This window comes from Gavia stellata, chromosome Z, assembly GCF_030936135.1.
Source record: "Gavia stellata isolate bGavSte3 chromosome Z, bGavSte3.hap2, whole genome shotgun sequence".
In the NCBI taxonomy this organism is placed as follows: Eukaryota; Metazoa; Chordata; class Aves; order Gaviiformes; family Gaviidae; genus Gavia; species Gavia stellata.
Window position 1 is genome coordinate 45857450 of NC_082637.1, and position 103385 is coordinate 45960834.

General features: G+C 38.6%; 1 protein-coding gene across 4 annotated transcripts; it reads right to left on the reverse strand.

The window, feature by feature from the left end:
- Positions 1 to 26345: 26345 nt before the first annotated feature.
- Positions 26346 to 85915, reverse strand: AGTPBP1 (ATP/GTP binding carboxypeptidase 1). 4 transcript variants are annotated; one of them, XM_059833264.1, is made up of 26 exons: positions 85886 to 85915; positions 84801 to 84871; positions 77696 to 77826; positions 77073 to 77140; positions 76607 to 76670; positions 76128 to 76274; positions 75719 to 75850; positions 73698 to 73791; positions 72201 to 72238; positions 70477 to 70685; positions 69872 to 70049; positions 67518 to 67615; positions 66080 to 66196; positions 64749 to 65458; positions 61089 to 61172; positions 60725 to 60811; positions 60488 to 60636; positions 58626 to 58713; positions 57788 to 57932; positions 55251 to 55404; positions 54331 to 54511; positions 52735 to 52864; positions 52238 to 52369; positions 50420 to 50596; positions 44825 to 44985; positions 26346 to 27071 (listed from the first exon to the last, which is right to left on the reverse strand). In XM_059833264.1, the coding sequence occupies exons 2-26, from the start codon at positions 84830 to 84832 to the stop codon at positions 26894 to 26896; spliced, it is 3684 nt and encodes a 1227-aa protein (XP_059689247.1). In that variant the 5' UTR covers positions 84833 to 84871; positions 85886 to 85915; the 3' UTR covers positions 26346 to 26893. The 4 variants fall into 4 exon arrangements, with proteins under 4 accessions (XP_059689247.1, XP_059689244.1, XP_059689246.1 ...); XM_059833261.1 differs by lacking the exon at positions 85886 to 85915 and having other exon boundaries at positions 69872 to 69933; positions 70481 to 70685; positions 84801 to 84865; XM_059833263.1 differs by lacking the exons at positions 44825 to 44985; positions 85886 to 85915 and having other exon boundaries at positions 27004 to 27071; positions 84801 to 84865.
- Positions 85916 to 103385: the final 17470 nt, after the last annotated feature.

Genomic DNA, 103385 nt, shown 5'->3' on the forward strand with positions numbered 1-103385 from the left:
CTTTGGTGTATAATAACAGAGATATGGTGAGGATGAGATAGTACAGAGCCCCTTACAGATGTTCTTCCTATTGGCAGCTCCTTCCACACAGGCAGATTACCCAGGCATTGCATCCTGCAGATTATCATTTTCATTACCCTGTTCCCCTTGGGGGAAAAAAAAAAGCACCTTCTCATGTTATTTTCTTTCTTACTTAGTACCAGATCCAGGCTCTCCCCTGTGCTAAAGGAAAGGTTATAATAACAAGGGCTCACAGTGCTTTTGGTCTTCATGAACGCATAAAGGGGGATGTGTAAGCTGCAGGGCAGACATGGAAGTTGCAAACACAACATGGGACAGTTTTGTGTTTATATATACTAATGCAGACTTTCCTGAAAGGCTTGGAAGTCTCTCTCATATACAAACAAAGACAGTTTTTGGGTTACAAATATTAACGTCAAAAAAAAAGAGTTTTCTGAATGGCTTTTCACACTTACCTAAAGCAGATATTGCTTTCCATAACAACATCTTCTGAAATGAAAAAGAAAGTGATAAGACCTCACTCCTTCCTGTTTTCAACAGTATTTGTAATATCTTGGCTACTCTGTAAACATCATTTATTCACTGGCATGTCAAAAAGGAAAAAAAAAGGAAAATATACCCTTTTGTTAAAATGGGATAAGATCAGCTCTCAGCCACTAAGGTATCAATCTCTAGCATCTGTTCTCCAAAGTGAGAGTATCACATTTATCTATATATCACTGATTAAAATCAGACTAATATTTAGACAAATATTTTATCTAAGGGTCTGGACATAGAGAGGAGATGCAGACAACACCATTTTACTACTCCAGTAACTTTTACAGGTGGAAAAGCTGAATATATCCACTTCACTCTTGCTCCCAGAAGTCAGAGGAAGTGCCCCAATGAGCTGGAAGTCTCCAGTTTTTCCGTTGTCATGAGACTTTGCAAGCTCTATTTTGCCTCTTTCTCAGATGTTTTGATCCACTCATTTTCTGCTCATCCTTGAGGAAAAAGACAAAGAGAAGCAGGTAAGGTAGATTGTAAGGCCTGGCTTAATTAAGCCTCAGTGCAAAAAGATGTCTCAGTAGTAGGAGAAACTTCAGACAGAGGAGAAACAGGGGAAAATGGAAATACTAGCTTGGAAATTCAAGATCTAGTGGATCTTTATCCAGTGCAACAAAATTTTAAAAATACTGTAATATAGCAGTAACTATTCTGCGCTGCCCAAGTATTATTTTACCATCAGAAGTGCTCAGCAGAGGGCTTTTTTTCCCCTTGGTCAGCTGAAGACACTCATGTTATTAGGAAAGAGTGTCAGGAAACAAATATAAACGTTATTGTGAGAGGAAACCTGTTTCAACTCCCATGATTACAGTTTAACACAGCTGCACCCCAAGAGAAAAATAGCAAGATTTATTTCTTTTATAAGTCTCGATTTTATAAAGAATAAAAAAGTCCTGTTAAAGAAAGCTGTGAGCACAAGAACTGACTGGGAGGATGTGAACACAAAAGAGAGAGAGGAAGAGATAGCCCAAGAAAGCAGGGATGCACATGTACTTATGAAGGGGAAATAAAGATGTTTTCATCTAACATTTAACTCATTTCTTTTGGGTACTTATAGAAAAGGAATCATAAAACCTCCAATGTTCTAAGCAAAAAAACTGAGTAAAAAGTAGGGTCTATTTTATGTGCTCGCTATAGTCGCCTACTAGCTGTGTGCAAAGCGCAAAACCTGGGCACCCAGGCAGAGGGTCCACCTGTGTTTGCTGGACACCTCATGGTCCCTTTGCAAAACCAGGTCCCAAGGGGTGATTTCTTTGTCTCCCAAGGGCCTGACACAGCTGCCTTAAATCTGATTTTTCATTCATGTCTTGCTTTTGCCATCGGACGAGCAACTTTGAATCTCTATCTGCTCATGTTGTGCTGGCTGCATGCACATGGGGCAAGTACACGTGCCTCAGCACCTCACCTCCCCCCAGAGCACGGACATATGCTCAGATCAGTGGCCAAGGATGCTGGGATGCTGGGATGTGTTTCATGTCTTGCCAGGCAGTACCTGGGAAAGGCTCAGCAATTCTCTTTGTCTCTGCTGCCTTTTGTGTAAAGCCTTCTGTATAAAGTCTTTCTGAATTGGTGGACTTACACTTACTGCAGGTGTCTCCCCAAAATGGGCCTCCTTCCTATTTGCAGCTGTTGCTGCTGCCAGGCTGGTTGTGAAGGGCTCCTGTTCCCTACCAGTGACCCAGCACTCAGACCCCCGACACTCATCGGCATCCTGCCTTTGCAGCCAACCCAGAAAAGTTCCCATGCCTGGGGAGGAGATCAGCCACCAGGAAATCACATTCAATGCAGTGACCATGTCAAGTCTGCAAGAAACCTCCTACCCCCAATTCACTGTTTTGCAGCTGAGAAAAGCAAGTCTGCTCCTCAGCTGAGAAAACAGAACAGCCATTCATGAGCTTTATGAAAAATAGAAGTTGAGGAAACAGAAACAATAAAAAACAAAACCCAACCATCAGAAACAACAACTAAGCAGACAGTACAGCCTACCAAGAGAGATCCTCCCTGCATTTATTTCACTAATACATAACTAAATATTGTATATTTAAGCTGCTCCCATTGGTTGGCAAAGTTATTGTTTCAGGTTGAGGGGGAGAGAAATGATGTTATTTTATGAGATATACGTAAAAAGAACTGTTCAGCTACCTTCTCAGACGCTGCATTGGAAGCCAAATGCATTCCAACTCCTTTCATTTGCTACATGTTTTTTCCAGAGAGTATGGCATTTCTGCATTGCCTGCCCTAAATTACCAGTATCACAGTTTTCTCTGACAGTGGTTTCTGCATGGCAGTTCAGAAACATCAGCATTCAGAATTGGGAAAAGTTATACATTTTGGTTATAAAAGAGTGCTCAGTCAGGAAATTTCAGTTTTATTTACAGATCTGCTGTGGATATAAATCCCTCTCGCAAATCCTTTGACCCTTTCGTGTTTCAGATTCCCTGCTTGTAAACAGAGAATCAGCTATTTTTAAATTGCTGTGAGAAGCCAAGATGTACTTTTCTGTGTACAAAACCAAAATACTGGTTTTTGAAATGTGATCAGCTATCACCCTCTGTTATTAGAAACTATATATTATGATTTGAAAGACACAAATGTCTGTGTGCTACTGTCTAGCTGTAAAATCGGAAGTATCAGAACTCAATGTTAATTTTTATATGAAGCATCTGAAAAGGAATTGATATTTCAAAAGGAAGGTAGAGCATTTGAAAACACATGGCAACCATACTGTATATCCTAACAGCCCCCCCCTCATTTCTCCTTCTATTCCTACATGTACAATGAAAATAGAATAAAGGAAGAAAAGCAAAAAAAAGTTACAAGTGTTATGGAAGGAATTGGTACACAACTAAAATCGAGAAAGCTTCCCACTGATTTCAACAGGTTCAGCTTATGCCTTTTTAGGTTTAATGAGAATCATTTTGCTCTACAAGCCAAAAGAAAAAATCACAGTCAAACATTTCAGAACCAGTTTTACTTTCTGGAGCAAAGGAGTGAGTGATCATGGATTTATTACAAAGATGTAATCTTATTTTTATAGCAATTTTGAAAAAAGAATTAACTGACTTATTCTTTCCATCACTGACATTGTCGTGTCTTCCTTTTAGATAGTCAGGTTGTGTTCCAATTTATGTCATTACTCACAGACATCTAGCAATGTGTTGAAGTCAATATTTCCAAACGGAGAAAAACATATCTTATAATTTAACTTTTTCATCTCTATTTGTCTGCCACCAATTTTCAGAGAATGAAAAAAAAAGGTGATCACAGTGCTGGCTTTGTTTCTGTTAAACATTTGTTCTCACATGCTTGGCCCTCTGATGCTTTAATAAATGCAGTATTAAGACACTTTTCCCAAAAAGCTGGAAAATCTTCAGCTGCAAATCTTCAGGAAAATGTTTAGTCTCTGAACATGCCACTAACAGTAGCATCATAAAAAGACTACAGAATAAACTTGTCTCTGCCATGATTCAAAGGGATAGCAATGAAATGAAATTAGGAATGTGTTTGGCTCCAGAAATTAGACCAGTCTGTTCCTAATGGACCCTGCAACACACCCAGTATCCAGATTTTCTTGTTTGGAGTAGATGTTTTCCATTCCTTTGCATACAGGAGCACCAATAAATATGATGTAATTTTTCAGACCATCCACATTAACAGCACTTACATGAACTAAGGATGCATCACTGACTCTGGCAACCAAATGCTCACATCTGTTTTACAGGTCAGTGCAAGAATCACCCACTTACACAGTGAAAAGAGTGGTCTCTGCTATGTCCATGAGAGCATCCTTCTCCTTTTCCTGGACGAAGACTGTCCCTCAGACCTTAAGCTGAAGGGAGGATGGAGGTGGAAGTTTCCTCCACCATGGTCCCACCACACGGAGCCAAGCAGAGCCCGCTTCAGTGCAGCCCTCATGAAGCCGTTAGCAAGGAAACGCGCCATCAGTTTCACTCAAACAGCGGGGCAGAGAAGATGCTAGGAGGGCTACCTCTAATTGCTTCTCAGTCAACAAGACAGCAGCTCTAGGTGTAAAAAGTCTGGAATATTTTCTGTGAAGGAATACTCTCCTTTCTGGAAATGCCCCTTATTTAGCTACCAGGCTGTCATAGCTTTTACTGAGTGAGAAACCTTCTACCATTTATTCTGTGGGAATTGCAAAACCAAAATAAAACTCAGAGTTTAAACAACTAAAAGGGTCAAAAGCTTCTTTAAAAAAAAAAAAAGTCAGAATTACCTCTTACCAGTGAAAGATGTCAGACCTTTGCTATTTCCAGAGCACGTAGAAGAGCACCTTTGTTCCCTCATCGCCAGTCTTTCCGATTTAGGTATCTACATCCTTCTGGCAGAAATCACCTCCAAAAGGAGAGGAAGGAAAGAGCAGAGAAGGAAATTTCCCACACCCTACACATCCTGCAGTATCCCTTCTCAGTAATTCCCGATTTGCCTCACTCCCCATAGTTTCCAGCTGCCACCATAGCTTTAAAATATTTATGCTGATTTACAAATTTAGAACCTGAAATTGCCCTAGTTTCTCCTCTTGTGAGTGCTGCTACCAGCTCCAAGGGCAGGATTGCTGGTAGTAACAACCATTACTTGACTGCCAGCAGCCAGCCTTTGGAGGGACTGGTAACCACCAGAAAGGAAGGATTACTCCAGTCCTCTGCAGTCAGAGGAAGAACCAGACATGCTACCATATGAGACGTCATCTCCCTACATGCTGGAGGAATGACTCTGAGAGGTGCCAGCTATAAACTTTTTTTTCAATAGAAAAGACACCTGATATCACACTATTTGGTATTAAGCATGCATAATTAGTGGCTTCATTAACTAGTTATTAACAAGTTCGTTGTTAGTCACCCCTTACCCAGAATACAGATCATCAAAGAAATTAGGATAAAGATCCTCAGTTTGCCATGGTGCAATTTGGGAAGTGAGGCATGCGGAGGATAGGTATCCTGCTGGCAGAGAGAGGCCAAGTGCTGTATGGGGAGAAGGTGTAGGAAGAAAAGGAGCAAGAAGTGGAAGATGTTCAATGATACAGCTGATGAGGAAGTAAGGAAATCGCGACCAAAACATCCCACAGGCCAAACCAAAGATGCTCTCTAATATTGCCCCAGGAGTACTCCGTCATGTGTGTTGGGTTGGGTATGAGAAACACAGCCCCTAAAACACAGGTTTTCTGCTGATCTCACACAAGGAACACCATGGTGAGGAAAGTTAAATTTTGATTTCATTTAGGGGGAACCATTTATGAACTTTTGCCAACAGCTCATAGCTGTGCTGCTTCACACATCACAAGTGACTCAGAGTCATGATAGCTTGAACAAATAAACAAATAGCAGTTGAGGAGAGAAATCAAAGGCACAATGGAGTAATGAAAACCATGTTTCTTACTATTTTTCATACAAATCATCAGATGCTGGATCCATCAGCCTAAAAAAAGGACAAAAACTTATGTTATCCAGGGCTTGGATTAACTTTTGTGTCATTTGCTAATTATGTTTCTTTTAGTTTTTCTTTGCTTTTTTAATTGTTTGTTATAAGCAGAAAGCGACAAAAAAATCTTGATTTTGCAAGATATTTTCCTTTGAAGGCAAAAGATCTAGTGGCACTTTGTAGTAGATGCTTACATTGCCTTTTCTTTCTAGGACCTTTCTGTCTAACTTGGCACTGCTCTCTTTCACAATGATTTTACTTCCCTCCTTGGGTGGCTTTGAGATTGCAATGACTGAAGAAACCTTTCCTTCAAAAAATCATTTTGACAAGAAACATGTGTGTATATTCCTTCTGCATACTAATTTGGAAACCCTTCTTTTGAATTTGGGGTGCAAGAAAACAAAGCAAAGGTCAATTTAAAGATATATTTGTCTTAAAGCAGGTCCAGCCTGTTCAGGCGGCCTTCTAGAATCATCAAGTCATTACAAAGGTGGTGTCAACAGAGTAAAACGCAAGCACAGCTTCCCCACATTCCTTCTTCTAACATGTACCCAGGGATTTTTACTGCAGCACTACTAGAAGGAAAACAAAAATCAAACATGTGCCACAGTTATTGCCATATTTCTCATAGAAAATTAGCCACACAATTAGCATTCACACAAAATAGAAAGTCACCATGTGTGTAGCACTGTAGAAATACAGCTTGAAGTATTAGGCTCCAAATAACTTTTTCAAAAAGCCCAGAGATATACCAGTTGCATTAGGGAATCTGGGCCGAGTTATCTCCCATTAGTCAAAACGAACTACAGGGTGAATGGATAAGGATGCAGGATTTGCTTTGATGGACAATTTTCAGTGAAAGGAGTTTTATTGTTAGCATTTCCATTTGTGGCCGGAAAAATTTAAATAATGTTTTCATGGCAGAAGAAAGGACTCAAACATTTGGGAAAGAAGAGAATTTTTATTTTGCATTTTGGGGAAAAGCAGCCACAGAACCCACTGAACACTCGTCACTCATCTCCAGGTTAATAAAGGGTAGAAAAAGTGTTGCCACAATCAGTTCACCAGAGGCATTACTGTTAAGCAGGCCAAGAAGTTTATTGCCTATTTTGTGAAGGCTAGTTCATTGAGTATCCTGTTGAAAACTGCATTAGAGCTCCAACTTCTAAACCAAATAGCTTTGCCTGGCAACAAGATGCTTAAGATGCATTTTTCCTGAACGGCTGCTTTACACTCAAATCCCAGGCTTCCCCCTTAACACATCGGAAACCAGGCTGCAACTTCTCTTGCATACCCCTAGCTCATAAACAAGAGGGGTCATCCACAGGTTTCTGTGGCAGGCACAAGGATCCCTTCATCCTTCTGTAATGTGAAGATAGCATCCACACAGCGCTTAGGGTAGATAATATCATCCGGGATCAGAAACAGGAGGGTAACGTAAGTGCTTAAGGACACACAACTTCCAGCAGAGATGGAGATAAGAACTAATTACCTCATTTAATTCCCAATCATATTCCAAGGGATTCCTCTGTGGTCATTCTAACTGAGATACGCAGACATCTGTAATCTTATAGCCGTAATTTCTTATCCGAGTTCCCCAGGAATGTAATGTAGTACTATACAAGGACTGCATTATTGCTGAACCTGCAATGACCACAACAAACAGAATTAAATTTATTGAACTGTTTTTCTTATAAACCTTTGCTTTCAGATATACTGAACTTTCTACAGTTTTTACCTTTCAGTCAGGAATTTTCCAGGCTTGCCTTTTGGATTAGTACTACGTACTTAGAAAGTTTGTTGGAGGAAGTGAATAAAACAAAAACCTCCCACATACTTTGGAACAAAAGAGAAGTAGAAAACCATGTGCTTGCCTCAATCACATGCAACAGTCATGGATTCATTTTACACAATTCCTGAGATGGTAAAAAAAAAGAAGAGAAAACCAAAAAAGTCTAAAAGGACAAAAGTCAACATTTAGCGGGGAGGAAGTTAAATAAATGGTACCATGCATTTGAACAATGGGTGAACATTATTTTAGTTTTATGGAAAAAAACGAACACTCAAACTTCCACTGGAGCACCATATTTCAGGCATAAGATGTATTCCCACTTCCTCTATCATGCCTCAGGGGAGCAAGGCAGAGCAGATCCAAGCTCCTTCAGCTCCCCACACCACCCCACTGGTCCCAAGGGCACTTCACCAGTGGCTCTCCCTCGCTCTCTCAGGGGACAGCCACCACGGCACCTTCCCAGAGGACTCTTGGCCTTGCTCAGGTCCCACTTTGCTTTCTTTTCCTACAGACAGCCCTGTTTTGCTAGTCCTGCTATGCAGCAGGTGCAACTCCAAGGGCAGCCCCGTTGGCTGCAGATCCCCAGGAAACGGGGCACCAACATGCCAGTTTTTATGGGGGTCCCCTCATCCAGCACGTGGGTCTCCTGGCCCGCTTGCAGCTCTTCTGGCTGAAGGTGTGAGGGTGTTGCAGCTTGTCTGGTGGATTTTGTTACTGCAGCCCTTCTCACTGGCATTTGGCTTGAGACTACCCATTTGCTTCCCAGCAAGGGATTACAAACAAGCCAATGGGTTATATCAACTCTTCATAATTGCTGAAAATGGCCAGCTGTCCAAACCAATGAACTACATAAAAAGGGTTTTAAGTCCATTAACAATTCCCTGAACTACCCAGAAAGCTTCTTTTGGGATGCCTGAGCTAATGGAAAGGCAGCACAGCTCACATAACAGCGGGATATTGTTCGTTTCTAATGAAGGATGTTGTAATTCTGCCCTGCATAGATGCATACAGCTTGTTCGCATAAGAAAAGCAGTAGCCAGTTTAATGCATTGACAAATAAAACTTTTCTTGGCCTACAGAGCTATTCAGTATTACACTCGAGAAGGCTTACAATGAGACAATGAACATGAATTAACTAGCAATTAAGTAAAATAATAACTAAAATAATTAGTAAAGTAAAAGCTGGACCGAATCTTCTCCCCGAACCACACCTGAATCAAACTGCTTCCTTCAGCTGAGAAATATTTACATGGCATCCCACAAGTTGCCACTTCTTATTCACAGACCCTGCTGTTCAAAGACAATCAGAAATTCACCGCAGTGTTTTTCCCCATCAGAAGTTACCAATTGCTTAAAATGGCAACATTTTACAGGAATATTCAGTTCTGACACCAGTTCTTATGAAGAAAAGAAGGGAAAAGAATTTCCATTTGGACAACTCCAGAATGGAGTAATTTTGTTTTTAATTTTGAAAAGAATTTTTGTATTAGCCTCACTTTAAAAATTTATTTGCAGAGTGTTGACATCTTGTTTTGATTACCACAAGGGACTTTCTTTCATGAGAGTTATTTTCAAAACTTTCTGTTAAAATTGTAAAATTTGCCACCAAACAGAAAGTCTGGCTCCTGTACAGTCACTGTCACCAAGTCTCTTTTCTGTTGCACTGTCTCATGAAGGACTGAACTGAATTTCAATCCATGGCTGGGAAACACAGATTAAATAACATAAATATTCTACAAACATTATATTCACTTGATAATGTCATTACTTTCACATTAAATGCAAACTCCTGTGATTTTAATTTTTTCCCCTTTATTAATAAAGTCCTGCAAAGATGTTATTTGTGGCTATATCTCATTGCATCAAGTTAGTATGTTTGTTTGTGCCTGTGAGTCATCTCAGAAAGTTAAAATGATGCTGCTTTTCTGTATGTCCTCGAAGAAAATACTACTAGGAGCTTGCAGGGAAACTTGATGTCCATAACAACCTTAAAGTCAAAGAAATGAACTGCTGGGCATATTTTAAAATATTTCTCATCAACATTTAAAAACACAATATTTGCACAGAAGGATGTTTTTTATTCATTGATTTGGTAAAATAGACTAAATCATCTCAGAAGAAAATGGTGAAGAAAGTCACACAGCTGCAGTACAAGGGGCATCAGGTTCTGTTGGCAGTTATGCCTTCGTTTTCTTTTTGGTTTCTCTTGCATATACGATGGTCAGTCTTAAAACTAGCCAGATTTGCTTTGATAATTAAATACGTACTCCACTGCTTCCTCCTATCTACTTCAAATAGTCAGTGATGAATGCATGCTATTAGCTAAAAAGAGAAAAAAAAGAGGGATATCTGACAGAAAAAGGAGGTTGTATGACAAGTGCTGCGTGTGTTTTCCTGCTAGTGAATGTGTCAGGTAGATTGCTAACCAGCTACATCTGGGATCTCAAACCTCCAAATTTGTTTTAGTGGCCAGACCCTCTTTTTATTGACTCTCCTCACACCTGCACAGACATTCAACCTCACCCATCCAAAAATGAGGCTGCAGGCATTTCTGAAGTATTTCCTGGTTGCCAAGATCTACAGTCCTCAAAAAGAGCAAGGTTACTATCAGTATCTGAACCCAACAATAACCACCACTAATAATCCTTTGGTTTGGGGGACATTCTCAGTACAGAATCATGATCAGAGAAGAAGTTTAATGAACTGCAGCGTACATTTGCCAAGTAGAGCTGTCCATTCCCTGGTTATCAAAAAGCCCAACAGAATGAGAAAGTAACCCATAACAGACATAGTCCGACCTCACATGGAGACCAGCATATGCTATAGACAGATCAAGGCAGTGCTCTTAGGAAAATGTAAAGGCTACGGCCTCTTGAATTTGCCTTTGGGAACACAGGGAGCAGCCGTAGCTCCTGTTGGTCTCTGCAGACGTAGCTTATCATCACATACATGCAAGCAATAGGCAGTTCTAGCATTTATTCCAAAGTATTTGAGGGAATGTTTGCTTCCATTTGCCATAAAACTAACAAAATCATTTTAGGAAGAATTTTTGACTCACAGTAGGCTACATCTGTTGCCAAACAGATATAAATCCTCCCTAACAAACTCAGCCTTGCAGTTTTCTCAGTTGGGTTTATATAGCTAAGAACAGTGAACAATTGGGTTCAGTTCATGAGCTGACAGGGAAACATCAAAAAGGGATAGCAATTTACCTAAATGTCAGATGGTAATCAAGACTGTAATCACATTGTCAGTTTTACACTGAATGGATCACATACTTCACTGGATTGCACATCTGTACTGAAATGCTGCAAATGGTCAAGTGGAACAGAGAGCCTCTGATTCAAAACCTGTTTGTGAGCACCTCCTTCCTGGCATCAGATAATGTTTGCTCTGGAATCCCCTGTCCCAAAGGCAATATTAAAGGAGCTGCTAAATGAAGGACAGAGCCTTTCCACCCACTCATGTTATCCATCACAGACAATGACAATGTTGTCTGTAAATGAATAAGGTTTTTCTCTTTTTCGTGGCTCTTCCAAATGCTTACAGCCTTTCTCAGCATTGCCGGCGACATCAGGACACCCATTTTCCGCCAAGCATAAACAATTCCATAACGCACAGGGCTCCTTGCAGACCTTGGCTTTCCCTGGGGACACCGGCAATTGCTGGACGAGGAGCAACCACAGCCTGAGGCTGCCCTCTAGGCACCCAAGACACCCTTGCACAACCTGAGAGAGACCAACCAGGCAGATGTCCAGGAGAGAGCTCCCCCTTAAAGGAAATCCTTTCAAAGGAGTGATGAACACCAATTAAACATTGCTCTCTGAATATGCCTTCCAAACAAGGATCGTCAGCTAATGTGTAACTCTCCAGGTTTAACAGCGGGATCCTTGGACCCTGGTGCACTCCACGCAAGTGAAAAACACCTTTGCCCCTTGCTGCCATATCTGCAGGGCTCACTCGCAGCAGAGAAGAGCTGTACTGGGGAAGTCCTGCAGAGACCGCGCAATGCCGGGGAGGAGGGGTGGTGGTGGCGGTGGTGAGGGGTGCTGGGGAACCGACGGCGCCCGTCTGCTGAGGAGGGGGTCTTTTCCAAATCGGGGCCCCGAGTTCCTGCACCTCTCCGGGAGGACTCAGGACCTCCGTGCCTCCTCCTGCGAGAGCACCCCGGTGGCAGCAGCACCAACCTGTGCTTTGGAGCCGCCTTCCTCCTCCTCTCCATACCCACCTCCAGCCTCTCCAGCAGCAACGCCACTGCATTGCTAGTAATAACAGACTAAGACTCAGTCTGTAGTTTTTGTAGTTTTATTTTCTTCTGAAGTAATCGCATTTCTGCTGAAAGCCTCCAAGCCCCCCTGGGGACCGAGGCGTGCCCCGGTTGCTGGCCTGGCCTTCCTTTTGCCAGCTCCTGGGGTGCCCTCCTAGTTTCAGCAAAAGACATTCTGATTTTACATAAGGAGAATGAATTTTCACCGTGAGGTTTATTGCTGCAACCACATACCCAAAGCAGCAGTGAAGTCTTCCTCTCTGGGAGTTTTCAAAGCGGATGAGGCCCTGAGCAAACTGTGGCTATTTTGAATTTGACCCTGCTTTGAGGAGGAAGTTGGAATAGAAACGTCCAGAAGCCCTTTGCAGTCTGAATTACTCTACGATTCTGTGATACATTTAATGGTTATTTACTAAAACATTTTCATCCATTCATGGTGCTTAGGTAGAGAAGTTATCAAACATTCTACCTTATGCAAACAGGTAACTTGAAATGTCTGCACAGGGAAAAGTTCTAGAGAACTAAAGCACTCTAAATCTGCTTATTACCTCAAGGACATCATCAAGGCTCTAGGCAGTATGTTGTAGGGCAAGCTGAAACAGTTATTGTAGTGAAATGAGCCTCCATATTTGGAAGCTATTACCAAGTAGTTAGGTGGCATAAAAATTCTGTTTCCCCTACAGGGGACAGCTGCATTAAAAGTAATTTGAAAGGTGCCCTGTGATTTTTGTGCCTCTGACATAATTTCTGTAGTTTCAATCTGACACTTTGCTTGTTCCGTTTTGCTTTCAAAATCAATTTCTGCAGCCAGAAAATACGTCCATGTTTGGTGGACTGCTTAGATCTAACAAGCAAAATGTGGTAAAAGTCACAAAAGTGATTCAGGTTGAATTCTGCCACCATTTGGTAGTTGCCTGGGATTAACTTGATCTTTTCCACAAAACTGAGAGGGTAACTGGTAAAAAAAAACCAAACCCAAACCAAAAAAACCCAGCGGAAAATAAAAGGGGAGACACCCCACCCACCCAAAACAAGTCATTGATTTGTGTCAGACCGCTGAAGTAGATTGCATGAAAGCCGCTCTGAACTCTTCCTGAGCCTGAGGGGGTGCAGGGAGACCCCATGAGGCCTCCCTGAAGGCGGCTGGTCTCATGTATTGTGTGGTCTCCAGAGAGAGCCCGTGTCTTGCAGCTGTCTTCTCCTCCCAGGGCAGACCTCTGGCCCTCTGTGCAGCCCCAGAGCAGTGGGGCCTGACCTGTTTTGCTGCTTTTTGGCGGCCTGCCCGCCCTGCTCCGCTTCTCCCCAGGTTCCTGCTGCACATCTGAGGCATGCAGGATCACCTGCGACCCTAGCACTGCGGCCTCGCCTTATCCAAAGTCCCTATCCCAGATGCCCACAGCCTGTTTTCCCGAAACTTCTCTTTCTCCACATGACCAGCTTGCTGTGCAGAGAACCTGACTGTGGGTGGGCAGCATTTGCCCTCCATGCAGTGCCCTGCGTGTCATGGCCCCACAGCCACTGTGTCCCCTCCAGAGAGGGATGCCATCTGTCTGGAGAGCCAGGCCAGCGGGACATCAACACTGGGCTCAGCACGGCCCCGCAGGGCACTGGACGGCTTCTGTTGGGGCATCCTCAGGGTGAAAGGACGAAGATCATGTCTTTACATCGTGAAAACCAGCTCAAAGCATGGTTGACATCCCTCAACCAGGGGAATCTGCTTTCTTCCTCGTTTTTTTTCTTTTCTTTTTTGTATAAAGAGCATGCTAAATCAAGCATCTTAAGGGAGAGAACTTGGTCAAGGGAACATCCGCCCTGTGAAAAACAGTCTGAGCACTTTACAAATTGTATTATTTTAATTGTCACCTTCTATACTGGGTATTTTATGTTATAATCCATTATGTCTCAGAAGACCTCAATAAGTAAAGCAAGAGCTATTTCTTAAAACTAAACTTTAAAAGTTCTGGCCAGGACCTAAATTCAGGGCAAACAGCTTATTCTGCTTCCACTCAGGACCCCATTAACAAGATGTTGTACCCTCTGCAAAACTGGGAAAAGTTGAGGACAGCAGTTGTTGTGGTTTTTTGTTATAAAGCCACAAATGATCCCTGTCTTAGTTTTCAGGCATGCTGAATTACCAAAAAGCTGTGTTTCACATTTGTACATCTTCTGGTATTTTTAGCAATTTCTGTAGGGAAAAACTAGATGGAGTATAAGAATTTCATTTTGCATGTTCACATTACAAACATCCCAAGCTTAATTCTTTCTGTGGTCCATTTCTAGGCTAATGAGGTCCTGAATGACCTTTTTTTTTTTTTTTTTTACTATTTGTGACATTCAAGAGAGCTACTTGATCTTTCATAACCACAATTATGATGCCAAACAACAAAAACAAATTTCAAGTTTGCAATCCTCCTTCTGCTTTCTGGAACTTTGTATCTTCCACAGACTGTGGAAAGAAGGACCGATTATCCCTTTTTGCTTTGAAGAGCAAAAAAGAGTATGAATAACAGCCCATATAAAAACATTTAAAATAAAAGCAATTTATGTTCAGAGTAAGTAAGGGATTTAACATTGAAGGTGAGTTTGCTTTTGGCAAGTTACTATTTTTATTCTGCTTTAAACATAATTATTTTGCATGCTTTCTTTTGAAAATAAGCACAAGATAAAAATTTGAATTCTTTCATGGGATATTTTAGGGAAATTTGAGATTTTCATTATGCAAATAAACTAACAATATTTTACAGTTACCCTGTTAAAATGTCTATGTGCTCTACATATGTTAATACAAAGATGAAAAAGTTCTTGTCAGATTTTTTGTTCTTTTTTCAACATGTATAACTTGATGAAATAGTTTGAAGACAGTGAGATTGAAACAGCATTTACTGGTTGCTGGAGTGCAGTGAAAGACCTAACTGTATGCTCCATATAAAATTGCATTAATGTAGTAATAAAGTTGTGTTCAGCTTTATTAATCCTCAAGCTTCTCGCAGAACTCTTAGAAACAGATTTTTTAAAATGCAGTGATGCTCATCACTGTATTTCTATTTAGTAAACTCAAAATGTTAAGTAAGACAGTGGGGGTTTTCCTCCATTGTTTTAGCTAGGACCTGGAGTGCTGTGAATTTAAGATGCAAAATAACCACAAATTCTCAGTGCCCTGTGAGAAATGTGAAGCGTTGCACTCCATTTCATATATTCAGAACCATGTCCCACCAGTTTCAGCAAGTGTTGCAGTGGTCTCAAGTCAGACTTACAGAAACTGACATTCACCTGCCGCTGAGAAGCTAGGAGCAGGGACCTGGCTAACTCCATGAGGCAGAGGCAGCAGTGGACACCAAATCTACTTCATCAGGCTGGCATTAACAACTGAGGCTTGACTGGTGATTGATCTGTGCTTTATTTGCCACACAACTCCTGTGGTTGACAGAGAGGAGTCCTTCCTACTTACATTGGGCTCGCTTATGACGTACTAACCCTTTTCCACATCACTACTCCATCGTTTTCATAGGCATTAAATATTTAAAAAGGTTGAGTCAAATTTTTAAATTGCTTCTACAATCTGCTTAAATTTAGATTGTCATACGTTTACACTGAATTTTAAACAGGCATATTTTGAAATGGAAAATTATGCTCAGTGAATTTTTAAAGTTTCATTTAAATTAAAAATCTGGATATAAGTCTCTACTTTTTGCAAGAATAGAGAGCATATTCTCCAGAATGAGAATGCTTACCTGCTGAACACAGTGTAAATTGCAAGATTAGCTGAGCTCTCAAGTTTTCCTGCACAGAAGTTCAAGGTCATACATCTGAAAAATAAAAAACTGTTCTGGAATCGTGACTATAGTTTTGGGGAACAATAGCACTGGCAAAGAGGTTAGACTCAAGGCAGATAAACTAAGTGAAGTCTCAGAGCAGAGACCATGATGTACTCGGATGTGTGGCCAAGAGAAGGCTTAGCAGAAGCAGAAAAACTGGTATACCGTTGCCCGCAGCACCAGAGAATCTGTGGGTACAGTGCAGGGCTACCCTACAGTCTCTGTTAACCCCTGCTGAACAGGAGCTGGTGACCCAGGGACCACTCAGAAAAAGCTGTGAGAATGAATCCAAGTTTAGGAAGATGCTTTACAGGAAAACAGACTGAAGAAGTGCAGTCCACTTGCTTCGACAACGAAAAGATTGAAAGATTACTTCCTTGTAGTGATTTCTGAACTGTAAGCAGGCAAAGACAAAGCGAGATCAAGTACTAGATATCAACAGCCAGATACACTAAAACTAGAAAAAGGGATTTTTCCTTGTCAATCATCAGAAGTAATTAGCAATTTAAGAAGTTTCCTCAGAATTCAGTAGCTCTCAGAGTCTAATTCAGGGCTGAACTACAAACACTGCTCTCAGCCACCACTGACCAGCCTGAGACAGGAGTTGCTTGATGACCCTTTAAGCAGCATTAATGAAAGTAAAGTGTAATAGTGCCTCTTGTCCTGAAAGTCTATCAAGTCTCTGCTAATTTGCAGGCAAATCATATGAGTTATATTTAAAAGTAGTTTCAAAATCAGCCCTTTTGAAAATTTACTGCATGGTCTCGTGCCAGTGTCCCAAAAGTTACGAAAAATGGAACAATGCAGATCTTTCAGGTTTCCCAAAAACTGGAAGCTCACAAAACATTGAGGCATTTGAACAGAAAGGAGGGAAAGGCAGAAGGACGAATTTGTGGGGTTAGCTGTCATTTCTTTCCATGAGAGCATTACTGCCAGCTTGGAGATCAGACTATTCGAGTGCTTCTCTCCTGCTCTTCCATTCTTTTACCTGCTTAGATTCCCACCTGTTAACTCTGAATTCACAATGATAGTTTGATGGCATCATTAGCACACTGATTAAGTCTTAACAGGTGTCCTGGATTTTCACTGGCTTGTGACTGTAGCGATTTCCACCTCGAAATACAAGATGCGGACTCTGGACATCTATGGTCCCAGACACAGCAAACAGGGAATATTCAATAGGACAGAAAAAATGTAGCACAAGACTTTCACAGGGATAAAACTGATACAGCGCTTCATTTAAGTGAAGATATTTAACAATACTGAAAATAGCGACATCTGCATACACTGGATAAGTATGGTCTGTTAATGAAGGGGGAAAAAACCCTCTGTTGCTGCAGGGTTTTAAACACTCTCTGGCTGCTAGGGGTAATTTTGTTCTGGCTAGATGAGCCAAAGATACGAGCTCCTCATATCTTTCCTAGAGCTGTCAACACAGGCTGATGGCAGAGATGAGGTTACAGACCCTTTCCCTGGTTCAGTAGCACAGGTCCTGTGTCTTTTCCAGTCTGTGAGGAAAGAAAATTGTTAACCTGGAAATTGTGTCAGTATATAGAAACATACTGGATATTTTTTCTGTAATACAGGTACCTCTAGTATCACCTCATTCATAAATTAATCACTGACTATTCAATAAATAAAAGACAACAGCATAAATTAAAACAAACCAGAGGAAGAAGGTCCAGGAAAACATTATTTTAGTGATTCCTGGTAGCAGTTCATGGTCAATACCTATTGAAGGACATCTCCTTTGCCACTTCATTAGGCCAAGGCCTGCCTCATCATTAAAGGCACCCATTCAAAAATAGCAGTCACCAAGGAAACACAGTATAAATATGACCTTCAGCTGCCACTCACAGGGCTGCCTGGAAAGGCTCCTGCCCACAAACAAGGAACAACATTTGCTTTTCTCCTCCAACACTTCCACAGCTACAGTGTGCAGTCTTCTGCTGTTTATTTGGTTGTAAGATATTAACTGGCAGCCAGATGTGTATGGTGAAAATAATGGAATTTAAGATGCATAAACAGGAACTCTGCCTGAAAATAAGATACAGCTTCTCCTCAGAACACTCTTGCAGCTTTGAAACATGCTACACTCTGCTGAATGCTACATGGACTGCTTTTTCACTTCTTCACAAGCTTTCTGAAGGGATTATTCTAATAAATGGCATCATGTGGGGTTGTGAATCTTTTACATATGTAAGACTATTGGGCAATGCATTCTAAGTGTGCTACCACTCATCATAAGCTTTTATTATAGCAATCAATATTTTATATGCTTACATGATGTAATGTAACTGCCCTTCCCAATTTACAAACCATGGGCTGGAAAATGGTACATTCCTTCCACAGTACTGACCTACATTATGAATGAAGCTTTAAAGGACATTCACTAAAAAGAAGAAAGCATGGGCTTGGATTTGTGCTATACACGGCTGTAGCCTTGAAGTGGCAGGTGGTCTTTTGTAAGAAACAGTACTGCTTCTTCTGTCAGTATACCAGGACAAATTTCTTTCCTACCAAGACAATACTGAAATTTAATTAGCTTAAAAATTAATTAATTTGAGAACCTGAATTTTAGAAATTCAGAGTTTTAGTGATTGCAGAAATAATAGCGTATTTGTTGTACCTAACCTGTGACGTGTCGCCCTCTCCCTTTTTTTTTTGAGGCACTGAGACTAAGTACATTTAAGCTATCTGAAATCTCTTTGCCATCTCCTTAACTTGTAATACCACAACCTCTTCTCTTCCTCTTTTGGCATAGTTTAAATCCTTAGCACTTAGAGGCATATAGAGCCTTTCAGTTGGGAATGAGAAAATGCCTTTCCAAATTTCCTGGCAGTTACTCAGCCTCCAGCAGACACATTTGGCTTAAACGTCTCTTCCTGCAAACCCAAGAGCTCAATCAACACATAAGGCTTCCCGCACGTAACACTGGGGTCTCAGACACATTCTTTCCACCCTCAGATTTGATAAATACTTCTGAAGTTTTGTTGAAGTACTCCATTTATATTATTCCATTCACATGAGCACCTGCTAAGGGTGAACATAAATCCTTGTGATGTAAATCACTAAATTTAACAGGGATAATTTTGTAGGTGGATCCTGGTTTTAAGGTGGTGATTTAAAGATATAAGGGAACGCTTATGTCCGATTTTTGTAGAACAAAATTGTTTTCTCAGATTGAGATATTAATGATACAGCTGGCAATAATTAAAGATCTGTATGAGAATAGGAGGGAGAATGGTAGAAACAGAATACACAAGCCATAACCTAGAAATACGCAGTTACTTGGGATCCCTGGCCCTCCTGTTCACAGAACCATATTGCCAAGGAACCTGCTTCTGCGGACTGGCGACTATTTCTGAAGGGCCAAAATTTTGTATGATTCACCCAAGTGGGTTGATCAGTGATTATAAGACATGTTAGGACCCTTCTTTTGGGTCCGTTTGTTCACACATCTTATTCTGGGTGCAAAGAGACGCTGCAAGCAGGATATACATAACATAAAAGCATGAAGAAATTACTCACTGGCTGGCATGCACAAAAGGCAACTGGGATTTAGTGAGCTGCTAAGCAAAGCGCCAGTGTGCTGACCACCCCAACAAGGCTCTGGGGGCCAGGTAGGCACTGGTCCCAGAGGCAGGGTGGGCTCCGTGGGATGCTCAGCCCCACAGAGAGGCACCTGCCACCCACACGCTGGCACCGGCAGCTCAGCCCGGTGACTCCCACCTAGCTGCCCTCGGGTGTTCCCCTAAGATTTCTGGGCTGGTGTTTTCTTTCTTGAATCCTTGACCCATCAATGATCCCATCTCAACAGCCCTGCTCCTGCCTCCAGTGTTACCTTTCGTACCGCTGTGGGAATGCTCTCACAGCTGTGCCAGTAGCCTGGCCACAGGTCAGGCAGCAGTGCTCCATCAGGGCCCCCAGCACCCGGCCAGTCCTCGCCATGGCAAGAGGGGAAGATCATGGCAGGGATTGCGGAGAGGGAGTTTTACAAATGGCTGAGGACTTCCTCGGGCCCCATCTGCCTCTGCTGTCCACAGACTAGAAACAAAGGAGGTGTTTCCTGCGTCCATCTTCTTCCATTTTCTTTCACTGCCAATAGGTGCTTTGCCCATAGCCACCTTGCCCTGGTGGACAGGTCATGGATGAGGGTGGTTGCTCTTAAGCACTAGACTACATGACCCTTAAGATGAGCAAATTGTAATTTATCTTTCTCTCCCGCTCCCCATACCACAGAACACAGCTCAAAGGCATTGGAAAATCCGCCCGCAAATCTCTAAGGTCTGTGAAGCAGATGCAGCCAGGTGAAAGATGTTAAGGTGAAGACTTCTTCCTTTGCTGTGAATGACAGCATTTACTCCTCAACACAGAAAGCTGTGTGGGAGGGAATGCCACGTAACTCGGCTTCCTTATAGAACTAGCTGACCAGGAGCCACCCCTGCTTGAGTACATCAGATTTAATCTACTTCCCTATTAAAATTTGAGTCCAGGTGCTTAGCATAAAGGGATTTGTATAGTTAGTATCTTCCTGAATCCACTCATTCCAGTAACATAGATCTGAAAAACTATTCTTTTGAAATATAGTCTACTTCTGCTGTAGACATTCAGACTTTGGACAAAAGGAACAAGTACCTGACATACTGAGTAATGAGCTACTGTATCTAAACAGATGATTTGGGGCTCCTTCTTTCATTCTGGAACACACTTAAGGTGTACATTTGGTAACAGCAGAGTTTTCAAGCAATCCTGACTGATGTGATTCATAACAGAAAGCTTTTGTCAACAGTGAGGTCAAACCCAAAGGAAGAGGGAAATGTCACTGCCTAATCACTTAAGCTAAAGGACTGGCTTGACCAGACTGGATGCTTTAGAAGAACAAAGTAACTTAGAGCAGATGTGGATTAAATTGAACTCCTGTACAAGTGTACACAAGCGCACGATCTGTGTAAATTGAACTTCTCCCTTTTGTGATTATACACAAGCTGTAACAGCAGGATGACTGTTACACAGAATCTGCAAATTTTGCAACAGTTTTCACAGGACAAAAAAATGCAGGCATACATTATTTTGGAATACTGTCTGACCCAGTTTAGGACTTTTCATTTGGCAGTGTATTGTACTAAATTAAATTAAGTGGGATGCTGGATCAAAGACAAGTATTAAGGCAGACTGTTGGCTGAGGGTTTGTGTGAGACACCACATTCCAGTTTGTCTTCACAAAATGCACAACTGAGACATTTTATCTGTGGGGTCAGCTGGACTGCTTGTATTATTCATAAGATTTATGTAATTGTGGTACAATTACTCAAGTATTATACAAAATATTAAAGATCACCTGTCTTCCTTACTCTGTGCTTCACGTCTTGTTTATGCCGAAATATTTTCATGTTCATTTTCTTTTGGGAACAAAGTGAGCACAAACGCAATGCTGCCATCTGAGAGTGGTTTATGTTGCCTTAATCATTAGCCAGAGAAGACAACAGTTCTGATTTAACCCTGAAAGGCTAAGTGAGGCTTGCTAAGGAAAGCGGTCTGCAACCAATCAAGTGATGAAAGACTACCCCACTGCAAAGCAATTCAACTCCAAAAGCCAGTAGCCTCCCAGAGCTGTTTCAGGTGCCAGAGTTAAACTTAAGACTGGAAGCTGTAAATAAAACATGGACTGGGTGACCTGGGTTTTGGCTTCGGCCTGCATCGCCTTTCCCAGCTGCCTGGAAGGCAAATAACCTTTGCTCCATTTTCAAGTTTGACAGGAAGCAAGACTGTTGTTCCGGAAAAGCTAACCCCCTGTCTCAGCCATTCCTGGGCCATGGACCTACATGTTCTGGGGCAAACCTCATTATGAACTTGACAGTTTTTCTAATAAGCTTAGAACTTACCTTAAGTTGAGACACCTTATGTAGATTAAGCTGTATGAAGACTTCTACAATAGTATTACATAATTTTTAGACTCCGGTTGCCTTTTTCAGAGGAAAAACCCAACAGAATTGAGTAATAGAGTGAATTGTTCTCTAAATACATGACAAGTGAATCTAGACCTTTTTCTTTTGAAGTGAGTAGGACAAAAGATAGGTAAGGGTAGTCTGGGGTTTGGAAAAGTTCTTAGTCTGTACTAAATTGTGGAGATCCTTTTGCACATTTATTATCTTACCTTTGTAAGTCTGGAGGGACAGTGCAAGAAGAGTCCTGTTTCGGGTCATTATAAGTCAATCTCCCCGTTCCATGTTAACAGCAGTATTTCATGTATGGAAGCACTATTGTGGAATTTTGTTAGTCATGTTCTTTTATTATTTAGCATTCAGCCCAGTGAAAAATTACAGTAGTACTATGTGGTGCTGCTAGTTTAAGTATGTATTCTTCCAATCTACTATGAAAAAAAATGCATGCTAAATAACCCCGTTCCAAGAAAGAAGGGCACACACTAAGCACAAACATCTCATAGTAAGAATGCTGCATAGGCAGCAAAAAGCAGCAGCTGGTTGGCATTTGGTAACCCCATACTTTGGATCAACAAATCCTATGGTGTGCTGTTTCCTTTGTTGCTAAACCCATAATTTCCAGCCATGACTCTTTTTTAACTGCTTCAAAAGCTGCACCAACAGTATTATGCTCTTTATAAAAAAAAAAAAAAAAAAAAAAAGATATATAATTGCACCGAACTTTTTCTAATAACAGAAGAATTGAGGGGGTGTATTTCATACTTACGAAGTACTTTACAGGGACTAAACAAATTGTCTGTATGATACTATTAAAAATAGTCAAGCCATCCATAATTAAAGATAATGTATTCTTTCCTAGGTGACAAAGCTATTTAGCATTTCATGTTTTGAAGCCCTTCTTTCAAAGCAATCTACAGTTAATTTAAGCAAACAAGATGCAAGGTCACATCTCAATTGCTTTACAGCCTGATGACCTTAGAAACATCAGGATTAGCCTAATTTAAGAGTCACTATAACTCTTCTACACCCTACAACAGTTTGGACAACAGAGCTTGTGAAGAAAGTTGTTCAACTTAAACTAACACGACAGATGTAGTTAACTGCATATGTTTTTCCAAAAGTGACATTGATGATTCCCAGTAACCTCTTGCTCTTTTCAGACACCTCCATACAACTAGAAGATCTGCTTTTATCTTAAGCTTTCCCTCAAAAAGTTGTCTCAAATGTTAAAATTGCTACCGTCAAAATATAAATAGCAAAAATAAGTTAGTCCTCAACTGCAGTCTGAGCTGAATTGTACAGGGATGACTTACTGAGGAATAAACTTGCCCCTTTCCTAGATCAGATAAAAAGTCTGTTAGCTGTGTAGGAGGCAAAGACTCTCACCAAAAGACTCTCCTCTTCTGTGTGCTCTGCAATGGCCTTCATTGTGGTTCATCTAAAGTCTTCATAAGTTTTACATACATTGATGAATATTAAGCTTTTTAAGAGAGTTATAATTCAGTCTATTAATATGCAAATGGTACTCTAAGCCTGCAGCACACTGGCTTTAACTTGACAGAGAACAAAAATATCCTCCTTTTTGAAATGCTAAGCACACCCCAATTCTTTTAAGTAGGTACATTGCTGCAAATGCTATGATGAGAAATCCTTTAAACATTTCTACTCAATAATAGGGAAGCAAAGTGATTGTAATTAATTCTTTATTATGTATTTTTATTAATAGGTGTTGTTATTTGGGGCATGCATAATAACACTGCAACAATTATATTTATCACAGCATTACAACAGAAACTATCTGAAACCTTGAATTTTTGCATTTTGTGAACAGAGTTTACTGCTGCTGCAGTCTTGTTTGAGATTCAAACCAGTTCTCCCTGATAAGTCAGGCTGATAAAGCAATCCACCTCCAAAAACAACCAGGCAAGATTTTGGCACAAACTGCAGTCTTGGCTGTAAGTTACATTACACCAGGGGATGTCACCAGTGAAGACACGATACCAAATTTTGTGCTGCAACTTGAATAATACCTGGAAAGGGAATAAAGTAGTTCATCATCCAGCAATTATTTAGAAGCAAGACAGTAAATAACACAGATATACTTATTGTTTATAACCTTATTTGTTGTTATTACTGGAAAAAGATATAAGAATATCTTCTTTTCCTATACAGAATCACTCATGCTTATAGTGAAGAGCAGCATTTAAAACCAGAAACACATTGGAATGCCAATGCGTAAAACAAAGACAGTCAATTGTCTGGGACAGGCTGTGCTAGACGACAGATTTGTGACAGTTCAAGAAGCTGCCATTCTTTGCTATCCATTCTGCCCATTTATTCGGGGTGAATGCCCTAGTAACAGAATGGAGCGTGTGCTCAATCCTCAGCTATTCCATTTTCAGCTAAATACCAGACTTTCCACCAAAACAGACAAAAGGGATACCGGCATGTGTCTGCCAACACCGCTGCAACAATGGCAACATGTAGTAGAGAAGGGATAAACACTGTGAAGCAGCTACTGCTGCAGCAGTTCTTCCCATGAACTGGCATAACCCTCTGAGCACGAATAGTGACTCTGCCTTTCAGAAGACACGTTAAGAAGTGTCGCAAAACGTGTAAGAAGTAATGGCCTTTGCCTTTTTAACAATGTGTAAGATAAGGACAAAGTTTCACTCTTGCATCGGAACTGCACTGGTAGAAGTTCAGACCCACAACTGCCAGACTGACATCTCATCTAAGCAAATGCATACATCTAATTTAATGCAGAAGTGCACTAGAATCTAACGTATAAACTCAACATTATTGTTTTAGGAAAGTGCCTGCTATCCTGAGCCATTATATAAGTCATTCATAACTCCTTCTTTGCACAGACTAAAAGCTGTAGAAGACATGAGAAGACCATATATGCATATTTACTCAGAATGAAAAAATTTTATACTACTAAGCCACAACTCTTTCTAAATGGATGAAGTACATTTCTAGTCTTGCCTGTAGTATGAAAATAGTGTTCCAGAATTAATACAGATTCATATGAAAACTAAGGAGAAATACACAATTCACATGTTAAATAACATGTGGCATCCTGCACCCCCTGAAATTTAAGTCAAAATTATTTATGTAAGGACTCATACTTCAGTACCTTAAAGATGAAAATCTATTTATGCAGATAACTAGTATAAAACTGACACAGCAATATGAGCATTCTGCACTGCTCTCACTGGGCTGACTTAAAGACAGTTCAAATTCTGTGGCAAGGTTAATCCTTCCGTTTGGCAGATACCCAAACTCCTCCTCCGTTGCAATGCAGGGGGCTCCTCTTCAATAGGGTAATAAATAAAACTTTCTTTTTTACAGTTATGTAGTTCACAGAACACAAGGAACAATAATTTTCACTAGAGAGAGACATTTATAAAGGGACAACAACGTAAATGTTTCCATTATACCCTTACTTCTCAAACTGCGTGATTATTAATATAAATGAAAGCCTTTAAACAAAAATACAGTAGTATATCACGACGGATCAAAAACCCTTTCCCAGTTTCAGAATCAGGATGGTATCAACAGGCATCACCAAACAATGCTGCATTTGAAACAGCAAATCCTGGTGAAAATCCATCTCCCAACTGAGAAACATTGATACAGTTAATTATCTTCTTTTTTTTTTTTTTTATCCTTCTATCAAAGGCACCCTTCCCTTCCAAAATACAGTTTTATTTGCAACAGTAAACGTACACAAAGTTCTCATCAGTTAAAAACCTGCTGTAACTTAGAAGTGTTACTCTTCCTGCTTTTAAAGCCCTTGCACATGCAGCAGGAAATGAATGCCACAATTGGGTCACATCAAGTAAAAATCACTTTGCAAAAATATTTTTCATTGCAAAACATGTCAGTTCTGTAAACAACGGGGTACAACTTAATTTCTCTATTAGAACTTATTCTAAGCAGAGGCAAGAGGCAATAAGAATTAGTAGATGACAGGAGAAGATGAAGAAATGTAAATCCTGTGCCTGACAGCTTGACTTTAAACATGAAGAATACAGAATGCAGAATAATTATTCAGGCTGGAAGAGACCTCAGGAAGTTACAGTCCAATCTCCTTCTCAGAGCAGGGTTAACATTGGATTAAGACCAGGCAAAAGATATTTAAACCAGAATGCACCTTCCCTCTTGAAGCATTTGAATTGGGTATAGAGTTAATGTGCCCCCAGTAAAGTGAACTCTTTTTAACTACGTGCACATTGAACAGGAAAAAATGAGCAACTCAGTAGCTGAACATACATACAGTGTACTTATTTAACCACTTGTTGGAGTCATGTACACTTAAAAAAAACCCAACCTCTTCATATTAAACTATGCCTACTTTATGGGAAAGAGTTTTATACAAGTCTATAGTTCTTGTAAGCACAGGCTGCATTGGTCACTGTGCAAAATTCCTGAACTGTGAACAGACATTATATATTTTCGCCTAGTACTGTGGCAAAACCATATAATCCTCAGAAGCAAGAAACAAGTGCAACAATTCATACATCACATTTTCATTTTTAATTCAGTAATTATTGAATGGTTCCAGAGCAGGCACTACATTACTTAAAACACAGTCAAGTATCTTTGAAATAATGTTGAAAAATAACCTCTTCACTTCAGTATACACACGCGCATATACACAGACATACACAAATTAATTTAGAAAATCTGTACATATATATTTTTCAGGAAGCAACTCAAAGAACCGTACCACAAAGAATTAGTTTCTGTACTCTGACACACCACCAATTATAATCCATTTTTCTGATGACAGGGTTTAAGGACTCAAAATGCCATGCGGTGCTCTTTAGTAGAAAACGAACCAGTAAATAAATTTATCTATTTAGTGCTAAAAGAAAACACAGAACTCTTTAAATAAAACAAATGCCAATTTATCAGAAATCAGAAATATTTATTGTCCTTGAGCTAGGCAGCGCCCAGTTATTTATGTTTCCTTAAGCTTATCCCCTTGGTAGACAAAAGCTAGAAGTATTTGACTGTGAAAATCCAGGATACTTAATTTCCTATTACTGGCTGCAAAAATGGTTCAAGAAAGGAGTATCCTTGTTGAATCTGAGTCTGAAAGTCCATCTTCTTGATTAGATGCCTCATAATCACCCGCATTATCAGCTAATTCAATGTCTTGATCATCATTACTCTCTGCGCTGTAATCAACTTCTTCAAGGAAGCGAGGCTCATCTTCATCCAAAACGTATGTAGTGGGGCTATAATGAACAAGAAGTTGCATGAATCATGTTAAAAGTTTTACTTGGAACAATACACTCAGATCATGCCCTGTCCGTATCCTGACATACAATAATACAAAAATTACCTCAGGAAAGAGACAGTTTACCTGAAATAGTATTGATTTTTTAATTGCACATAAAACAACTGGGAGCCAAAACCACATTTGTAAGACCCTGAACTAGTCAGTCATACACAACTCGTTACCCAGATGTGCCGTGACAAATTAACTACACATTATAGACCTACACAAATGGCCTGCAAAAACTTCATATAATTATAGCAGTATCAGAAGCTGTTGCAGAAGGATTGTATTGGGTTTGCATGGCAAGGTTTTGGTAGTGGGGGGCTACAGGGTTGGCTTCTGTGAGAAGCTGCAAGAAGCTTCCCCTACAGAGCCAGTGCCAGCGGGCTCCAAGACAGACCCGCCGCTGGCCAAGGCTGAGCCCATCCACAACGGTGGTAGCGCCTCTCTGATAACATATTTAGGAAGGGGGAAAAACAACTGCACAACGGCAGCCAGAGAAGAGAGGAGTGAGAATCTGTGAGAGAAACAACTCTGCAGACACCAAGGTCAGGGAAGAAGGAGGGGGAGGAGATGCACCAGGCACTGGAGCAGAGATTCCCCAGCAGCCCGTGGAGAAGACCATGGTGAGGCAGGCTGTGCCCCTGCAGCCCATGGAGGTCCACGGTGGAGCAGATATCCACCTGCAGCCCATGGAGGACCCCATGCAGGAGCAGGTGGATGCCCAAAGGAGGCTGTGACCCCATGGGAAGCCTGCACTGCAGCAGGCTCCTGGCAGGACCCATGGAGAGAGAAGCCCACGCTGGAGCAGGTTTGCTGGCAGGACTTGTGACCCTGTGCGGGACCCACACTGGAGCAGTCTGCTCCTGAAGCACTGCACCCTGTGGAAGGGATCTAAACTGGAGCAGTTCATGAAGAACTGCAGCCCATGGGAAGAATTCACACTGGAGAAGTTCATGGAGGACTGTCTCCCATGGGAGGCATCCCATGCTGGAGCAGGGGAAGAGAGTGAGGAGAACTCCCCCTGAAGAGGAAGGAGTAGCAAACACAACATGTGATGAACTGACCCCAAACCCCATTCCCTGTCACCGTGCACCACTCCAGGGGAGGAGGTAGAGAGCTCTGGATAAAGTTGAACCTGGGAAGAAGACAGGTGTGGGGGGAAGGTGTTTAAGATTTGTGTTTATTTCTCATTATCCTACTCTGATTTGATTGGTAATAAATTAAACTAATTCCCCAAGTCGAGTCTGTTCTTCCCGTGACGGTAATGGTGATTTCCCTTGACCCATGAGCCTTTCATTGTATTTTCTCTCCCCTGTCCAGCTGAGGAGGAGGAGTGACAGAGTGGCTTTGGCAGTCCAGACAAGGTCAACCCAGCACAAGGATACAACTCAGAAGTAGCAGTTGCTATAAAGTATAAATAAACTAAAAAAACAGATGAGAGTCTAAAAATTCAGTTGGGAAACCTCTGTGTTTTATTAAAACACACATTCTACCGAAAAGCATTGTGAGCAATTACACTGTATGTACCAGAGATGACAAAACAAGTACTCATGTTTACACCTACAACTAAGATTAAGTTCCTATATGAATCACTTGACTCATATCAGGTCCTCACACACTTGCATGCAGTTAAAACTTAAAATTTGTATGTTAAGCCTTGCAACTCAGAGGCAGAGGATTTAAGGAACTGAGCCACTGCCCACAGAACAGTCTATGCCCTTAACTAATGGCCTCCAAGAATAAGAGGACTAACACCTTCAGTATTAACCGGAGAAAGGTTAAAACATAACTTTCTGATCCTCTCATGTCCCTAGGACAGAGGAGAGAAAAAAAGAAAAAAGTGTTTTCCAGACCCTGTTTTACTAACCTCCCTTGGGACATAAAAAACTATCTGCTTAAAAGCACTAAGTAATCCTAAATATTTCATAAGTAATTTTATATTCAGACGAATTCCTAAGAAGGTTTTGTAATGCATTTTACCTAATAATCAAATCATACAGAACTCATACAAAACAGTGAGAATGTTCTTATTGAGAAAGATCACAGGGCACTTTTAGAAATGTTTGCATATTAATTTTGCTGAATTTTGTCTTAAGGCACACCACAACCTAGCTTGGCTGTGGCTTTATAATCAAAAGGATTTATCACCGCTTCTTTCTAAAGGTCTTTTAGGAGCTTAAGTGGACCACCTGAAATCTGCAATGCAATCTCAATTAGACATAAATAAATGTCACAGTATTCTTCCTCTACCTGTACCCTCAATGACACGCTACACTGTAATGTTTTGTGCTGTTGACAGTTAATTCAAATATTGGGAGAAGAACAAATGAGAAGAATTATTAGTCCTAGCTTAGGGGAAAAAAGAAAAAAAAAAAAGGACAGAAGACCTAAAACAGCACGAAAATAAATTGTTGAAAATTCAATTCATTCACTGTCTCAGGATTTACTTTTGCAACAATCTGTATCATGGTTCACTAAACAAGCTTTTACTCATTAAGCCACACAAAAAGGAATGTTCCACAAAACTAAATACTTTTAAAGATTATTTAAGCCGTAACTAGGGCAACAACCCACTATGCTGGTTAATGAACTGAGTGTTTAAAACAAAATTGTTTCAATTTAGTAGAGAAAAATAGTGAGGAAAATACCCAGTATCTTTGCTAAGATGTGTCTTTCATTTTACAGGTGGGGAACCCAACATACCATAAGGATACATGCTTTACATGAAGAACCTGTGGTAGAACCAGCAAAGGAATACAATTATTCTGTGCTTTCAACCTGTGACGTAGGAAGTCACTACCTACCAACACTTCTTCTAAGGAAAAAAAAGTTGGGGAAAAAAAAAGTTTAAATGTTTAATGTATTTAAAAAACTAAATGAAAGGAACTTCATCAAATGTATCACATTCCAACGAGTGCACAGCTCTTTTGCAACTTCTGCTTCTGATCACTTAACACAGATAATGATTTGTTAGGTTTTGTATGCAAGGAATCCACACTGCAATTGCAAGATAGACTGTGTAATTCAATGCACAGGAAATGGAGCCATTAAATCTGAATGTTGGCCCAATATTAACTAATAATTCTGAATACTGAAACTGACATAGCTCATTGTAGTTTTCTACGACAAATATTTTACTAACTACTAACAATGGGATGCTAATGCCTTACAGTAGGCACTTATACCTCACTGACATGAATTTTTATAATATAGAAGAGTAAAGCTCTTACATTCTATACATTCTTTTTAATAAGTTTCATTATTTGGAAATTAAACTCACATAGTTGATCCAGTTTAATAAAGCAACGCAACAAAACCTATTTTAAGGAGAAAACACAGAACTGGACACACAAGCAAACCACATAGCTGACCTCTTCGAAGTGGCTTGTCAGTTCATAGAATATGTCCTATTTTATATTGTCTTGAAAAACACACAGTTATATGTATTCAATATGTATTTTTGTTATATTTGTATAAATTTATTTTACTTATTCACATACATGTAAGCATATAGGCATGCCCCTAATTTCTAGAAATTCAGCCACTGTGCACAGTCTTGAAGTCAGTGTGTCTGATGTAACACATTTTAGACATTTGGTCTGGCATGTGTACATTCAAAATTCTCATCCGAAACTGGAGGATGCTTTTCATTGACATTTCCCATTTAACAAAATAAAAATCAACATTATAAATTAGTTTCTCTATTCAAGAAAAGTACCATTAGAATAGATTTACAGATCTTATTTTCAAAGGTCCATAAACCTTTAACGTAAAAACTGGCTCTGAAATCTGCCTCATAATAATCTTAACTTTCTACTACCATCCAGGACAATGCACCATGACTTCTCAATCATTTATTACTGAAAATAAACATTAGGATTATATTTATTAAGATTACTTTTTTACTTTCCCTTTCTTGAGTCTTTGTTCCTCATAAAATGGTATCCAAGTACTTTCTACATTCAAAGGAAAAACCTGTTGTCTCATACCACTCACGTACATTTGCTTTCCCATGGCACGTTTTCTTCAGACATAGCAAATGTTAACCTTGGATATTTAACCTTCCAGCAATCTTTATTCTATAGGTTAGCATGAATCTGCAAAGTGTAATTATTACTCCACTATTTTACTGAGGCTGGGTCACAAGAAATTTAGAAGTCAAAACACCTGAAAAAATTTCTTGCTGTTTAATCAAATTCTTTATTTGCCTCCCTGCCACTCCCCACCCTCAGCATATCTTGTGACAATATATTTTTAGCCGCTGTCATGCTGATTCTATGGGGTTTAATTTCCTAACTTCTCCCTTGGGCTGTTTCTAATTAACTCGCTCAATAATCACTCTTCCTCTACCCCTACACCTCCCGCTTTTCCTTTTAAAAGGAAACCATTATTTTTCTCAGAAGTTGTTTATCACAGAACTACAGTTCTGTAAGGTAAGGGATTGCATAATCTGTGTATTTTCTTTGAAGTCACAGCAGTTAAAAGAGAATATTGTATGAAAACCTGAAGTTTTGCAGATTTTAAACATTTAACATTTTATGGGTAAAAAGATGAACTCCTAAATACCTGATTAATATACCTGATGCAATACTGTGGTCTTCATGTTTGTGAATAACTTTGAGAATATCCCTTTCATTTAAAAAAAGTATTTTCTACATCACCTGCCACTGAATACACTGAATTTATGAATTAATACAACTTTTTTCTAAAACATATTTTAATTACCTTTTTTTTATAACAATCCCTTACTATGTTTTTTCTTATTTACATTAATGCTCCAAACATATTAAAGAATAAACCTAGTCACTAACATGGTGTATTTTTTCAAACTAAAATTTTATTTGTCCCTCAAAAGAAATACTTGGATTTTTCATTATCCTTATGACTCAATTACAGAGAAATTAATCCACCATCCAGACACAACTGTTACCAATTTCAATCCCACGGAGATCAGCAGTTTTCTGAGACTACAGGGAAAGTGTATACATTTTAAAACTTTGGAAGAAAAAATTAAGAAATATTCCCTGCCAAACTATGGAGAGTTGCAGCTATTTGGGGAGTTGGGAAAGGAAGGAGACAAAAATCTGAAGAATTAATGATTCCTTTTAAAACTGCATTGCCAGGGGAGGGAAAATTTTAGAGGAGTAAGAGAGTCAGGAAGTATCACAAAGGAATAGTTTCTCCATAATTTTCATTTCCTTTTAGGGTCTATATTCTCTTCTAGGGATCAGCAAAGCTGCTACAGCAGGCAACGTCACACATGCAGCTACATGTGCTGTCCCCTTCAGGAGCTCTTAACCTATGTGTTTTTCCCAAGTAGTAAGTATATTTCCTCATGTGAATTTCCAAGGCTAAAGAGGAGAACAACATGTCCAACTCCTTTCCAAACCGTAAGAAGCTGGGTATCCAAATTCCATTTAAGTCTTGTTTTTAAATATCCCCACTTTCAGAGTTACAAAATTTCACTCCACAGCTTAATAAAAAGTAATTTCAACACTTTCTTTATGCTGTTACCCTGAAATACATCTTGTAAAATTCAAAACTGGATTAAATCAGTTGGATTCAACAATCATTGACTGTAGCCCACACTAATACTTGGATCATGCTACCAGGAGTGGAAGAAAAGCTTGAAAAATTGTATGAAGAATATATAACCTGTTCACCACACTTACTTTTTCTATTTGTTTTGGGTTTTTTTTTTCCCTCGATTACTAGTTTCCTTATTTTGCCCTAGACAAGACAAACAGTACTCCGTTGCTACAGTCTACACAGAATTAAAAGCAATCACTTTCACTTAGGCCAGAGGAGGGTTTTGGTGCATGGGCACTGCCACCAGGCCCACCAGTGAAATTCTGGGTCTCATCTTCAATAGCTTTTTCTTCCAATCTTCTGGAAGGGACAGACAGGACAAAAGTTGTGGCATAAGACACCTTCTTTTTAGCTAAATTGTACTCCTAAGATACTGGAAGAAAGGCCATGAAAAGCTCAAACGCTGCAGGAGAGTGGGAAGGAAAAAAAAAACTTTTACTTCCAGGTGAAGGAGATTAGAAGTATGCAAATGTCTGGGCAAAGTTTAAGAGTTATTAAGGGTGACGGAAATAAAGTAGGACAAATCCGGTTTCCTTCTGGCAGCGTAGAGAGAGACCCTTTGCAAGAAGACCTTGGACACATTCTCACTGCATGTACCCCTCACTCCTTGCCCCACTAGTCTGATGCCTTTTCTCAAGTGTAAGACTAAGTGCAGGAAATGGATTATGCCTCAGGTTTTTTTCTTTCCCACAGCTCCTTCTGGCAGTCTATTTTTTCTCCTATTTTCTAAACATGCTGAGTCCCAAAAGCTCAGTCTGCTTCTCTGCTATAATTTAATCAAATTAACAAACAAAAATACACCATGTTCTAGAACACACCAATGAGCTTCAAAACAATCAATAAAAAGACTAGAATTTCCAAAAAGAGGTCAAGTTATTGCGCAAAAAATAATTGCAGGAAGTCCTTATAGTTATGACTGCAGTCATGTGTTTTTGTTTCATTGCATACAGACCCTATCAAACCTGTCTGCATACCAACTATAATTCTAACTACAAGATCAGTATTACATTTAGTTTAATCTCTTCCATTTGGAACTGGGAGCAAACCATTGGCAAATGGGTTTGAAATAATTAAAGAAAAATAAAGTGTTTAATTCATCACTTAAAATGTTAAAGTGCACTGCCAGAAGGAAATAAATCTACTTAATTGCTTTATTTTTCTTAAGTCAGCTATGTTTCAGACATGGTTCAACATGAACTCAAGGAAACTAAGCCTATGTGTAATGGAATACAGGAGGTATATTTTAAATTACTAACATTTACTTGGTCATTTTAAGTACAACCAGTCAAACCAAAAAGAATTTGAGAAACCCTCAAAACCATTTGCAAAAAATAAAAGCAGTGCTTCTGTGTGTTTAGACTTGAATGTTTAAACTTGCCTGCTTATCCTCTAAAGCATTAAAATTGTGTTTTTGTAAAAAGTAACTCCAGCAGCATCCAAAACACAAGGGAAATAACTACAATCTCATTCACTGCTCTACTCTAACATTAAGGGGACATTACAGCTGTGTAAAAACTACTCTCTTTTATACTTCTTATTCATTAATTTTTTATCTGCATTTTCGGTAGGTAGCTTCTCATTTATCTCTAATGGTAAGTAACGATACAAGGATTCAAGGATTGAATCAAAGGACAAATGGACAACATATTTCACAGATCTGGCATAAAGTTTTCAAGAGGTGTTAATAAAAACCTGTTTTTTAAAGCACTAAGAAATAGAAAAAATTAAATTAAAATCTATTTCCTGTGAGCTACAAAGAGAGGGACTTCTGCTGCACAGAAAAGTAGCCAGATCCTTACAGGTTGGGGGGTGGGGTGTGAAGAAAGAAAACCCTACCAAGCAAACTTTTTCTCCAAACAGCAGTGAGATCTCATGCCCAACTCTCCCATGCATCAGCTGTAAGAGTACCTAGAAACATCAGCCATGGGCTTCTCTACATTTCATTATCATTGGACTGGGAAGTGGGAAAAGCTGAGCTTTACTAGAGGTTTCACCAGGAGCTGCTGCTCATCATAGCTATGGAAATTAGTTGAAGCCTTCTAGCAAAATGTTCTGGAGTGCCTCTCACACCCCCAAGATGACAAGAAAAGTTATGATTATGGAATCTGAATGAACTGCAACATCTTGAGGTAGTGCCCAGTCTTCTTTTTCACTGTACGAGGGAAATACAGCATAGCCTTGAAAACTCGTTCAGTTATCATACAGAAATACTGCTTAAGTAGAACCTACCCCCACATTAAAAAAAAAAAAAAAAAACAAAAACAAAAACCAAACACCAAAAAAAACCCCACTATGAAAGACCAGGGGAAAATCCATGCTGAACCACACTTTTCTTCAGCATTAAAGTCTGCATATTCCTTATCTTTTTTTTTTTTTTTTTGAGGAGGAGCAAAGATCTCATCAATACCTATATCTACTATGCCCTCATTCAGTACTTCCTGAGAAAGTATGAAGCGGATTTCAATAGAATTCATTATAAAAGACTATTATATTAAAATTTATTTTAAATATTATCCAGAATAGAGGAACATGGTATCTCCATTATGGCATAAAACAGCCAACCTCTAACTACAACCTGTTTTACAGTATGTGTTTCAGTTCTGAATATAAGCCTTTCGCTAAATAACATGAGACTTCTCCCTGGAGTATCGTCATCGATAAACAGCACAGTTTTTTGAACTTTATGCTGAGACATGCAGTGAATGCTACCAAAGATAGGAAACTTGGACCCCAATAATATCTGGTCCAATTGTCATGTGGACATATTTGTTGGGGAGCAGAATAAAATTGCTCTGCTCTAGACAGACTTTTCCAAGTAATTGAGGCAAAAAGTCTGACGACCTAAGGTATATGGCAGAACTCGGCTTCTGAGCCTCCAGAAACAAAAACTGAACCATTTCTTAATTCCACCTATGGCAGTATTAATCCCATTAGCAAAGAATGAAAGAATTTATGTGCAAACATAAATTATTATAAGGCACTTTTATTGCTACCAGTGGAGGTACTGTGAACAAAACTACAGTTTCTTGCTTATGCAAAAATTATGTACGTACATGGCTTCTATGGCACTAAGAATAGCTATCAAAATAAAAAAGAGCCAAACCAGTTATCCAGATAGCACAGTCATATTGTTCTAGATTTACTAGAGGAGCATCTTACCAGACTAAGTGTTATGTACTTAAATATTTTTCAATGTTTTTCATTAGAGATGATTGCTTAGGTAACTTTGGTTAAACAAATCTGTTTGAGGATGCATCAGCAGGTACAGACAAATCAGTGGCTCTACATAAGCCTGCTGTGGTTACACATACAGTTTAAGAAAATTCACACTTGGAAAAAAGTGACAGTGTGATATTAGGTCAATATTCCAGTAGTGACACAGACAGCAGTACAGTTTGCAGTTTTTTCTGAAAAATATTCCCTGTTAAGTGTCTGATTCCACTCCCACTTTCCAAATAAAAAGCATTTCCACTGAGTTCAATGAAATAGGTCTCTGTATGAATAATCATGATTATCAAATCACTTTTAAGATGGGGTCAGAACATATAGAGAGTCAGGTACAAATACACAACATATTTCAGTCACATTTTAAAGATAAATTGTTGGAATTTACACATTTAATTTTTCCATCACAGATTCTCACATACATATACAGTACTGCTAAATGAGCACTGATAGCAAGGTACCTATTTTCTCACTTCATGCAACATATTTTTCTATTTTAGCGTTATTAAAGTATTTACATTTAATAGATTCACATTTAATAATTTAAGAAACAAAGCCATCTGACATTAGAAAAATCTAAACAGTTGTTAACAGATTTCTCCAATAAAGTTTAATACCTGTTATGTCAATGTTCCTTATCTGATAAAAACTGTAACTCTAACATGCACAGAATCTGATTTTTTTCCACTATCTTAATTTCTTTAGTGCAGAAGCATTTGGTTATTATCTTTCATCATGTGTATCTGTGTAACACCCAAAGGTCACGATTAGGGGCATTTTTTTTTTTCTATATACAAATTCAGTTTCAAAACATTAAACGAAGTTATTCAACAATCTCTCTCCAAGTTAAAATTTCATCTTACCGTGCAATTACTTTTGTGATTTTCATGGCCTGCTTTTTTGGGATGGAGACTGAACCTTCCTGTTTTTTGAAGTTCCTGAGTACCAGTTACCTTCCTCACACAACAGGATTATAAACATTTCCATGTACAGTCTCAATATTATTAACCTTATTATGAGCCTCATGTTATTTTTCATCTATGCTCACATGTGCCAAGCCAATGACATTGCATTTTTGCAGTAGTAAGTCTTTTATTTGTGCTTTCAGAAAATCCAGTATAAAACAGTCCCCATGCCCTTCGCTCCCACCAACAAAATATAAATCAAGTCAGCGGCAGTTTTCCCCCTGCCCCCAGCATGCTCGTACTTTACATGCAATTCATTTTGGTACATAATAGTTTTTCTAGAGCTAGCTGGATTAATGAGGTATTTTAGCTGGAGAAGGAACTCCAAACTATGCATGTCTATTCATATCCCTCTCTCCGGGATTTGCTTTATTTGGTAACAGTAAAACAACCCACCTTCCCATTTGTTTTTTTTCCTCATCTAGCACTACTCAAGTTTGCTATCAAACAGAAAGCAGTAACAACCTTTTACTCACTGGAGGCGCTTTCATACCCATCATAAACAATGCGCTTTAAAAGTCTGAAATGGAAGAACCATTAAGTCCGAAGGATTATGTTTATGCTTGTACATACTTGCAAAGAAGCGGATCAACTTGTGTACAGACTAACTACGGAAATCCTATTCCAGAATCAGAACCATAACCGTTACCTTTACTGTAGGATTTAGTTTCACTGAAATGAGAAAATCTTTCTCAATAAATGATTGTGCTGATCGATTGAAAGTTTCAGAAATACTAGTTTTTAGTTTAAGGTAACATCTAGCACCAACATTTAACCCACACAACAGTTTTCTACTTCTTTACCACAATTGCACCTAATTGTCTACTGTTTGCAGATCAGTTAAAACCTTAACCAGAGTGGTAAAGCATGACCAATTGCTTCTCCCCCCATGACCCTGGAAAGAAGGTCAAGAACTATAGTTACTTTTTTTATTCACTTCCTTCAAATATCTTTAGAACTGGACTTTTTGTGCATGTGTTCATGGAAAGCGGTATGCTAAAAGGCTGGCTGGTACATGACTCCTCACTCTTTTTTATCCCATCCTGATACTAAAGTATTTTCTGATGTGTCTTTAGCTCTCCAGCAGATACTATGGGGAGTGACTCATGTATGACATTCCTCAATTCAACAGGTGCTGTTTTAAGGCCACTCCATCATACATAACATTAACAAACAGAAATCCAGCACGTAATTTTTTTCCAAAGAACAACCACTAACTACCTGTGAAGTGGGATGCTAACTTTCTCCAGAGGCAATATAAAATACAGATTCTGTATCTGAAGCAGCTATTAATATAAATTTATGTGGAAATCTGGGGCTGTTTTTCAATGCCACCCTGACAATTAATTACTCACAACCACATCTTGATTCAAAATGCTGTAACTGAGGTTTAATATTTCAAAGAGACACATTTATACTGAAGCTTACTTCTAATAAAATTGACAGTGATACAACACTTATGGATAGGAAAAATACTAGATTCTCATTAACATAAAATAGTAGCTGCAAATGAAAAAAAAAGTAAAACTTTTGAAAACTGGGAAGTAGGGCATGGTGGTGTTAGTTGATGGTTGGACTTGATGATCTTACAGGTCTTTTCCAACCTTAGTGATTCTGTGAAATAGGTGTAACATGCCAGTATTAAATTTTGAAGTTCAACACGCTGCACCAATGCACACAAGGAACTCAAGAAAGAAACATGTGCCGTTGCTGAAAGGCTATTGTTTAGAGGCTGTCCACAATAGCTGTCAAGTGAAACTTCCTTACAGCCAGCTTGTATTTATGGAAGAATTCATATTTACAAAATTATTAAAGCCTATATGGCACAAATGCCAAGGGATCAGGAGCTTGTCTGTAAAAGTTCTGAGGGAGAGAAATGCAACTAGATTATGATTTTAGAACCTTGTATTCTTATTACCTAAATTAGCACTCCAATTTGAAGCTGCTCACAACACCAGCACTCAGTGTCTTCTGAGGACAGGCTTAAAGAAACTTCCCCCTTCTCACAGAACCACAGAATGGCTGAGGTTGGAAGGGACCTCTGGAGGTCATCTTGCTCAACTCCCCTGCTCAAGCATGGCCACATACAGCAGGTTGCCAAGGACCACGTCCAGACAGCTTTTGAGTATCTCCAGGGATAAGGAGTCCATATCCTCCATGGGAAACTTGTTCCAGTGTTTGAGCATCCTCACGACAAATATGTATGTAACTGTTATATATACAATGCTTAAATGGAATTTGCTCTATGGTTTGTGCTCATTGCCTCTTATCCTGTGACCAGGCACCACTGGATAGAGCCTGGGTCTATCATTTTTACAACCTCCCTTCAGCTGTTTGTACACCTTGATAAGATGCCACCTGAGCCTTCTCTTCTCCAGACTAACAGTCCCTGCTCTCCCAGCCTTTCCTCCCCTGGGAGATGCTTCAGTCCCTTCATTATCTTAGGGGCCTCTCACTGGACTCTCTCCAGTATGTCCCTGTCTCTCTTGCACTAGGGAACCCAGAGCTGAACACAGTACTCCAGATGTGGCCTCACCAGTGCTGAGGAGAGGGGAAGACTCATATTCCTTGACCTGCTGGCTACACTCCTCCTAATGAAGCCCAGGATACCATTAGCCTTCTTTGCAGGCAGGGCGCATTGCTGGCTCATGTTCAACTCGGTGCCCACTATGACCCCCACAGCCTTTTCTGCAAAGCTGCTTTCCAGATGGTCAGCCCCCAGCATGTACTGGTGCATGGGGTTGTTCCTCCCCAGGGGCAGGACTTTGCACTTCTTAAACTGCATGAAGTTGCTGTCAGCCCATTTCTACAGCCTGTCAAGGTCCCCCTGGATCAGCCACTCCTCCCAGTTTGGCGTCATCTGCAAGCTTGCTGAGGGTACACACTGCTTCATCATCCAGATCATTAATGGAGATGTTAAACAGGATGGGACCCAGTATTGACCGCCAGGGTACAGCACTACTTATTGGCCTCCACCTAGACCTTGTGCCACTGATCACCATCCTCTGAGCTTAGCTGTTCAGCCAGTTTTCAATCCACCTAACTGTCTGCCCATCCAGCTCATACTCCATCAGCTTCTCCATAAGGATCTTATGGCAGTCAGTGTCAAAAACCTTACTGAAGTCAAGGCAGACAACATCCACTTCATTCCCGTCATCTACCAAGCCAGTCATTTCATTGTAGAACGTTACCAGATTGGTCAAGCATGACTTCCCTTAGTGAATCCATCTTGACTACTCATGATTGCCTCCTTCTTCATGTGGCTGGAAATGCTTTCCAGGATTAGCTGTTTTATTACCTTCCCAGGGATCAAGGTGAGGCTGACCAGCCTGTAGTTCCCTGGGTCCTCGTTCTTGCTGTTCCTGAAGATAGCAATGGCATTTGCTTTCCTGCTGTCTTCAGGCACCTGTCCCAATCACCATGATCATTCAAAGATCATTGAGAGTGGCCTTGCAGTGACATAATCCAGCTCCCTTTGCACTCATGGGTGCATCCCATCAGGACCTACGGACTTATGTAAGTCCAGTTTGCTTAAGTGTTCTCCAACCTGTTCCTCTTCCACCGGGGGTAAGTCGTCTGTGCTCCACACTTCCCCCAGTCTCTGGGTCCTTAGATTACTGAAAGCTGGTCTTGCTAGTAAAGACTGAGGTGAAGAAGGCATTCAGTACCGCAGCCTTTTCCATGTCATGAGTCAACAGGGCTCCTGTCCCATTCAGCTGTGGGCCCATATTTTCCCTAGTCTTCCTTTTACTGCTTACGTACTTACAGAAGCCCTTCTTGTTGCCTTTGACATCCCATGCCAGATTCAGGTCCAGGTGGACTTTACCTTTCCTTACCATGTCTCTGCATACTAAGACAGTGCTTCTATGTTCCTCCCAGGTTACCTGTCTTTGCTTCCACCTTCTGTGTATTTGCTTTACACATTTCATTTTTGCCAGGAGCTCCTCATTCATCTGTGCAGGCTTCCTGGCATTTTTGCTTAAGTTACTGCTCATGGTAATGGACTGCTCTTGAGCTTGGAGGATGTGGTCCTTCAATATCCACCAGCTTTCTTGGGCCCGCCTTCCCTCCAGGGTCTTATTCCATAGGACTCTTCCAAGCAGATCCCTGAAGAGATCAAAGTGTGCTCTCCTCAAGTCCATGGTTGTGATCTTGCCTTTTGCCCTGCTCCCTCCTCTTGGGAACCTGAGCTCCATCATCTCATGGTCACTGCAGCCAAGGCTACCTTCAATGTTCACATCCCAACCAGCACATCCTTGTTTGTGAGTACCAGATCCTGCAGAGCACCTCTCCTTGTTGGTTCATATATCACTTGGTTCCAGAAGTTGTCATCAATGCTCTCCAGGAAGCTTCTGGATTGCTTATGCCCTGCTGTGTTGTTCCTCCAGCAAATACTGGGGTGGTTGAAGTCCCCCACGAGGACCAAGGCTTGCAAACATGAGGCTGCTTCTAGCTGTCTGTAGAAGGCCTGATCCATTTGATCTTCCTGGTCAGGCAGTCTACAGCAGACACCCACTACCATGTCATACAGAGTTATCTGCTCTTTAATACTCACCCATAAGCTCTCAGTTGGCTCATGATTCATCCCCAGACAGACCTCCATGCATTCCAGCTGCTCTCTCATATAAAAGGCAACTGCCCCTCTTCGTCTTCCCAGTCTGTCCTTACTTAGTGAGCCTGTATCTCTCCACTGCAGCACTCCGGTTGTGCAAGGCATCCTATCACGTCTCCATGATCCCAACAAGATGATAGCCCTGCAACTGCACATAGATCTTTAATTCCTCATATGTATTCCCCATGCTGCATGCATTAGTGTGCAGACACTTCAAAGAGGCACCCCAGCATACCAATTTCCCAGAAAGGGTGTGGGATTTTTCCCATGCAGTCCCTTATATGCACTTCCTTGCTCACATGCAAATGCTTAACAGAATGCTGTAAAGCAATGCTTTAAAGAAGACAGTCAAAGTGACTCTTAACTATTTCATATTTATGAATAACTAATTTATTTTAAGTACGATACTTAGTGAAGAAGTTTCCTACAACCCCTTTGCGTACCTCTGTGTGTTAAGGCTAACTCAGCTGTTCGCACTGCCCTTCTAGACCGAAGCCTGCCTATACTGTTCTCCTGTGGAGACTCTGCAACTTCCCTAGATGACTATTCCAGAACTTCATTTTTGCTTGCCGTATAGAAATTTTACCTAAAGTCTAGATTGACTTTTCCTTGTAATTTAGGGCCATTACTCCTGGTCCTGTCTGCCCGAGACAGAACAGACTCTTTGCATCTGTCTTCTTGTATTTGAAGGCAGCTGTCATGTTCTTTCTTCCTTCTCCATCTCCTAGTTTTCCTTTTCATTTTGATAAAGGCCTTGTGAGAAAAATTGTAAACAAAACAATTAATAAAGATGGAATTCCATCTGGTGATTTCTCTCAAGACCTTTACAGTATAAAACATTGCCCCTTGCTCCCCAGCTTTATGTCAACAAATATATCTGAGGTGCGCTACAGAACTTTTTTCAAGCATCCACACACTTCCTTAGCAGTTAACATTTTTCACTTCTCAAGTTTTGGTCTCTTTTGTCACCACTTACATCTCATCCCAAAGAAAACTGGAATGTCTATCAGACAGTAAGCTCCTCATGTACTTAAGAAGAATGCTAAACAGATTACTTTCAGAGTAATCCCTGACAACAACACACATGAAACAACACATAAGCAATTCAATTTTTTTCTCTTTAGGCTGATCCCTGTCCATGAGACAAAACCCACTGAATCTGTTTTCCTAATCCAAAAGCTTATGACAAGAGAGCTGCTTTCCATAGTTAACTGATGATCAACTATCTCAGCCCCAGGCGTAACAGCAGTGGAAGATTTTCTGTGCTAATCTCCCTGTAGTATTGCTCATTAAACTACTATGCTACAAAAATGGACAAGCAAGACACTTTTTAGAGCAAAGCAGATAATTACATTTATTCATTCTAATGGCCAATTTTTCAACCAAGGCAAGGAATAAAACAAAAAGAGTTCAAGAACATTCACAGTTTATCCTCTGCCCCCATTTTTTTTTAAACACACTATAGAGATAGTGGAATATGGTTTTACACTTGCAAAACCAAAGACACTGATTTTTTTATTTACAATTTCAAACCCTACCATACAAGGCTGAAAGTAATTCATACAACATCAAATGAAAATTTAGAGTAATAGACTGAACAGTAATGTTACAAATGCTGAGCGCTGCTCTCTGCTGCTACCACTGTTTCGGTATCAATGTTACATTAGTACAGTAAACAACATCAAGGCATTCTTAGTGATTAAAATATTGTAATTTGCTTGCACTGGAGACACCATGCTAATGCCATTCCAACAGTTGTAGGGCACTTTCTGCTTTTTTCAGCATCTGCCATATGACTCTCTCACAGTGAGCCTACCTACGCTTCAGTGAGGCTTACACACTGGTCGGGGTGCATTACTCCAAAGCGTTTTTCTCATCCTATCTCTTCCAGGAATACCTAACTCAGCCTTACCAAAGCACAAAACTTGATCTGACAGTAAAAATACGGCCATTACAAGCATGCTAATGCTGTTCTAGTGAGTAAATGATACTGGGGGATCCAGCCATCACTGGAGTGATAGACATCTACACATCACAGCTACTGTTCATATACTTTTAACCGCTGCCTTAAGACACCCTCCTATTGTTACTCCTATGGTTCTTATCACCTATTAGCTTATACTTCACTTTTCATTACTATCTGTAAATGCTAAGCATGAACACAAGCTCCAGTCTTTCTCCGTACTCCACATTCTGATAACACTTATGTGTTTAAATGCTGGAACTAAACATCATCTCTCCCTTCCGCAGGGTACCACAGATGCCCTCTCATATCTCCGCTAGTTTTGCACGGTCTACAGACAAATTGCTCATTAGTCTAGCACCTAATGAAAGTCTTAGTCTCAAGCACCTTCTTGCACCTCCTTGTTTCACAAAAACAATAATAATTGCACAAAAACAATAATAAATTTCTTTTTTTCCTCAAATTTCCACAGTATTGCTTTAGCTAAGTTGGAGCTACAGCCAAGGCCACCATAAAAGTGTTTTTGGCTCTAAGTATGCCAAGTGTAACATATTACACTGTGTACATCTTACTCTTTTCCAATTTAATGCTCTTCTGAAGTCTAGAACTCTGCTTTATTTAATCTCTAACCAGATTTTCAGAAAGAGACGCTTGTACATTTGAAATCACTTGCTTGCTGTGTATCCCAAATTACCATGTACATGTGGATACTTCAGTGATGAATTACATGAATGGAAATATGCAACACTAGGCATACTTTTGCAAGCCTATCTAGAGCTTTAAGAATTGGCAACTTAATAAGCTAGCTACTGAGCAGATACAGGACATTTCTTTTGTAACCCAAACCTTATTTCACACATTTTAGATTCTTTATATGTTGTTAAATATCTCTACCAGAGGTGAAAGAGGTTTGGAAAGGAAAAGAGTTTAGAAGAAAAACTTACAGTTCTTACAGTGCTTTAACTCATGTACTTTAAGCCTGTCTAAATACATTTTTAATACTGTAGCCAGTAATAAAAAAAAAAAAACCTCTCAGACACAATTGAGACCTAAGACATACTGAGTTTTACTGCATGTAATAACTCCCCAACGACATTAAAATTGCCAGTGTTTATCCCAGCAACAAATGCGAGAGTCTAGCTCTGTATTTATTGTTTTCTTTAAAAGTTTGAAGCAATTGACTCAACACAATAGGCTTCCAATATATGCAGATTATTGTTATGCTAAGAGGTCACAACACATCAACATTATTTTTGATAAGCAGAAGATTTTTGAGAGAATCTTTACCTCACTTGAGAAACTCAAATTTCTCCTGAAAAAAACCCAAAGTAAATATAATAAATGTGTACTACCTTGTCACTTTACAGCTTGACTCAATCAGTTCATTTTCAATATCCAACAGATTAGAAGGCAGATTGTATTCCAAAGGTGAGGCCATTCTTTTTAAACGCAGTAAGCCAACACAGAACTTTGCTCCCATCTCCTCCAGTTCTCTTGTCCCTATCTGCAATCCCTAATTTAAAAATAAGATTTAAAAATACAAAATAGGTACATGCAGATAGACCCACAGATACTGCAGAATTACTATTACAATTTTCATTATTTTAATATGGTCTCTCTCTCTAAAGACAGAACCATTAAGAAATGTAGAGTAAACACTCAGCAAGAGTATCAGAGAAAACTCAGAGAATAACTACATGATTCCTTTATGGCTGAACAGACATTTCTGGACACATCCACATTTCTTTGGAGCTTCCTAGTCTACACTTCTAGCACATCAATATTAAAAGGACTTCACCCAGCGGCATCGGAAAAGAGATAGAGATCATATCCAAGTTTGTAAGTATAAATTATATAAAAACCTGAGACAAAATTTATAAAAAAGAATTTCAAATACTAAGATTTCAAATACAAAATTCTTCAACAGAAGTTCCATCAGAATGAAAAAAATGAGTGAATTCGTACTGTAGCTGTGATGAAGTTCATTGCTATGCTCTGGCACATAAATAAGACTATTTAAGGCAACAAAGTAACTCCTTGACACAAACATCTCTTCTCCTCCTGTAAGTTAGAAGCTACATGTGTTAATTCCAAAAGCATTTATTCACACATTTAGTAATTAAAACAACAAACAAAATATCAAAAGCCATAGCTGTTTTCTAACTCGAATGATATACCAAGGCATTTTCCTCTGCAAAGAGTATTTAGGAGGTAGAACTTGTGTAATATTCTCCAAGTTTACATATGTGATAAAGCTCCCATCAGATAATTCTTCATTTTTAATTTAGCCAGCAGTGCAGTATGTAGGGACAGAACCTCTGACCTCAACTACTTTATGAAAAGAGAATAATATTCTAGAGTGACCCTCAACAATTATGGAATTGGCTAGTACTGACTGTATACACGCTAAAAAAATTCAATGTCACAGCCCAACTCAATCTCCCCCTTTGCAACTTCTGTATCTCAGGAGAATTTAAAAGGATTTTAGTCTGGATCTTCTAAGCCTCTTAAAGGTAAAGGGTAGTTAAAAAGGAGCTTTGACAAAACAAGCAGGGAAGCAGAAGAACCAGGAATTGGTGGTAAGCTAAGTCATCAAGTAGGAAAACACTTGAAGCAAAAAGAATGGAGTAGAAATTTTTTTACTAAAAGCTAAGGAACACACACAAGCTTTGTATATGTTGCCACCCTGATGCTGTATTTTGAAGTGCAAGTTTAAAAGAAAGTGTTATGTTGCTCCAGAAATAGTACAGTCCGCACATGCTTCATCTACTTCTGTTTTGAACATATGCACACTTAATAAATGGAAAGTTTGGTTTTATTTTTCTTGCAACTTCTTTTTTTTCCCCTCGGTAGTCTTCATAAACCAAGTGCTTTTTAGTAACAAGAAAGCTAAAGCTATATCCACTATTCTAAACAGTGCCATCCTCCAGCCAAATGGTACAGAAACCTGTTAGCAGTGAACAAGAGTTGGATATTTGAGTATTATTGTTAATAGTAATACTACTTACCTCTTTTATAATGCTTTTGTGCTGTAGGTTTCAAAGCACTTTATTAATAAAGGAAGAATTATCCTCACTTTACTGATGGAGAAATGGAGGCAGAGAGGGTTGAAGCGATTTGCACAGTGTCTCACAGCATGTCACTGACCCCGCTGGGAACAGAATCAGTTCTCCTCACTCCCAGTGCAGTACCTTATCCACAGAGGCCAATTTTTTGTTTTTGTTTTGTATTTGTTTGCACGTCAGTAACATTCGAAGACCCCAATCATAGCTGGGGCTCCACTATGCTAATCACAGGAAGACACAATCCCTGCCCCAAAGAGATTAAAATAACATTAAGGACAAGAGGCAACAAGTATGCAGAAGAGGAAGGAGAAGGGTAACAGTAATCTCACTGTTACACAGACTACTAATGTGCACAACTTGATGGTTCAGAAACTTTTCCAGTCATTCTCTACATCTCTTGCTGAAGAAGTTATCGTTAGTTGGCAGATTCCTTATAGGCAGTATAATAGGAGTGGTTCGAAGTCAAAAAAGGACAAAAGTACAGCATGAAAGAAAGCGCAAAGACAATTGTTAGAAAGATAAATAGCATGTGCATGTTCCGTGGCTGCTATTTTCAGCACAGCAGAAAGAGGATATAACTAAAGAGAAACATAAATGTATCAGATTGGAGGTGGATAACTGTGAAATGCCTGGATGATAAAGTTTGAACTTGCTATACTGAAGGGTCTACATACCTGTGGTAAAAGCCCATGCCGAAGTCTAGATTTGCTTCTGTCATTTCTTTAAATCATAATGGAGAATGCAATACCACACAACTGCCAAAGACCAAATTTCTGAATCCATTGTTATTCTTCCACCAGCCAAATCTCTTAATTTCCATGAAACAAGAGACCCAAAGTCTGTTTCAGGAAATAATAAAAAACAGTTGCCCTAACTAAGGGAACCGAGCTGAAGTTCATTTTCACTGAAGCCTTGATTACACTGGTGGTCTTGATCTTCTAATCACCTTCAACTGTTGTTCTAGTACCTTTAATTGTGGCCCAATGAAGTTCCTTCAGTGTTACAAGCACTGCTTTTAAGCGCAAGCCACCTGGAAGTAGATGTTTGGGTTTTTTGGGTTTTTTTTTTTAAAACATGCACTGAATTTCATTCCTTTTTCTTTATACAACTGCCTTTCTTGTAGACAGTTAACGTTTTAGATGGCTGGTTGAAGTCTTCCTTACTAAGTACGTCATAAAAATACCTTCACGTGAATAACATGTCTCGGTGATGAACTTTGCTACCTGAAAGCAAAGATGCAAAATGAAGGCACAACAGGCTGCGACCTCAAGATGAGAAGAATATTCCTGAAATATGCACTTAATAAATTGAAAACAGCCATACTAAGATTTGGAGAAGTCATCTGAACAGTAACACATCTTCTTGTTCTTCCGCTTTCTTATTTAGCAGGGGCTACAAAGATACAATCATCTTTGAGAACTCAAAACTTGAAGTTTGAGAACTAGAAAATCTGAAGGTTCATGGTAACTGACAAAGTTTGTGGACTGAATCCTTATCTCATAAAGTCGTCTCTTTATGTTTGTCATAAAATTTCCAGAAAACAAGATCTTTTTGATTGACTTAAAAATTAAGCAATACTCCCAAACTCATTAATCTCCAATAAGGAAAGGGATTTATTTCAGTTCTCAGGTGAAGAAATTGTTCTTTTGTCTGGCATCTTCATTACCCTCCATAGTAGATTCTGGAGCGTCTTTTCACCTGAACATTTGCTTTTCAATACCTTGAATTGCAGATGACTGAGCAATATTTGCAGCACTAATTCTCAACATACTATGAAGACCCCATGCAAGCAGTTAAACGAGATTGCTTCCAGAGCTAACTCTGTCACCAGGAACCCTAAATTCAGGTAAGAATTGCCAACTTCAGTTCAACAGCTTCCTGGCTGGAAATAGTCTAGCATCACCATTGTCTGAGTAAATTAAAATATAATAAAAAGAAAATTTGCTCTTCTGGTATTACCCAGCTTTGGCAAAGACTCGGCATTTCTTCCACAAAGAACAGAATTGTTGAGTAATCCTCTTTGTGTTTTGAACAAAATTCAGTGATGATGCCAAACCAGAAGACGACTGGTAAAGCGCTTCAGACCTTTACACGATACATACTCCCTCAGAACTGATGCGGGGTTTGGACGCATTGGGTTGCACAGATTTGCATGTCCTCTGGGGTGGGAAGTAGGATGGGAGGGAATTTCTACAGTTTAACTCCTCTCTGTGTTTTGAAAGAACATATTATGAAATATGTCATCTAATTTATATCACAAGTTTATTCACAGAGTTGCTGGCCCCACTCCCTCCATAAAAAAAAAAAACCCAGACTGAGCCTTTTCATCTCTTTGACCTTCTCATTGGAGAAATGTTGCTCTTTTCTTGCTCTGTCTAGTCACCTTGGCCTTTTAGATACATTTTCTTACTAAGTCTGAGCATTATCATAGTGAAGAAAAAATTAAGAATCTTCCTGTATGTTCAGAGGATGACTAAGACATCACAAACTGGTTTATTCCAAATAAAATGAATGACAGAACAGCAATCTGATCTCATCAGCTAGTTTATATTACATAGAAGAATGCTCTTCCCATTTGAGTAAATGATTTTTCCACAGAATTCAGCCATTAATTTCCTCAAGGGCTTTGCAGGTTAAGCATCTTGAAAGTTTTTCCACAAAGCATCTTCAATTCATCTTCCTTAAGAACTTTCTGTAGCAACACTGTTAAAGCCATGAAGGTTCATGTTTGTAAGAATATTCTGGAAGTTTCAAAATAAGCAAGTTGGATGAATTATTTTTTAAAGCTCCATAATGATGTCATCTGAGGAAAAGTGGAATATTCTGACAATAGCAAGGATGCTTCCGATAACTGACAGAAAAACCATGTTCACTTAGTAGCTACAGACCTACTGAAATTCCTGCCAAAATACCTGTCTTCCTTCTGCCTAGGGAGATAAGCATGGGGGCTGGAGCACACATTAAATATACCTTGTTCCAACTTTTTTGTTGTTGTTGTTCCTGCCCCCTGCCCTTGATCCCCAGCCTTCTGATCTGTTTTTTGTCAAGCACCTTATTTCAGGCTTGTGGTCATTTTCTTGATTAGCATTTCTAAACTCTATTTTCAAGCAGAGGCAACTGTGACTTCTTCCATGAATGTTCATTTTAAAAACCTGTTTCAATTTGTAGTTAAATTAACCCAATGACAGAAGGGTGGTAGTTCTCCTTTTTTTCCCTATAAATATTTTCTCTGAAGTAAGTTTTCTACTAGTGACAAACTACAAACAGGGTCACCTTTTGTTTTCAAATATCCAGCCCCGTTAACACTTTTGAAGAAGACAAACTGAAAACAAGTCAAGAAGTCAAACAACTATGTTGAGTTCAGAGATGTGTAATCTGTAGTTCTGGTAACCTGAAAGTGTTTTGATTTATATGCCTGTTTCTGCAGCTACACAGGAAAATTCTGTAAGGGACACTATTGCATATCTGCTGAAGAACCATGAACTGCCGTGGTGAAGTCTGAAATTGCCATGTGTAAAGGAAATTTTTATTCTAGTATTGGCATTTATTAATACCCAATTTTAATAATCTACTGGAAAGAACAGTTCTGATTTTTTTAACTACATGCATATTTATGTGTTACAAGCAATAATTAATATTAATCTTGTTAAAACAGCCAATAAGCATAACATACTATGGCGGGGGTTTAAGTGACAGCTGCAGACTGTTATGCAACCTGTAATATTGTAAATTTTGTAATTTCACTCTAACATTAGTGTACATAGAGATCTTGGAAGAGTTTTAGAAGTTTAAAGCAAGCAAGCAAGTGGGGTTATAGAACAAGATACCAATGCAAATGGAAGAAATTACAAAGCAAGGACAGTTTAACTGATATTTTGTTACCTTATATTTGCCCTGGTCACATCCACATAACGTGCTTTCCATTGTGTAGCTCCTTTGTACTCCTATCTCTCTCCAGACAACAACTCGTGCTGTTGATTCTTTGGACTTTTCCACTACAAAGCTGCAGCTGCCCATGCAGAATGCTGGGGCAGTTTGACTCAGGATCTTGGGGAGTGCCTGCAAGACAGTAATTTGAAAAATACAGCAATTCTTTTATTACACTTATGGAAGCAGGGGGGAGGGGAATATTCAATCACAAACTGCTATCGGAAAATTTTGCTGCAATTTGAATTAAAAGAACAAGAATGAAAACATTTCTCCATCTTCAGTTTTCAAAACCCAGTGTGTTCAAGTGACAACAGGTTTGCTATTTATTAAAATTCTCTTTTTCAGATTCAGTCACTAAAATTAAGTGTTAGCCATGTGGGTAAGAATCAGGATACAAAAGAATTATTCAAGTGATCACCATCTCCTCCTAATTCACTGAGCTAACTTCGCTCAAATTAACTGTCCTACATACCCCATATAATTAATCAATTCCGTTTCAGACTGTTTCAACAATCCAATTTGCAGACCTAACACAGACACTATTTTATTAATACATAAAATTCATTTCTATTCAGCAAAGCACTAGGTGCACATTTAACTTCAAGAACATGAATCAAAGTTCAATGTACCTGTTTACATGACAGCTTTGGAAAAAGATAGGAAACAGTTATGTATGTATTTGAGTAATGCTAAATGACTACATTCCTTCCAGCTTTTATTTGTATCAGTTAAGCCAAAACACATGACCATTTTGAATTTATTATTTCAGTAGTACATATACCATTATTAGTGTAAGCTTGCCCAAACATTTCAGTCTGCCTTTTCGAAACCAAAAGGTTTTTCCCACAACTCTTATTGACTATTGTCTTTTGTGTGCTATGGTAGTACAGGTTGAAGTGGTAAGCCCCTATATAAACGTGTTGGGCCGCAGACATGAATGACATTGAATGCAGCATCCCGAAAATCACACAAGAAAAATCAAGGAGCAATACAATATTTTTTTTAAAAGTGAGAGAGATTTGAGAAAAAAAATCTGAAAGCACTGTAACTCATTTACACTCACGGATGCATAAGAAGCATTTCAACGTGCACTCACACGCTTTTCAAGCTTAAGTCGGCATCTCCTCAAAAATGGGGGGTTTGGATGCATCAGGTTGCACAGATTTGCAGTTACCACAAGGCGGCAGTGGAGTTACACAGAAGAAACTAGTAACATGTAATTCTTCAAATCTCTTGCAATTTTGAAAGCTTACACAATGCAGAGGATGTTGTTTGTGCAAGTTTATTATGTGTATGTATTAGGGGCACATGCCTTAATTACACATCTTTATATGAGGAACCTTGTCTATTTCTGTACACAAAGATGAGTATTTCTCAGAGCAATTGAGTATTTTTATTTTCTTGTTGCTAGAATATTGTTTGTCATGCTAAAATGACTTGGTTTTTGTCCAGTAATTATAGACGCACGGAAGCATATTTTCAATGTATTTACTATGATGGTAATGTTGAACACAAAAAAACCCATATATTGGTACAAGGACCCCAAAAAATAAAACACACTACTAACATTAAATCCTTAGCTGTATTAGTGTGCAACATTTAAAGATCTCAAAATACTTCGAAGTACACTCAGAAACTAAAAAGGGATCATTCTAAGTAAGTCTGCTTATGCTATAAAGTCACTGTGTGCACAGAATAATATAGGGAAGTTATCTGAAAAGTATATTCCAAATTCATGCCAAGTGAAAAAGGTACAAATGTCAAACTTACCCTGTAACCAGGGTCCTCCATCAGGTCACAAGAGACAGCATTAACATTTGTGTGCCACATTGTCTCTTTGATGCTGCAGCCATACATAAATACATTCTTTTTACGAGAGTGACCATGATAATCACAGTAGACCTACAATAAATCATTAGGCAAAATAAAGCCAAGGCATATGGAATTAACACTTTATAAAAGTAATAGAAGGACTAATAAAAATTTTTATTTGTACCGTTGCAAGTTCTAAAGAATTAGGAAACACAACTCCTTATATGATTAACTTGTGCATTAAGACAAAAAACCAGGGTTCTTCTAAGAAAGGTTTAACCTTCTACCCTAGCAAAGGAAACAGATTTACATCTAAAGGTTTGCAGGAAACCAGTTCTCCAAGTCAAACTTAAGTATGACACAGTTTACAAGACCATATTAAAATGTTTACTTTACAGACTAGCTACATACACAAGGTTAAAAAGGTTCAGAATTGCTTACACACACATACTCACCAGAGGTAAACGTTTTATAGCAGCCAGATATTGCAGTAACCCTTTAGCATGGTAAATAGTGGGATGCAGATCTGGATTTGGATTTTGCCACTGTCTGTTTAAATCTTCTCCACTTAAAGAGCAACGGTGGCTATTGTGGGGGGGTGGAAAAACGCATGATGTAGTCTGTATTATCATATTTTTAAATAAGCCTCCCCCCCACCTTGAGTTTTCCTTGTCACCACTGCTTCTTTGGAAGAAGTCTGGTAAGAAACAAACTACAGTTTTCTAACATGCGAAATAATAGAAGTGTTTGGGGGTTTTAAGTTATGTTACAGACAACCTAAAAAAAATAAGTAGCTTCCTATATGAGGTCAATTGTAATCTTGCTTATTTGCTTCTGAAACTGAAGGCTTGCAATTCTATTCAAATTCTAGTTCAAAATCAGTAATTTCAAATACATGGTATCTTCACAGTTTTGGTGTCTTGACTTCTGTAGTATAAAGACTAATGCCAACCAGAAATCTAATACTTGAAATATGAAGTTCTTAGGAGACAAGTAGCTGTGAGAAAAACAAGAAAGAAAAAAAAAACCAAAACCCAGCAAAAAAATAAAGATCATCTATGTATTCAGCCAACTATCAGCAAGAACTTTTAAACTTGCAGAAATTCACGTTCATGCAGTCATCTTCAGTACATTTGTCTTCAGATTGTGTCTGCTGGGACAGATTTCTTAATTGTCCCTGCACTAAACTTTCACTTGTATTCTGAATTATTTAATTCCAGGCGTTCTGTTATATACATGCTTTTACATATATAAAGACAGGGTTCTACTCAAATCCATAACTGGTTTGGGTTTTATTATTTTGTTCACAAAACCTTTTAAAATACTACCCGTAACTAGGTAAGAAGGAACTGTAGATTCACCATACCAAAATTTCCATTTCATATGAATTCCCTGTAACCAAGTAAATACAGACTGCTGAACGCTTACTCATAGCAGTATATCAAAAGGTTCTGAAATATCCCTTTATTATGAAAAGTGGTAGTAAGTGAAATAATTACCATTAACGACTTTAATTAAATCAGGATACTCTCTTACCCTTTCTCTTGCACACCTGTTAACCTTCCCCCTTTTAATAACATTTGACAACAGCCATTTCCATTAACATCCTTTTAAAAACTATGATTAAAAAAAAGAGGAAAATTACGTAAATGCTTTCTCAGATACACGGACTGTTCTTTTTCATGAGAACCATGAACTTGTTTAGCTTTTCCTAAAAGCAGCTGTGATCTCATATAACACTCTACACCTATCCAAGACTGTAGTTCAGAGGGACAATTAAAATGCCATGTCAAATCACATAAGAATAATTATCATTCATGAACAACCGAAAATACTTTTTATAAAACTGAAATTCATGGAACAATGCATCTGCCTTTAAAAAGCCAAAAAACGGAAGAGTCCTACCAATTTTGTAAGTGGGGGTTTTCTGTATTAAGTATTGCACTTTTATGTTTCTGGGATTAGTTTAGATTTAAAAAAAAAAAAAACAAAACACAGATGCAAAGACATAGTGGTACAGGTTACGTATTTGTGAATAAACTTATGCTTACTTTCCACTGACGACACCATCTGGATTGAGCATGGGAATAATTTTGAAAATATAAGATTCTCGTAAACATTGGGCACTTGGATTATTGCTCATAAGGTATTCCAGCGTTCCCTTCATAACCCAGCTTGCATTAGTCTCTCCAGGATGTACACGAGCAGATAGGAAAACATAAGGACGATTCCCTAGAAGAAGTATGCGTAGAAGTTGCAAAATACAATTCAAGCTAAGTTAACAGTTTGTTGACTGAAAAAAGAGGAATAGCCAGCTTCATTTATTACAATGCAAAACACAGTATCTGAGAGTATTATTGGGTATCAATATTATTGATAGAGCTTGCCAGAATATTGTTGTAATTACAGAACTCTCACAATGGAGCTTTAAAATCAATCAAACAATTACACAGTCACAACTAGTTTTAGTTGGCAATTATGGTGTGATGACTTTGATGGCTTTTTTTCCAATAGCCAAGAAAAATCCTGGGGCGGAAGAACAAACCAGGAATGCGGTCATAACTAAAGCTCACTTCAAACCACAGTAGCTTAGATACTGGCTTTAGGAAGATTTTTTTGACAAGCAAATAACCTGAGCATTTGGAGAAAAAAAGTTACTCAGAAGTCAAGTATCCTTTTCCAAGAAGTGTTGTCTGCAAAACATAACATACAAAAATATCTAGCAACTTATTTAAAAATATATGAATATATATACTCTTATATATCTAAATATCCTTATTTGACTACCACATATAAATATTATGAAACACAAAGCAAACCCTGAATATCAATGCCTCTTAATTTCATAAAATTCATTAGCCTTATTTTACATTGCTATTTTTACAAAGCACAATGGTTAATACTGAGGTTTTTTCATAAAGAGCTAGTTTTAGATTATTTTCAGTTGATGAGAAAGAAAAGTCATACTTACTGAACTGACAGATATGTTCATAGTAATTGGACTCTGGCATGGCTGTAATAGTGACTAAGGGACAACTGTTGCCAGCCAGGGTCTCACAGAGAACATCTTGTCGAAAATATATCTGTTGAGGATTGTGCATAGATTCCAGCTTCTGAAGATGCATCTTCATTCCAAAAATAAGGAAAAAATACTTCAAACCTTTTGCAGTCACCTATCACAGTGTATTCCACAGGTACTACTTAATGGATCTTTCTTTTTGTTGTTCTAAACAATGTTCAGTTTTCCATCATAATTCTGATCATAAAATACCATTCTCTGCATCTCTGACTGAATACTTCTTTGTATAAAGTCTGTTTTTCCAACTGCTTTGAGGCAGATGAAGGCACAGATGGTACATTATTTTCTATCAGACAATACTGTAAGGGTATGTGGAAGTTAAGAACCTCTGCTTCATTAAGGTTATCTGATCAGGACCTTTTCAGTGCAAAAGGGGGTAACAAGTAAAGGGGGAAGCAATGAACAGGAACACAGAGAAACAATCCTGGTAGACGAGACATAACAGAAACAACAGCAAAGGCCAAAGTCTCCAGTCTCTAACTGATCGGCCATCAAGAATCTACAGGCAAAGCTTTGGAGAGGGCCACCTGAGGGACAAGCAGGAAACAAGAGAAACATGAGAATCTGGGATATTTAAGGGGGTCTGTGGGACTATACAGAACTTATGCACCTGATCCCTACAGTCTGCCCTTAGCTATCTCTCTGTGCAGCCTCACTTTCTATCGCACGCATGCACGTGCTGTGTGGACTAGGTGCAACTAACAAGACAGGTGTGAGTCTATTGGGGGTCAGCAACTGGAGTGAGCAAGGGTCTCAGCATCAGTAGCTGGAGAGGCCACACCTCTTGGGAGCATCTCTGCGGGCACCACAGACTTTATGTCCAAAGTGCCAGCTACTGCTGGGATCAAAGCAAGTGGACTTGGTGCCAGCAGCTGGAACTATAGGCAGTGTAGGCACCCTTCGGTCTATAGTGTCAGCAACAGAAGAAAGAGGGGGTCTCAGTGCCAGCTACTGGAGTGGGTAAGGGTCTTGGTGTCCAGCCACTGGGTAAAGAACAGTGTGTGTCCCAAAAACCAACTAGTGGTGTGATTAGGGTGACTGAAGCAAGGGAGAGTGTCTCAGTACCAGCACATGGAGTAGGAACATGGGTTACAAGCCCATGTGCCTGGTACCAGCTGCTGGGGCAAGCATATGCATCTTCCCCGAAGGTAGTGTGCACGGGACAGGGGGGGTGCATGTGCAATTTGCTAGCAAACTTCAAGGTGGACTACCCAGCAAGTATGAGGCCCCACGTTGAGGCACGGGTATCAGGTGGGCAAAGAGTCCATGCTGCCATCTGGGGGGAACCACAAGTGCAGAGTGCCTGTGAGATGACTGTGTGAATGCACGCATTTGTTCGCTAGTGAGCATTAGGCTGGACTAGCCTGCAAGTTGGAGGCCTGCACAGCAGGTAAGAGAGACTGGGATCCAGGCAGGGGTATGGCACAGATGGGCCATGCCAGTCATCCATAAAGTGCAGGTACTTGTGATTCCAGGGAGTGAACAGCAATCCCTACCAGCTGGAGAGGAGGAAAGGGACTTGGGTGTCTGTAGTTACCTTTTAAGCAAGTCCTGGTAGTGTTACACACAGATGCTGTTGAAGGCAGCACCTTGTCTGTGCCAGTCTGTGTAGCCAGCCATGCTGCTGGGTGGAAGGGGGGGGATGTGCAAGTGTGTGTGCATGAGTGTCTCTCTCTCTCTGGGATACACACTCAGACCCGCTAGTGGTTGAACCTACAAGCAAACGGGAAAGCAGCAGCCACGTCCATCAGCCTGGGACAGAGACCCCCAGGTCCCTTGTCTGGCCTCCAGCAGCCAGGCAGGAGGAACTGCCAGGCCCCAGAGCTGTTGGAGGCAGCAGCTGCTTGTAACTTCCCTTAACAGGTCCATCTTCAAAGAGCAAGTAGGGCTTAGTAAAAAGCTTCATTCAACGCTGTTACACACTAGCCACTGAATCCCCAAGTTGACTTTTATTGCTGTGACAGAAACAACCAACAGACATTCTAGCCAAGAGTTTTGCCTAGTACTAAAAGCTTCACGACACTTTTTTAGCCAATTCATTATCCTAAAAAGGTCTCTAATTATCTTAAATATAGTAACTTGAGTAGGTCATTTATGAAGAGGTGTATGTAGAACAGCAAGATATGAGTCATTTGACTCAAACACAAATACTTCATCCAAGTAGCAAGTTTCCAGTCACTTATGAATTATGATTCCCAGAAAACCCATTTAGTCTGCAAGTAAGTATAAATTTTATTTTTCCAGGGACTGTTCTTTAGAACAACCTACACTCTTCACCAGTCTGAACACTAGTATTTTATGAAAATTCTCCCTTTTAAGGAGCATTTTGAACTTTATAAAAGGAAATAAAAAGAATTCACTCATGAATGCTTACATTTCACATAGTCCAAAACTATATTTATCTATGTAACAGATCATAATCTTCTCACCTTTAAAGTTGAGTATGTATATGGATAATGGTAAGCAAAGTAGCAGACATCATCTTTATGTTGGAAAGTCACTGTGAACGTAATTGTGTAATAAGATTTTCCTTTCTGACCTCCAGCAGCAATTGAACTTCTTGAAAAGTGATTCCTAAGGTAATAAACACATTAGAATAATTTTTTTTCATATCATTGATTATTCCTGAACACACATTCTAAAAGCCAGGAAGATTTTTAATGGTTGTATTTCTCTTCTGCATATATCCAGGTTAAATACACTGGTTCCCACCATCTGTAAAGATACTTCATTACCGCAGTGATACACATTCATTCATATTGGGGAAAGGCGAGTAAACAAAATAACAAAACAGCAACAAAAAAAAAAAAAGGAAGCAAACAATTGTCGACCAAGAAAGGTAATGCATGGATATGCTGTACCATCTCATCCTGTGTTCCAGGATTGCTCTACAATGTTTGCACCATAGAATACAGGAGCCTAATCACAAGCACCACATGATCGGTATTACTGGAAGTCAGTATTAAGTTTTCAAGTAAGCATGTATATATACATTCCCTTAAAAGCTTCTCTGGAACAATATTATACTTTTGTCAGAAATTGCAAAGATGAACATCTTAAATATTAGCAGTGTGTTAATAAAATCAGACCCTATATATTTCGATCTCTTCTGTTACTCTCCATAGTAACTCAGGAAGAAAACCCTGTTCATAACAGAACTACTAAAATAGAATTATCAAACTCAGAAGCAAACATTTCTCCTCAAAAATTGTACCTCACACTAATCTTCAGTGTAAGATTTGCTGTATGTTTGATTGGTGTACTTACTTATAGTAACAAATATCTGTCCCAACACGAGTCCAATATGGTCGAGAATTTAATGCTTCTTGAACAGAATACATGAGGGGCTGCATACCTTAAAGAAAAAAATGCATCTCACTTTAATGCTTAACATTAAACATCAAGATCTTAGCAGCAATGGACCACATCAACACTTATACGTGAGTCTCCGAACAACCTATACTCATTTACTCGCTATCATAAAGTGTATTTTCATGAATGCCTGGGTATCGTACACTCTTTCAACCAGGTTACAAAAGATTCTTCCCCCTCTCCCCTCATCACATCCTAATTTTCCAAAAATAACAGATTAAAGAAAAAAAGAATCAGACCTACAGAAGACCAAATTGAAATGTTTAAATGAAAGCTGTGGTTAGCATGAATGGTAATCTACAACAAATCTTGGGTTCCACTCCATCCAACTCACCATTAGAAAAAGGCTTCAAAGAGAATACAAAAAATTGATACTATCATCCATTCACCTAGACAGTTGGAAAATAACTAATCATAGAATCATTTAGGTTGGAAAAGACCTTTACGGTCATCAAGTCCAACCGTAAACCTAACTCTGCTAAGTTCACCACTAAACCACATCCCTAAGCGCCTCATCCACTCATCTTTTAAAAACCTCCACGGATGGTGACTCAACCACCTCCCTGGGCAGCCCATTCCAATGTCTGACAACCCTTTCAGTGAAGAAGTTTTCCCTAATATCCAATTTAAACCTCCCCTGGCGCAACTTGAGGCCATTTCTTCCTGTCCTGTCGCTTCAGGATAATATTTTTTTTTTTTTTAATAACAGTAAATCTTTTAAGTTTATAATTTTTGGAGAGTATACTTAAGTTGAGTACTTAATATGAAGTTAGAGTAGAAAATAATATGTATTAATTGGACATTATTTACTAGTTGGATAATTAGCCAAATACATTGCCTGATTCAGTCAGTGTACTTAAAAAAACAGAAGTAACTATCAAGTGAGTACATGCAACATATAAATGAAGATCTAAGGTAACTGATGAAGATTAATAAATAATTTAAAAGCATCTTATTACTGGCCAAACTACCTGCTATTCTTGGATTTTATCAATGTGAGTTGTACAATTATGAGAAAGAAGAAGATTATGTTACTCTATCCCAAGAGTTTGAGGTTGCAAGGGGAAAGGGGTGCTTCTCCTCCTTCTTCTTAAAGGATGAATTTCAGAAAATTCAGCAAGAAAAAAACCTCACAAAACAAATGGTTTTAAGCTGAATGACACCCTCCTCCCTGCCCCCTACAAGTGGAAGAAAGGCATATTCAGTAAGCCAGTACTTTCAGATGAGGTACAAGCAGCAAACACTATTTGCTAGAGACTGAAAGGGTCACCTATGAAGCCCAGCATTTCAAAGGAGACTTACTTCTCCTTCTCAGGTAATGTGCCTCTCTTCCCATCAATAAGACAAAACTGTTTAAGAATGTCTCCGCTTACTTTCACACCTGAAAATACACCTCTATTCAGAGAGGGATTAATGATGACAGCTGTCAGTCTTCTTGCACCTGTGTGGACCAAAAGGCTTTGGTGTTGTCCCCCCCTGCAATGGTCTTAGGACAAATTTCAGCTGCAGCCACCAGTAAATTTCTTCTGCTTTGGCCTCACTTACAACAAAACTACATTTTAAAAACCGACAGCCAGTGTTTTAAAATACTTTGGTTTTAACTGAAACTTGTCAAAACATTTTCTAGTAACACTATTAAAAAAGAATCTGATCTGACAACATGAATATACTACTGATCTCAAGGCAGAGGGAAGGAGCTGTCTAGTACAGGTATTTTTCTAAGTATTTCTTCTCAAAGTATGGGAAATGTATCTTACCGTAGTTAAACTGACTGTTTGACTTTTCACAATTGATGATGTTAAACCGGTAACCAATGCCAGTTTTCATTCCACTGACTTCAAAGTAAAACCATTGGTGATAATGATTGCTATTTATATCCGAGTTCAGAATTAGATCATACTCGTTTCTAAAGATTAACAAAAACAAATCAATCTTTTTTTAAGAAGCAGAAATAAAAGGCCTTATACATGAAAAGAAGAGTTGAAATATCTTACTTTCTGATCTGAATAACTTTGCGCAGGTTTCCAGATTCAAATTTGGAATTAAATTTCAAAACATCTGCTCCCTCTGGTACTGAACAACTATGAGTAGAAAAAGAAAAGGGACCAAAAATGAACACAACAAACTTAACTAAAATAAACTCATTAAGTTTATTTTAGCCCTCACTTCGTAATTCAGAAGTTATTTTGAACCTTCCTCTAAATACAGCCTGGATAGCAGAAACAGTGTTACATCAGGTGAAACTTTCATTGAAGTATGTTATAGTAGTACTGCTTTAAATATTACAAATCGTACCACAGAGAAAGTAGAACAGGCTTAGAGTATTCACTGAATATTTTCAGAAGGGTAAAAACTTACCTCAAATTATCAAGATCATACACAACTCTGTCTATAATGTCATTTTGATGAATCAGTCTCTCAATATCTTGAGAGATTTTTGTCCTAAAATAAAAAGCAGAGTTCTCATTTAACTTGTTGCATACTGTTTCCAATTACAAAAAGAGGAATTACCTCGTACAACAATGAAAATTAACAAAGCTGACATGAAGACAGTGGGACAGATTTTCAGAGAGACCTCAGCCTCACCCCCACTTATGTGCACAAACTGTAACTGTACTTAAGTTTAAACACCTGCATTCACAGCTGACGGAGTCCAATACTTGTATGTGAGGGAACTGAGTTTTCATGCACACAGCCCACTGAGTTTTATCTTATAGAAAAAAATTCACCATTTCATACTTTATAGTAGAAGCAGGAATTACTCAAACATTACTTATGTTAATGCTTTAATCCAGGACAGCACTTGATAACATTAGTAATTTACATACGTCCTACCATAACTAAAATTAAAGAGTTTTAGAGAGTAGGTCGTGCAGTAAGTATGTTAGTGCACTAGCTTTTCACCTCTGGAGATCTAGGTTCATTTATCGACTAGGTAACAAACAAGAATGAATTTGGTGATGTCAGCCAAATGTCAGGTGTATGTTTATCCAGATCATAAAACCATTGCACAACTGGCAGTATCTAGGTCCTGGTTTGGAAAATTAAGAATGTGTTGCAGTTCAAGAATGAAATATAGTAGCAGAGCTGTGTGGAAAAGCTTGCACAGCACCTGCAATAAGAAGAAAAGGAGGCAGATTAACAATGAAGAATACAGGAACAGAGTGGTAAAGTACGTTCAGGCTGGAAATTCTCCATTTAATTAAAATAAATATTGTCAACAAATGAGAAAAAGAAGGTAAGTGCACAACTCTAGCACCTCTTATTAAATTAAAACTAACTGGAAAAGAAAACAAGTCACAAGTCCAATGTACTGACAAAATTGCAAAAAGGCTGACTCACCACAATCTATCTGATCAGGTTCAGCTTAGGGCAGACCTACAGATTTTTGATCTTGCACTTATCTTACACAATTCCTTAGATCTCAGTATGCCTCAGCTCTAAATGGTCGTAATAATTCCTAGCATCACAGGAGTTTTGCCAAGACAAAAATCCATTAACGAGTATCAGGCATTCAAATACCATAATAATAACCAATGTAGACAAAAGGGAACAAGAAATGGTATTCAAGATGCACATGAAAAGGAAAAGTAGCAGCAGACATTTTCAGGTTCAAAAAAATCAAGATAAAAGAGAAGCAATTTTAAGATAATTAAAGGAAAAACTATAAAATCAACACTTGATGTGGAGCTCTGTGTTTATTAGGTCAGTCCTTTGTGGATCCTGATTTACCTGTTGATCACTTCTAAGTGTCAGATGACTAGAAAAAAGTAAAGTGATTAGAAAAGACTGAAGTGTACAGCAAAAAACAAGCTAAAATTTTAAGGAATGGAAAAAAGTAGGAATTTAAACCCAAATTTATAGGGTACTGAATTATATAATAATTTTCTTCCCTAAAAGGTAGAATAATATAAAACACTTCAGTTATTCTCAATGACATTTTTCAAGCAATAAAATTTTGGTGAGACATTTGGTGAAAATTACATGTTACTAAATGTAAACAAAAAAGTAATAGCCAAAGCACAAATTCAAAACCACTGCACCTCCTAGCATATTGCAAGACTAAAAAAAACACCCCACACCACATTTGTCTAATGAAAGTAAAAAGAAAAGCCACTAACTCCCCGCCTTAGGCCCCCACAACGTTTTCTTAAATTACAAGGATGGATTAAGGCAACCATTTGTTTTCTAAAGAAGACTTAGCTGATGAGCAGTAACTAACTGCTTACATTAAGAAAAACATATATCGCACTGCATGCCAAAAGAATTTGGACACAGCTTTGCAGAACACTTAAAAGCTTCCCCATGTCCCCCACCAAACTCATTTTCACCACCTTCCCATAAACTATAAATTTCTAAAAAGATTAAGCTCTTTCTAAACAGGTTCCCTTCCCAGAAATTTGTTCCATTCCAGTAACAAGACTGAGTCATTTGTAGAAAACTAAATTCTTAGAACAGTGTACCTTAAAAAAGTAATGCAGGATTTTTGATTCAAGTTTAGCAGTATTATCTGATATTTCATTCTTGTTTCACACAAGACCTAAAAAAGTTACTTCCAACATAGAAAATACAACAAAAATAAAACATTTTAAAGTTAAAATAAAATATACTCTAGACTTATCTTCATGGTTTAGAAATCAGCTTTATATATAACCACACAAGTAGGAATGTTGGTTAAAAGTCAGAGTTAATACAGTGCTCTGTATCTAAGAAGAATGAGCATTGGAACGACAAATTTTATGTGACTTCACTCAATTTTACTCAGGAAAATTCAGAATGATTAAGTACTACAAAACCATACATGAAGATTTGCAAGATTTTCTTCAAATGCAGTTCTCAGTCTTGAGTCAGAAATCACCTATCTATCTAAAAAATAAGCTTATAGGGAAGATTTTTCTCCTTCCAACACTGAACGGTGCTTTCTAGTAATGGTATATTCATTACATCATTAGTGTTTCACTCTTGGTCATTTCACTAGAAAGATCACTTTTTTTATTACACGTGTGAAACAGCTAAAGGATTTTAATTATACAACCTAAAGACACTTAATCTCTTAATAACCAAATGTAAATATGAAGAATCTCATGAAACTGGTAGAAGTTATAAATATAAAGCTAAAAACATTCAATCTAATAATTAAGCAAGTGGCAAAGTCTCATATCTACTGTTATGTGTTCTGCTAACATGCTCATTTGTCTTTATAGTAACTTACTATGCATATGAGCCAGCTCTTCATACCACCTCTGCAAATTATTCCTGAGTCACATGACCCTTTATCATTTTGTAATAGCTCTCAGTGAAGAAATAAATGGGTGTGTTGATGTGTTATTTTTTGTTGGTTCATTTTATTTGTCATTCTGTGTTTATTCTGTGTCATTCTGCAGGACCTAACACAAACTGCTTCCTCAGCATTTGTTACCTCTAAATTCTGTTGTACTGTAAATGCTAAAACCAAACACTTAAGTGTATTAATTCTTTAATTTTTCCCGCTACATTTTCCTGAAAGATAGCTTTGTTAGCACAGCAAAGAAAAGAGCTGAAGAATCTTTAAACTACTAACTGTCCTATCTTTGCTAAGACCTGAAGGGTGCATTCAGGTAGGTTTGTTTGTTTGTTTGTTGGGGGGTTTTGTGGGTGGGGTTTTTTTGATTGGGTTTTTTGTTTGTTTGGGGTTTTTTTGTGGATTGGGGTTTTTTTTTTTTGTTTGTTTGGTTTTTTTTTTTTACAAACTACAAAATTTAGATGGCAGATGGTATGAAGACAAAAAGGCAGACTATAAATGAAACTCAGTATTTAGAAACTGCATTACAGAATTAGAATTAGCACTTACAGAATCCGATTGTGTTCTTGTTTATGGCTCTGCATTGATCAATGCCTACTCACCTACCTTCAAACCGCTTTTCACCGAAAACAGTTTTAGATGCCAAAGTAAACATTTTATATGTGCCTGTTAATCTCATCCTAAAGATTGTTTCTCAAGGGACTGAAAACAACAAAAAAAGGAGTACGGTAACTCACCTCTGCACCCCATATGGCCTTTCCAGTATAGGCTCCTTAAATGGGGGTGGAATATGGCCGAAATAATCTGGATAGGCCACTTCTGAATACTCAGGAATAGATTTTGTGGTTTTTACCATTTCGATATAAAGATCACAGTCATGAACTGGTGATACATCAGAAACCTCAAGCACGACTTGCTCCCCTGATGAACTAGATCTGGAATCCTCCTCCTCCGAATCCACTCCAGTGCAGCAGAGTTTTCCCAGCTGGACAGATGATCCTTCAAAGAGGCTACTTCCGCAGGGTGAAACATGTTCACAAGGTTTACTACAAGCAAGTGTGGCAAGGCTAGTTTTGCTTTCCTTCTTTATTACACACCCTGTACCATAATACTGATCATTTTTTGCACTGTTCTGCAGACTGATCCTGTCCAAGCCTTTCACAATTTCTTGGCTTAGACACTGGCATGATGGAAGCAGGTTTCTTTGATCATTTTGCTGATGTAAACTACTGTCTTTGATACTATCTTTCTTTGGTAGTTCCAGAAAGGCTGGCCTTCTATTGTATTCCTCTGTCAATAAAGGATTGCTCTCCTTCAGAGCAACTCCTTTCGTTGACTGGTTTGCTTCAGCAGAGTGCTCCTCTCCTGCTGTAGGAACAACAATAGGTCCACCCAGATTTGCATCAGGTACAAAAGGCTTTGGTTCCTTGGAAACTAAGTCACATTCCTTAAAAAATAAAAGAGGAAAAAATAATAAAAATATTTATTTTTAAAAAAAGTAAACAGTTCCTAAAGTTTCTAATGTAAATGAAATAGAAATGAAAACTTTCCCTTTCATTGTTCCTGAGGTATGCTTTGCAATAATCAAAAATAAGTGTAATTTAAAAGATGACAGTTATTATGTTTTAAACTTAAATAAACATAGCAATGAAGTTTTAGCTTTTACAAGAAGATAGCATCAAAGCAATCAACTCAATGCAATTCCGTAGATATTTTAACCAACTACTTTAAAGAGGTGCACAGCATTTAAGGAAATACCTAATACAATGCATCTTTGCCAGAAATCTCATGTCCTTTCTTACTGTTTTACTTTCTGCTGTGAGCAATAACCAAATATCAGAAAACAGTTTTCCTTTTTATCTGCCCACAGTCCCCTTTCAGTCAGATTAAAGTAACCCATAACATTTAATTAAATAACTCACTCTATAGCACTCTCATATGTAGCTCTAGAACTGCAGACACTCTCATTTTTTGGCTAGAGGAACTATCCACCCAAAAAAGAATGTCAAAATGTATTCCAGAGTCAATCCGTTATGACAAGGAATGCACTGGGAGTCATATACTTTACCTGAAAGTTTTCTGAAAGTTCTGGGAAAAACTGCTCATACATTTTCAGTTCTTCTATGGGTCTTCCCACCTCCTGTCTAGGTTTCAGTTTATTAATATCAGTTTCAATATCATCATTCTGAAAGAGCACCAGAAGAAATGAATCTTGCATCCAGAATTAATGAACTTCTAAAATAATTACACTCACCTTTTACTTCTGACACAGCCATGCTTTAAAAGCTGACTATCATAGAATCATAGAATGGTTTGGGTTGGAAGGGACCTTAAAGATCATCTAATTCCAAGCCCCCTGCCATGGGCACGGACACCTTCCACTAAACCAGGTTGCTCAAAGCCCCGTCCAACCTGGCCTTGAACACCTCCAGGGTTGTGGCATCCACAACTGCCCTGGGCAACCTGTTCCAGTGCCTCACCACTCTCACAGTGAAGAATTCCTTCCTTATATCTAATCTAAATATACCCTCTTTTCAGTTCAAAGCCGTTACCCCTTGTCCTATGACTACGTACTAAAATATCACTATTTTAAAATGAGCTGAACTGCACCTTTCACCAAGAAGGTTTAAGCAGCTCAGTTTTATTAGTATGCCAAAGCCTCCATTTCAATAGAAATATTACAAACATCTCAATTTTCTTGCTTTCATCCAAATGTATTATGCACAGACATCAGACTACACTTCACACGAGATCTGCGCATAATCCAGCTATTGCAAGCTGGAATGTGGAGATCTCATCTTACTGCAGCGACAAAGGAATAACTGTTTCTATGGAAGATACTCCCTTCATCAGGGCTCATGAGAACCTTGAATAAAATTCGTCATTCCAGTCTGTGGACAGACAATTCAACTAACTCCTGAATATATGTAACGTAAAAATATAGAATAAGGCAGTTCTGACCAAATGTCCTTTTGTGTCCTGACTAGCAGCTGGAGAGCAGAACAAGATCTTCCTAAAGTGACAGAACAGTGACAGGTCTGATCTCTACCTCTACTACAGTTGGCAGAACTTCAAAGTTACCTTGCTGAAACACTGACCTAGTCAATCCCAGTCCAGAATAATGGAAAAAGTTAGAGGAGCTCTTACATACTGAGCAGCATAGGTGTGAAGAGAGGGCTGAGAGAAATACAAGCTGGGAACAGAACACTGCTAAAAGAGTTTGCAGTTCTGTTCCACTGTACTCCAGACACATCAAGTGTGAAGCAAACAGGTTTTGATAAAAAACTTGAAGCAATCTGAACAACAAAGGTTGATATTTTCAAGCAGCACCCACCTTCCTTAAGTTTCAGGAGCTTTTTTCATTTTAGAAATTGCCCTGAAGACCTCCTCAAAGTCCTTTTAACACTTAAAACATATGGCTGTATAGACGATTCAAGCAACTTAAAAAAAAATAATAAAAACCTGTTGTGCCTGGTTTGAGCATGTTAATTTTGTCTCATACCAACCTTAAAATGTTGGTCCTTGTCATCATCATTTTCAGTTTCAATTTCTGATTCTGTTTCAGCATCGTCATTGTCATCGCTTTCATCTACTACATCATCCACTATGATACAAAAAAGTTTCGTAAGGCAGATTATACATTTAATCCAACACATATGCTCAAAAAAATTCTATGTCCTGGGTTTATTTTCTTTTTTACTTACCACTTGAAAAAAATTTTAAAACCAACTAGTAAACATTAATTACTATTACCAGAGTTACAAAACAAAATGCTTGTTTGACAATATTGCAGACTCAATTTATTACATTTCCATGCAGTTTTAAGTCAAAACAAAGGTCTCTGGTTTAAACAAAGCAAAACAAAACCATAACACACCCAACACCACCCCACCCAAAAAAACCCAGCAAGACAGCAGACGGCCATTAGAAATATTTTACAATGTGGATGTGCCAAGAACATCTCAGCACAGCTGGAGGTCAGTACAAAATGAGATGGGTCTGCCATCTTTTCCCAAACTAAGCAATAATGACCATGTCAAAAAAACCAGTTGAGATCTCAGCTATCAGGGAACAGTGAAACAAAGCACCCTCTTCACCTTTTTTGTCTTGCTTAAATGGGGCCTAACAATTAAAAAAAAAAAAAAAAAGAAAGAAAGAAAAAGGCAGAAACATATCACTGGAGATTCAACCAGTAAGGAAAATACTCAAGGAGAGTTGTCACACTGCAACTGCTTAGCATGGACACGTTGGGAACTAAATTTTAGCCCCAAAACATATGTTATTTTTTTTAGACACATGGAACTATTCGGACACTAATGACTGATGTCTTCTAGAGTTAGAGACCCAGTACACTGAAGGATCTAGGACTTCCTCCTTTTTTAACGAAGAAAAACATGGCGAAGGAAACTAATTGTTGACACATGACTAATGAGAATTGGGCTAACTCCCTAATAAGTGGAAGTGGGCACTAACTGCTTATTCTGGCAGATGTTCTGCTTACTAGTGGCAAATTTAATCTTTTTCTAGATATCTCATGAAGTTTGAGTGCTGGGTTTTCTTGTTATATTTTCAGAAAGAGTGTTTTCCATGCAGTTAATTTGCCCATTGTCAGTAAAAGGCTCACTCCGTGGTTCACAAATTATATTGATTTTCTAGTGTGTTCAGAATGATTACATGTATTGCTTTTACAATGCTGACCAGACAAGATTGTAGTTTTAATAAACTCAGAGCTGTACCCACCCCAACATGCTGTATCTTTCCATACAGAAGTTTTTCCTTACAAAGAAAATCCTATGTACCCTATTTCCTTAGGTTTTTCACTTATTTTTTTAATAGATAACAAATCTATTAAAAAAAAAAAATCAGTAGTCCGCTTCAACAGAATAAGAAGTTTCTAAATAGATATTATGGAGTACCAAAAATACTGTATTAAGTAGAGGTTTAATTTTTGTGAATTTTGAAACACACTTCTAAATCTATTTTCTACTTTGAAGACAAAACATAAACTCTAAATTCCTGCAGTTTGAGTCTGACCGATATGAACCCCAATCAGATAGCTGTCTTCTTTCAGACTGTGATCACATTTTGTTTCAGGAGATACCGTGAATTAGAAAATATTACGAAGTCTGAATTTGCCTTTTCATTTTAGAGTAACTTTCTGACAGCAACTTCATCAGTTGCTTACCCAGATACCAAGCTGTTTCACTGTATCTGAAAATGCATTAAACATTAATTATCCAAAAATAATGAAAGGTCTTCACAATGGGATGAATCTCTTTCCTCCAAAGCACTATACAAATGCTTTGCAGACAAGTATTGCCTAAGAGACTGCAACAGTTCAAGAAAGCAGCTCTACTTTTCTCATCATGCAAATGAAGGAATAACCACAATAATTTAAAAAACAACGCTTCAAATGGCACATGTTAATCTACATTCACTACATCCAGTTTATCAGAGTAACAGAAAGAAATCAAGGAATATACACTCCTGTAAAACAGGATGTACACAAAATTACATTTCACATAGGAGCATGTATATGGTAAGTGAGATAAAAAGAGAGCCCATTTAAGTTTGTAGACTAATATGTACAGCCTATGCTTTACACTTCAGAGTCTGATGAACACCACATTTTAGTTCCTGTTTTATTTTATATCTCAGAAACATAGCCACATACGCGTAGACAAAATTTTCATTAGTTAAAACTTAACATTAGAAACTGGTGCTCACAGACCCTCTGCTAGCTGAGAAGAGTCTCAGAGTTCAAGTTTTAGTGGAGAACACAAATAACTGCAATTGACTCAACTTTACATAAAGCAATGTTAGACATACTCAAAGACAAAATATCACAAAATTACCATACCGTCAGGAGGCAAATTGTACAGCTGAGCCACAGGACCAGTGGCAGGAATAACTGGGAGTTGGAAATGGAAAGCACTTTTAATAGTTGGTAAAGGAAGACGATTTTTAGGAAAACATTTCCTCATTATTAGACTGGATGTGTTGACAAGGGGATCAAGAGTTCTTACTGCAAGGCACTCCTATTAACAGGAAAATAATGAAGACAAGAGAAAAGTATCTCTCAAACTAATAGTCAAACTACATTTGCTTTACAGATTTTTAGAATTCACTAATAGCAAAATATTTTGTCTCCTTTGAAGGCCAGAAGAACTTCTACGAACTCAAATTCACCTTTAAAAACCCAAACTTCAAAATTAAACGACTTTTTTCACCCCTCTTTTTTCAATTAAGTTCAACAGCCCCTCCTAGACACAGCCAAATCAGCAAATATTAATTGAATTCTGTACTCTTTCATTCTGATTTGTCAAGTACAGAAAATAATCCTTACCCCCATAATCAGGAATGACCATGCATATCATAAAAGAACTATAACAAATTTGAGGTCAGAATGTGTTTTTAAAGCCTAAGAGACAAAAAACAACGACAAAAAAAATGAAATAAACTTACTTGTGAAGTGTTGTAAAGAATTTTCATCCCATTGGCATCAATGAATGCTTTTCTTCCCAATTTGATGTTTGTAACACTTTTAATGCACTGTAAAACTCCTTTACGTATCAGCATGTATCTGTGTCTACTATCATGACGGTGCCAATCAACATAAATCGTTAAAAGCACCTGCACATATCCTCTGTCTACTGCTCTCCTGGCATTTGTTTCTTTATAAAAAAAGTTAGGAAAGAAAATTAAAAATTGCCCAAGGACTTCAATATTATTTTCAAATCAATGTTAAAATTACTCTTTTTACCCAAGTAACTGAATTGTTTCATTTAAAGTACAACTTTAGCCACACTTAGCAGAGTTTTAAATCAACCTAAACAGAAATGACTGAATAACTGAGGCCAGTAGCCTACACTTCATTCTTCAGAATAACATTGCATATAATTTTGTTTACCAGAAGAACAGCATTCATTACACTTAAAGGCAATTGTAAGATACTGTCAGCTAGCAAATTAAACAAAAAAAAAAGTATTTATATAAAGCGTATCTATTCACACACGGTGTAGATACAAGATTTGAAACAAACTTCTTACCACTTGTAATCCATACAATTTTGCAGCAACTATCACTCAAATCTGATAAACTCAAAATAGTCTACCCCAAATACAGGGTAATCAGTATGACAACTGGACTCTACACACCAGAGATCAGTGTTTTTATGAAGAGATTTACTTATATACAGTTACAGTGTCAAAACCTCTCAGGACTGAATAAGACATCTCAAAATAAATGCACAAGACCTCCTGTTTTTATTAAAGACACACCTTTTCAACATCTAAATTCTTCCCCCAACATTAAAGTTAACTGCCAATTTACAGAACAGAATACTGACAATAATTCGGAAATATTTCTTTCCCTAAATTTCCCAAGGACAAATTCCAATTAGTAAATACACAAATCTGTTAGACCAAAGTATCACACTGAGCAAACATGAGAAAAGTCAGCACCCTGTAATAATTGGTACAGAAGTTTCACGTCATATGTCTGAAATGGTGTTCTGCAAATCTAATCACGCCTCAGTTCTTACCCAACTCCACTAAAACTCCTAGGAATGCTGTAGCTCTTATACGACTGTTTGGGAAGAATGAGTTTTTAATTCCTTGTCAGTTACAATCCTGGTGCAAAATCTACAGAGATTACATTTGTCAGGATTCACTGCTGCCAGCCGAGATAGCCAATGTCTTGGAACAGACCATTGTTTCGTCAGCCTTGTTTCCACTTCATGAGTATCACTGACAGATTTATCATTAGGACCCAAGACCTAATTACTCAGAACGGTACCTGAAGAAACCCTGTATTTTCTCCTGCCATCCAACAGGTATTTTCAGATGTATGTATAAAGAAGATACATAGGAGTTAAGCTACAGATATCCATCACTGAAGGGCTGAGGTGAGTTACTGTAAAAGGCTATTTGTCGACCTGAGATCCAGATCAGTTCTGCAGAAGCAGCACAGCCTTTTGGCTGCGTAACTGAAGAGACAGTAACTAATTATTAAACATATATGTATATACCACACAAATACTAAAGTACCAGATAAAACTGTAGCCTTATTCCTAGATTTCCTAGCCTTGACTTTGTTTTGACCACAGACTTAATAATAGTTTTACTCTGTGTATATACACACACACATACATCTCTCAACTAGACAGTTTCTTGTAGTCAAACACTTACTTGATTTTAGCAATGCAGCAAGTGTGTCTAAAGCAACCCTGTCAACATAACAAGAAAAGTCAAAATAACAAGCAACCAGTAAGCTTAATCTACAACACTGTAAAGCTATACAAAGTATTTACTGCTAACAGATTTATTTAGCATCTATCCTCATGTTTTCCTGGTTGCACTGTATCACAGACTTTGCTTTTGAAATTTGATTTTACTAAAATATCATGCATCTCTGATATATCTGAAGTCTGATGGTGAAATTTAAAAATATCAGTGCAAGGGCTATACAAACTTTCAGCCTTTGCAAAAAAACACCATAGGTGACAACGTAATGTTTACAAACCATATTCAATGTATGACATACTTCTGAAACTCATGTTTTTATGTTTGCAGCAGAACAAGTATTTCCACAAAGCAGAGGATGCTATTATAGAAAACTGTAGGTCAAAACTGGCAGTCTATGAATACATTGAGGAGTAATGCTCATCAATCTGTACTACAAGACCAGTGTAACATTCTTCTTGTATACAAAGATCTTGTCTCAATTAACTAAAGATGTACAACTAGAAAATGTATATACTTATTTTCACCCTCTCTGTAAAGATGGACTTCATGCAGCTGATCTTACACCATAAACAAGGATATGATTACTCACATCATGGAATAGTAAGTTCATATGTCTAATTTTAGCTGGGGCTTAAAGGGGCAGGGCATTTTTTTAAAAGATACTCCAGTGACCACAATTACCAGATTTAGATAACATAACACTATTTTTTTGTACTGACGTTAGAATACAAACAACATGAGATTGTTTTTTTGCTAACCAGATGAAAAATTCAGTTTTCCACAGGTATGTACTTCAAAAAGGTGGTCGTGTATTAAAAAAAAAAAGCTATCTCCAGTTAGATCCACTTATCCATTTTTACCATAAATGCACTTAAAAAAAAAAAAAAAAAGAAAAATACAGGGGGGGGATCTAAAGTCACCACTTTAAGATACGCAGTGAACTTTTTTTTTTTTTAACACAATAGCCCACTAGACAGATATTGCTGGTGCTTCCTACTCTATGTTTTATGTTTTTGCCCTGAGAGGCTATAATCCTTTTGAAGTAAAACAGAAAGAAAATTCTATTACAAAATAAAACATATCCAAAAACGCAAAGGAGATGTGGGAGACGATTCAACAAATTGAGAAATGATGGGATTGCCTTGATCTGCTTGTCCTGACTTGGGGATAACCATTATACAGTTTCCGTGCAGGAATATTAGAGACAAAAAAATAACATTTATATTCTTTTACCAGTAAATTAGACATTCAAGTATTTTGTGTTACTCTACTGGGTAAAATTAAACTGTCAGATTTGTGGTTCTCCTTCTCACCTCCCTTCACTTTAACTTTCAAATATGAGTTACATTCGATTTCTCTAATATTATTTTTCCTTTACAAGTAAGTTTTGAAACTTAGATAAGGTTTTTCCACATACTATATTAAAGAGACATTACTTACTTCATAAGGCTAGTGTTCTTTTTACTAAAAGGGCCAATGATCTTAAACATCAGTTCTACTACTCCGTTCTTTCCCAAGGACACTGCATTTACAGCTGGAAGAGTTAAAAACAATCCATTTTAAGATAATGTAATAAGAAAGGCAAAAGAAAAAGATCAATACACTCAAACTAAAATTCATGCAAGTTAATTTTGAAGTACAAAAAACATTAGATATGTTTGTGATTTAAGACATACAACGACAAGCATACACTACTCTGCACATAATTAGTGTGATAATCCAATCCTGATAAAACTTCAAAAATAAAAATTAGTTACTACTTTACAAATAAAATCATGTACTACTTCCAATGCATGCTTCTGCTTTCTTTGGTATTAAGATACCTCATAAAAAGAAATTTCTTCCAAGAAACCTCACAGTTTATCAAGACAGCAGAGTTTCTAAAATTTCAAGTCTAACAAGTTCTATGACTTGCTATTATCCTTCAGTATCAGGATAGATAGGTATGTCCACCAGGATTTGAAAGCCAAGCATTCACTGTAAAATTTAAAAATGCCAATCTGTATAAGCTTTCCTTAGCTACATGTTATGCATGCATGTTCTGAGAAAAAAAATTGTAAAAATAATCTATTTGAAAGGGAGCAAATTAAAAGAAATTATGCTAAGACCAATGTTCCAGAAATGCACAATGGATGAATATATAGCGAAAGCCCGATGCCCACTGAAAATAACTGCTGAAACAGGCATAGAAATTCAGCTCCCGACTGAGTGTAGCAATATGCATGCCTAACAAAGTAGAAACAGAACAACTAAGGATCGACTTCAACATAACAAATGCTGTTATTAGTGTAGAAGTTAGTACCTGAACTCAAGTTGCAATTTCATCATCATTAGCAGCACTAATGATGATTAAAGCATCATCATTATACCACTAGAATCTAAGAAAATTTAGGACTCCGTTCTGGTAGCAACTATACACAAACTCTAAATAGTACTACCCATCAGAATATAATAAACTACTACTTTTTCTGTTTATAAGGAGGGGGAAATACAGGAAGACAGAATTGATCTAAGCAGAATCCAAATTAGAGACTCAGTTCAATTTCCCATTTTCAGGATGAAGCATGTTTTCAGCTAAGCTATGTAACTATCTGTATTAAACTCTTCCATTTAGAAGCATTTTACCTCATTATCAGACAGCTCAACAGAAATAAAGCTTCCACATTTTACAAGTATTGAGACTTTATGAATTACAGGTGCTCATGTGAATGCCCTGAAAACATAACCTTAAAGATCATCAAATCAATTATCTTGGAGGAATGTAGTTATGTTTTCAATCTCCCACACTTATTTAAGAGGTTTAACGGCCATTTTTTCCATTCAGCTCAAATTTAAGAGCATCTAACCAACAGCAGATATACAGCAAGAATGACACTATTTTCATCAACTTTCTACTGCCTGAACAGACAACGAATTAGGCTCTTGTGAAAGAATATTAGTCCAATAGTAGGGCACTTCAACACAAGGAATAAGGGAAAGGTTAAATAAAGAAATAAAATATTTCCTGTGTGAAACAAGTTTTAAATTAGCAATCATGAAGGAAATAAAATAATAAAAAGCAAAAAAGACATAAGCATGTATACTGAAAGAGAACAATTATTTAATATGAAGTGCTTCTGCAAGCACAATGTTAGCATTTCTGGTTTAAATCTTAAAGCATCAGCATTTATGCTGATCAGATGACTTAAAATTCCACACATCTATAGCACTGATTAATCCTCCCCAACTATATATATTTAAACACACTCTGAACAAAAAACAAAGATATACAAGAAGTACAAACATGCTTCACAGCTTTTATTAGCATTTAAGCAATTTGATGATATAAAAAGCAAATTCTCAGATAAAAATAATTATTTTAAACATCTAATATTAAACAAGCATTTAGATCCGCTATTTTAACTGTTTCTAGGTAAAAAAAAAAATAGATGGGAAAGAAAAGAATTATCTGCGATACTTACAGTTGGTTGAGTAAACTCTTAATACTTGAAGACATGGCAATATTAGCCTGTGGTTCTGCAAATTCTGCTTCACTAAGTTCAATGATATGTTTAGGGCACCATTAATTCTTGCTTTCATGCCAATCTTTTTGTCTGACATCAAAGAAATACAAGATCAATCACACTAGTTTTGAAATTAGTATAAAAAATTAAAAGTTAAATGAACTGTGAATTCTTTGTAGTGGTGTCAACTCTGCATGTCTATTTCTCACCATTCCTTCCTCCCCTCTATTTTACTCTTTCTTTTGTTCTCCTCTACCAATTCTGAGTATATGGATGCTTACACAATAACAGAAAGAAAATTTTTCCAAAGTTTCAATTATAAAACTGTGAAGTATTAAGCTGTATTACTTCAGTATATCATTATCACCTTTTGGACCAATTTTTGCAAGAAGAGTATGAAGAAGAACCATTAATTCTTCATTTGGTGGAGAGTCTTTGCTGGCAGTCAAAAGCAGCTGCAATAAGATCTGTGTCCCTCCTTTAGTCACTAAGACGCTTGCTCTCCGACCACCACCTAGAAATTAAAACTCAACTGATATCTCTGAAGCCAAAGAACAATTAAGCATCTAAGTTACAGTATCACAAAAGAAGTCTTTAGAACAGCAGTATTTCCTTCATATATGATGCACTATGCAAGAACATGCTGGGCTTAGACTTACAGCAACATAAATTATTTGTGTATTATTATTTTAAAGGTGACTTCAGAGTTCATGTTCTTTTTATTCTGCATACAAATCAGCTTTAGAAAATGTCAGGGGAAAAAAAAAAAACAAAGCACAACAACAGCAGAAGTCTGCAGAAGAATACAGGAATGTAATCACAAATTGCTCCTTAATGAACACTTACCAAGTGAGACTACCTCAATGAGAATATTCAATATATTTAGAATAGTTTGAGGATCTTTTGTATTCTGCAATAAAAAATAGAGACATTTCTTTGCTTCATGTAAAAGTCTAATACAGTGGTTTAGATACGCAAAGCTCAGAGAAATTGCCACCACTAAATCAAACAGAACTTAAGATGTAATCACCCAGCTAACCACCCCACTATGCAGCCTGATTTAACCACAAAACCAATTAAAATCTAGTTTGTAGTATGGCATATTAATTAGAACTGATGGTGTCAAATAATTTCTTGGAATATTTAAAAATAAGGGAGATAAATTCTTAAGTAAAGACCGTATGTAATCATTACAGTCCCACACAAGTTTCGGAGACTGGCTCGGGGAACAGCATATTTAATAATACAAAGACCAATGATAAAATGAAAAACTTGCTATGTACCCATAATGACACAGATTAAAAGGTTTTACCTCTAGGGTTGACAGGATAACTTCTATTCCAGTGGAGCCCTTAGAAGTCATCTCCTTCCTGGTTTTTTCTGCCAGTGAGAGAAGACCATTTTTCTTTTAACATAGTAGCTTGCAGAAAAAAAAGTGTGATTATATATGGATTTATCAGAAAACAGACACTGCAAATAATAAAACCTATTAAAAACTGCATATAGGTATATAAAACTAACTAAAATAAGTAAAAGACTTAAGTGATTTTAAAACTCATTTTTGCTTTCACTTGTTCAACAATCTTGTCATGCCCTAGAAATAAAACTGTAAAGAAAAGATCTGTAAGAAAGCTCTCTTCCAGCTACTTCTACTTCTCATATATACACTCACACACACACACACACATATATATACTGTGAATTATTACTTAAATTATAGCTGTTTGACAATACAAAATGCATTTAGTGTGACCAATACTATACCAGGTAGTATTAAACATGGTCTTAAACAGATGCTTTCAACAATCAGTGACAAAAATGGATAAATAATCAAATTCACCTAACAGAAACAAAAATTAAAGTCCAGCAACGAAGAAATACAAGAAGGAAGGCTCAAAAGGAAAACTACCAAATCAACAAAACTTACATATTTACCTTGACTCTGAACCAGATGAAGAATCTTTGAGGTAACATATCTGGCATTGTCGGCTTCTCCTAATACAGAGTCCAAGTTGATCTTCTCCAGCTGTGACAGCAGAGACATAGTCCGAGAACTGGTGGAAACACTACAAGAAAGATTTTTTACATTCATTTTTCTATCTAGATCAGAAAAAAAACCACTAACAACAGAAATCCCATGACAGAGTAAGGGGAGTGGCTAATTGACCTTCGTAGTTTATCTCCATTGAAAAACAAGTCTTAATTCTCCTCAAGTCTGGCAAATTTACAAATTTTGCAAAGCCTGCATTGCAACAGACTAATCATATGTAACAGCATCTCCAAGAGCAAATACAAACACGGAGATTGGTTCCAGCAAATAAAATCCAGATATAGGTACAAATACTGTTTATCTATGGCAATTAGAGTAATTCAGAATCATAGAATTGTTTAGGTTGGAAAAGACCTTTAAGATCATCAAGTCCAACGATAAACCTAACACTGCCAAGTCCACCACTAAACCATGTCCCTAAGCACCTCATCCACTCATCTTTTAAAAACCTCCAGGGATGGCGACTCCACCACCTCCCTGGGCAGCTTATTCCACTGTCTCACCACTCCCTCAGTAAAGAAATCTTTCCTAATATCCAGCCTGAACCTCCCCTGGCGCAACTTGAGGCCATTTCCTCTTGTTCTGTCACTCGTCACTGGGGAGAAGAGACCAACACCCACCTCTCTGCAACCCCCTTTCAGGTAGTTGTAGAGAGCGATAAGGTCTCCCCTCAGCCTCCTCTTCTCCAGACTGAACAACCCCAGCTCCCTCAGCCGCTCCTCAGAAGACTTGTGCTCCAGACCCCTCACCAGCTTCGTCGCCCTTCTCTGGACACGCTCCAGCACCTCAATGTCCTTCTTGTAGGGAGGGGCCCAAACCTGAACACAGTATTCGAGGTGCGGCCTCACCAGAGCCGAGTACAGGGGCACGATCACCTCCCTACTCCTGCTGGCCACACCATTTCTGATACAAGCCAGGATGCCGTTGGCCTTCTTGGCCACCTGGGCACACTGCTGGCTCATATTCAGCTGCCTGTCAACCAACACCCCCAGGTCCTTTTCTGCAGGGCAGCTTTCCAGCCACTCTTGCCCAAGCCTGTAGCGTTGCATGGGGTTGTTGTGACCCAAGGGTAGGACTCGGCCTTTGGCCTTATTAAACCTCATACAATTGGCCACGGCCCATTGATCCAGCGTGTCCAGAAATTTTTATATATATATTTTTATATTATATGTAGTATCTATATAAATATATTTTGTATAGTATATAGTCTATATTTTATATTATATATATTTAATATAATTTATGTTAAGTGCCAACATCTTGTATCAAACATGACATTCAAGGAAAAACTAGCTACAAACAGTCCCAAAGACTGTGTTACAGGCTGGTGTTTTGGAAGTGGAAGAAAAGATTATCATTCATGAAGTGAGCAAACCAGCACCCACCAGCTAAAGAAAAAGAACACTATTTTGAAGAAAAAACTTTGGAAGGTTGCCTTGAAAATGTATTTTAATGTAAGACACAATTTCAAACGAGGCATTCATATAGATAGGTAGATGACAGAGAAAGAATGAGTGTAAATTTTTCTAGTATTCAAAATAGAGTCACATCTAGAAATTGTTTTATTTGGTCTCCAGTTTTAGATCATAACAATTATTCAGAACAGTTTTGAGATTCACATTCCCACATGAAAGTAATTTTTAGACAATTGTTTAACATTTGAATTATAGTCATGTAATTAACTACACAAAATGATGATTTCCAAGCATTGACTACCTTGACTTTTCACTTTTGTAACATTAGAGTCCTGCAATAATCAACAATAATTCATTTTACACACATACTGTTTGGACTATCTGCAATAAAACTAAAGTATATAACATTAGCTTTATAAATACTGTCAGTTTTGTTTATAACAGTGAGGAATTATTACTCCTTGATTTGTATTTTACATCAGTGAAAAGGTTTCACACTTACAGTTAACTCTGCTAAAATAATTAGTTTATATGTGGACAAAAACAATAAAATGAAGGCAAAAAGGTAGCTGATGGCAAAGGTTGTACTGCCATGAAAGCAAATTGAGATAACAGCTGCTGAGGAAACTGCTTCCGCCACTTCCATGTTTCCACACTGACATCTAAATAAGAAGCATAACCAAAAACCAATTTCAGATTACAGATGATACTTGCAAGCTGTTAACATCAGTAATAAGAAATGGTTATACTAATTATAGAGCTTAAATCAAATTCATTTTATATCTTGAAGTAAGTATATCACCTTCTCAGTTATTTGCTAAACTTTGATTTAAAAGTATTTTTTGATCTAAAATAAATCTGCCTTGGTTGCTGAAATATTCTTTCCCTTGTATAAGGAAAGCATAATCCCTCCAATCCCTTCTCATCATCCAAAACCAGGTTGAATAGTATAAAGCCATTATTATTATTTGCATAAGCTTTGTTTATTTCTACTCCTCCGTTTATCCACTGAACTTGAAATACTCCAAAATAAACCCAAGACTTTAATGAAATTCACAAGCTCTGTTGATCTTGTATACAAACTTCCAAAGGATGTTATCTTCACCAGTTCCACAATCAAAACAAGTAAGAGTCCAGCCAACCTACATACAAGCCAACGTGTAAGAGAACTGCTGCTTCAATTTGTGTGTGTCTGTATGTGTATATATAATTTCCGATGTGGTATATCATTGGTCTCACAATGAAATAAATGCAGTTTGAAAGCTGGAAACAACTGAAAGCAAAGATGATCCTTAGGAACAAAAAAAAAAAAAAAAAAAAAAAGAAAAAGTAAGTTTTTATAAAGATAAAACTCATTTACAGGTATTAAAATTTCAGAGCAAAGATGATTTTTGACTGCTGCAGCCCGCAAAATTCAAGCAACACTAGCACATGGAAGTAATATACCATGTACAGAAAGTTAGCATCTAACATAATTTCTCCATACTTACTAAAAGCTTTAAAAACTTTAGGAAGGGTAAGCCATTCTCACTACTGGGTGGTGTAACAATTCAAGTCCTAAGATTTAGAGGTATCATCTCCTCCTGAGGCCAGAGTTTCTATCAAGAGCAATGACTGCTCACTGTAGCAGTTAAAGAGATATCTTTACAATGGTTTTAGGCTATCCATCTTGCAAAAAGTCTTCCAACATAAATACAGTCAAATAAACTTCACGTATTCGGCATACCCAGTAAAGTGTTCTTGAAAATAAGACCAGCCCAGAGTCTATGCTGAAATAGAAATTAAAGTCCTGATTTTCTCTTAGCTATGACTGAGTTTTCTTCTTAAAACAAGAACTGTTCTCTTATTTTTTACTATTCTACACTAATACACATTATAATACTGTGACAGCTTTCTATGTCTGCATGGTAAATCAAAAAGGACGTAGGACAGGAATTACGGCAGCCAGCCTAACTGACTCTGCTCCTGTACGTAATACTGCTGCGACAACCCATTTGACCTAAGAACAAAATGCAAGCCCAATTTGTAATGGGACTCTTTCTGATATTTGTAATGCGAATACATACATTTTCACCAACAAACCATTCAGGATCCAAATCTAGAAGACAGCTCTCCAAAACAGAGAGGCACCATGGATTTCAGTATTTTTAATCCAACAGTTAGGTAAACCAAGGAAATAGTCAGAATGGTACAATAAAAACTGTGTCCTGTCAGAGCTAGATTTCCTCTTAAGCTGCTGACATTGAAGAATCTCACATGAATATCCTGAACTGTGGCTAGCCTTTCATCCAAGACTTGAATTCCCACAACGTGAAGAACCCTTCTTGTTACTAAAAGAGACATTTTTTACCCCACCCGTTCTAAAGCCTTCTCACAAAAGCACTCTGTAGTCACTGAGGGTTACATAGAGTCTCTACTATCTTTAGTTATAAAAATCATGACTAAAGAGCACCAGAAGAAACTTCATAAGGTCGTCTAAACCATTCTCTTCAGAGCTGGATGAGCACCACAGCAGCTCCTCCTGCCAGACATATGCCCAACCAGTCCTTAATGGCCTGCAAAAACAGTGATTCAATAACCAAAGGCAACTTCGTTCTAATGCTTTGTGTCCCTTCATTTGAAAGTTTTTCTCCCTGCAGTCTAACCTTACTATTTCTGGCTCTCCTCACTACAAATCTGATTCCCTTATCCGTTCCAGTGGTATACCTCTCTAGGCATGGTACCTTGCACATATTTCCATCAAATATTCTTAACTATTTTCTGCATTTCACAAGCGTATTTTGAAATCATTTGGTCTTCCAATATTTATGCAGATCTTTCCAGCTTCAAGCTGTCTGCAAATTTAACAAGAACTCTTTCTTCTCTTTCAGATCATTAGTCAAAGCTCAAAATATTTTCAGTCATTAACTGTAACCAGAAAGAGAAAGAAAGAGCACATCCAGATACAAACTGTGCACCATTTCCTTTTGACAGCAATTAACTACCACTGCTCTGGTATCCAGTCAGTGCTCTACTCCAGAGCACTTGCATGGAGCACTTGCCTTAGCTTCCTGACGGCAATCATATGCAATGGTTATTTCAGTAAAGCTTTAAACACATACGTGGTATTTTAATGCCACTTTCCTGCTTATGGGACCTGTTACTCTCACACATGAGAAACTGGATCTACTTTCAAGGACAACTCAAACCACCTTTGGCTGTTCGTAGCCTCGCCTATTTGGTTAGTTCTTCCAAGATCCTTCTGTGCAAAGAAGAGAAGATGGCTGATCTACAGCTACTCTGTTTCTGCTCCCTAACTCCCGCAGACACAACCACTACGTTTGCCATCTCTGCCTTTCACTACTTAACCCAAATCTCATGAGTTCTGCAGAAAGCCGATGATTATTATTCTGGGATGGATTTAGACTTTCTTTAAGCATCCTGAGGTGAAGTTTACCAGGCGTATTTGATTCTGTATGCTGCATGACTCCGTAGGCAGGAAACCCTTTCTCCATTCCATGTTCAAATGCTGCAGCTCAAAACACCCCTCACACCACCATCTTACTTGCAGAAAGGAAGCATGAACAAGCTTGTCGTCATCTCAGTTGTTGCCAAAGCATACAGGATGACTCTAGCTAACCAGAGAGCTTTGTGGATTTCCTCTTTCTCTGGTCAGGAAAGCTATGAGTAGATATAGAGGAAGCAACTGCCCAGACAGTGAGGAACAGAGGACTTCAGGGGTTCATGTTTGAAAGAGAACTCCCTCAATAAGAAAACATCTTCTCAAAGAAAGTTCCCTCACTGCAAGGACATTTCTTCCAGTCCCACCAGCTCTCAAAAGGTTTAAGCAGTCTTTCTCTGATAATTAAGAAGTACTAGATTCACAACTCTCCACTACTCAATGTACAGTACTTTCACTACCCAAATCCTAAAACACATCATTACACCTTTCTAAGTGTCTGCTCATGATGAGAAATATAACTCTAACGGCTGTCATGGCAGCTTATAAAAATTCAGTTATCTTAGAATGGGTTTTGGCTAATCATCTTGCAAGAAGCCTTCCAAAAAAGATAACAGTCAAATGAAGTAAGTCATCTTCAGTTTCCCAACTGCATCTACTTCCTCTGACACTACTGCTTGCAGTCAGCCAGGACACTGAGATATCAGGGAGTGTCTTCTTCCCCCACAGCAAACAGGTGTTCTGTGTTTCAGCATGTTACAGTGAGCCTTTAAAAAACTATTTTAAAGTAGGCAGGCTCCTCCTGAGTTTGTTTTCATTTTATTCCAATACAAACCATTTCCAATTTCTTTTCCTCAACCACCTCCACAGTTATCAAATAATCTTTAGAAAGCAGATACTTCCGATTAGTTCACAGCTCTCTCTGTACAATAATTCACCATAATTAATTCATGACTTAAGGAACAACTGTTTTGAATTGCAGGGACGGAAACTTTCATTTTAGCTCAATAACTAAAGAAGAATAAATGGCACTTAAGTAGCCACTCAGCAAAAATCGAATGTTCTTTGTGGCAGTATACTTTATGTATATTTATATAATAAACGTATATAATTTATACTTTATGTATGTTTATATATTAGTAGTATTTCCAAGAATAGCCATTGCTGACAGAGAGTTTGACTTTGCTTATCATAATGCCTAAGGAACTAATATACTGTTAAGTAGAAAACATAGTAAGTTTCTTCACTATTTCTTGATCCATCTCACACAAACAGGAACAACCAGTCTCTGATATCAAGCTGTTCCACTACTAAAGTCAGCAAAAGCAAAGATGATTATTCATGCAAGCATTTAAATTCAAATATAAAATTAATCCACAGTACAGCATGTCCTTCATGCAAATTCATCTACTCATTTAGAAAATAATCAGTATTTCAGAGAACTAAGACTGAAGCCAAAGTTCCCTATTTTGCCGCCTTTAGAATTTTTTTTTAAAATCTGATTAGACAGTTAATGAGGAGGTTTAACCTGTGCTAGCTTAAGAAAAGAGTAAGACTGAAAGCCTTTCAATAGTTATCGATGCTTAACAGACACGTTGCCTTCCATAGATAATCTCATAACTTTTTCAAATATTTGCTAAAACAAGTTATCATGAAAATAACAAACACAACTTTTCAACTCTTGACATCTTCTCTAATCTCACTTTTGTTTGTCCTAGCCGTGTGTTGGATTGCGAGATTGTTGGAGAATTACATACATCTTACAACAAATTCATGGCTTTTTATACAATAGTATAAATTTGTCCTTTAATTCCTCCAGTAGAACTCATTTTATGTTTTGCCAATATTTGCATGAAATAATTAAATTGATAACTGTTTCAATGAAATGTAGTGTAAATTTTATATTTGAACATGTCTAACACTATCTGAAACTTCTGAATTTGAAAAGTTATTTATTAAATGTGAAGGTACTTTATGTTAACCAGTATTGACTCCCTCACTCTTTCAGGACATTTACTTACACATTCTCACTACGGACCTATAATGTATATTTTATCTTATTATTAAGATAAAGACTGCTTTTTCACAAATCGCAAATAGCTTGATGTTGAGAAGTCACTATAGTTTTAAATTTACCTTTTTTCAGATGATGTTTTTACTTTGTTCATATCGGAAACCTGGTTCTTCAAATCACCATCTCTGAAAACCTGGAAGATATTAAACAACTACAAATTATCAACATCTTTTCTTCTTTAATGATTAAATGCTACCACTACATTGATGTCTCTACACTAGAAATGTTAAATAAGTTAATTCGCATTGATTGCATTTCTCCACGCTGTCACAAGCTCTTCTCTCTTCAATCTATTTCATCCAGTTTTTAAAACAAACTATTGCAATGTAAGTATGGATTATGGTTCTGCATTACAATTCAGTCCTACCCAATCTCAGAGACTCTGATTCTGATAAACAGAAATAAATATCAGTTACTTAACAGACAATATTTTCATGTCCATGACAGACTTTTACCGAACAAAGCTTTTGCTGAAGCCAGTAAATACACTTCTTTAAACTTACTCAACAACGTTGTGAGATGCCACAACATATGTATTTCTGACTGCCATTTCACATATATATAGAATAACTAGGACTAGAGGCACAGTGAGAAACATGGAGTGTTTGGTGTTCTTATTTAAGCAAGACCTGAATACATTTCTTGGACAGAAACCATATCGTCCTAAGGACTCAATTTTCCTATCCTTTTAAGGACATAGTGTCCTCAGGATACACTGCTTCCTTGAACGGTGCCTCCAAGCAATTAAGGTTGCAGCCTACAGGACCATTAACTGAACCTCAGTACTTCCACTTGAGATCTAATATGAATTACAAATATTCATATTTGTGAAAAAAAACCCTTTGTCCTCAAACGGCACAGTAGCTAGTTTTAAAGCAGAAGACAGAGAAAAGGGAAAAAAGGATGTTCAAAGATATGTGTGGTGACAATGAAGATAAAGCACTTGTTCTCTTGGCAAATGCAGGCAAGAAATTCAGTCAAGCACAGACACACAGCCCCCCCAAAGAGAAATTTGTAAAACTTCTCAAAAATCCTTGTTGTTCAGCACATATAATAATAATGTTTTTATTACTGGTAAATTCCACTCTGCAATTGCTAAAAGCCTAAAACAGATGAAGTAGAAAGCAAGACTTATTTCCAGACTTACCTGAAAGCAGAATTTTTTCCCAGCAGCCAGGAAACAAATGCTCAGCTTTCACAAGAATTCCAGCTTGACTCAAGTTAACAGGTGTCCCAGATTTGTCCAAGTACCCTTCAAGTGTAAACTATCTTGACTTCCTTTAAAGAAAATGAATAGTTATAAGAAAATAGCTATGTCCACCACGATGCAGGCAATTTCACAAATTATAAAGTCTGGATTATTCAAACCAGGTTGCAGGTCTTACTGGGGGGGGGAAATATTAGATTCTTGAATTCAAGTAGCCAAGTGCTGTTTTGCTTGCAGTGTTGACCCGCTGTCAGACAGATGATGAACAGTCTGCCGGTGCCAATACTGTCCACATATTATAGTGTACTGAACTGCTGTAAAAGTGGAGCCAGCTACAGAGCTGAACTATCTTGAACTGCAAGGTCTTAATTTGTTTTGCTCTAAATTCACCACAAAGTATTTCAGTAAGCACTAATGTGCAAATGCTCCAGGTCAAGGGGAAAAGACAAGCAGATAAGAAAAAGCACAAGAACCTCTGAAAAAAAAAAAAACAAAAACAAAAAAACCCCACCAACAGTGAGAAGGAGCAGGGAGAAAAAGAAATGGGATAGAAATGCATATTTCAGCAATCCAGAGAGTTGTGGTGGAACATTTATGCATACTAAAGCAACAAAGTCTCTCATTTTAGTAGGCGATGCAAAAAAGCCACTTCCAAACTATTTTAAAAACTTTAATATTATGCTTATTTTGAATAAAGGATTACTAGAAAGGTAAAGGCAGAAGGTGCATGAGTCTCAATTTAAACATACTTTTTAAACACATTTAATGCCACTTGCCTGCCAGTCGTAGCAAAGCAGAGGGTAAATTAGGATCAGTTCTTCTGCATTTAAAAGAGCAACAACAACAATTAAAAAAAAAAAGCCTCAAATTGGAGGGGTACAGAGAAGGGCAGGGAGTGTTGTCTAGTTAAATTTCAAGTTGATATGCGCTGGATTCTGTGAAATCTCCCTCTGCCTTTTCACATTATCTGTGGAATGTTATCCCCTCCATTCTCCCACCTGCACAGGGGAAACAGGCAGCTTCTTAATAGAAAATTTCTCCAGACAGGTGATGTTCCAAATCAGAAAGCTGCTCTCACTGTAATAACGCTACCAACACTAAGATAAATTATATAGACTGCAAGAATTTATGTATAATTTTCACCTTTTCCTTTCTCCACAGAAACACAAAGACATGCCTTATGTGACATGCATTTGCCTCCCTCCTAGGTGAGTTCTTTGTCACTGAGCCACTGACTCACGTTCTCTGCTGATCCACCTTTTCAGCCCTATGAAATTTTGCCACTCACTGGCAAAGATCATGCAAAAGGGCAGAGGATGCACTCCCCCACCCAAATTTACATTTCATATAAGTTTTGGCATGTACTGAAATGTAACTGAACAACACGGAACCCAGACTCCTAATTCTTGGATAAATACTCTAAGCACAATGCTACTGCGCAAAATGCGAGCACTATCACAAAGCTGTTCTCTTTTGCTCAAAACAATGGCTAAAGAAACAAAGTGGCATGATTTAATGCAGACCTCACATTCAGGCAAGTCTATTAGGCATTACTGGGAGTGCCTGTTAGACTACAGAGGACTCATAAGGACACCATCTTCCTGAATACTAAATTGATTCACATGCATTAGAAGAACACCAATATGCTCAGCCTCTCCAAGCCAGCAATAATTCTGGTCAGACCTTGTAACAGGATTCAGAGGAAATTTTACTGACACAAGTCAGGTAGCAGCCTGCATGAGGGGTGAAAAGGGGAATTAGTAATTCTGGTACTGTGCTCTTAATGCTCGATACCAATACCACTCTGCTAGCACAGGTGACTGCACCTCAGGGCTTCTGCAAGAAAACATAAAGGGATTCTGACCAGGGTCACAGAATTCAGATGTTGCTATCCTCTTTCCTAAACAGCCTCAGCCCCAGTTCTTCTCACGTGGATAAGAAATTTCTAGATTTGGGCTTTGCTTTGCTGACTGCCTGGCTTGAGCTTTCCTCCCTTACTGCAACCCATGAAGATCGCACATCAAGTACTCGTGATGTTTCCTGTCCAAACTCTTCACTACGGACACCAAACAAACCCCTCTTTTTTCCCTTGCTCTCACCTATACGTATCTGATGCACAGTCAAAACTGGCTCCTGATTCTTCCAGAAAGGAGCATCTCACTCCCATTTTAGGCATTCTTTTACATTTGTGATCCTAAATCCACTGCTTTGGGGGAAGAGAAACCTAAAATGCCATCTGTTTCAAAAAAATAAGCACATAAATAAAAATCCCCTTCACTAAAGTCAGGCCAGTGCCTGTCCCACTTCCCTTGATTCCTCTAAGAAAGAAGACAAACCTTTTTCATTTTCACACAAATACCAGGAACTATACCACAACAGAAAGCCACCTAATCATCAAATTTACTCTCCATCATCTACCGAATAATGGAAAGAGGGAACTAAAAAAAAGTAAATACTACTAACCAAATACTTTGTACGGACTGTCACATAGCTCTTCTTGCATCTTCTTTAAGGTTCTGGTACTTAAACTTACACATGTATTTCAGGGGGAAGTGAGTAGACCCCTTACTTGTTGCAAGCCATCCAAGTAGAATTTCTACATGCTCTGAACAGTCATCTTTAAATAAAACTGAAGAAATCAAATTAAACTCAGTACAGTAATGCATGGCTCAACTGCACCAGAACCTGCAGTAAAGTGTATTCACTGTAAATTGTTTTCCCTTTTATCTCCCATTGATCACTAAAGGACAGTAAAGAAGGCAAACACAAAACCAAACTCCAATCCTTACTCTAACTTATTATAAGGAAAAAATGCATAGTCACCATTACAATATGCCAGTGCTAAGCACTTTCACTGTCATTTTGATAACATCACATCTGGAAGAAATTCTCTTATGTTAAACACATAGTAACCTCACATTTGAGGCTCAAAACTTTTATTTTAACTAACAGCAGCTCTGCTTTCATGGCTGCTTTTTTTTTTTTCTTCTTCACTGAAACTGGAAGTTTTTATATATTTATTATTATTATATTTATATATTTATTAGATTTTTTAAAATATATATCTATATTTGGGAATTATACCAGACTGCCTTGCCATTTTCTTGCAGTGGAAAAAATCTCACCAAAAAGTATGTTTTCAAACAACTGCCATGAAAGACAAATCTACCAGTATCCGGCAAGCTAATTGTAAGCAAAGGGAGTAGTACTAGGTCAGACAGGGCAAAATGACTCTGCCACAAAAACAGACGTGCTCAGAAGCAACGTGTACAGAGCATGCCAGATAAAGCCTACCTCTTTAGACCACAGAGGCTGAAAAAACCCCAGTTTTCATGCTAAAATTACCCTATTAGAACTCCCTCTGAGGGAAAACAAAGATAATCTGTCAGCTACTGAAGCTAGAAAACATTTTGAGTTTACATAAACAGAATTCACATGCTTCAATTGACCAAAATACTTTAACATAGAACATGCCTGTCTTGAAAGCATAAATGTAACTAAAAAATCTGAAGTATCTTTGTATTTTCTTAAACACCCCCCCCCCAAAAAAAAAAAAAGAACCCCACACAACCACACACAAGAAAAACAAAAAGAACTACCACAGAAAATAAACTCCTTAAAAAAGCCAGAGACCTCTGAAATTTACCCTGGTTAATACTAGGACTTCCTTGCAAAGTACTTTGTAACTACATTCTAAAGAAGACAGTTCTTTTCATCAAATGAAACTAGGAAAAAAAATCAAAAGCAAGTATGGATATGCACAGTTTATTGATACTACTAAATCTGTTCTACTTGCAGTATGTTCTATTTTCTGTGTTTTTATTTTCCAGAAACTCATTTTCTTAACTAATATACTTTATATAGAAAGAAAGGCCTATTTTTTGAGACTGTTCACTATATATTAAAAGAAGATATTTTGTTATCATAAATGAATGAGTTGCAAAAACCACGTATCAAATCATATTCATGAACAGACAAAACAAAGCTTCAGTTTTATTGTGTATTTCTAGCATAATAAGCCTGCAGAAGCTGTAAGATTGTTCATCTGTCTATATTCCCATGTTTTGCTTCGTATTCAAAGCTAGGAGCATCCCAAAGTATTTTCAAAGCCAGACCTCAGACTTCACTTATGCTCATCATGGAGTTACTGATTTGAAAGGTTAAAAAAAGGAACCATAAACAAGTGCACAGCAAATAAATTATGTCTTTGCTGTGTACTTATTTATCAGAAGGCGGAAACAAGTAGCTGAATCTTTGTAAATGCTACAGTATAAAAAAAAACCTAGTATGCAAACAAGTAAGGAATACAAAAGTTCAGAGGACAGAATTGTGTCAAGAAGTAATGAATTAAAAAATTAAATAGATTAACCCTAGGTATGAACTGAGAAAACATGTAATGATTTAAAATTTCATAAATGCTAGGCAGAAAAAAGCTAAATCAAAATGTTCCAGTAAATCAGGTGATTGCATTCTGGGGTATGCTTCCAAAAGACACTTGTAAAGAACAGGTCAACACTGTGATAACCACCATCCTAAGTATGGCAAAACCCCACAAATATCCCTGCACAGTATGGAAAACTGCAGTATGTTACTTGAGATTACACAAGAAGCATTCACCAGGACACCATAGTGCTCTTCCTTTAGCAGCAGTAAGAACTGGCCACTGCTATTAACACAGTGGTGCTGCTTCCACTGTCTCATCCTCTTGTACCATAAGGAGGACTGTCCCTTCGCAAAGGGCTTAGAAATTATGCCTTAAATAAACCCTCTGGCTATTTAACTATTTACTCATTCACACATGACATATTGTTTCTCAATTCAGTACCCCAAACGACAACTTCCACAAGTTGTGGTTTTTTTTTTTTTTTAACAGAAAACACTTCTATTTTAAAGCCATACAAACAAGCAAAGTTACTGGATGTGAACAATTTCCTCAATAAAAACATAAGAACTAATGTTAGATTAAAACTCTCACAGGCTATTTTGAGATGCCACAGTTATTTGTACAAACTGCTTTGTATCCTGAAAACTCAATCCACAGTACAATATATAAAGGTTTTGGTTATCTATAATCCAACTTTAAATTCTAGTGATTGAAAACCTGGGGAATCCTTTAAGCTTCACAACTAAGTTTCAAGTTGGCAAATCCTATATTGTACTCAACTACAATCTAGTAAACAGAACCCATTTACGTAAAGAGTTATAACTAACATGGCAGTGAAAATCTGTTTTTTGAAGTTGCTTATTCCTAGCCCAGTTCCTGAACCACGTTCTACAAGCACTGGGAAACAAAAACATAGACTTCCCAACTCATGCCCAATCTTACTTTATGGAAGTCTCATAGGAATTAAAGTCCTAGCCAACAGCCCAGAGAGAGACAATTTTCAGGACCGGTTGTTTCTTAAAATAAATTAAATTGTAAATTAAGGCAGAATGGCTTTGAGTACACACTAAACAGTTATCTCTTCCTAATACTTTAATATGCAGCAGTACAAAAAGCTTTTAGTGTCATCAAAAAATGGTAATGTACCTAAGGGTACATTAAAAGTATTTCTTCCACGAGAAAAAAGTTTGTTCAAGATACTAGAAAAACTAGAGATACTTTTCTTCCAGATGTAATTGTAAGAGTTCATGTGGAAATGGCAGGAAAAAATCCTTTATCCAATGATTAAAGCTAACCAACTCCTCTAAATAGCAAAAAAAAAAAAAAAAAATCTTAACTTTTTGGTGGAAAAGAGTCTGATTTTCCAATTCAAAATAAAATGAAAAGGCTAACAACCTTTACTAGTCAAAGAAAAAAATACTTCTGAAAATCAGCTACTGCCTTTTCCTTGTACACTTTACTATAAATATTTATAGTATGAAACAAAAAAGTCAGCTGATTAGTTTACCCATTGCTGCATTATAGCAAAGTGCTAACTTTTTGACGGGACTAGACAAACTGCAGTATATAATCAGACATTCAAAATTACATACATAAAGCTTCATAGAAGACTGAAGCACCAAAGCCCTGTACAGCAGCTTGCCAACTATGTCATGCAGCTGATTACCACCAGTCCACTTAACTGCAAAAACAAAGTCTGACACATGTAGCCAAAAAAGGTGTAAATATCTAATAGTGATTCCCTTAAAAAAAAAAAAAAAGAAAGAAAAAAAAAGCCTCTACAGGGAAAAGAGCAAAATAAGAAAACTGTATTTCCTTTCTTACCTGGAAAGAAGCTCTTAGAAAGTTATTGACATGGCAAGCGTAAGGTTACTCCTCAAGACACGACAAACTTGCCATCACCAGGCTCACAGAGTATCACATTCAAAGCTTGCATGATTTAAGTTGACAGAAACACTGCATAAGTCAGCTACTTTTTGCCCAGCTAGCATATCCCCTTCATCAGGTAGAAGGTGAACAGCACAGCGAGGGAGAGGGGAGCAATAAAAATAGCCAGGAGAGAATGGGCAATCGTAGCAGAAACTAAGCATTTCCCTGCACAAAAAACTGAAGAAGAACTGGAAACCCAGTAACTTCCACCAGCTCTTGGAATGCTTCGTTGATACAGTGTCAAATGTCAGAGGTGCTTTCCAGCACCTAACCCAGTGACTGCTCCTTTGCCTTACACTGTCTTGATGGCTAAAGTCAGTCTGTAAAGAAATCAGCCCAAACAACTGAAATTGCTAGTTCACCAGCTGAGTTAAAGCAAACACTCAAGCCTGGTTTTAATCCAGAAGGAAAAAAGAAAAGAGAAAAAAAATCTGTGGCTCCGTGTTGCAGATTTATATACTTAAATATACTTCCAGCCCTTCAACCTCACTAGGATGCAGAAACACAATCATCTCACAATCCGTAAAACCCTCAGCAACCATTCTCACTTTCAAAACCTTGATTTGTACCATTAATTATACTTGAAGCAATTAAAACAGTATTACCTACCGGCAGTACACAAAACCCTAGACATCCCGCTTCTTATAAATCGTAAGGTCTTTTAAAGATGTAGTGAAAACTTCTATGCGCCTTTTAATCTATTAAGCTTTTAGGATGACAGTTTCAGGATTTTCATCTCTGCAGCTGTTGCAAAAGAAAAGAAGGATGTTCAGGTGCTCCCCTCCTCCCCCCCTACTTCCAGTCTTTCTAACGTCTAACTGTTACAAAACTGTATTTCCAAATGTAAACCACACTGAATCGTCCACGTATCCAGGACACACGCTGAACAGTTCATAATCTTCTTGATGCTTAGCACAGGATATTGGACAGTTAAGCCATGGATAGTGGCTGGGCTTGAAAACATACCCAGAGATACACTGCTATTACAAATCCCTCCTAAGCACTCATCCAGGCAACTGCCTTGTTCAGCACACTCGCATGCTCGCTCCAAGAAACCTGACTTCCCCTCTAAGTTGTTTAGGAGTTTAAACACTTCAATTATTGCAGTTATACTCCAAGGCCAGGGTGACTTGAGCAGCACTCAGTTCTTTCAGACATTAGCAATTCGTGTCACAGGAGCAATCTCCCAAAGAGCAAGCAGCTCACAGACACTGGAATTCAAGAAGTTGTTTCAACTAACGTATCGAGAGCCAAAAAACAGGTGGTTCCCAGATATGTCCAGCAGAGTATCACCATGAATTTTAAAGACTACAGTGCCTCTAATCATAAGATACATTGCTGACAAGTTGTTGAGTGACAAGGTGAATGTCTTCCCTAGACTAAAACCTAAACGTGAGGTGAAATAGCAAGCTCCTTCTGTAAGCCAAGAGGACTTCAGAGAGACTTCTCCCGAATTTTTCCTGCAGGCAGCAGTAAGCTAACTAATATAAATCAGTTGATTGTGTGTCACCATCTACTACCAAGACAACTGAGTATTTTTCAAGTTCAAAAGCTTCCATTTGGAAGATTATTTGTGAATTTCTTGAACATGGAAACTTAAGTATGACTACCGCCATCTCCAAAACCTGAACCGAAAGCTAAGCCTGAGATCCGGTATCACTTCACACAAACATAGATCAAGTATCACTTCACACACTAAGACTACTCCTTGGTTTGGAATCCTTGCCTCCCTTTTTGGAAAAAAAAAATAAAACAAGAAACTTTTTTTTTTTGTGGAAAGCTTCATAAATACTTCCCTTAATTTATCCTGCCATAAAACCAAAAAATAACAGTAGTGAATTGAGACATCAGAAACTAACAATAAAAATTTGTTCTGCTGAAATAGGGGCGTGTAATAAAATTATCCTGACATTAAATAGGAAGGTCTCCAGAAAACGAGGTTACCTTGCCACTCCCCAGCCCAAAAAATAAAAATATATTCCAACACAGACTTGCACTTGCAGTCAAAATGCACATCATGACGTATAATTGCTAGAAAAAGTCTTAGGTCACAAGTATGATTTCACTGAAGGATTAACCAGAAGGTGGGGCTATCCCATCAGCTCCATCCTGTCACCCATCATTATATGCAGCAACGAAATACACACCAAAAGCTACCTGCAAAACAGGGAAGTCTTTTCATGAAATATAACCTATAAAGGTAGTTCATACACGTATTTCTCTAAAAGCACATCGTTAATGGGAATACACTCGTTGAGAACAGATTCCCTCATGATAGAAAAATAAATTCACAGAAATCAACATCCATACCACATACGGAAGTTTCATAGTGTTTTTACACTATACACGTACATAGAAGAATCTCATCTCTGCCTGTAACATACCACGGAAAGCTTACAGTTGTAAGTGTTCACAATAAAAGCTCATGCAGGTCACGATCCCTAAACATCTGGCAAAGCTCAGTGTCTGAGAACGGTTTTCACTGAAGAAAAACACCACACCACCACCCCCCGCTACGCAGCCTATTTCTCAGATACCCTCTGTCAAGCATGTGAACCGACACCTAGCAAAACACTTGCTAGGCTAGATATCCATAAGAGGAGGCAGGAAAAGAAAAAAAACCAAAATATTAATCAACTCCTACCCAGGGAGCGTTAAGTTAAACAGACGCCCAGCAGGCTATGCCGCATGGCACATCAAGCCAGCGTGATTCCAAGCCACCGCCTTTTCCACGCAATACCCGTACCAGCTTACCCGCCCGGCAGGGCAGGGGCCCGCAAAGCCACGGCGTTAGGCCAGCAGGGCCGGGGGGTCACCCGCAGCCCTTCGCTTCGCGGAGCGTAGAAGTTTTGCTCTAACGCCGCCTCGCACAGCCGGGAAGCCTGTCTGAATGGGCCAAGCACCGCACCGCACCGCACAGCGCGGACGCCGGAACACACCCTGCGGCCACCGGCGGGCTCGGCGCCGCCAGGGCACCGGCTCCACCCCCTGTCGCGGGCAGAACCGACCCCCGCCCAGGCCCGAAACCAGGCGCCGCTCCTACCATAGGGCCCTTACCCATCTCCGCAGCTGGGAACACGCAAGGCACGGCTCCCGGAGAGAGCTGCCGTGGCCGTGCGTCCCCACACGCACCGCCGCTCCCCGACAGCGGTGGGCCCGACGCCCGCACGGGGGAGGTCCGGCGGCCCCCGCCCCGCCCCGCCTCGCCTCGCCTCAGTCCCGGCCCCTCTCCACCTCGCCCCGCCCGGCCCTGCCCGCGCTGCGGCCCGGCCCGCGTTGCCGAGGGCGATGCCCACCCGCGGGGCTTCACCTTTGCGGCAGCCGCCGTCCCGAGAGCCGCGGCTGCCCCGCAGCCTCCCTGAGGGGCGGGCGAGGCGGCAGAAGTGCCCCTCAACCCGCAGCGCTCAGGCGGGGGCGCCGCGCCGGGGCTGCGGCTCCGCGCTGCGCCCCCGCCGCCTTCATGCGACCGACGGCGGCAGGAACCTGCCCGCACCGCAGCGCGTCACGGCCCCCCCTCCCCTACCCGCCGCGCCCCAGCCTCGCGCAGGCGCCCCGCGCCGCCGCCGGGGGGAGCGCGGTGCGCGGCAGCGCTGCGCGGTCGCTGCCGCCCGGAGGCGGAGGAGCGGACCCGGCCGCTGCTCCCGGCGGTGCTGCAGGAGGCTGCGAGGGGAAGCCGGGAAGGTCTTCATCCGGTCACGGGCCGCCTTCTCCCGGCCCGTCTCAGATGCGGTGCTGCTGCGGGCCTTCCCCGCGGCCACTGAGGCGCCTCGTCGGTGGCGAGGGAGGGTGCGGGCTGCCTCAGGCAGCGGCCGCAGGAAGCGGGAGGCGCGTGGGAATCACACGGTTGCAGTATCTGCGTGACCAGTCGCGTGAATCTGCCTCGCCGGTACCGTCACCCCTCATAGCAGCCGCTCGCATCTGAGCTCTCCTTACTCTCCCGAGGCGCTTTCCCCCCCGCCCAGCCGAACTTCCACACCCGATCTTTCATAGCAGGTAAGTAATCACGGCTGCAGGGAAGCCATAGATCCCTACAGCCTAAGGCACCGAGGGAAGCATTGACCGAGTAAGAAAACTCAAGGGATCTGTAGAAACCAAAGGCTTCCGTCTCTTTTTTTTTTCCCCTTTCCCCTCCAAATCTTTACCAAAAAGGAAATACTACTTCATACATTTAAAAACCATGACATTTTATGGCAAATTAACCTCTACGTGCCCGGTTTTGAGCCACTCAGTATCACTGATGGCTTCTGAAAGTGGGCAATTTAATCTCCCTCCCTGACACTTCTTAATCTGTAACAACCAAGAAGTAACATTTCCTTTTTCTTGGAGTTCCTCAAATGAAGAAAGGAAACTGCTGACAATTCCGTGGTCAGATCTTTATACTGATAGTTTATGAAACATACAAAGGACAAGCAGCCCTTTAGTGAAGGCTGGTAAATTTAAAACCAGTTCAAATCCCATTTCTACCAATAATAGCTAATGATACAGGCACAATCCGTAACAGAAATATTCAAGGTTCATTTCCTAATAACGTTGTGTAACCATGGAGTTAGCCATTCTAACTCTTACTCAGTAAAAAGGAGATTTCGGATCCTTTAGGTTGTACACACTTGTATTCACCCTGCCTTCCAAAATAGGTACACCTGGCTACAGCACTTGCAACTACTGTCTTACACACCGTAATTTATTCCACTCACAGAGACAGGAACAAAGATATCCAAGACTTTTCTACTGGCTAGGAAGTAGCTGTGCGTTTTGGGTGACAGTTGGCAACACTTCCTTAGGGCTGATTCACCTGAAGAAGAGTTTACCGTTACTCCTTGTTACTCCTTGAACTCAGATGGTGTTACAGTGTTAGAAAGGTAAGATCTGCTTATCGCCTGTGCAACGGTCCACGGACAATCTGCACAGAGAACATGCACATCTATACCTTCTGGACACAGAACAAAGCTGCTTTACTGGCGAGTCAGCAGAAACCGCACAAGTTAGGAGCAGGGGACTACATTTGCGTAGCTGTGACAGATGGGAGATACCAGTCCTCCTATCTGGGTCTGGTTAAATACAGCTAACTGGTCTAGCTAACTAGCATCAGCCAATTTCTACCCACTAAATCAGGAAAGTCAGCTAGAGTTTTGGTGGAGTTAATTATTAAGTTTGAAGTGGTATAACAAATTCTTTAGTCCATTATCATATAATTTATGTATAAATGCTTAATTACATTTTCTTAAGTCCCCTCCCCACCCCATTAACATGAATGGATAGGAGTGATTACAGCATATAACCAGTCGTCCTTGATTTCATTATTCACTTGGTCTTTCTCCAGCAAATAATTCAACATTAATTATGCTTCCTAGAACTTGTAAACCTACAGGTTACAATCAGAAAATACACATGTAACTGGAAGGAGGTTCCTCCCTCTCCTACCTTACAGGTTTCTCCAGTCATCTAGCGTGACGGAGAAGAATGCAGAGAATCAGAATGCAGGAATTTACCCGAATGGTAGGAACAGTCTCGCTTGTTCCGTGACAGCAGTCACATTGGACGTGATTAAGAGAGAATACTTTAAAACAGCAAACAGTACAGCTACAAGTTTTCTGTGAAGTTCTATTTGTGGAATTATTTTAAATGCATAACTTTGTCTAAAGCAAAGCAGAAGACATGGAATAAACTCAAGTATGACTCAGGCAAAGACAAAAATAGTGTCAGGCAGGCTCTGGCAAGTAAAGAGCAAATAAGGGGGGTGTAGATAAAAATCTCTCAGATTTTTTAAAGCTGAAGTCAAAGTCAGTTTACTTTAGTTAAGAAAATAATATTTTTAAACAGCTCTGTATGTGTGCCCTGGCACATAACAAAAATAAGTCAGTAAAAAATAGGAGAATTCTCTACTGAAGAAACAGGACACAGCAGATCCAATTAATTTAAGACTGGCAAAAAGTGTAATTTCATTTAAGAAAAAATGAGTGATAGTAACGTGCCTCATACAAATACTTGTATTGGTTACTGAAACCCATCAACTTTGCTCACTCTTGATGTAAATGAAGAATGCAGAAGATAAAAGTTTTCTTTTTTTGGAGCCGCATTTATCTTAATTATGTCACCCATAAGATTGTTCTGCGCAGAACTCCTATATTTACTAGCAAAACATCTGCTTATGGGAAGTTAAAGGTCAATGATTTACTGAACCTAGATTTTGGGGTTTTTGGCAGATAAAGTTGTTCCAAGTTCAGGATTTATTTCTACAGAGAACAAGTTTACCTTCAGAAAACTTGGCTTTGCTGTGCAAAAGCCAGTAGCAGGCTACTGCTGTTCTTATTTACATAATTCTCACCGATTCAGATGCAGTTTACTTATATGAGACTGCAGGAATCTGCCCTAGCTTGCTTTGTTTTCAAACACGTTACTGTATGCAAAAGTGAATAGTTTATCCAGTATATCTTTTGTAAAGATGTACTTAAAAATCACGTTAAACAGAATTCAATTCTAAACATTTATCGGATGCTATGAAGTTAATGGTTCATTATTCTTTTGATATCACAAAATTTTACAACATTTCACGTAAAATCTTTAACAGGCACATGAAACTATTGCAAACAATTAACATTTTATTTAGCCAAAGAAAACCATAAATCTGTGGTGTTTTGAAAATAAGATGATGGCAAATTATATTGCCATTAAGTGAAAGCTTGATGGGGAGCCAGGCAGTCTTCTCTGAAAATAGCAGCAACAGTAATGCTGCCTTGTGGAGCAGAATCGGTTCCACACAAAATTAAGTCTCTGATTTTGGTATTTGTAGGGAATTCAGTCATAGGAATATACTTCTTAATGGGGCAAACCAAGCACTTAGAAAAAAGTAACAAATATATGTCAATCTACACACGATATGGAAAGGCAAGGACATCAGAGATGCCCAGCATCATAAGCTAAAAAGGCAGCTTATATGTTTACACAAATCACATTACATTCATTTAGTATTTTTGACAAGGCAATACAAGCAATGAATCGAGCAACAGATCGCTAACGTTTATGCACAGGCACAACTTTTTAGACAAAGACAGGCCCTCCACTCCCACCTGCATGTTTACAGTCTGTCAAATCAACAGTTACTACTATGTAAGCAGTACAGTATGACTTCCAGGATCCGACCATACAGCTAAAATAGTCACAAATAATTTTTAAAGTTAATCGTTATCCCTTCTGGGAGCAGGAAAAGCAAGGATAGTAAGAAAAAGCTCTTCAAAATACTTTCATGGGTAGCAAAGTGTAAGGATTATTAGATCCTATCCTTTTCCTTTGTAATTATCAGCTGGCTACTGATTGTTTCCTATTAAATCTTAACCTGTCCTAGTTAAATCTGTCTTGCCTGTTGCTACACTCCTATGTACTAAACATATCCAGTCAGTTCCAGATAATCAACACAGCTACCAGCTCTCCTTAACTCTGAAAAACAATCACTCCCTCATTTGAAAGCCAACACTTTCTGCATACACACCGGCGAATTTGTTTTTGGCTCTTTATCTCTAGATAATGTTATTCCTCCCTAACCATTAGAACACTTGGCACTTTTCCAACATAGCCTCTGTTGTTCTTCACCTTTGAGAAGATCTTTTGTGCTCTGTTACGTGTGTATTTCAATGCATACAAAAGCATTTCAGTTCAACTTCACATCTGTGGTTCATTCAGCTACTCTTGCTTATGTAATACTACAGATGAAATAACTCATCAATATTCTTTGCATAGAGTAATTCAGAACATACAGATTTGGACCCTGGTGGATATTTCGTCTAAGCGTTCTAGGGACTGAGAATGGGAAGGAGTGGATGCTGTTTTTCAGGGCAAGAAGGGGACAAGTTTCTAAAGTGATGCACCATGTTTCAAAGGTTCATACAAAGTCAGCCACTTTTTTCCATATGCCTACTGACAATCACATTTGATTTATATATGCAGGATATTAACACAAAAAAACCCAAAACAAAACCAAGACTGAATGTCATGTGTTTCCGTCAAACAAGAACCTCCATACTCACAGTTAAAAAAAAAATTTATATGTATAATTTAATTTGTGCACTGAGAGCAATATTTTGCTACTTCTTCATATCCTGACCTGCTATCATAGGTATTTTTAGTTATATCGGTGCACCAGATTTTGACAGCTTATATTAGGACAAAGCTGTCAGCTAAGTACTATGAACATGCACACTGGGGCAGTTTTTCAAGTTGTTTTGTTTTTAAACAGGCCCTTAATCTGGAATGGCCTGTGGTAAATTCCTTCATATACAGGCACATTAAAGAACAGCAAGAATTAAAATAGACTTTGGCCCAGCTGAAGGTCACCTTCTTTCTATTTATGAAAATATTTGAATACTTCTGCATTTCTCCATTTTCCTCTTCTCCCTGCACCAATTACTTCCGTAACAAGGGCATCCAAAGCAATGGTAAGCTCCTGAAAAATCAGCTGTACTTTAAGCAAGGCAAAAGGTATAGAATGATCTTCAAAAATGACTATGAGATACCTACTTCCTGGGGGAAAGCTAACTGAAAGGAACTTGCAGCAGGTGACCTCTCTTCCCACAATGGACTTACGACACTTCTTGAGGGAGAGGAGGGTTCTCTGTGTTATTCAGAAAATGATAAACAAATCATGTAGTTTTGTACAAGCAGGTCAATGTGTAACTCTACACACTTAAGGTTCTTCATCCTTAGAGCAAACAAAGGAGACTTATCTCTTAAATCTGCTTCCATTTATTTAGCATGTTTTAATAGCATCCAGAGCATGAGGACAATACATTATAAACAGACAAAACTTACTGGTAAATTATGTTTTTCCATTTGATTTAATTGACCTTTGTGCACACAGTACTTCAAAGACTGTAGATGCCTTTTTGCTCATGCCAATCAAAATTCCTTTTACAGGATTTTTTTTTTCTTAAGCTGAGCAGTAGAGGACAAGTTTGCTCATTTCTCCTCTTAAGTATCCTTAAAAAATTCATAATGCTTTAGAATGAGTTTCTGCAGTGTAAAAATAGACACTCTATATTACAAACTCATGCAAAATACATCAGTACCTTCAAAATTAATGTAACATCACTTTGGAAAGACAAAAATAGCAGGCAGTCAACTGGCGTGTAACAGGATTAGATGAAGTTTTCGTAAACAAAGCAGCCTATTTAAGTCAACTATATGGTGACGTGTTCTTACTGTATTACAGGAATAAAGGCACTCCATAATTAACACTGAAGCAAGTTCCTCGTAATTCTGACATTTAAACTATTCCCACTTCACCAAGAAGGAAGCACACATGTTCTGGACAAAACCACCATGAATTATCTGGTGGTTGCTTTTCTCTTCTGTTTTGCTTAACGTTGAGGCCTATCTTGTGGATCCTACACACATGTCCTTGACTAAGAAAAAGAGGGACACTTCTGTATTAAACACCAAGGCATTTTAAATACTAGTAACTTTTATAATATATCCCCCCAAAAATAATTGTGTGTAACCTAAAAATAAGTAAAAAGTGGTTTTATTTCTCTGCACCTTCCCATGCGAGTATTGCATGTACCAGAAGTTAGATCAACCTTTTGCAGCACGCTATCAATGCACTTCATTGGATTGTACCAGGTTAAAGTGCTTTGACGTCTCGAAACACAGCATCTTAGCTTAGGGGTTACTGCAGTGGACACCCATTAACTTTTTAAACTGCTACAGACATTTCACACACACATAACCAACCCGCTGTTCATTTTTGATGTCTGGTATTTTTGCCAACAGAAGTGATAATTGCTTACAGTTAGTTATGATGCATCCATTGGTCTACTGGGAACTGGACTGAGGTCGCCACGATTACTTCACAAAAGCCAGCTCATAATTGCTACCATTCAGCCTGCACAGAAACACAAATAGGTAACAGAAGCATCTGTGACAAACTTCAAACATACTACCTTTTCAGAAACTAATTTTCATTAAATACTAGGGCTTTTTGTTAATTTCATAGTTAAATTATTATTACAGATTATTATATGGGCTACAGCCCTTCTCTCTTCAAATTAAGAATGGAATTCCACAGAAAATCAACAGTCTCTACAGAGCAGAATGCTGGTCCAGGTATCACTGTTTTCTATATTAAAGAAGATACAATCAGCTTTCATTTACAGATATTTTAACCACCATCAGGTTCAATAATAATGATCTGCTCTTTGCCACCATAACCTTAAGATTGTTACAAGACATCTATTACTTAGAGTTGCATATCATCCCAGGAATTAATTGTAAGTACAGTGCAGCTGTGAAACACCAGACAGATCAACAGCCATTGAACTAACGACAATTCTTTCAGATAAAGTCGGTGCTGTCATGGGTTTAACAGAATCTCACACTGCATTTGCCGCTCTTGCTTTCCTCCAAGTACAACTGCTCTGGACTTTAAGCACATTGAATAGAAAGGGTGATGGGTGAAGTTAGCATTTTCATTTTAAAATCTGTTTCCTCATAACCTGGGAGGCAAAATATACCTAAGCTAGCCTCTATTTGGTTAGTAAAGCACATTAACCACTGTCTTTTACATTGGTGGTCTTTGCCAGAAACACTGGAAGCATTCAGTTTGTGCATTTTGAAAAAAATAATAAAGATCAAATCCCCTGCAAATGGCTCTAAAAACGTAGTTCTCTTAGACACCTTATGTCTGCTGGCTTCCCGCCGACAAAAGAGATAATCAGCACAACTGAGTAAACTCTGCAGAGAGTTACGTAATCTCTAGCAGATATGTCTCATTAAAACAGAGGGCAAAAGGAACGGGAGGAAACAGCTGACACAGGGGAAAAAAAAAAAAAGCCTCAACTCTGTTTTCAATTCAGCAATTCAAATTCAGCGAACTGCCAGAATGACCCGCATGGCTGTAGCACGCTGCCCGCTCAGCCCACCACCCCCAAAGCCCAGCAGTCACGACTGCACCTTCACCAAGCTCTGATTCACACCAGGGTGAGACCAGTCTGCGGGCAGCTGAAGATGCCAGAGACTGGACTGAGAGCGGGGTACCACTGATGTCTGCAGAGGTGGCGCAGGGGCACTGCCAGCAGCACTCTGCCAACACCGTTCAGGGCAGACCTACAGACAAAGACTCTCTGCCCTAGCTAACTG

Bases quoted from the DNA above. Each gene is read 5' to 3' on its own strand.
- AGTPBP1 (XM_059833264.1), bottom strand. From the start codon at position 84,832: ATGAACAAAGTAAAAACATCATCTGAAAAAAG. The intron at 70,686-72,200 runs GTAAGTGTTTGA...TTTTTTATAAAG, and splicing joins TGCTGCATTGCTAAAATCAA to AAACAAATGCCAGGAGAGCA. The intron at 65,459-66,079 runs GTAAAGTATATG...TTATTTTTTAAG, and splicing joins AACTTTCAGAAAACTTTCAG to GAATGTGACTTAGTTTCCAA.